General features: G+C 53.9%; 5 protein-coding genes, 1 long non-coding RNA gene and 3 other non-coding genes across 21 annotated transcripts in view; 3 read left to right on the top strand and 6 right to left on the bottom strand.

Moving 5' to 3' along the window:
- LOC132244138 (uncharacterized) overlaps positions 1–4,431 on the bottom strand; it is a 5,497-nt gene extending 1,066 nt beyond the window's left edge. For 5 of the 10 annotated variants that reach the window (XM_059715165.1, XM_059715168.1, XM_059715167.1 and 2 more), the window contains exons 1-6: positions 4,304–4,431; positions 3,920–3,972; positions 3,485–3,730; positions 1,632–1,877; positions 1,312–1,362; positions 839–1,049 (exon numbers count right to left, since the gene is read on the bottom strand). In XM_059715165.1, coding sequence (XP_059571148.1) covers positions 1,004–1,049; positions 1,312–1,362; positions 1,632–1,877; positions 3,485–3,730; positions 3,920–3,972; positions 4,304–4,309 — 648 coding nt within the window. In that variant the 5' untranslated portion in view covers positions 4,310–4,431 and the 3' untranslated portion in view covers positions 839–1,003. The remainder of the gene's footprint in view (positions 1–838; positions 1,050–1,311; positions 1,363–1,631; positions 1,878–3,484; positions 3,731–3,919; positions 3,973–4,303) is intronic. The other 5 variants (XR_009455743.1, XR_009455742.1, XR_009455744.1 and 2 more) reach the window with 5 other exon arrangements.
- A 14,271-nt stretch (positions 4,432–18,702) lies between these two features.
- Positions 18,703–27,798, bottom strand: LOC102574310 (zinc finger protein 345). Its single transcript, XM_059714326.1, is given in 5 exon segments — positions 18,703–20,609; positions 20,611–22,213; positions 24,703–24,819; positions 26,444–26,570; positions 27,399–27,798. Coding segments are annotated over 5 exon segments (2,172 nt in total). The 5' UTR covers positions 27,561–27,798; the 3' UTR covers positions 18,703–20,446.
- Positions 27,799–28,156: 358 nt separating this feature from the next.
- LOC109282265 (uncharacterized) lies at positions 28,157–34,979 on the top strand. Of its 2 annotated transcripts, none has more exons than XR_009455426.1 (3): positions 28,157–28,273; positions 28,790–31,697; positions 31,799–34,979. It is a non-coding gene; the product is annotated as an uncharacterized LOC109282265 (long non-coding RNA). The 2 variants fall into 2 exon arrangements; XR_009455427.1 differs by having other exon boundaries at positions 28,790–30,271; positions 31,799–34,975.
- A 13,616-nt stretch (positions 34,980–48,595) lies between these two features.
- On the bottom strand, positions 48,596–48,668 carry TRNAR-UCU (transfer RNA arginine (anticodon UCU)). The gene has a single exon. It is a non-coding gene; the product is annotated as a tRNA-Arg (tRNA).
- Positions 48,669–59,003: 10,335 nt separating this feature from the next.
- Positions 59,004–67,442, top strand: LOC102568810 (zinc finger protein ZFP2-like). Its single transcript, XM_059714327.1, has 4 exons — positions 59,004–59,385; positions 59,811–59,937; positions 61,597–61,713; positions 65,195–67,442. Exons 1-4 carry the CDS (start codon positions 59,164–59,166, stop codon positions 66,724–66,726), a joined length of 1,998 nt encoding a protein of 665 aa, XP_059570310.1. The 5' UTR covers positions 59,004–59,163; the 3' UTR covers positions 66,727–67,442.
- A 19,247-nt stretch (positions 67,443–86,689) lies between these two features.
- LOC109285481 (histidine-rich glycoprotein-like) lies at positions 86,690–112,529 on the top strand. Of its 2 annotated transcripts, XM_059714351.1 has the most exons (8): positions 86,690–90,925; positions 91,245–93,647; positions 94,158–94,470; positions 95,005–95,055; positions 95,509–95,669; positions 96,641–97,664; positions 98,729–103,170; positions 111,711–112,529. In XM_059714351.1, the coding sequence occupies exon 1, from the start codon at positions 86,933–86,935 to the stop codon at positions 87,941–87,943; it is 1,011 nt and encodes a 336-aa protein (XP_059570334.1). In that variant the 5' UTR covers positions 86,690–86,932; the 3' UTR covers positions 87,944–90,925; positions 91,245–93,647; positions 94,158–94,470; positions 95,005–95,055; positions 95,509–95,669; positions 96,641–97,664; positions 98,729–103,170; positions 111,711–112,529. The 2 variants fall into 2 exon arrangements, with proteins under 2 accessions (XP_059570334.1, XP_059570335.1); XM_059714352.1 differs by lacking the exon at positions 111,711–112,529 and having other exon boundaries at positions 93,402–93,647; positions 98,729–108,589.
- Positions 110,549–110,630, bottom strand: TRNAS-GCU (transfer RNA serine (anticodon GCU)). Its single transcript has one exon. It is a non-coding gene; the product is annotated as a tRNA-Ser (tRNA).
- Positions 112,530–120,881: 8,352 nt separating the features above from the next.
- LOC132243840 (uncharacterized) lies at positions 120,882–126,842 on the bottom strand. 2 transcript variants are annotated; one of them, XM_059714348.1, is made up of 8 exons: positions 124,825–126,842; positions 124,290–124,408; positions 123,369–123,448; positions 123,113–123,215; positions 122,918–123,004; positions 122,458–122,714; positions 122,254–122,348; positions 120,882–122,036 (listed from the first exon to the last, which is right to left on the bottom strand). In XM_059714348.1, the coding sequence occupies exons 1-6, from the start codon at positions 125,348–125,350 to the stop codon at positions 122,583–122,585; spliced, it is 1,047 nt and encodes a 348-aa protein (XP_059570331.1). In that variant the 5' UTR covers positions 125,351–126,842; the 3' UTR covers positions 120,882–122,036; positions 122,254–122,348; positions 122,458–122,582. The 2 variants fall into 2 exon arrangements, with proteins under 2 accessions (XP_059570331.1, XP_059570330.1); XM_059714347.1 differs by lacking the exons at positions 120,882–122,036; positions 122,254–122,348; positions 122,458–122,714 and having other exon boundaries at positions 122,730–123,004.
- Positions 126,843–135,625: 8,783 nt separating this feature from the next.
- TRNAT-CGU (transfer RNA threonine (anticodon CGU)) lies at positions 135,626–135,699 on the bottom strand. The gene has a single exon. It is a non-coding gene; the product is annotated as a tRNA-Thr (tRNA).
- Positions 135,700–139,671: the final 3,972 nt, after the last annotated feature.

The following is a 139,671-nucleotide window of genomic DNA, read 5'->3' as shown; positions in this document are numbered from 1 at the left end:
AGTGGTAAGGAAGGGATCAGCTGGCATGTAGCATAATTATATCTTGCCCAGGGCTGTCTCACTGATGACCTGTGAATACAAGCATTCTCCTTCCTCATAAAAGCTGGAGACATCTACAAAAATGCCCAGGCCCCTATTCACATCTGTGCTCTGAGGACAAGGGACGTTTTCCCAGGGAAGGTGTAGTTACCATCTGGACACTTTGGGGGATATATATCACACAGCAATGCCATAGGCAACACGGGTGGACTGTGAATCAATTCAAAAAGTTCCTGCCTTTCCATATGGGTTTAAAGGGACTCCAGAGGAATTTGAAGGGAGCGGGGGGCAGGAAACAAGGTCAAAATAAAAACAAAAATTAAAATTCAAACTCAAAATTCTGAATGAAGAGTCATTCCAGCAAGAGCAGTGAAATGCTCACTCAGAAGGATCCAAGCAAGACATATCAAGCTCATAATTGCTTAAGGCCTTTTAAAAATCATGCCTGCAGTCTAATGGCAGTGGGTTGGACTGTCCAGTCCAGATCAGATGGTCCAGATCTAGGCCAAGACCACTCCATTAAAATCCAGAAAGCTGAACAGGTGTCACACTGGAGCAATGCAGCAGTGTTTCATACCATGCCCCTTGCTTCACTGTTCACACTTGTGCATCCTCCTTGCCTTATAGCTCAGGTGTACTTGCAGTCTGCCTGGCTCATGGCCATGTTCAAAGGACATGGCTCCTAGTAGCCCTAAGAAGTCCTAAGGTCATGATGGCCCCTTGGTCGGAGTGTGCAGCCCAAGATAAAAGGACAAAACAAGAGTCTGTGGAAACCTCGAAGGAGTGGGAAACCACTTACATGCTCAGAGAGGCAAAAGCACCAACACTGGCATCCTGTGGGCCCATCCTGGATCAGGCAGGGGAGGATGGAGGGACACCTGAGTGCCGGTGTCTATCATGTGCTCGCAGATGCATCACGAACAGGGAGGACAGGGGGGCATGGGGACGGGAGGAGTTCAGCCGTTCATCTGGGGGCAAAACAGCACGGGACCATCCAGGCCAGGTGAAACCTGTGGGAGAAGGGGCAGAGTTAGGGCACGCGCAGGGTGGGGTGCGGGCCAGGTGAGAAGAAACTAGTGTGTGTGGGATGGGGTTGGATCTCGGCCCCTCTGCTCACACCCAGGAACAACCACGGGGTAAAGGAGAGTCTCCTCAACCGGGAGCAGTACGTGGTTCTCACACTTGGTTCAGCAGGGATTTCTGTCCCAGCAGGCCTGACCTGGGCCAGAAGCTCTGACCGCCAAACCCTGGGGTGAAGCCCTGGCAACTCACCTGCTCAGTGCTCCCCACCTTCGCCTCCTCCCCTCTGCCGCCGTGTCAGCACTGGGGGTGGGAGGCAGAGACACTGGTCACCTCGCAGACACTCCAAGCCCCCAAGCCCTACCACTTCCACCAGCCCATGCCCCGGCCTCCCCTCTCTTCACCACTGCCTCTGTCCCAGGAACTGGCACAGGGGTCCCAGCCCTCAACCCATCCTGCTCCCAACTTACAAGACCTTCCCAGGACAAGGAACATAGTCCTGGCTCCAGCCCTCCCTCCACTCCTCACACAGATCCCACGCTCTCATGCTAGCACTAGGAAAAGCATCATACCTTTCCCCCTGTCGTGTCCACCTTAGACAATGATGCCCCTTGGTCTGGGTGCTTGCCTCCAACATCATCCCCGGGCCAGCCTGGCATCCCACCTCAGCCAGGCAGAGGGCCCTGGTCTGGGTGCAAGTGTCTGCATGGCGAGGGCCCTCTGCCTGGGTGCTGGCCTCTCTGGTGCAGGGCAGGCTGGCCTGGGTCCCTGCATCCGTCCCCTGGGAGGGGCATCTGCTCCTGTTTGCACAAGGGTAACTGGTTAGAGATGGATGATGGACAGCATAGGATGCAGTTTAATAAAGTCAAGTGCTAAGTGCTGCATCTAGGCAGAAAGAATCACCGTCACACTCACAAACTGGGAAATGACTTTCAAAGGAGCACAGCAGCAGAACTGGATTGTGGCAGGGCACAGTTTGTGCCTCCCACTTTAAGGGCTAGAAGCCAGCAGCAAGCAGGTGCCTAATTACGGCACCCATTTTTTGATTCAGGGTTGCCTATGTAAGCAGCGCATTTTGCTACTGGCAGGCCAGGCAACAGCATCGCCTGGCTGTGAAGCTTCATGGAGCACCCTGCTGCGAGTGGGTGGCCTGGTGGGGCTCCCAGTGGTGTGGGAGCCCCAGGAAATGCCCATTACCACCCAGTGAAAGGCAGGTCGGGGCGCCTTAACACCAGCTCCCACCTTTGGGTGGGTCAGACACCACCGGAGGTAGGGGTCCAGGCATGGCTGCGGCCACCTGAGCCCACCTGGGAGGGAAGCCCTGTGGGCCTGAGGGAAGGGTGTGGAGATGGGGAGCCCGAGTGAAGGGGGAGAAGACCCAAAGGGCTGAGGGCCCAGTACATTTATATACACATTGTGTTGTCCCGGAAGGGGCCAGAGTAAGCTTAGACCCAGTCGAGTACTTGGTTGGCCACTACTCTGGTGAGGGTTGTGGGGGAGGCCCCACAGATGGTACGTCGGCCACCCAAGGAATGGACTAGCTAAGCCTATGGCCGTGCTCCCTCCAAGAGGGAGCAAGGCAGCATAAGCTGGTGATGCATGAAAGAGCCCCTGTGAGAGAGGGTGGAGTGTGCGGGTGACCGAGGCCTGACAGCGCGGCCTAAGCTTGCTCCAGCGCTAGGCCAGGAGCACTATAACACCTGGATGCCATCTGAAAGGCATGGGTTGTGGTGTAGGGGAGTTACAGAGCCAGTTAGTGCCCCCTGGCATTGGGGCAGTAATTGGAAGTCTCCTGCCTAATTAAGATCATTAATTAATTAATAACAAGGCATGGAAGACGACTCAGGTGGGGGAACCCAGCACAGCGGATAGGCGGGGAGCCCCACCTTTCCATGGGGATCTTGGAGTCATAGTCGACTCCAGGATGAACTCGAGTCGTCAGTGCGACCAAGTGAGAAGTAAAGCTCACTGCACTCTGTCATGCATTAGCAGGTGCATCCCAAACGGGTCTAGGGAGCTGATACTTCCCCTCTATGCGGCATTGGTAAGGGCGCAGCTGGACAACTGCATTCAGTTTTGTGCACTGCACTTCAAGAGGGACGTGGATAACCTTGAGAGGGTCCGGAGGAGGGCCGCTCATATGGTTAGAGGCCTGCAGCTAAGGTCCTATGAAGAGAGATTGAGGGACCTGGATGTCTTCAGCCTCCACAAGGGAAGACTGAGAGGTGACAGGATCCGGAGGCCCAGGGATGATGTGGGACTGACACAGGGGACAGCTGCTTGGTTCAGGGCACTGGCACCCTGAGGGATGGGCATCAGGGGTCATCCTGACCTGTCTGGACGCAGAAGGGTCCCTGATCAGCACCCAGGTCCCATCCCGCTCTGATCCCAGGCTCACAAACAAACAGTATGAAAAGCACCATACCGTTCCCCGTGTCCTCGTCGTTTTTGACAGAGCCGAGCCTTTGTTTGAGTGCTCACCTCCATGACGGGCAGGGGTTCTGTCTCGCACCCCACTTCAGCCCGGCAGAGGGGCCCAGTCTGGGTGCTGGCGTGTTCATGCCCAGGGCCCTCTGCCTGGGTGCTGGCTTCTGCAGGGAGGGGCAGGTTGGTCTGGGTCCCCTTGTCCTCGTGGGACCCTGCCTCCTTTTCCTGGCGGGGGCTAATGCTCCTGGTTCCAAAAAAAGGAGCTGCTCAGAAATGGGTCCTGGACTGAATCCATCCCCACCAGCACCGGAGAAGGAAGGACTCCCCTACCTGCAAACAGCACCACTTGCAACATGCCATAGCCTGGCCCAGAGCCCACCAGCTACCCAGGACAGCCCCGCACCTCACCCTGCCCTCCCTGTCCCTCACTTACCTCCTCCAGGGTGGCCAGCACTCCTCCAACATCCCCTCCATATCCATGGGAGTCTGTTGCAAATGAAAAAGTAAAATGTCAGTGAAGAGAAAATCCAGCCTGTGGGCCCAGAGCTGGCACATGGTGGAGTATGTGGGGAGGCTGGGGGACAGCAATCCAGGGAGCAGGGGAGGTCAGTGCAGCACAGACCTGTCACCCCACCGGTCCCACTGTGCCATCCACACAGCTCACATGGTGCCCAGCGCTGCACACACAAGCCCTCCCCCCAGGGCAACCCCACATCCCCTCCACTGTTGGCACAGCAGGGGCCAGCCTTGCCCTGTGCACACACGGGCACACGCACACTCCCCCTCCCCTGCGGCAGGGGCATGCAGAAGGACTCACCTCCATGGGGCTGTCGTCCTGTTCACAGCCCTGCTCCCTCTGCGCCTTGAGGGCCAGCACCAGGAAGAGGTTCTGGCTCCTCAGCGCCTCCACTTGGGCCTGCACGAGAATCGCCCCAGCCCGTCAGAGCCTGCCCATGCCTGCGCCCAGCGTATCGGGCCCCGCACCCACCAGCGTTACCTCCCTGCACACCCATCAGGTCCCTCCTCTCCCCACACACCATGTGTCGGGACTCTGCTCCCAGCTTCAGCAGCCTCTGGGATGTCCCCCAGCCTGGCCAAGCTTGGCCTCAACCTCTTCTCTTCCCTCCCCTGCCCCACAGCCCTGAGAACCCCTGCCCCATGCAAACTAACCTGGAGCCGCTCCTCCCTTTGCCATGCGCTGTGGAGACAAAAAACCATTTCTGGGCTCAGAGAGGTGGATGGCGCCGTCCCAGAAAACACCCCTTCCCCAGGCAGAAACATGCACAGAAGGTGGGATGGGCCCTGGGCTTGTGCCCCGAGCCCTGTGCCGCACAACAGGAACAGCCAGCTCCCTCCCCAGCCCCACACCTACCAGGACAGCACAGTTTCCATGTCCTGCTCCGCCTGTGCCAGCCGGGCCCGAAGCGCCTCCAGCTCCAGCTGCAGCAAACGAGACGGTGAGAGACGTCATGCCACGGCCTGTCTGTCTGCACACGTAGCCACCGATTGACCCCATCTGTCCCTCTGGCCATGCATTTGCCCGCCAACCCCTGTCCTGCCCCAGCCTTGTCCCTCTGGTCCACCCCTCCATGCAGCCATGCCCAGCCCACTCGGTCTCCCTCACAGCCCCCAGCCCGCCTGGGTCCTGCTCACCTGCTGACGGCGCTGCCTGCCACGGGGTTTCTCCGCCTGGGGAAGGAAAGAGCTGCTGGGGCGATGGACTCCCCTGGGCACCAAGTTCCCCATCTCCCCAGGGTGCAGGGATGGCAGCCCCCAGAGCCCTGGGGTTGGGCAGGGCTCCCAGCCCTGGGTCCCGGGGGTGCCAGCGGTTGGCTGTTACCACCCATCTCAGGTGAGCCCCCACCTCCCAATCAGGGTCCCAGGTGCCCTCCGACACTCTGGTTTGGGAAGGACTGTCCTTGTGATTGGGGGATGAGCCCACAACCCCCTCCCTTATTCTTGCAGGGCCCGTGGAGTCGGCAGGGAGTGAGACTATCCCCCGGGATCTCATGCCATGCATGGAGGTGGGAGGGGCACAGGGCACCTGGGGAGAGACCCCTGACCCCCAGATCAGACCCCACACAGCCCTGGTCAGGGTAGAGACTCACGGCAGCGGGAGGGTCCGGCCACATCTCGGCCCTGGCAGAGCTGCCCCGCACAGCTGGGAGGGTCTCCCCCACCCCTCCACTTCCCCCCGGCACTGCTCCTGGTCCTGGGGGGGACAAGGGGCACCGCGTCAGCTGCACCCACTGTGCTGACAGAGTGGGTGGGTGCCAGGGCACGAAGGGATGAGGGGCAGTAAGGCTGGGGAGGGGTCTCCTGGCCCAAACAGGCATCTGGAGGGTGGAAGAAAGTGCCGTGGGGCTGGAGGGGCTGGATCAGCTCGGCCCCTGGGAATGGAGACCGAGGAGGGAGAGGGGGTGCCCCCATGCAGAGACCTTGCCCCCTCCCCACAGAACCGCACAAGCCCCCCAGCTCAGGCAACCCGAACTCACCGGGTGCAGGCTCCCTCCGCTCCTGGCCTGCCCCCAGGGGAGGTAAATCTGCAGCGCCCTTAATGTGGGGGAGGCTGTCTGCTGCCCGCCTGCCTGCGCCCAGGGTGGCATCTGGTGCTGAGGGGAGACGAGGGCTGAGCATGAGTCTGGGGGGACAGCACCGCTGTGAGGACGGGGGTCCCAGAGCCCGTGTGGCCCCCCTGCAAGGGAGCAGAGGGCAGCAGGGCCATTGCGACAGGCAAGACTTGGGCAGGGGCAGAGGCAGGGCCATGCACAGAGTGAGGAGCTCGTGGGGGCCAGTCCTGCTCCCCCTCCCCAGGACCTTGCTGGTGCGGAGCAGGGGGCACAGCTGGGGGCACGGAGCCGGGTCTGTCCAGGTTGGACCTGGCACAGCGGGGCTTGGCCTGCCAGGCAAACCCTGCCGGGCCTGAAGCCTCCCGTGCCGCCCACCCCCATTGGTGCCGTGGGGGCCGTGCCCAGCCCTCACCCGGGGTGCTGGAGCGCAGGCGCAGCGGTGGCAGCTTCTCGTGCTGCAGCATCTGCACCAAACACAGCCCTGAGCTGCAGGAGGGCGAGAGGAGCCGGGCTGGCGAGAGCAGGGACGAGGCCCGGGGCCGCGTCCTGGGCCTGGCACAGCCCGAGCCCCTGCCCCACCACGGCACCGTGAGTCCCGTGAACGGGCACTCACGGCTCCCGCGGGCACGTGCTCCCACTGCTCGGGTGGGGAACGACAGGAAACTAACTACTGACCTAACTAACTAAACTAACTAACTAACTAACAAATACAGTACTGATCTACTGAATTAAGGAACTAATTAACTAACTGTCTAACTAATGAAGGAACTAACGATCTATCTAACCAATGAAGTGACTACCTAATGAACTAACTACTGAACTAATGTACTACTGAACTAGCAAACTATCGAACTAATGAAGTAACAAACTATCTATCGAATTAACGAACTACCTAACGAATGAATGAACTAATGAACTACTGAAATAACAAACTATCGAACTAACGACCTAACAAACATAACAAACCAACTAACAGCGAATCAACTAACTCCGCAAACACTGCCGACCGGGACGTGCGACTGGCTGCGGCGATGTCACGAGCGCGCTGGGCGGAGCCAGGCTGACAGGCTGGGGATTGTGATGTCACACTTTTAAGCAACAGCACCGTTGCCACGGCAACCAGTGTTCATCCCCCCTGGGGCAAGGGCTGTGGGCGCCGGGGGTCTGGCCTGGCCTGCGGGGGTCCCCGGCCCCGGACGACCTTTGACCGTGACTCTTGGGGCCGGCAGCGAAGCACAGGGACAGCCCTGGGGCAGGGTCCTGGGTAACCCCGAGCCCCGGGGCCAGATCCTCAGGCCTCTCTGCTCTCTTCAAATCCTGATGAAACCTTCCCTGGGCTCACATAAGGGCTTCACTGAAGAGAAGGTGCTTGGGTTTGCTTTAGCACGTCATCTTGCTCGTTCCCCTAGTCATTGCTTCCCATCTGCCCTGAGGGTTTTCTCCCCCTCCACTTCCCAGAGGAGTCTGACCCCTTCCTCAGGCCGGGTCAGGCCAGGTTTCAGGTGGCAGATCACATCAGGATTTCTATGCAGGTGCCGTCCAGGTGGGAGCTTTCACCTCTGGGGTCCAGCTCCCTGGCCTGACACATGCAGAGATCCCAGTAAATGCGAGGACATGGGGTCCCTCAGCGCTGTGGCAGCTTGTGGGATCCAAGCCTGCCCTCTTCCCACCTCTTGTCACCATGGGATATAAAGGTGACCTGGGAAATGTCCGGGTCATCCTGCCCTTGCTCTCTGGGTGCTCAGGACCAGTCCTGCCGTGAGCATCTCACCAGAGCACGTCCACATGAGGTGCCACGGCTTGAACTCCCCTGGAGAGGCCAAGGCAGGTCACAGGAAGGGGCTGGGGCTGGATTTGGCATTTGATTTCAAGCTCATGAAACTCTAACTTCAAGCAGTAATTAAAATAAGCACAAATCATGTGGGAAGAAATTTCCATCCATGTTAAATAGGACATCCCTCACTGGGGGACCTGATGGGCTCCATGTGAGCAGATGTGTCTCCAGGGACGTGGGATCATTGAACAGGAGGACTGGAAGGGACCTCACAAGGTCATCTCGTCCAGCCCCCTGATCCAGGCGCTCTCATCCCTGAGTATCCAATCCCAGCCAAGTGTCCGTCCAACCTGCTTCTCTAAGTTTTCCGTCACAGAGATGCCACCACTCCTCTAGGCAGCCTGCTCCAATGTCTGGCCCTTCATGGTCAGAAAGTCCCTGGTGAGGCCTCCCCAGCGCTGAATAGAGGGGAAGAGTCATTTCCCTCAATGGACACATGACACTCCTGTTAATGCAGCCCAGGACACTGTTGTCTTTTTTGCAAGAAGCAGGAGGGAGAAATGGGAGACACGGATTTGTAGCTCAGTCTTGGGCAGGGCCACCTGCCCATGGGGCACGGAGCGGAGACCCATGTCCTCCCTGATGTAAACTCAGAGCTATCCAGGTTGATTGTGGGTCAAGCCGGCCTCCTCCTCCATTAGCAGGGTCAGGGGCCAGCTCTGCTCTCACCCTAGCGTGATTGTCCTTCTCAAACGAGGACCCATGATCCACCTTTTCTGCAAGGAGCATGCGGCAAGCGGGCCTCAGGTTTGCCTCCTGCTGCACAGCCAGCTGTTCAGCCTGGGCATCATGCAGAGCCTGCTGATTTTCCTGGCCCTGGGAGAAGGTCAGATGAAACACTGTGTCTTTGATCCCCGCAGAGCTGCACCAATTCAGTTGCTCTGGCAGCATGCGGGCTCAGCCCAGGCCCAGGTGGCAGTCAGGACCCCTCTGCACACCCCCAGCCAGGCCAAGCAAGCTGGTGTTTGGCTGTGGGCCTGCAGCACTGCTCAGCTGGGCGACGTGAAGGCTCAGCTGGGTGACTAAAGCCCTGGATGTGGATTGGGGAATGCTGTGCACAGCTCCACAATTGTGGCCTCTCTGTGCCTTCCTCTACACGTGGAGTAGGGCGATAGCAGCCCCAGCCTCTGCTGTGACAGCCCTTTGGGATGTGCTGGTGGGAAGTGCCAGGTGAGACCTATGTAACATCATGGCATAAGTCAATGGATCCCGCAGCATCTGAACGGACAACGGAGGCTCCCCGTCTGGTGACCCTGGCGAGTAGAGACACTCAAAAAGGCCAAGGTGGACTTGATTTAAGTTATGCTTTTTTTTCTAAGTGGCATAACTCAGATTGGTAGCAAGAAGTACACCCCTCCACCCTTTACAGGGGATGCAAATCTTAAACCATTTTTCTCCTTTTAAATTAATGTGTGCCAAACTTCTCTTCAGTAGTGGGTATAGCAGTTTCTGATCACTTATTCTGGTTCAAGCGTAATGTCAGCCTGTTGTGTCTTATTGTGTTTTCCGTGCACTGCCCCTTTCAGGCCAAAGCCCTCCTGTCCTCCACTGCAGGGGCCCGTTGCTGGCGGCAGTTTTGCAGCACTGGGGACGCCCTCTTTCTGCCACGAGGAGCCGGAGGCTTTCTTGGTTCCTCTCCCCCCACAGGGCTGAACGTGTCAGGTCAGAGCAGAGCAAGTATAAGCTCTGCACACATGTACCCAGGGCAGTGGTTAAGATCCACATGGATATGATTTCAGAGGGTTATAATAATAAATAAGTGTAGTTCAATGCAGGAGTGTCCAGAGGGTTGTTGCTGAACTCCCAGCATATTACAGTCCCACCAGTCAGAGCTTCTGAGCAGGGCGATTTTACCCGGAGTAGCACACTGTTCAGCTGAGGGACTGGGAAGACTGCGACCGCGGGAGACCCTAGCACAGAACTTGTCCTTCTTCCCTTCAGACACTTTTAACATCCCTATGGCTTGCCCCGGCCTTTGACCCACGTGGTAGAAAAGAGTGGACTCCAAGGAGACCCTGGGAAGGGCCCAGGAGTCACTGAAATAATGGCAACCGCAAGTAGGACAGTGCAGCCCAGTAATGTGTCCTATTGGGTAGCCACGGCCTGACACCTCAGTCGCCCCCAGTGAGACACTATGACTATGCCTTTTCCTGAAGCAAACATTTAAGCTGGGACAAGATCCCACATTTTTAAAGTCATGTTATGTGCTCAGACAGTCCAGGTTGTTCAAGCCAGGAGTGTCTCAGTGAAAGCAGCACACTTAGCTTTAGCCATGATCTCTCCATTCCCGACACAAAAGACCTCTGGGACAGTTCAATACAGAGCCGGATTTTGCTCAGAAATGATGCTTAGGCTCCAGAGACGGCCTATGCTTGTCTCTTCCTCAGGACGTGACTTTAGACGCCTGCAGATCTCTTCTCCCGTTCAGTCGGTCCCAACGCAGGTCCCTGATGAAGCATGACGGATGAACGGGTGGAGGGATGTGACACAAGGCAGCATCTTGCTACAAGAATGACACTTCATGTCAGGGACAGATGGTCACAGAGACGTGGCCCTGGGGATGACCTGGGATGCATGTTGTGAAATACTTCCCCCGAAACTCTAGTTCCTTAATACGTGTTGATCACACACACATGCACTAAACACTATTAGCTGTTATCAGGAACACAACACCCCGCTTTGGTCTCTCCATACTGGTTTTGTGGTGTAAGGAGGAAATAATGTAACATGTAGGTTTTATTTCCCGGTCCCTTCTCCTTCAGGATTTCCAGCCCCTTCCCCACAGCCAGACCAAGCCCCAGCCACTCCCTGAGCATCACGTACCTGCGCAGGCTCCATTGCAACCATTTCCCCCCTGTCTCCTGGTCCGACGGGAGAGTCCGCAGTGAAGTGGGAAGTTATTGTGCAGCTGGCCTGGGACAGAAATGCAAGGATGGGGCACCAGGCAGGGGACGGACTGGCTTTTCCTCTCCGCTTCTCACTGTAGTCACAGGACAGTGCCTCTGCCAGGCCGGCTACAGAGAAGGGGCCTGGGCCAGGCTGGAGCTGGCCACCTCCCTCCCACTGCCTGCTCCTGCTGCCCCGTCCAGCCTGGGGTGAGTGAACTGGGGTGGGTGACCTAGAGCCCCCCACCCTCCAGGGGGGCTGAAAATCCCCAGACTGAACTCCCTCTGCTCCCTTTCCCCCTCCCAGTCTGAAAGCAGCCACAGGCAGGGACCTCCCAGACACAAGTGACAAAAGACGCTTCAGTTTGTGACAGATTTACCTGATACCTCAGGCAAGGAGGAGTCAGATTTTCACTGAGATACTCGAAGCTGCAGGCAGGGGACCCCAACCCAATCCAGCCATGGCCAGAGCACCCCCAAACCCTCCCTCCACCTCCCAGACATCTGGACTCCCAGCCCCCCGCTCTCATCCCACAGCCCCCACTCCCTGCCCAGACAACCCAGGCATCTTGGCCCTTGATCTCCCTGACCTGCCCCCCAGCTCCCAACCCAGCTCCAGATCCTGCCAGCCCCCGAGATCCCCAGCAGCCCCCCAGGGGGCTCTTTGGAGTCACAACTCCCCAATACTGGGGTTGATTGAAGGAGGCAGTCCTGGTAGACTGGCCAGGTACTGCTCATTAGCACCTGGTTAAGCCCCAGTGACTGGTTTAGTCTCAGCCTGAAGATTTGCTGGGAAATACTCACGGCAGTGTCCCACCCCAGAGAGAGCAGATCTGCAAGGGCAGCTGGATTTTCCACCACAGTGCAATGTAAGGTATGTGTCTATACCAGCAAATTACCCGTCAAGAATGACATACTTGGCGGGGCTGGCTAGTAATACGAAGATGTGTTCTTACGCTGAGCTGTTTATACCCATTGCTGGGCTGCGCACAACGGGCTACGTCCTGCCCACCACTTAGACCTGCTTGAATCAGGAGTGATGCAGATGAACTCAGCCGGAGCAGAAGCTGGCCTGCGATGGCTAAGCGCAGCACACACGCACCAAAGGCCTCATATTTCAAGACAAGCTGCAGTGCATTAGAGCAGGCAGACATTTCTGCCTTAGGAAAAACTCTGGCCTTTTGCAGCTGCCTCACCCCAAACATTACAAGACTACAGCCCTGGAGTGTCCTCTAAACACACCGACACAAATTCGCCAGCAACACGAGGGCGGGTTTCTTCCATCCACCAGCAGCACAAGGTTGAACCCAGCCCCCTGCTCCAGGAGGAGCAATGCCAGCATGTCTCTTGTTATACAGACACCCTGCCTGGGAGATCCCACGCAGGGAGATGTGGGCTTCCCCCAGCATTGACCCCAGCCACGCACTGCAGCTCAGGACATGAGCAAGCTCTTACATGAACACGGACCAGAGGGACCCCGAGTGCAGGCTGCTGAAAGTCAGGGAGGGGAAGAGAAAGAAAGGGAAAAAAAATACCCAAACCCAAACTGAACAGCCTCACTGGCGGGAGGGGGGGAGAGAAATCACTTGAGTGTTTTCTAACTTGTCACATTCTCAGCTGCAATTTCTAGGCAGGGAAGAGGATCCCAAAAGTTTCCCCACTCCAACCTTGTATAATTGAGAGCCTCCACCCCCAGCCTGCCCCCAGTAAGAGTGGCAGGGGTGCGGGTAGGAAATCCATAATGGGTAGTCAGCTGGCAAGTAGCAAGAAAACCACCTATGGAGGTTGCTGGGAGTCTCCGCGGTGGGGGTGCCACCTGCAGCCCCAGCCCCGGTGCCAAGAGCCGTGGTGGTGCCACGGGCCACACCGCTGGAGCAGATATGGGGGCAGTGCCCACCCTGCAATCCACATGCTGCCCAGGGTCGGGGGGCTTCTGGGAGTCTCCTGGGGGAATTTCCCCCCCTCGCTCAGTATGAGCTCTGTGTACTGAGTGGGGGGGTTGTTTTACCCACTCCCCACAGTGTGCATGGGACCCTGGGTGGGACTTTTGGGGGTCTCTGGTGTGACCACACCGTCCTGCAGTGCCAGCTCTCCCTGCAGTGCTAGTGGGGTGGGAGGTGGGGCAGGTGAATTCCCACTGCCCTTCAGGTTTTACCCACTCCCCTGAGCCTGCCTGGGACCCTGCCACAGCTAGCTGGGGTCTCGTGGGGCGTTCCATTCCCCCCAGTGCAAGGCTCTGCAGAGCAGAGCTGCCATGGCTGCCTGTAATGCAATCATGGAGTGGGGAGATCGGTTCCCTGGTTCCCGCTTTTGCACCCTCTTTTCCCATCCTGGTGGGATGTTTTGAATACATAAAACAAATAAAACCTATACAGACAAAGATGCTTATTTTTATTTTATTTTCACAGACTCAATATTTCATGGACTCAACGTAGATTTATGACACACTACAATCTGCCTGACATCTGATTCATCACCAGGTACCTGCCTGACCCCACCTCTTACATCCTTCTTTTCCCCCACCTTTCCTCCCCTCCTCCTCTATTGTTCTGCCTTTCGTCCTCCTGATTCCTCCTTTCCCTTTGAGAGCCTTTTTCTCACCTTGTACTATTATCACTGTCCTGTTTCCCTTCAGCCTTTGTCCCCTGTTTTCCTCCCCCTCTCTTCCCTGTTTTACATTTTTTTTTCTAATTGCTACATATTTTCTTTTCCATGACTTCTTGTCACTCTTTCTGCGTCCCTCTTCTGTCTTTTCCTATCTCCTACTTATTCTTTTTTCACTGATGGTTTCTTTCTATCCTTGTAGTCTATCACTTCTCTTTTCCTCTCCTGCCTGCCCCCCTCCCTCACCTCTTCTCCCCTTTTGTCTTCCTAATTTCTGCCTATTTCCATCCTCACTGACATCCTGCACCACTTTCAGCTTCTCTCATCCCTTGGCAGCTCTGACCAGCAGAGACCCCCTCTGCCTGGCCAGGGGCGACTGTGCCTGAAAGCTCGCCAGGAGCTTGTGATATCTTTTATCAGACGAGCTGAGTGGTGGAAACATTTACTCAAAGAACCTGGCCTGCTATTTTTATTTTTGGTTTATATTTTTTCAGTTACACAGAGCAGAGCGATTTGAACTGATACCGAGCTGCTGGCTCTACAGTTAGCTAGCTACACCTGGCGGGAGCAATTAGACATCACCACCTAGAAAGCCCCGGTTTAATACACATGCAATTAAGGTGAAAGGTTTTTTTGGACACATACTACTGCATTTTGCCTCACATTTAAGAGGCATCCAATCAGCTTTAAGGCAATTTCTGCCACTTTAAAAGTGCTCTACACAGTCTGGCATGTGTATTAATTGATGACTTTAAATAGTGAAAATTGTTCTGTGTATAAATGTCTGTCAGGGGCCCTGACCTCCCTACTTGGCAGGGCCGGCTGAGTCTGCACCCCAGCCCCATGGTTCCCTCCATGCCCGGGGCTGGGAGACACGGGCGCGCTGTCGGCTCCTATTCACTTACTCTCCACTGTCCCCCCACGGCCTTTGCTATGGAGCTGCTGCTGAGTCAGTCAGCCCCCAGCCTGACCCAGTGCAGGACAGACTGGGGGCCGATCATCCCCTTCCCCATTCTCAGAAAGAAGACACCATGAAAACCAATAAAGCAACCCAAAACGCCCCCAAACTCTCCTTTTTAATTATTTTAAGCTCTCCATTGCTCTTGGATGGCTTCATGCCCCCAGGGGGTGGGGAAGGGAGGCGTTCCCTGCTCCTCTGCAAATTTCCACCCACCCTCACACACCAGGCTGGTATGTGTCGCTTGTGTCATAACGTATTTTGGGGGAAATCCAGCCAAATACATATATTCAAGGAATTATATAGGCATAAAGTGTGCCCTTGTTGTGAAGAAGGCTAACAGCATCCTGGGCTGCATTAGTAGAAGCGTTGCCATAAGATCAAGGGAAGTGATTCCTCCCTTCTACTCAGCGCTGGTGAGGCCACATCTGGAGTCCTGTGGCCAGTTGTGGGGCCCCCACTACAGAAAGGATGTGGACAAGTTGGAGAGAGTCCAGTCAGGGGCAGCAAGAATGGTTCAGGGGCTGAAGCACATGATACATGAGGAGAAGCTGGGGGAACTGGGCTTATTTAGGCTGGAGAAGAGAAGACTGAGGGAGGATTGGACAGCAGCCTTCAACTCCTGAAGGGTGGTCCCCTCAGTGGTGGCAGATGACAGGACAAGGAGCAATGGGCTCCAGTTGCAGCAAAGGGAGGTGAGGTTTCATATTAGAAAAAATTGTCTCACTACAACAGTGGTGAAGCACTGGAACAGGTTACCCAGGGAGGTGGTGGAGGCTCCATCCTTGGAGGTTTTTAAGACCTGGCTAGACATAGTCTCGTCTGCAATGAAATGGTTGGTGCTGGTCCTGCTTTGAGCAGCGAGTTGAGCTAGATGTGACCTCCTGAGGTCTCTGCCCACACTCATTTTCTATGAATCAATGATAAATGCACTCACATAAGGAGCCATACATGGACATGGCTTTTTGCATGAAGGAAGTGGCAGAGCATTTCAGGCCTGTCCAATGGAACAAGTAGCATTTTGTTACAGACTGGAAGGTGGATACAGCTCATTGCAGTACAGAGGTAGCAGTTCTGCTGCTGCCTGCGCGAGGCGCTTGGGGCTGCCGGCTCCTGTGACCAACTTCAGTGCTGTCAGGATGTAGAGTTGTAGGAGTCTGGCAGGAAGGGACTGTGAAGAGGCTCCCAGTGCCTCTTCAGACAAGAAGAGAGAACCCGGGGAAAACTTACCAGAACAGGCAGAAGTGAGTGTGATGCAAGGAACGCTGTTCAGGCTGGGATTGTCTTTCCTGCTGCAGCGTTATTTGGATTGGTGCCCCGCACCACCACTTCCCTATTTTTGGAGAGTAATCTGCCTCAGCAGGAAGTCTGTCCAAGGAAAGGGAGCAGGAGAGTGCAGAAACTTTTCCCTAAAGCTCCACAGACTCAGTCTGGGAATGGGGCAAAGATTGGATACCAGTCTTCAAGCTTGGAGATGCTCACACACTGCAGAAGGGCTTGGTAGAGCATGGTGCCCTGAGAGCCAGGCACCCAAAAGCAAGGACGAACCACAAAATGTCGCAGGGCGGGAAAGGTCTTTATTCATTTTCTTCCTTTTGGGACTTCAGGTTTATTTAATTTTCAACCCTTCCACCCGCAAAAAAAGAAAATACCACAATTAAGACAGTGGGAAAAAGCTGGTCTTGACACCAGACAGGCAGGGAAGGTCTTTATTTGTTTTCTTCCTTTCAGGACTTCAGGTTAATTTAATTTTCAAAACAAAAACCAAAGAAGAAAAACATGATAAAGAGAGTGGGAAAAGGCTGGTCTTGGCTTCCAGAGGAAGAAGGGAGTCGGACCATCAGTACCTGACAGACTATAAGTAGTGGCACGGACTGTGCTGATTTACTGAGAAGTTAATTTTTTATTAAAATCCTGGGGATTGTGACAGGTAAATCATGAGACCCCAAGCAGGAAGCTGGGGTAAAAAGAAAACATAAAAGGAAAAACTTCTGGGAAGCAAATAAGACTGTTTATTCCCGAAGGATAAACACTTACCTGATGCCAGTCACTCGAGGTGTGGCTCCAACCCATCTCCAGTGAGGCAGACTGCTTTCCTGCAGAAACTGTGACAGGCCTGGTGAGCTGGAGGTAACCTGGAGGAGAACAGGATACAGAGACTATTTTTAGGAGGAGAAATTAATTTGGCATAGACAGGAATACTAGACAACTATCAATTGCGTATTAACAACTAGTTGGTGTTTGGCTGGGGTACAAGGGGATGCTGGAGCCACAGGAGGAGCAAGCCAGATGCCCTAGTTATTAACCTTCAACAGAGCAATACTTTCCAATTTATAAGTTACATCAAGACATGGCAGATGAGAACCAGGCTGTGATCATTGGTTAATTATTCTGGGCAAAGAGGCTCTGGCTCATGACACAGACTCACAAGACACTGGGACATGGTTCGCATATTGTGCCACTATGACAGAGACCCAGAACACACACACAGACCCAACCCAGGTGTTCAGGCCACACACACGCACGTGACAGCTGGGGGCTGAACACTGGTAGGAAGGAAGGCATGGTCCAGCCTTTACCCAGCTTCCAGCCTATGCCCTGTCATCCCTGCTGGGAAAGCCTTGGTGACACTGAATCCACCTGTCTGCAAAAGACCATTGGCAAGTGTGTGTCCATTGGTTGTGACCAGCATGAGGGGCTCCCCAGGGCTGTGTGTCTGTCCATCTGCACTGCTCTGCTCCCCAGAGCTCTGGCAGAGATGCCCACATGTGCATAACAAATATCCAGCCACAGCCACAGTCAGCACGAGAAAAGGGAGATGCAGAGGGAGCAGTGCCTCAGCACATAGGAAACAATACATAATTTTCTCCAGTTAAAGTGAAATTAGATACTCTGGTAATATACCAGGGGCCTGACTCTATGGTATTCACTTGTAGATTGAAGCAGAAACAAATATAATCAGTGGAATACATACTAGATTTTAGCTATATAGTCCTAGCAACAATTTAGTAGAGATATATATAGTTCATAGATTCATAGATGTTAGGGTCGGAAGGGACCTCAATAGATCGAGTCCGACCCCCTGCATAGGCAGGAAAGAGTGCTGGGTTTAGATGACTCCAGCTAGATGCCTATCTAACCTCCTCTTGAAGACCCCCAGGGGAGGGGAGAGCACCACCTCCCTTGGGAGCCCGTTCCAGACTTTGGCCACTCGAACTGTGAAGAAGTTCTTCCTAATGTCTAGTCTAAATCTGCTCTCTGCTAGCTTGTGGCCATTATTTCTTATAACCCCTAGGGGCGCCTTGGTGAGTAATACCTCACCAATTCCCTTCTGTGCCCCCGTGATGAACTTATAGGCAGGGAGCACAGTTGGGTTTTTTTAAAAGAAAAACATAAGAAACAAGGCAAAAAAGAGCCCAAACACCCCAAAGCTATTGTGTTGTTAGTCCCATAGTCATTATAATTAAATAGCAATCTAATTCAGATGAATAAACACAAGATATTGCCTTCCTGAGCATTTTTACAGCACCTCCAGAAATCTTCTTAAGCAGTCAGTCGGGTGCACCCCTGAGTTTGCAAGACTACCTCCGAATGCAGGTTTTTAGCTAGAACCACAGTCTGCAGGGCTGCAAAAGAGGAGATATGTGACCAGGCAGGGCTGACAGCAGCAGAAGAAAGGATGGTTTGACCGATAAAGATCCAGACGGTGAAAAGATTCATTACTAGGAATAGCTGATGGGCAGCAGAACTGTAGAAGAAAGGGTGGGTTAATTAGTGGAAGATCAAAACTACTGGAAAGGAGGGAGCGTCCACCCCTGAGGATGGACAGATTTGCAGGAATCAAAGATGGGCTCCCTTATGGCTGCCTGGATAGAAATGTTCCTTTTTCTTTCCTGCCCTTGGCAGGAGCATGGATAAAAGGAGGTGTGTGTCTACCCCACTGTGCCCTCACCCTGATATCAACCCCTGCTGGAGACTCCTCACCAGGCAGCACCAGAGTAATGTAGGGCAGGAGAGTCCTATTTGGAGAGCAGCTGATCTCGTAGTGCCCATGGAGCTGCTGCACTATGCTCTTCACTATATAGATCCCATGCCTGAGGGTGAGGTTGCCCAAGCTGTGGGCCACACGTCCTCCCATGATGCAGAGCCCAATCTTGTATGCATCCAGCTCCTTTGCGTACCACACATCAGCAATCACTGTGCAGTGCTGGTGGTCCAGGGGCACACAGGTGGCTGCCCCCTGGCACAACACAGTGCCAGATAGGGACCCCTACACGGAGGCAGTGCTGTGGTCAGACCCTCACTTGGGAGCAGAATAAGAGAGGAGCAGAGGTGTCCCACACTCCAGAAGCTTGGGGGGGGGGGGGGGGACAGGAAGATTCACCCGCCACTGGGGGAAACCCTATAGGACATCGGGGTTCCCCCAGTGTTTGGGGAGGGGAAGGCAGCGACCCTGGACACCCAGATTCTGGTCACACCTGGCAGCTGGTCCTGGCACTGGCAGTGGATAGGGGCAGGTGTGGTTGAGGCAAGGGTCACCACACCCAGCACCAGAGAGCAGGGATCACGGTGGCCCTGCTGTCCCTTGGACCGGGGGAGAGAGAAAAGTGTAAGTCAAACACCCCTCACTCCCACCAAGGGAAACCCCCTACCCTCCTCTAACTGCAGGGGGACAGGGCCAAAGCTCCGGCGCCTGTTTCCCTCACAGGGATGAGGCCCTCCATGCACACAGACACATGCTCATAGCTCCGGTCCCAGCAAGCAGGGACACACACACATACATGCATAGAAATTCTGGTCATGCTAGGCAGCAGCTATGCCTGCTAAACCATAGTTAAGCTAAGGCGCCACAAGGGACCTTGGAAGCAGGAGGCTCCACAGACCACTGCATGCCCTGATGACCGAGTGAGCTAAAACATTGAAATCAGCAGAGTGCAAGTTCCAGGCACCTGCTACCTGTTAGGTCGATTACACACAACTCACTGGTGAATTTCCAGTGAATGTAGCCTGGACACATGTACAAAGCAATCATCACACAAGGAATGGGTGAATCGTGCAATTAATGAAGACTGGACACATGTGCAAAGTAATTGTCATGCAAGGAACAGGTGACTCATGTAGCATGGCTACACATACAAAGGAATTGCCATGCAATGAACAGACGAATTGTGCAATAACTAGCTTGGCCACATGTGCCAAACAGTGATCACACAATGAACTTATTAATCACATAATAAATGTAGCCTCACCATACGTGCAAAATAATTTACACAAAATGAACAGGTGCATCACACAATAATTGCGGCCCAGTCACACTTTCAAACTAACTGTCAAGCAACGACCAAGTGAATCGTGAAAATTACACTGGCCACATGAACAAAACAAGCAGAATTAGGATTTTTTTTTTTAGTTGCTTTTATTTTTTGAGAGTCGCAGATGGATAAACACCCCCACTCTCTTATCTTTAAAATGGATAGGTAGGCATCCGTGAGCCTTCCCTGGGGAGTTGTAGAAGCTATCCTCACACACGGAGGACTCATGTCGTCTCTCCCCTGCGTGGACACGGGTGCCTGGCCAGGCTGGAGGATTGGCTGAATCTCTTTCCCACACTCTGAGTGCTGTTGTGCCTTCTCCTCTGCGTGTATGTGCTGGGGAGCGGCCAGGCTGGAGGATTGGGTGAAGCTCTTCCCACATTCAGGGAAATCATGTGGCTTCTGTGCTGTATGGGTCTACTGGTGTGCGGCCAGGTGGGAGGACTGGGTGAAGCACGGATGTAGCTTCTCATCTGTGTGCATATGCTTGTGCCCAGCCAGGTTGAAGGAACGGGTGAGCCTCGTCCCACAGTCAGAGCACTAATAGATCTTCTCCTCTGTCTGCATCTGCTGGTATCGAACCAGACTGCGGAAATGGGTGAAGCTCTTCCATCACACAGAGCACTGATGTGGCTTTCCTCTGTGTGGATACTCTTGGAGATGGCCAGGTCAGAGGAACTGGTGAAGCTCTTCCCACACAGAGGACAAATGTGGCTTCTCCCCCCTGTGGATGCATTTGTGCTGGGCCAGGTGGGATGAAATAGCGAAGATCTTTCTACACTCAGGCACTGATGTGGTCACTCCCTTGTGTGCACATGCTGGTGTGTGGCTAGGCTGAAGGACTGAGAAAAGTCCTTACATGCACAGCAATACTTCTTCCGTGTGTGGATACGCTGGTACTGGGCCAGAGAGGATGATCTGGTGAAGTTCTTTCTGCACACACAGCACTGATGTGGCTTGTCCCATGTGGATACACTGGTGTTGGACCAAATGGGAGGCCTGGGTGAAGCTCTTCCCACACTCAGAGCACCGATATGGCTCCTCCCCTGTGTGGATGCGCTGGTGGATGGCCAGATTGGAGGAACGGCTGAAGCTCTTCCCACACACCGAGCAGTGATGTGGTTTCTCCCCTGTGTGGATACCTTGGTGACGGGCCAAATGGGATGAATAAGTGAAGCTCCTCCCACACACAGAGCACTGATGCGGTTTCTCCCCTGTATGGATACGCTGGTGTTGTGCCATAGTGGAGGACTGTGTGAACCTCTTCCCACACACAGAGCACTGATGTGGCTTATCGCCTGTGTGGATACGCTGGTGCCGTGCCAGAGTGGAGGACTGGGTGAAGCTCTTTGCACACACAGAGCACTGATGTGGCTTATAGCCTGTGTGGATACGCTGGTGCCGTGCCAGATTGGAGGAACGGCTGAAGCTCTTCCCACACACAGAGCACTGATATGGCTTCTCCCCCGTGTGGATGTGTTGGTGATGAATCAGGTGGGATGAACTAGTGAAGCTCTTTGCACACACAGAGCACTGATGTGGTTTCTCCCCTGTGTGGATACGCTGGTGTTGCGCCAGAGTGGAGGACTGTGTGAACCTCTTTCCACACATGGAGCACTGATGCGGCTTATCGCCTGTGTGGATACGTTGGTGTTGTGCCAGAGCGGAGGACTGGGCGAAGCTCTTTCCACACACAGAGCACTGATGTGGTTTCTCCCCGGTGTGGATACGCTGATGCTGGGCCAGGTAGGATGAACTGGTGAAGCTCTTCCCACATACAGGGCACTGATACGGCTTCTCCCCAGTGTGGATGTGTTGGTGCTGGGCCAGGTAGGAGGACTGGGCGAAGCTTTTCCCACATGCAGAGCACTGATGTGGTTTCTCCCCGGTGTGGATACGTTGGTGCTGGGCCAGGTAGGATGAACTCTTGAATCTCTTCCCACATTCAGGGCACTGATATGGCTTCTCCTCAGTATGAATGCGTTGGTGTCGCATCAAATGGGAGGGATGGTAGAATCTCTTCCCACATTCAGAGCACTGGTATGGCTTCTCCCCGGTATGGATGTGCTGGTGCTCAGCCAGGTTGGAGGAGCAGGCAAAGCTCTTCCCACACTCGGGGCACCCAGGTGGCAGAGCCCAGCGTGAGGGGCAGTGAAAGATTTTCTGGCACTCAGGGCAGGGGTGGGCTTTGCCCCTGGCCTTGGCGGGCACATCCTGCTTTCCTCTCAGTCCCTCCCCACTGGCTTGGTTCGGACGCAGGGTTTCTTTCTGGTGGAACTTTGCCTTGTGGGTCTTCAGCTCCACAAATCCTTCCCCGTGCCCAGGACTCTCTCTGGACTCTCTCCTTTCTCCACTCTCATGCCCAAGGGAAGATGGCACCTGCTTCAGTACTATGTTTTCCCTCAGCTTTTGGGGCATCCCCTGGATCTGGAGCCATTGGTCTTCCTCAGGTCTCAGGGACTCCACCTCGACCAAACCCCGAGGGGAAGTCCAGGGTAGCTCCAGGATTGCAGGCCCTTCTTCCAGACTCGGCTTCTCACCTCTGCACAGCAGCCAGGTGCCTCCTGCACGGGGAAGAGAAACTCCAGCTTATTCCCTGCCCTGCTGCCACAGGCCAAATACTGCTGTGATGGGCCTGCAGGCATGACTGCACCTTGGTACTTAAGTTTTCTGAAGAGAACAAGGTCTTCCTGCCAAACCACAAGTGCTGGGGGTGAGGGAGGGGCATGTCCATGTACCCAGCTAACGTTCCCTGCTTAGTGGAGGTCAGAGCCAGACGCTTAGGGCTTCTGGCCCAGCTGTCAACCCCATCCTCTCAGGCCCTGCTGGGAGAAAATCCACGTGGGACATGTGTTGGGACAGGACCTGAATGGCTCTCTGCTCTAAGGGGCCCAAGAGACTAGAGGCAGAACCAGCAGAAAGGATGAAGGAGTCTCTCTAAGGCCTGCTCTGTCCCACAGCACTAGCGGGTCCAGGGGGAGATGATGCCGAGCCCTCCACCTGGCTAGGTCGACACGCTTCAGAAGTCAAAGTACATTGGTGGGACTGCTCTCTAGTGCTTGCCCGTGATCTCAGACAGTCCTGAGAGCAGCATCTGGTACTAGGATGGACAGCCTCACAGTCAATTTCTGGGGCTCCCCAGAAGTCAGGGGGGTATGGGGAGAATGGCTTTACACTGCACCAGATGCTTCTCTAAGGTACAAAAAGCCCATGTGGTTTCTCCCTCCTGCCTCCAAAACCTGCTCTGGGACAGGAGGTGTTAAAAGCTGGGGGTCACTTTCCTGGAAGAAACAGGGCTGTGCGCCTCCTTCCTGCTTCTAGGGGAAGCTCTGGAGACTGGAACGGGTCCATGTGACTTTCTGCTGCTGATGGGGCCCAGATGGCCTGCACGTCACCAGAATCTGCACCGGGACAACAAAGGCCTGAGCATGAACCTGCACGTGCACTCCCCGCTGAGTCCTGAGCTCGGTGACGTTCATGGCCGAGACAAAACACAAAAGCACGAACTGTGGAGGATCCACTTCCCTCTGCACCACAAAAGCTTGTGACTCCCACCACCCCGTGCAGCTGTGCAATGCAGCCCGAGACTGGGATTCAAGACTTCCTTGGTTCCAGGTCAACCTGATCAGGAGACATCAGGCAGAGCCCCAGGCCTCTCGTTTGTGTTACAATAATGGCTATACAGAGCTTTGCCCCATCATGGGGATTTCCATGGGGAACTACAAATCCCATCATGCTTTGGGAGAGGGAGCTATAGCGCTATGGCTACCTTGGGCTGAAGAATCAACTCTTGCACCGCTAAATATAGATGGAAATTTAAGACCATGGTATCCCAGGGAAACCAGGCCTGTGCCTCTACATCAAAACAGTATACTTGGTTGTCCCTTAGCAGTTGTAGTAAGGGGGAGATGAAAGTAGGGGTGCACCAATAGAGATTTTTATGGCTGACACCAATAGCCAGTATTTAAGGAGGCATATTGGCTGATACAGATCAGATAGCCGATTCAGCTGCCTCCAGCTCATCAGTCCATTTTGGGGAAGGGGAGAGGGGAGGGAAGGGGCATGTGGGGGCTGGGGGGTGGTGCAGATCAATGCACCCTGCAGTGAGGGAGAAGGCAGGGGCAGGCACTGCCAGCTGGGCTATGGCGGGGGGAAGGGGTGGGGCACGGAGGACAGTTACAGCTCCCGCAGCTGCTTGCACCCCAGGAGCGTGGGGGGTGGGGGCGTGTCGGGATCTGCACGAGGCAGGGGGGCTGCACCTGTGGCTCAAGCTGCAGCTGAGGCTGTGTTGGGCTCTTCTCAGTGGGGGCGCAGTTTGGAGCGGGTGCTGGTGGCACTGGGAGGATGCTGTATCCACCCCAGATTTCAAAGCAGCTCCGTTCCCAGCTGCGCTGGGCGGCTGCGACTGCAGCACTGGCAACGGAGCTGTGCTGAAATCTAGGGTGGCTGCAGCATCTTCCCAGCACCGCTGGTGCCCGCTCCAAGTCCCACCCCTGCCGGAAGAAGTCCAACTCAGTGCTGGCTCCAGCCGCAGCTGCAGCTCCACACAGATCCCGGGGCATACAACCACCCTGTGCTATCCCGGGGTGCAAACAACGGCTGGAGCTGCCTCCTCCCCGCAATGACCCGTGCCTCCATCCAGCCCCCACCCTGCCCTGGTTTGGCAGCAACTGCCCCTGTCCCCTCCATCACCACAGGGGGCATTGAACTGCTCCCCCCACCCATTCCACTACAGTGGGTTAGGGTATGTATCAGCCACATTATCAGCCCAATCGGGCTGATATACGATACTGCACATTTTCTTTATATTGGTATCAATTCGATATTGGACTGATGTGTCAGTGCACGTCTAGAAGGAAAGGCTGCTAGTCTCTAACACTTGGAATTTCAGTGCGTGGGAACAACACCTCCCAGGACACAAGACAACATAAATTATTGGAGGTCAGAAACTTGGAAGGGCAGCGCCGGGCAGGTCTGCAGGTCCAAGGGCCCTTGTCCCTGTGGTCATGGAGCATTTCTAAGAGGAGAGTTGGAGCAGGCAGACATAACTTACCTGGCAGCAGGTCCTCTGACTTTGAGATGTCCCCACGGTCCTCAACATCACTGACCCAGAGCTCCTCCTGTCCTCGCGCAATGCGGCAGACTAAGTCAGGTGTAGGACCACAATATCCTGTTCGGGGCAGTGGTAAAAAAGCATTCATGACTGGGTAATGAAGGCCAAATAACCAACTGGGATTTGGGGAATGGATCCAATGAACTCAAGGAGTCTACTGGGGCCTTGAAGGACAAGGGAGGGTGGACATTTAGGATGCAAGAGATGATGGCCCTTGTCACTCGGGTGCTGGGGGGATGGTCATAGGAAACATAGTACTGTACCCACCACTTGGAGATATAAACTGGGTGTGAGACAACAGGGACAGGGGTGGAAATGCAGTGATGTGTCATGTGCTCAAGAGCATAAAGATGAAGCTTTCACTACTGAAACGGCACCAAAATGAAGAGATGCTGGGCACACTGGTGGCTGGATAACATCCGTCTTATCAGCATCATTCCAGGCCAAGGAATAGAAGTTTCTTGTCTGCAAAGGTTTAAAGCAAGGCCTGGCAGCAGTGAACAAAATCCAGGACAGACGGCTGATCCTGACACTGTTTTCTGGGAAACAGGGTTTTTCCTCAGTAGGGCAGGGGAAGAGAGGATTTTATAAGAACTGCAGTGGGAACTAAAGCAATAATCCCATCCAGTGGGAGGATCATCCTAGAGGGGGAGATGAGCACACAAGCCAGGAAATCTTGTAGGGTTTGAAACAAAGGTCCTGGGAGTCCGTGGTAAAGACAAGAGAAGGCAGAAAGAAACACCTTCTGCAGCATGTGAAAGCCCATAACGCAGGAATGGCTGACATGCTCTTTGCTGAACAACTAAGCAAAAGCCTTGGAGCCCTTCCCAAAGAAAGACCTTCAGGGGAACTGGAGGGAAAACAAAGCAATAGAAAAGCAAATTGACCTGGTAGAAGGTAAGTCCCTCAGCCCTGCCCACAAGCCAGAAAACCTCTGTATCAGAGACCCTCTGGAAATAACAACCCATTTTCACCATGGGTGACACACTATGATGGGTGTCTGACCTGCAGAGGGATGTCAGGAAGAGGAAATGACAACTTCTGTGAATGGCAGAGAGAATTGGGAGCGGGTCTCCAAGTAAACACAACCAAGCCAGAGCCTGTGGAGATGAAGACCATAGGAAGAAACTTGGGCAGAAGTTTCCAGGGATCCAGAAATAGAAGTTCCCGGATTTCATTGCGTGTGCACGGGTCGCTAGAGATGGAGTAATGTAAATGCTAATCCTGTGGGTGGTAGCACCACAGGCTGATAGGACTTCCGTTACCTTATGCTAGGTGATAACCAAAGGAGGAGAAAGCACTAACTGACCACACTCAGAGCATTACATGTGTGGGACAGGACACAAGAAATCAGAGCCATTCCGAGGAACAGCTGGCAGTGAATTTTTCTGCCCAACATGTTGGAGATGACACAACCTCGCTGAGAAGGGAAAGGGAGATACATCTGTCAACACATGGCTGGATATGGAAGCACCAGGAGTTATAAGAACGGGGAAGGCTCAGGTGAAGGAGGCCAGATCAAATGAAGCCAGAGATGTCAGTGATCACGCAAGGAGCTGTGGGGAAGCCACGGATTTCAACCCCAGGGAAAAGTTAACGAGGATGAGTGCTGAGAAGCAGGGAGAAGACAGTAAGGGTCAGCGCTGACATGGCTGGAGGGAGAAGCAGGAAACAGCGTTACCCAGGGAAACGAGGGCTCGCCAGTTCCTCAGCATCTGGTCCCGGTAAAGCCCCTTCTGTGCGTCTTCCAGCAGCTCCCACTCCTCCCGTGTGAAATACACAGCCACGTCCTCAAAGGCCTCCCGAAGCTGCAGACACAAGCATTACCCCATCAGTGTCTCTTGGTCCAGCTGCCTCCAGCCCCCGCCACCCTCTCCACAATCCCTCTGCGCAACACCTCTCTGCAGGCTGGGCCATGACACCCAGGGGTACAAAATACCCCCTCCTGCACTGACAGGGGATCTGGGTGCAGCCATGGACAGAGGAGTAAACACGCATGCCCTGACCCAGTCCTTTTTTTTTTTTTGAAAGACATTTTTCATGTTCTAAGCCAAATCAGCCAAATCAAGTCAAAATCCTTGAGTCAGAGGCCCTGGGCTGTCCCGCTGTGCTGCCTCCTCCAGAGGCACATCCGCAGCTTGGGCCCGCGCCTGCTCCGGACAGGGATCGCCGGCTGCTGCAGCGCCCCAGAGGGCTGCAACCGGTCTGAGGCCACCTCCTCGCCCTGCACGCTCACCGTGACCTGGGGACAAGAGGAGCGTGTCACTGGGGAGCGGGGACCGGGAGACATCCCCCAGGCACATGGACAAGGGGTTGGCAGCACCCACGATGAGGGTGAAACGCTCGCACATGGAGTTCCTCCTCCTTCACCTGCCCCAGCCAAACCCCTCCGCCAGGGTCTCTGCCGCGTCCCACATTTCCACCCTGCTCCCCATGCCCAGCCCCGCGTCTCCTGGGGCAGGACGGCCGCGGCAGCTCCAGCACCGCCAGCTCCGCCGCCTGCTCCTGGCCACAGCCCTCCCCAGGCCCTCGGCCCCGTAGCGCAGCCCTGGCCATGCGGCTCCAGCCGCCGGCGTGGGGAGCTGGTGCGGGTGGCAGCGCTGGGTGTGCGGGGGGGGGGGCACGGGCTGCCTCACCTCCTGCCCCCGCCTCTCCCGGCGCGGCACCGGCTCCTCCTCGCGCCCCCGCGCCGCTTCCCGCAGGGCTGCCGCGCCCCCGACCCCGGCCTGGGCCGCGCCAGACACTCGCCCTGCCCCGGGCGCTCCTGCCAGCACACAGCCCGGCCCCTGCTCTGCCATCGCCCCCGGGGCTGCTCCCGGCCGTTAGGGAAGGCCCACGGGTGCCAGAGGCTCCGGCGCCGCCGCGTGTCCTCCGCCGGGAGAGTCTCAGCCCCGTCGGGCCCCGCTCTGCTCTGCTCCCTGTGCACGGCGCCGCCGGGGTCTGCAGGGAAGGAGGCGGCGCGGCTCAGAGACCCAGGACCGACCCTGCCCCTGCCCCGGGCTCTGCCCAGCCCGACACCCCCGGGTGCCCCTGCTCCCTGCAGTCCCCACAGCTCCTACCCCCGGTGCCCGCGCTCCTGCGCCTTGCCCCCTCCTCACCCCAGTCCCACCTGAGGAATCCCGCGGCGCCTGCGCACTGACGGCTCCGCCCCCCCAATCAGGTTTGACCACCTGCCCCCTCCCCCGTCCCGGGCTGGAGTCATTTGCATGATGACGTCACTCGGAGAGATGCCCCTGGACAGCACGAGCGGCGCGGCGCGGACACAGTCGCGCGGGGGCTGCCGGGTTCCCCCCCCCCCGCCGTGTCCCGGCCGGGCCGTGGGGGTCGGAGCCGCCCCCCGCAGCGACGAGGCGAAGCCCCCGGGCCGGGGCGGCCGGCGCCGCCGAGTCAGCGCGGGGACGAGGAGCTGCGGGGGGCGGGGGCGCGGAGCCGCCGGGACCCGGGGGGAAGGGGGTGCCCACACGCCCGGCCCCTCTGCAGCTTCCATCGCGTCACATCGCGTCGCCCTCGGGTGAGCGCGTGCACACATCCACACACGCGCCGTCTGCTCTCAATGGAGGAGCCGGGCGGGCGGGAGCGCGGAGGCGGACGCGGACGCGGGGGACGGAAAGCAGCGGGGCCCGGGCCGCGGTAGCCGGGGAAGCGCAGCGCGGAGCCGTCACTGCGCAGGCGCCGCCGGGGGGGGGCGGGGCGGGGCACAGGACACCTGGGCCCTGGGCGGAGATGGCAACACCGGGGGGAGGGGCATTGGGCCGCCCCGGGCGGGGGCGCAGGGGGGACCTGGGCCCCGGGAGCACATGGGGGCCGGGGCTGCGGGCAGGGACGGGGGCTGTGGGGTGTGCAGAGAGTGGGGCAGGGGCAGGGGCAGGGTCGGTCCCAGGTCTCCGTCGCCTGGTCCGAGCCGCGCTGCCTCCTTTCCCGCAGACCCTGGGGACCGGGCGCTGCCGAGACGCGTGTCCTGTCCCACACGTGTAACACGCAGTGTGTTCAGTCAGCGCTGTCTGAAACCCCTTTCTCCTTCCGTTAGGACCCAGCATAATGGACGTCTTCTCAGCCTGTGGTGCGACCACCCACAGGGTTGGCGTACGTTACTCCATCTCTACCGACCCGTGCACGCGCCGTGGAATCCGGGACCTTCTGTTTCCGGATCCCTGGAAACTTCTGCCCACGTTCCTCCCTATGGTCTTCATCCCCGCAGGCCATGGCTTGGTTGTGTTTGCTTGGAGACTGGCTCCTGTGCTCGCTCTGGCTTCGTGGAAGTTGTCGTTTCCTCCTCCCGACATCCCTCTGCGTGTCAGACACCTGTCACCGTGATAAAAGTCGGTGGGCTCAGTTCACGACTGCTGAAATTGGGGTGCCGTTTCCAGAGGGTCTCTGATACAGGGGTTTTCTGGCTTGTGGGCAGACTGAGGGACTTACCTTGTACCAGGCCATTTTGATTTTCTAGTGTTTTCTTTTCCCTCCAGTTCCCCTGAAGGGCTTCCTTAGGGAAGGGCTCCAAGCCTTTTCGTTGCTCAGCAAGGAGCATGTCGACCATCCCAACTGTGCAGGCCGGGCCCCGCTCCCGCCGCCGCGCGCAGGTCAGGAGGGGCGATCCGCGGCCCGTCTTTCGCGCACGCGGGCTGTGGCCAGCAGCCCGGGCACGCGGGGTTGGAGAGAGCCGGCGACGAGCTAGAGTTAGTCACAAACGCGTAGTGGTTGGTTGAAAAGATTGTTTACTTACACCCAAAGATGGTAGTGGTGTAGGCTGGACAGGTTTCCAGGCACAGCTCCCACTTAGATCCTCGCTAGAGGACCATGACAAATTCAGTTGCTCCCATGGAGTTGTTCAGGCTCCGTGGGTCCGGTTCGGTTGGGTTCGAAGGGTTCCCCGGAGTTGAGGCTCCATGGGTTCGAAGTTTACAGGAAAGGGATATGTCTGGGATTGCGATCAGCGACAGGGAGAGGCTAGAAGCGAAAGCTCCATAGGTTTGGTTCTGTTGCCTGCTTAGGGAAGGCGCGTTGGGTCCGCAGCGCTTGGAGATCTTCACACAGAGTTCTCTCTCTCCCTCCTCCTTTTTCGCCCTCTCCAACTTGGGCGGAAACTACCCAAGCCTTTTATACAGCTAGCAAGCCAATAGCTAGCCGTCACGTGTGCCTACATTTGGAACTGGCCAATAATGTGGCGCGAATCCAAATACAAATGGCGGGAACTCCTTTGCAACGTGCATCACTAGTGTGCAAAAGAAATGCACCCTGCAAAGAAGCTGTAATTTGGCAGGAAATCCCTGTTGCACCATTGTTCTCTCTCGCAGCAGAGAACTCTACCGTGCAAAGAAAGCTACAAACGGCGGGAAAATAATTTAGCGGTGCTGAAGCACACACACAAACAAAAACCACAACTTTGAGTTGTGACACCAACATCATGGGCATGACTTAATATGCCGCGTTGCATGAGGCCAGAAAGAGCTCTGGGTCTGTGATGATGAGGACCATGGGGACATCTCGAATTTGGAGGACCTGCTGCCAGGTGAGTTGTGTCTGCCCCCTGCCCGGACTCCCCTCTCAGACATGCTCCATGCCCACAGTGACGGGGCCTGGAACCCACAGACCTGCCCGGCGCTGCCCTTCCAGGTTTCTGACCTTGAATAGTTTATGTAGTCATGTGTCCAGGGAGGTGTTCCCATGCACTGAAACTCCAAGGTGTGGAGATGAGCAGCCTTTCCCTTTTCCTCCCCCTAACTACAACTGCTAGGGGACATCCACATATATTGTTTTGATGTTCAGGCACAGGCCTGGTTTCCCTGGGATATCATGGTCCTAATTTTCCATCTTCATTTAGATGAAAGAATTAGCAAAAGTTGATTCCTCCGCCCAATTTAGCCATGCCTCTATTTCACCATCTCCCGAGGCATGATGGGATTTGTAGTCCCCCATGGAAATTGCATGGTGGGACAAAGCTCTGTGTAGCTATTATTGTAGCACAAACGAGAGGCCTGGGGCTCTGCCTGGTGTCTCCTGGACAGGTTGAGCAGAACCAAGGAAGGGTTGAATCCTGGTCTCGGGCTGCATTGAAAGGCTTCATGAAGTGGGTGGGATTCACAAGCTTTCATGTTGCAGGGGAAAGTGGATCCCCCGCGGCTCATGCCTTTGTCTTACGTCTCTGGGATGTGAATGTAACAGAGCTCGGGACTCAGCAGGGAGTGCACATGCAGGTTCATGCCCAGGCCTTTGTCCCAGGGCAGATTCTGGTGACATGCAGGCCACCTGGGCTTCATCAGCAGAGGAAAGCCACATAGGCCTGCTCCAATCTCCAGACCTTTCCCTGGATGTAGGAAGGAAGAACAGCCCTGTTCCTTCCAAGAAATAGACCCACAGCAATGAGTCTTCCCCTCTCAGAGCAGGTTATGGAGTCAGGAGGGATGAACCATATGGGCTTTTTGTACCAAGGAGAAGCAGCTGGTCCAGTGTAAGGCCATTTTCCCCACACACCTCTGGCTTCTGGTGCATCCCAAAAATCTGCCATGACACTGTCCTCCCTGGTACATGATGCTGCTCTCAGGACTGCCAGTGATCACAGGTGAGTGCTGGAGAGCAGTGCCACCAATGCACTTTGGCTTTCAGAGCATGTCAACCCAGCCAGGTGGAGGCCTTAGCATCATCTCCCCCTGGACCCACTGGTGCTGTGGTTTCTGCTGATTCTGCTTCTAGTCTCTTGGGCCCCTTAGAGCAGGAAGCCATTTAGGTCCTGTCCCAGCACATGTCCCATGTGGGTTTCTCCCTCCAGGGTCTGAGAAGATGGGGCTGACAGCTGCGCCCTAAATCCTGAGCATCTGGTTCTGACCTTCACCGAGCAGGGAACATTAGCTCAGCACAGGGTCATGCCCCTCCCTCACCCCCAGCACTTGTGGTTTGGCAGGAAGACCTTGTTCTCTTCAGAAGACTTACGTGCCAAGGTGCAGTCATGCTAGCAGGCTTATCACAGCAGAGGGAATAGCCGTATTTGGCCTGTGCCAGCAGGACAGGGATTAAGCTGGAGTTTCTCTTCCCCATGTAGGAGGCACCTGGCTCCTGAGAAGTGATGAGAAACTTGAGTCTGGAAGAAGGGTCTGCAAGCCTGGAGCCACCCTGGACTTCCTCTGGGGGTTTGGTCAAGGGGGAGTCCCTGAGACCTGAGGAAGACCAATGGCTCCAGAGCCAGGGGAGACCCCAAAAACAGAGGAAGAGCGTAGCAAGGAAGCAGATGCCATCTTCCCTTGGGTGTGAGAGTGGAGAAAGGACAGAGTCCAGAGAGAGCCCTGGGCACAGGAAAGGATTTGTGGAGATGAAGCACCATAAGACAAAGTTCCACCGGAAAGAGACCCTGCGGCTGAACAAAGCCAGTGGGAAGGGCCTGAAAGAAAAGCAGGAGGTCCCCACCAAGCCCAGGGGCAAAGCCCACCCCTGCCCTGAGTGCTGGAACACCTTTTGCTGCCCCTCACACCAGGCTCTGCCATGGTGGTGTGCTGAATGTGGGAAGAGCTTCACCCGTTCCTCCCACCTGGCTGTGCACTAGTGCATCCATACCAGGGAGAAACCACATCAGTGCTCTGAGTGTGGGAAGAGCTTCAACACAGCCACACAGGGAAGTATTACCAGATTTGCCCATTACTTTGGGGTGTGCTCATTTCCGGGATACGTTTCTAGGGTCTTGGTAATTCTGTCAATGTGTTGCTTTGCGTTACTTGTGTTTCTATACGGAGCTGTATATCTCCCTTCTGCAAGTCCTCACCCTACTGGAGCTATCTTGCAGGACTCAGTCTCAGTGGGGCTGGGTTCCTCCAGTCACCAAATCAGTCATACACACAAACACACACAAATTAATGTGACACGCCTGACCCAGCCGGGTTGATCAGCATGGACAGGCTGACACCCTCATATGCCAAGAATCAGTTCATCAGAGCAACACTAAACCGCAGTCAGACACAAGCGCATGGGTAAACAGAATCCCTCTGAATCCGGCTGGGTGTCCAGCTGACACCCTCACAGGCCAGCATTCAGTTCATTAGGGCACGTCTGAGTCAAACTGGGTCAATCAGCCTGTACAAGCTGATCCCCTTATGTGTTTCAAACTCAGCACATCCCAATCTTTGGCCTCTTGATGAGCAGACCCCACAGTATTTTTGGGCTTCACAGGGATCTTTAGCTTAAGTAAAAGCAGCGTTGCTGCAGAGCATGTAAGGAGGAGAAGTAGAGAAGGAAAAATGTACCCAGTTACTACCAGTTTGACTATAAAAGTTATTTATTGCTAAGTATATGAAATATATAATGGTACTAGTAATAATAGACATGCAAAGGAAAAACAAATACAAACAATTACAATACTACCCTGGTTTCACTAAGCATTTGGGGAAACTTAGCTCAAGCTTAACCAATACAGTTCAGGTTCAGCAATGTATGCCTAGAGAGAAAAGAGAGAGAGAGAGAGTGCTGAGATCTCACCAGTCCAAGGTACTCGAGTCTCAAAGCTGACAGGTAAAGTTCCTAGCACAGTCCTTGTAGGGAGACGATATGTTCTTCCAGCATCCCAAGAACAATGGGATGGTGTCAGCACAGGAGTTTTCTTGAAGCACACACACTGCTGCTTTTTACATATCTTTATACCCTCAGTTCAGCTGCTTTGAAGCACTCTCAATAGTGTAAATCATTGTCTTTTCTCTTGACAAGGGGTTATCTGGTTTGGAACATCTCAAGAAACTAATTGATAATCAGGAAACACATAATGTTAGGGAGTACCCAGACACTTGGGAGCCAGCTTGAAATTCCTATGGATAGCAGATATACTGACGGGATATCTCATGGTTTTTTCAGAAACAATAGATAGCTTGCAGCATCAGGATTTTGGATTTTACTTGTTGTGAACAAGCCTCAGCTTAGCATGACTTTTCCAGATCTTACTATAGTCTTTTAACAGACTTAAGACAATTATTGGAGTGTTTATAACCTTTTGTGGAGAGGACTTCCATCAGTTGTCCTGGGAAAAGCATGACAACACCTGTGGTCAGGGCTCCAACGGGCTGGACACTGCAATGAACCATTGTTCAGATGTTGCCCATACCCCCTCGGACTCAGTCTCTTGCCTCAGCATTCCCTAACCTGGCAACCGGGTTTTATAAAATCAAGTTTAAATAGGCCTCCCACAGTGGGACCGGGGAATGTATGGCCTGAGATGCCTAGTAAACTGGGGGTGGGGAGAGTCCTTTGTAAATCCAGATTAGAACTGGTCTGATAAATGCTGAGCTGGGTGTGTGTGAACATGGGTTGATTAGCATTTGGAGCACAGATGCCCCATCATGCAGTGCTCCCCTGCTTCTCTGATCCCAGAATTCATTGCAGTCTCTGCTTCAGGCTTTCTGTTCTCCATCTCCCATGTAAATGAATGGTCATCTGGTTCCATCTTGGCAGCAAATGAGACCTAGGGTAGTTGTTTCACTCTTGTCACCCTGATCTGGAGGGTCTTAGGTGTGTCTCCCACTGCATCTTAATCAGTTTAATTTATGGAGGTGGGGGAGGGAGGGAGGGGGGTGAGTCCTTTGTGAGTCAGACAGACTGTGTCCTGTGCCAGGGTTGCCCAAGAACACAGCTGAGACGTAACAGGAGAAGCCATATCAGTGCTCTGTCTGTGGGAAGAGCTTCACCAGTTCATCCTACCTGGTCCGGCGCCAACATATCCACACTGGGCAGAAGCCATATTAGTGCTCTGAGTGTGGGAAGAACTTCACTAGTTCATCCCCCCTGGCCTGTCACCAACGTATCCTCACACGGGAGAAGTGCTGAGTGTGAAAAGAGCTCCTCCCAGTCCTTCAGTCTGGTCACAAAACAGTGTATGCACACAGGGGAGTGACTACATCATTGCCCTGAGTGTGGGAAGACCTTCACTATTTCGTCCCACTTGGCCCGGCACCAACACATCCACAGAGGGGAGAAGCCATATCAGTGCCCTGTGTGTGGGAAGAGCTTCACCCAGTCCTCCAATCTGGTTCGATACCAGCACATCCACATGGGGGAGAAGCCATATCAGTGCTCTGACTGTGGGACTTGGCTCACCCGCTCCTTCAATCTGGCTGGACACAAGTGGATTGCCTTTAAAAGCAATCCTAACCCATTTCAAAGATAAGGGAGTGGGGGTGTGTATTCACCTGTGACTCAAAAAATAAAAGCAACTTCAAAAAAAACCATGCCCAATTCCACTTATTTTGTTTCCATGGCCAGTGTACATTTACTGCATGATTCACTTGTTCATTGCCTGACAATTACTTTGCATGTTTGACTGGGTTAAATTTATTGCACGATTCACTTGCTCATTGTGTGCAGATTATTTTGCATGTGTGGTGGGGCTACATTTATTGTGTGATTGCGTAGTTCATTGTGTGATCACTATTTGGCACACGTGACCAAGTTTCATTTATTGCCCAGTTCATCAGCTCATTGCATGATGATTTCTTTGTACATGTGGCCAGTCTACATTTATTGTGCGATTCACTTGTTCATTGCATGACTATTACTTTGCATGTGTGACTGGGCCACGTATATTGCACGATTCACCAGTGGCTCATGTAATATATGTAATGGGTAGCAGGTGCCTGGTACTCACGCTCCACTGATCTCAGCATTTTAGCTCACTCGGTCATCAAGTTGTCCAGTGGTCTGTGGAACCTGCTGCTTGTAAGGCGCCACAAAAGACCTTAACTTAACTACAGTTTAACCATGCATAACTGCAGCCTAGCATGACCAAAGCCTCTATTCATGTGTCTCTGTGTGCATGCACGTGTGTGTGATTGCTGATGTGTGGAATGCAAAGGAGCTGCATCCATACAAGATTGGGCTGTGCATCATGGGAGGACGTGTGGCCCACAGCTTGGGCAACCTCACCCTCAGGCATGGGATCTTTATAGTGAAGGTGCGGTCAAGATGCTTAGGAAGGCAATATCTTGTGTTTATTCATCTGAATTAGATTGCTATTTATTTTAAATGACTATGGGACTAACAAAACAATACCTTTGGGGTGTTTTGGCTCTTTTTTGCCTAGTTTCTTATGTTTTTCTTTAAAAAAAAAAACCCCACTAATATATATATCTAGCAGATGTTGCTAGGATTATATATATATATAAAATCTAGTACATATTCCACTGGTTATATTTATTTTCTGCTTCAATCCAGAAGTGAATACCATAGTGCCAGGCGCCTGGTATATTACCAGAGTGTCTACTGTCCCTTTAACTAGAGAAAATTGTGTGTTGTTTCCTATGTGTTGAGGCACCACTCCCAGTGTGGGGTCCCTCTGCTCCTCCCTTAGCCTGCTCCCCCATGAGGGTCTGACCACTTCACTGTCTCCTTGCAGGGGTCCCCATCTGGCACTGTGTTGTGCCTGAGGGGGCAGCCACTTGTGTGCCCCTGGACTCCTAGGACTGCACAGTGACTGCTGCTGTGTGGTAGGCAAGGGAGCTACATCTATACAAGACAGGCCTGTGCATCTTGTAGGGACGTGTGGCCCACAGCTTGGGCAACCTAACCAAAAGGCATGGGAATTTTATAGTGAAGAGCATGGTGCAGCAGCTCCATGGGCACTACGAGATCAGGTGCTCTCCAAATGGCACTCTCCTACCTTACATTATTTTGGTGCTGCCTGGTAAGGAGTCTCCAGCAGCAGTTGATATGGAGGGAAGGGGGCAGCGGGGCAGACACACACCTCGTTTTATCCCTGCTCCCACCAAGGGCAGGGGAGAAACAGGAACATTTCTATCCAGGCAGCCATGAGGGAGCCCATCTTTGATTCTTACTAATCTCTCCATCCTCACGTGTGGATGCCTTTCCCTCCTTTCCAGTGGTCTTGATCTTCCACAAATTAACCCGAACTTCCTTCTACAGTTGCTGATGTGTGGTACGCAAAGGAGCTGCATCCATACAAGATAGTGCTGTGCATCTTGTATCTTGTTAGCCTTGTGCATCAAGGCTAACCTATTTAACGATTTCTTTGCCTCTGTTTTCCTGAGCAGGGACCAGATCAGCCTGTCTGCCAGGACCCCCTCAGGCCCCGGGGGAGGCACACCCAGGCCTAGGGTCAGTGAGGATCTAGCCAGGGAACTTCTGGAGGGACTGAATTTAATTTACGTATTTAAATCAGCTGGTCCTGACAACCTCCAGCCCAGAGCGCTGAGGGAATTAGCAAAAGTCATTGCGGGACCCCTGGCACAGCTTTACGAGCACTCGTGGTGCTCTGGTGTGGTGCCAGAGGACTGGAAAAGGGTCAATGTGGTTCCCATTTTCAAAAAAGGGAGGAAGGAGGACCCAGGGAACTATAGGCCAGTTAGTCTTACCTCGATCCTGGGTAAGCTTTTTGAGAGAATTATCCTAGCACATGTCCATGAGGGGCCAGCAGGGGAGGTTATGCTTAGGGGTAAGGGCGCCGACTTCATTGCTATTTGGTTGTAGAATTGTAGGAGTCTGTCAGGAAGGGACATGGGACATGGAGGGCCTTGTTCACATATTGTGCCACTCTGACAGAGACCCAGAATACACGCACAGACACAACCCTGGTGTTTGGGCCACACACACACAGAGACACACGCGCATGACAGCTGGGGGCTGAGCATTGCTAGGAGGGAAGGCATGGTCCAGCCTTTACCCAGCTTCCAGCCTATGCCCTGTCATCCCTGCTGGGAAAACCTTGGTGACGCTGAATCCACCTGTCTGCAAAAGTTGGCAAGTGTGTGTCCATTGGTTGTGCCCAGCACAAGGGGCTCCCCAGGGCTGTGCGTCTGTCCATCTGCACTGCTCTACTTCCCATAGCTCTGGCAGAGATGCCCACATCTGTACAGCAAATATCCAGCCACAGCCAGCATGGATCACTAAAGGAAACTCCATGGACCTGCAAACCAATGACCCCAGTCAAAAGTGGAAGCCAAGGGGTTACTCTGAAGACTCAGCTTCTGTCCCAAAGTAGCCCTCAAGTGCACAGTTCGTGGGAGTGAGGTGGGCTGTGGAAGGAGACACAAGGAAACAGGGTGATGGGGAGGTCTGGGTGGATGGAGGCTGTAGAATAACATCATAGAATCAGAGACGTGAGGCTGGAAGGGACCTCCAGAGCTTAAAGTCACAGCATCATAGACAAGTCAGGCTGAAGTGGATCACTAGAGGTCATAGCATCATAGTTACAGAATCCAAGAAAAGGGGCTGGAGGGAAGTGCAGATATCATAGGGTCACAGGCAGAGACTCACAGAGAAGTGGGGCTGGACCAGACCTCTAGAGCTCACATATAGTCCAACCCCATACCTGATATTATATAGCAAATTTCAAAAGCACAGCAAACTAGGGTACTCAAGGAGCTGGTGAGCATCATAGCCCAGCCTCTAACGCGGATCTTTGAAAACTCTTGGCGCTCTGGTGTAGTGCCCGAAGACTGGAAGAAGGCCAACGTGGTGCCTATCTTCAAGAAAGGGAGGAAAGTTGATCCGGCTAACTATAGGCCCATCAGCCTGACTTCTATCCCGGGGAAGATCTTAAAAAAGTTTATTAAGGAGGCCATCCTTAATGGACTGGCCGACGCCAACATCTTAAGGGATAGCCAGCACGGGTTTGTTGCGGGTAGGTCTTGCTTGACCAATCTCATTTCCTTCTACGACCAGGTGACCTATCACATGGACAAGGGAGAAGGGATTGATGTCATATATCTTGACTTCAAAAAAGCCTTCGATCTGGTGTTCCATGATCGTCTCTTGGAGAAACTGGCCAATTGTCGCCTTGGGTCCCCCACGATCCACTGGCTGGAAAATTGGCTCCGGGGTCGGACCCAGAGGGTAGTAATTGATGGAAGTCACTCATCGTGGTGTCCTGTGACCAGTGGGGTCCCCCAAGGCTCTGTCCTTGGACCCATACTGTTCAACATCTTCATTAATGATGTGGACACTGGAGTCAGAAGCGGACTGGCCAAGTTTGCTGATGACACCAAACTTTGGGGCAAAGCAGACAGGCGGATGATCCAGGCTGACCTGGACAGGCTCAGCAAGTGGGCGGATGAGAATCTGATGGTGTTCAACGCCGATAAATGCAAGGTTCTCCACCTTGGGAAAAAAAACCCGCAGCATCCTTATAGGCTCGGCAGTGCTATGTTGGTTAGCACTATGGAAGAAAGAGACTTGGGGGTCATCATTGACCGCAAGATGAACATGAGCCTGCAATGCGATGCTGCGGCTAGTAAAGCGACCAAAACGCTGGCTTGCATCCATAGATGCTTCTCAAGCAAATCCCGGGACGTCATTCTCCCCCTGTACTCGGCCTTAGTGAGGCTGCAGCTGGAGTACTGCGTCCAGTTTTGGGCTCCACAATTCAAAAAGGATGTGGAGAAGCTTGAGAGAGTCCAGAGAAGAGCCACGCGCATGATCAGAGGTCAGGGAAGCAGACCCTACGATGACAGGCTGAGAGCCCTGGGGCTCTTTAGCCTGGAAAAGCGCAGGCTCAGGGGTGATCTGATGGCCACCTACAAGTTTATCAGGGGTGACCACCAGTATCTAGGGGAATGTTTGTTCACCAGAGCGCCCCAAGGGATGACGAGGACGAATGGTCACAAACTACTACAAGATCATTTCAGGCTGGACATAAGGAAGAATTTCTTTACTGTCCGAGCCCCCAAGGTCTGGAACAGCCTGCCACCGGAGGTTGTTCAAGCACCTTCATTGAACACCTTCAAGATGAAACTGGATGCTTATCTTGCTGGGATCCTATGACCCCAGCTGACGTCCTGCCCTTTGGGCAGGGGGCTGGACTCGATGATCTTCCGAGGTCCCTTCCAGCCCTAATGTCTATGAAATCTATGAAACTAGATGAAACATAGTTGAAACTGGACAAAACACAGTCCCATCATCATTCTTATTAAATGTACATCTCTTATTGAGATTCATAAAACAAGGTCTAGCCTTCTTGAGCATCTAGATGGCACCTCTGATACTTCACATTCAGTCATGTCTACATCTGAGTGAACATGACCACATGTCGGTGAAGGTCTTTATAGCTAGAGAAAAAAAGCATCGGCAGGGCTTCAAAATAGAGAAATTAAGAGCGCAGGCAGATGTAGGATATAGAAAAGGGAAGTGCTGAGGGGGTGGTGCCTCATCACATAGAAAACAATACATAATTTTCTCCAGTTAAAGGGAAAGTAGACACTCTGGTAATATACCTGAGGCCTGGTGCTATGGTATTCACTTGTAGATTGAAGCAGAAACAAAAATAACCTGCATGTGCTAGATTTTATTTATATATATATATATATATATATATATATATATATATAAAGCCTAGCAAGAATTTACTAGATGATACATATAGGATTAAAAAACCAAAAACATAAGAAACAAAGCAAAAAAGAGTCATAGTAGTCCGAAGTCATTATTCGTTATTAGTTCCATAGTCATTGTGGTGGGCCAGTAGGGGGAGCTCCTGCATTGAGCCTCCCACCTCACTACACCTGCCCACCTTCCAGACTCCACGTGTCTCTCCAGGGGCGCCTAAGCCCTGGCAGACCCCCTGTCGAGCCCCACTGCAGAGTCCGGGGGTAACGTGTGCTGCCACCACCCTGAGAGGGGACTGTCTGGAGCCTGTGTCCTCGGGGAAACACAGGCCTAATAGTCCTAAGAGTACTCGACCCAACACCAGCACTTGGGGCACTTCCCCAAGTCAGGGGCCAAAAAGGATAGTCTCCCTTAGTCAGCAGACCCAAGGGGCCTCCTGGGCATAATTAAACCCACCCCTCAATAAGTCTCCTACGCCAGTCACGAAGGAGAACTTTATTGGTTACAGAGGGTAGGGGTAGAATAGGGCACAGGGTAGAGCAATATCAGAGAAATCCCATAGAGCAAACTCCTGTGGCTGGGGTAGCCTTTGATCTCGCATCTGAGTTACTGCAAGCTGTATATCTAGGTGGATCTCAGGTAGCTTCCTCACAAGTATCATCCAGAGGCTGTTGGAGATTCCCTCTGGAGGCAGGTGGTTCCTTGATCAAGAGTTTTGAGACAGAGAGCAAGTTTCAAATGGTCCAGCTCTTCTTTGTTCCTGAGTCTCCCTCATGGCTGCTGCCCCCCCCCCCCCCCCTTCCTCCTGGGCCATCCTTAACTTATATAGCCCTTGTGACCTCATTTACCTGGTCCAATGGAGGCCAGCACCTGTTGGCTGTGAGCCAACCAATTTGAAATACATCACTAGTTGCCAGGCAGACTCTAGCCCACCAGGAAGGAAGCCCCTCACCCAGGTGTGTGATGCTAGTCACTGTCGTGGAAAAAACACGCTGTAGAATTTGGGATCAGGTCAGGTAGAAACTTTATTTCGATAGCTATCGGAGAGAGACCATCACAGAAAGATTCCTGCTGTGGCCTCTCTGCCTTACAACCAGGGCAATTAACCTTTTTATAGATTCAAGACAAAGGGTTGCCTAAACTAGCTTTTCCCACCTTGGGACTATCTGTCTTGTGTCCTTCAAGACAGCTTTAATGGTCATCTTCCTCTTATCTAAGGAATTTCTCTCTCCCCCCCTGAGGCCTCAGCCATTCTTTGCTTCCACATCATGTAGGCAGAGGGAGCAGGTTTCCCCCTCCCTCAGGAATGTATCCAGCTCAGGTTACCTAAAGAAATAAAGGTGTGTCTCCTCTGCTAGGCCCATCCTACTCAAAACTGTCACAGAACAGAGTTACTGAGGAGAAACAAAGGTGGCTTTCTGCCACACATGTACTGAGCCGCAGCGCGAGGCTGGGGCCAATGCTAGGGGAAGCCCACGTCTCCCCACGTGGGATCTCCCAGGCAGGGTGTCTGTATAACAAGAGACATGCCAGCATCGCTCCTCCTGGAGCAGGGGGCTGGTTTGGTTGGTGGATGAAAGCCAACCCGCCCTCTCGTGTTGCTGGTGAATGTGTGTTGGTGTTTTAGGGCAGGGGTCAGCAACCCCCAGCACGCATGCCGAGCATGGCACGCAAGGCCATTTTGCTCAGCACACCAGCCCCCTGGAGGGCGGGGGGCTCCAGGTCACCCACCCCACCCTCCAGCACCAGCCGGGAGTACCCACCAAGGAGCTTCCTCTGCTGCGTTTCCCTGCTCTGGGGCTGGATACAGCAGCACTGGGCGGTAGCCTGGCTGGTGTGTGCAGTGCTGCCAAGTCTTGGGAGAATAAAAAGCAGCGTTGCCTTTAAAATCAAGCCTAAAACAAGTTCAACCACCTGCAAGGAGCGGGGAGTGGGGGTGCTTATCAACCCGCCTCTCTCAACAAAGTAAAGTGACTTAAAAAAACCACAAGCCCAGTTGTGCTTATTATAAGTGGACTTGGCAGCCCTGGTCACTCTGGGACTGACTATGGGAGCCTAACCCTAACCCCACCGGGGAGCGGGGTTTGGAGGTCAGGCAATGGGACAGCCACATGCCTGCCTGCCCGAGCTGTCATGGGAGAGGGGCATGGATATCCTGGCACCGCTCCGCAATGCCAGAGAGGCAGTTAGTCCTGGTCAGTAATTTCTATCCTGGCAGCTCTGTAGTGCAAGAGAGGCATGCTGCATGGCAATGCGGGGGGACCACGTGTTTGTTATTTCCCTGCGGAGATCTGGGCTGTGAGCGGGGACACCCCCACCCCCACTAGCAACTTCCCATCACAAGAAAGCCATTTGATACAGAAAGGGACCCCAGAGCCTCACAGGGCTGGTCAGCACTGCAGCAGGACCAGGTCCTGGCATTAGCTAGCCCATGTGTGCCCTTCCCTTTGAGACACCAGACCCACTGCAGACACAGAAGTGCAACTCTGAGGCTTTCCTGGTCGGGTCTCCCAGTCTCCTGCAGTGATGTGGACCAGGCAGGGTGAGGGCTGTTCAGGGCTATGGGCTCAGGGAGCCCTTCTGTAACAGCCACAGTGCTGATGAAGACACTGGCCCTTCCCCATTAGAGCTGGCCTGTGTCAGCAGAAGCAGCCCTTCTGCACACTGCTGGGGTCTGCAATGGGAATGGAGACACCCCTATATTGATGGCTACGATAAAGCAAACACTTTTGGCTCTCTCTCCTGCATGGCCAAGCATACATAGAGCAGAGCTGGCCTGACTGAGTGAATGGGACTGAGGAAAGCACCTTTCTTCTGCGTCTGGACAAGGGTTCAGCAGAACTTCCCCTAGGACTGGCAGGTGAAGCCATGTCCCTGGGGCGAGTGAGGGGGTCCCTGTCCTGTGAGGGGTGTGACATGGAGTCAGGGCCTCCCTTCAGCTCAGGTCCGAGCTCTTGTCTCCTTCAGCTGCAACCTGTTTCCAATCACCCTTTTTTTTTGCTGGAAACTGGCACAGAAATGGTTTGACACATCCCATGTGTCCAGCACTCACCTTGCTCAGACTCCAGTTGAGACTGCAAGGCCGCTGGGGAGAGAAGGGCAAGAGAGGCGAGATGTCACCCTGTCGTGTCCCTGGGAATCGTCCTCATGGTAACACACAAAACTGGCCTCAGACACTCACCTTTCTTATTTTCCAGCTTTGATTGCAGAGTCCCTGGGGGAGAGAAGGGGGAGAGGTGAGGTTTCTTCCTGTCCAGTTTGTAGTGAGGTTCCTGCCGTGAGTAGGGTTGGGCTGTAGTGATGCATGTAAGGAGATGGGCTGACACAGGCAGGTCTGTATTAGCTTCCCTGCACACCATCCCTTTTGCCTGGGACTGACCTACTCCAGTGCATGGTTCAAATTACCCCACTCTTTCCTATCCTTTCTAAAGACCCCTTCCAAAGATCCCACTGCCCATTCCCCTTTAACTCCTGCCAGTGTGGCAAGGGGAACTGAAGCTCATGATGTAACAGCGGGAGATTGGTCCAGGTGGGCTGATGCCCCTACTGGTACTGAAGGACCTCCCAAGTCAGGTTGGCCAGGACCGTGGGGTGGTTGGTTCCACTTACTGGGATCATTAGGAAGCTTTTACCCAACAAATCCTAGCCCCTGCAGGTGTCCAAGGCATTGGTGGAGCCCTCGTCTCTCCTGCTTTGGGGCAGAATACAGGTTTTACAGCTTGGTGAATTTTTCTTCTCAAGGGAAACTGTCCCCAGGGTCACAGGTCTTTGTGGCAGTGCAGGGGAGGAGGGGGCAGGGGTGGATGTTATTGTGGCTGTTTGCCTAAATGTCCATTCTGTGGCTGCCTGTGCTCACCAGGACTGGAGTCAGGGGCCTTCCACTTCTGTGTCGCTGTGTCTCGCTGTGGCAACACCCTTTAAACAGGATTATATATGGGATTATTGCACGTGTGGCCATAATGTTAATGCACAACCCGGGAACTGCAGCCCCGATCTCCTTGTGCACCAACCCCGTGTACTCACTGCGCAACTCTAGAAGGAAAAGCCAGAGCACACACGTGCAGCTGGGGCTGGTTGAGGTGGCTGTGGACAGTCCAGTCTGTGTGCAGTCCCATACTGTGTGCAGTCCCATACCGCACTTGCACTGGACACAGCCTGAGAGGGTGTGAGAGTGGTGACGTGCTGAGCGCCAGCCTTTGAATAACAGCCTCCATCAGGTGTCTCAGGTGGGCACCCAAAGCTGAGACACCCCCAGGCCTCAGTGGTTTCTACAAACCTTGGGCAGCAGTTAATGCTTGACCCCAGCCTGTGCTCACCCAGGCCCAGCTCTTGACTCAGCCACAAGGAGCTTGGCCTGAGTCCTGATGTCGGTGACACTGCAAACTCCTATGTTATCATAAGCCCGGCTGAGAGCAGACCAGACGGGCGCTTGTGCTGCCTGAGGAAAGGGCTCAGTCAGTGTCAGACACATGAGCCCAGCAGTGACAACCCCTCCCCACTCTGACGGGGTGGTCACAGTGTGGAAGGCACTGACCTGCGATATCGGATATTGCTGTTTTCTCCTGGTTAAGGACCAGGTTTCTGACAGACCAGTTCGCGTTCCAGTTAGACTCTTCCATGATAACAATAAAAATCTCTGTGTGAAACAGCCCATCAGCATCCCTGGAGATTTTCTTAGAGGTTGGTGGTAGCAGCTGCCCATGGTGATCTCTCCACTGAGCCTTGGGATCTGGGTACCATCCATCCGATCGACACCCAGCTCATATCCCTCCATCCTGGTAACCATCAGCAGAGATGCTGGGGGCAGAGCCCATAGCTGGAGCAGAGCAGCAAGAGCCAGCATTAGCTCTAGTTGGGTTGGATGACTTGTTCAGAACCACCTCTGGGATCTGGACTTTCAATTCCTGTGAATTTCTAAAGGGAATTTGCCTTCCAGGTCCTTGGAGGTCTTGAAAAACCCCTTTCCCATGATATATAACAAGAGCGCAGACCTTCAGGAAAGGCAATGAGGTAACAGCCTCTTGGTGAGTTTTCCCAGATGTAGAAAGCTACTGGCTGGCTGGGACATCTCTTCCCTTCATGATACACAGTCTGTGACACCAGTGACCATCTGAGCAACACTGCACCATGACACATGCTGTAAGGCAAAGGTCTCCTGGGTAGGAGCACTGGGGATGTACACCCAGCTTGTAGCACCATGACTCCTGCACCTGCCTTCTCAGTCCCAGCAGGGTCCTGTCAGCATTTCACCTCTTCCCAAAGTAGAGAAACCAGATCTATGCTCAGCCTGGCACTCCAGACCCTCCTGTAGCTGCTCCGGTGAGACTCTGCCCTTCTGGACACGGATCCATACAAGCATACCTCAGCGCCCTGGGTGGCAGCAGTGTATGGGGCAAAGTCATTTGGGGTGCTGCATGGCAGTGTGGTTGTAGCCAGTCCAATACCACAGTTGCTACAATCCTTGCTTTGCCCCCACCACGGTCAGCAGTCAGGGCTGGTGCCCCCATCACACCTCCTTGTGGCAGGGCAGGTTTAAGCAGTGCAATAGCACCCTCTGGCTACCACCAGTCTTGTTTTCTCTGGTTTCAAAGAAATCTCATGAGGTTCAACAAGGACAAGTGCAAAGTCCTGCACTTAGGATGGGACAATCTCATGCACCCATTGGCGACGTGTAGGGGGTGCACGCAGGTGCACGTGCAACCCCTGAGATTGGCAGCGCACCACTGAGAGAAGCCTGCAGGCAGTCACCACTTGCCACACCCACACCGCCAACACCATCAGGAGCTTCTGCAGGCGGTCACCAATCACCACTGCTCGGCACTCTGCCTCCCCCTCCACCCTGCACCGCTGCCACTGCCACGGCTACCTGCAGGAGCTCCCCACTTGCCACCGCCACACCGCTGCCACCGCCGCCTACAGGTAGTCGCCGTGCCCCCCCAGCCTCCTTCTGTTCATCCCACTCCTGATTGTCCTGGGCTTTTTCTGGGAACAGTTGTTTAGGCACACAGCTTGAATGGCAATTAACTCTACTGTAAATTAGTTGCTATTGTCCCAGGAAGAAGTATTTACTCTTAGGTCCTCTGCAGTATGGCAGCCCAGCCAGTCACTCCCCAGTCTGTATTTGTGCATGTGGTTACTCCATCCCAAGCGCAGGGCTTGCACTTGAGTTGCTGAATGTCACTGCAGAAGAGGTTCTGTCTCTGGGGGCATGTGGTGGGGTCTACTGCTCTCATGCCCAGGCCCATATTCCCTCCCTTAAAGGATAATCATTTCTTTGCTAATACTTGGGATTTCTTGGTTTCCCTTCCTGGAGCAGGGCTCTGGGGGCCACACTAGTGGGGGAATGGCAGGATCAAAAGCCCACATGTGACAGGACCAGAACACACTGTCATGCTTGGCCCTGTTGTGCCCCCCGTCCTACACCAGGCAAGAACAGCCCCTCACCCAGCTCTCATCCAGCCCTGAGAAGCAGCAGTTCTTGTGTTCTTGTGGAGGAGACGTCCGAGGAGGAGCAGACATTAGGTTTGGATCTTGGAAGCTCTTTAATTAGGAAAACTGCAATCAAGCCTGCACATCTGCGTCCACACAAGAACTGATGAAGGTGCCAGGCCAGAACAGTGCATGGGACAAGGGGGCGCTTGAGGCGGCAGCCTGTACCCACCACAGAGCAGGCGCAGGCAGGCTCCTGGGGGCCAGGACTGGAGCACAGACCTGCAAGCAATGAGGGCCCATTCCAGGGGCATCGGGAACAGCTGCTGCTCCCTCTGCACCTGAAGGCTGCAGGCAAAGCTGTGGGGCAGACCAGCTCCTCGGTCTGTGGGCTGAGTGTGCGAGTCTATCAGTCCAGTGGTGTGACCAGTGGGAGGCAAGTGCGAGCGAGCTCCAGGTGCAGGTTTAGAGGAGACACCACAGTGGCAGCTCCTGGGGAGCCCACACTGCCACAGCAGCAGCCACGGCAAAAGGACACCGAGTGGTGGTGGCAGCAGGAGCAAGGGCCTTTGAATCTCTAGAGAAGGCAAGAAATGCACACACGTGCATGCATGCATGTGCTCTCTCACACACACACGCACACACACACACATGCAGACTCTCTCTGGCATCTCTGCCCAGGGTAGAAAAGTTTTCAGTTTTGCCTCAGTGACACTCCAACGCCGTGAGGGGTTTGGGGAAAGGTCAGGATGGGATGGCAGTCCCTCTACCCATCCCCTCTCCATCACTCACATTGATGCTTCCTCCTGGTGACTACATGCAGAATGATGATCCCAGGGACCAGGACTGCCAGCACCCGCAGCAGGACAAGCCAATTGGTGCGGCAGTAGGACAGCGATGGGGCACCTGGATAGCTCAATACACGTGTAGGAGTTAGGTCAGCTTGGAAACAAAAACCATGGAGGCAGCTGGAGCTCAGGCTCCAAAGCACTTGGCTCAGGCCGGGCCAGGGGCAGCATGGGGACTCCCAGTTGCTCAGTCACCAAATCCCTGCCTACACTGCTGCTGTGTTCGGGGTCTGTAGGGCACACCCAGTGCGCGTGCGGCTGACACGAGTAGCACTGAGGTCAGGACGGAGCACAGCACCCAGCACCCGCTAGGCAGCCGCAAGTGCAGGACGCGTGGGAACAGCAGGCTGGAAAGCAAAGAGTGTCCTTCTGCAGCCCAGCGATGTGGGCGCTCTGGGGGCTCCCTGCTAAGAGCAGCATTTCCACACTGTGTAATGGAAACAGTCCTGGCCTGACAGCCCGCGTCAGCCAGAAAGAGGCCCTGGCAGGCCCTCAGCATGATGACACTGGGCTGAAATCCCTACAGGTGCAGAGGGATGCCCACAGAGGTGGTGGAGGCGGTCAATGCTGGTCTTGAGGAGGATGGAGAGAGAACTGGAGGGCAGCAAGCAGCAAGGGGGAGATTAAGATTATTTTGAAAAATAAATTATTAATTTTGTCACAGTTTTTTCGTGATTCATTTTTGCTTGCTTGCTTGAACCCTGGCTGCCTGGCACCTTGAATGGTGCATATCCTGGTGCAGGGCAGGGCCACTCAGCTCGGCTGTGTCTGATGCAGCTCCCAAACAGACGCTCCAAACAAGCTAAGGGTGCAGCAGAGGATTGTAGCTAGGACAAGCAGGGTCTGTAATGCCTCCTGACAAGTGCCCTGCCAAAAGCACCCACCTGAGGCTTGTATAAAAAGGATGTGGAAAAGTTGGAAAGAGTAAATGGTTGTACGATAGGGGACAGGATTTGTGAGGAGAGGCTGAGGGAACTGGATTTACTGACTTTGGAAAGAGAAGATTGAGAAGAGATTTCTCACCCCTGCAGGGTGGTTTCAAGGAGCACAAAGCTAGACTGCTCTCAGTGGCCACAGATGACAGAACAAGGCACAACAGGCTCAAGGTCCAGCAAGGGAGGGTTAAGTTGGATGTTAGGAAAACCTCCTTCCTTATGAGGGTGGTGAAGCACTGGAACAGGTTGTTTAGAGGAAGCCTGTCAGCATGTTTTTAATGCTTTCTCATCTGCACCTTGGTTAAAAATTAACAAGATCACCCCAGGAGGGATTTGAACCCACAATCCCTGGCTTAGAAGGCCAGTGCCTTATCCATTGGGCCACTGGGGTTTTTTGGTGCAGTTTGTCCCCAAAGGATGGGGTTCCCTGCCTGTGCCCATGTGTTCTCAAAACAACGGTGGGCAATGAATGCTTTTCTTCTGGCACTGCATAAGGACTGCCATTTACTGGGTGAGACCACAGATCCCGCAAGCCCAGCCTCCCATGTCACATGGTGCTAGACGGTGGATGCTGAAAGGGAGAGCAAACCTTGTCAGACCAAGGTATTTTGCACGGTTCCTCTTCCACTTGCAGCCTCCAGTGTTTAGGGTCTAGGACGCTGCGATTCAGAGGCCGTCTGCTCTAGAAGCAGCTCCTGGGTGGCACCATGCTGTGCTGGATGGCAACGCGCTTCTCTTCAACCCCAGAAGGCAGGTTCCTCTCCTGCTTGCTGGCCACCTGCTCCTGCTCGCCCACCTCTGCTGCTCACATGCCTCCCTCTCCTGCTCTCCTGCTCCTGCCGCCGGGTGCCAAGCCAGCAGGTTGGCCAGCCACTCCTCCATGACGGTGCCCAGCTGCCCAGCAGGAGGGTGCTGTCCTACGCCTGGTGCTGGTGGAGACGGTGCATTCAGAGGGTCTGGTCAGCTGTTTGAGCGTGCCGAGGGGTGCCCAACCCACCATGCCCTGCTGCTGCTGACTGCAATGGTGCCCCGGGCGCACATGAGAACCTGTTGCAGGGCTCTGCACTTCAGTGGTGCCCCGGGCAATCCCACACTTCCCCGCCGTGTGCATCGCTGCCTGGAGGGCTACTTCTGCCTGTGATACAAGGCCCTGACCCCTGGAGCTGAGGTGGAGATCACCGGTGCCATCAGTGAGTTTCTCTGCACGTGACAGCAGGGGACAGCGAGGCCAGGCAGGGAAAGAAGAAGAGGGGAAGATGAGGAGAGGATGGGAAGGGGGCCTGTGTGGGGCCCCTAGAGCCAGGCCTGCAGCCAGGTGTGGGCCTGTGAGGTGGCATGGGCACTGGTGGCCACAGTGCCCCCCACCCCTCGCAGCCATCCTCCACGCGATGGGCTTACCAGCTGGGCATGGCAGGTGGTCCTGGCAGGTGGCCTTGGCGCTTGGTGGCGGGGAGGCGGTCTGGCTGCTTGCAGGGTGCTGGGTGGCAGAGGCCCACTGCCTGCCACACGGCCACTGACCCCCTCCAGGAAGGAGCTGGAGCTAGAGCTGGAGCTGGCCATGCGTGGTGTCCTCCCTGTCCTGTCCTCTGCCCTCTGGCTGTGGGGAAGATGTCTGTGGAGGGCCAGTAGGGGGAGCTCCTGCGTTGAGCCTCCCACCTCACCAGCCCGTCCACCTGCTGGACTCCACGTGTCCCCCAGGGGCGCCTAAGCCCTGGCAGACCCCCTTTCGAGCCGCACCGCAGAGTCCGGGGGTAACGTGCCGCCACCACCCCAAGAGGGGACCTTCTAGGTCCTGTGTCCTCGGAGAAACAGAGGCCTAATAGTCCTACGGGTACTCGACCCAATACAAGAACTTGGGGCGCTCCCCCAAGTCGGGGCCAAAAAGGATAGTCTCCCTTAGTCGGCAGACCCAAGGGCCTCCTAGGCATAATTAAACCCACCCCTCAATCAGTCTCCTACACCAGTCACAAAGGAGAACTTTATTGATTACAGAGGGCAGGGTTAGAATAGGATGCAGGGTAGAGCAATATCAGAGAAATCCCATAGAGTAAACTCCCATGGCTGGGGTAGCCTTTGATCTCGCATCTGCATTACTGCACGCTATGTATCTAGGTGGATCTTAGTTAGCTTCCTCACAAGTATCATCCAGAGGCTGTTGGAGATTCCCTCTGGAGGCAGGCAGTTCCTTGATCATGAGTTTTGAGACACAGAGCCAGTTTCAGATGGTCCAGCTCTTCTTTGTTCCTCAGTATCCCTCATGGCTGCTGCCCCCCCCGTCCTCCTGGGCCATCCTTAACTTATATAGCCCTTGTGACCTCATTTACCTGGTCCAATGGAGGCCAGCACCTGTTGGCTGTGAGCCAACCAATTTGAAATACATCACTAGTTGCCAGGCAGACTCTAGCCCACCAGGGAGGAAGCCCCTCACCCAGGGATGTGATGCCAGTCACATAGGCAGAGGGAGCAGGTTTCCCCCCTCCCTCAGGAATGCATCCAGCTTAGCTTACCTACGAGATAGGGTAAGGATGTGTCTCTTTGCTGGGCCCATCCTTATCAAATGGTCACAGAGCAGAGATTTTGTGGAGATACAAAGGTGGCTTTCTACCACAAGTCCAACCTGGCAGCTGCACACCCCTCTCAGCAGGTCCCAGCCGTCTCCTTTGTATCAGTGGCTCCCTCCGCACAGACCGCTGCCCGAGATGCACGTTCCTGAATCCAATCTCCAAGGCCCGGGCAGAGTCCGCAGGAGTCCACGCGTGCTCCTGGTGTCATCCTCACGTCTGGCACAAATGCCAGGGCAGCACATCCCTGTGACTTGATGAGAGACCAAGCGCTGGCTCCAACTTCACAGTAGCTCCAACTTCACAGGAGTGTGTCATCATCACAAAAGGCACTGGGAGCGTCCACGCATGATTTGATAAAATGATATGCCTGGTTCGGCAACAAAGGTTGCTGTCCAGTCATTGAGGCAGCTACGTGGATTAATCCTCACTCAAACAAGCCACTGCAGGCAGTGCCAAAGCACTGAAGTTTGGCACCCGGGGCAAAGCCTGCAGCGGCAGCCCACCTGTGCCCTGTGCACAGATACAGGGCGGGGGGAGCACCCCCCACCCCATGCTTGCCGGGTGTGCACGCAGCAATGGGAGTGGCCCTTCCTCCGTCCCCATGCCCCCCCAAATGAGCCACTCACAGCTCCATCCCATGTCCCATCCCAGCTGAGCAGTGCTTGTTGGCACCCCCTTTACTACGGCACCCCGGGAGGTCACCCCACTCACCCCCACCCTTGCTACAGCACTGACTGCAGGCTACTTTTTCCAGTCAACACCTTGCAGGGACCATGAGATACTTCATAGCTCTTCTTCACCAGACTTTCTTCAGAAGGTGGTTTCCATGATCAGTGCGCTCAGAGCTTCTGATGAAGTTGCTGCTGCCTAGGAAAGCGTGTGCCTCCCTGCATGAGTTACTTTCCAAAGTATTATCCTGCCCTGCCTTCTGCCGGTCTAGCACCATTCTTCCATCGTCACAGGGGGTGTCCTGAGTGTGAAACCTGAGTCAGAGGTAAGTGTGGAGCCAAAAGCAGGTGGAAAGCAGCAACATGAGGAAAGGCTGGGAGAACCAGGCAAAGTCGTCTTGGAGCAAGGAGGTTCTGGGGGGCACATGATACAAACCACTGGGTTTTGAACACTTGCCATAGAGGGGAGGGAGGAGACGTGCTCTCCCTCACTACAGAGGCTGCCCCAGCAGATTTAGACTGTAGCTCAGAAAGGCTCCCCCACACCCCCGTCATAACACCAAAGCAGAGATCAAGCTGCCCAGGGATCTTGTGGGATCCCTTGCACTGGGGGTGTCTCAAGAGGCAAGGTGGTGCCTGGGGAAGGGCGGATTCCTCCCAGCATGCCCAGCATTTGTGCAGGATGTAGAAGAAGGTGATGGTCCTTTCCAGCCCCTTGAGTCAGAGGAGGTGCTGACTCCATCGGGCTGATTCATTACTGGCCGTTGCCTGGCCCCAGCACGTGCAGGGAGAAGCTCCTTGCCACTGATATGCTGCTGCAGCCACATGGTCCACATTAGATGAGAGCCAAGTTGTTCTGGCTCACAGCTTGTAAAATGTTGCCAGTCCTGCTCTAAGGTGTGTAGAGGAATGGGTCCCAGGCCTTTTCAGAAATAGTTGAATGTGGAAGGAAAAAAGTCCATTTCCTCCACAGCTGAGTCTTTCCAACTCCAGTGGCCTAATGGCGACAGCAATAGAGTTGTCAGCGAGGGAGCATGGGTTCAAGTCCCGCCTGAAGGTCTGCATTTAGCTGGCTGTCATCAAATGCGTGTCTCACAAAGACTCTGTGTAGGTATTTTTTGGCTCCGAGTCTACGCTCAGATTTTAATCAACAAAGTGTGGCTATTGTTTTCCTTTTTACACTCTTGAATAAATTTTATCCCAGATAGGACTCAAACACAGGATGCAGTGTTTGTCTCCTGCCTGCAGGACCTGAGCAAACTGTCCCCAAACACACAGGGAGCAAGTGCCATTGGCCTCATGCTAAACACAGAAGCATCTCAGCACCTCAAAGTGCCTGAAGCTGAATGGGGGAGGCTTCTTCCTGGTGCTGCACTAGATGTTGCAGAGTGAGGGAGGGCTGAGCAGGCTTTTTTTCCCGCTCTTCCAGGGTGTGGATCAAGGGGAAGGGTTGGTCAGAGGTGGGTAGCGATGTTTCCCTGTGCTGAACTGCACAGGAAATGCCTAAGAATACATCACACTTCTTCAGCAAGGGGACGTGTCCTGGGTGGGAAATATCCTAAGTGCAATAACCCTTAGAAAGAGTTAAAGGGCTTAGCTAGGTCTGGACAAGGTGGCTGAGTGGTGAAGCGATGGGCTGCTAATCCGTTGTACTGTACATGCTGTTGTGGAAACACATGCAGCATACTTTTGGGTCAGGTCAGCAGAAGCTTTTATTTAAATGAAACTACAGCTGTAGGGGGGACCCCAAAGTGACATGGATTTCCCAAGCACTTGGAAGGGGTTCCCCCCCAAGAGCAAAATCAGGAGGCTTATATACTTTTTAACAGTCGCTACAACTCACATGGTCATATAGTGGAGTTTGCTAGAAAAAGCAGCTACAAACACTAGCTTATTACTGCTTTGCTCTTATCAGGATGGGAATTATGGGGGAGACAAGGTTAGTTCACAAAGCAAGAACTAACACCCCCTTCTTGCTTCTGGAAATCAGAGTTTGTACATACTCTTTTTTTCCTGCTATCTTCAAGGCCACGGTGAGCGAAGCAGTTGCAGAGGAGCTACAAAGAACAAACACTTTCCCTTATCTGCTCTACTATGCAGAGCCGGCAATTCCCCACAAAGCGGTTATGTCATCTTATAACTCGTATGATCAAAGTTTAAGGCATTTATTTTTTTCTGATTCCACAACCCAGTTTGGGAATTGTAGCCTATGGAAAGTTATTGTTCTGCATGCCACGAGCTCCCCCTAGCTCAGCCAGAAATAGTGCAGGGATACAGGAAGAGGGACTCAGCGTGATGAAAGGGAAGTAGTGACACTCAGCATGTCGTCCAAACAGAAAGTAACAGCTTTAGAGATGGCAAAATTAAGACCTGTGGAAGGAAACCCCAATGGATTTCTCATCCATCCCACTAACCACAACTACCAGAACAAATGCACAGGGCAAGGTTATTTCATGCTGTACATAAAAGGATCACATTCAGTGTCACTCTTTAGTTCTTGTTCAAGGTGTGAATGGTTTGCACAGGCTTCACAGAAAAGAAATAAAGCATCTTCCTTAGCATGAGATCTAGAGCAGGGGTGGGCAAAATACAGCCAACGGGCTGGATCTGGCCCACAGCATGATCCTTTCTACCCCATGATGAGTTGCCTGGCCCCTCATGGCCCACAGACTGGGGGCAGTCCAAGCTGTGGCACACGCAACCAGTTCCACCACCTCTGGGCATACAATGGGGCTGGGGCAGCCACAGACCTGCCTCTCCTCTGCTCCAGTGGCAGCAACACTGCAGCTGCCACAAGTCACCACTGCCACTGGAAAAGGCCCCTCTCCTTGGGCACCCCAGCCCAACCACCCCTCAGCCACTGCCGGGGGCTCCGGATGGAGTGGACAGACAGGCAGATGGGCAAGATCTCCACGGACCTGGCCTGGGTCCCCACAGGCAGGGCATGTGGTGGGCCAGTAGGGGGTGCTCCTGTGCTGAGCCACCCACCTTGCTGTGCCCAACCACCTTCCAGGCTCCGGGTGCCTCCCTGGGGGCGCCTCATGTCTGGCCGCCCCGTTTCTGGAGCATACCCTCAAGCCTGGGGGTAACACTGCCACCACGCAGGGTCTGGGCTGTTTCTAGGCCTGTGCCCCCTGGGGTACACAGACCTTGTACCTTTGGGGGTACTCGACCCACTGTAAGAACCTGGGGTGCGTCCCTTAGTCTGAAGCACAGATCATAGTCGCCCTTAGTCAACTGAACCAAGGGGACTCCAAGGCATAATCTAAACCCTCTCCCAATAAGTCTCCCACGCTAGGTACCTAGGATAACTTTATTGATTACAAGCAGTAGGTTTGGAGTAGGGTACAGGATAGAGCACTATCAGAGAAATACCTTAGAGCAAACATGGTGGGCTGGGTAGCCTTTTATCACACATCTGTGATAAAAGGCCACACGGTGCGCTCAGCCCAGCAGAAGGGATGAAGCCATGGGTGAGCAGAGACTGGTGTCCAGGAGCGGGATGGGTGGCTGGAGATGGGGCAAGGCAGGGGCCAGGGCCAGTATGACAGGGCAATGAGAATAGGGGCCCTGGGCCCAGGGCAGAACTGCAAACAACTCTTTTCGTGTCCCTGCCAGCAGAACCAGTGCCCATGGCAGGGTCCAAGGCTGGGAACCAAGGGCAGGTTCTAGCCCACAGGGAACGGCTCCCGCTCAGGAGCAGGTGAGCGAGCAGCCTGGACACTTTCCTAGAGGGCTGGTTGGGATTGTGGCTAAGAGAAAACACAGGGCTCATGAGCACAAGGGGCTGGATGTGCTGGCCCAGGAGGGCCCTTCTGTTCCCATGCTCTTTGAAGCAGCATCACACAACCCCATTTTCTGTCACCCTGGAGATCACATCCCCACACTCGGTACTCAAAGACCACCCAGGACGCAGGTACCTATGTCAGTGCAGGAAGCTTTATTGCGGGACATCGGCAGTGGCTGAAGAGGCACAGACCCTCTGCTTCGTGCAACCATACTGGTGGTGGATTCAGCCTGCTCCACCAAGGCCCTGGCACAATTTCTTCCACCCTCAGTGCGAGGAGTCCTGGAAACACAGAATTGGGGAACTGGCTGGCAGAGAAGACTGGCGTGTTCTCCCTCTTACACCAGACGATCCCGAGCTGCAGAGCACTCAGCCGGCCAGGAGTTGCCATCACCAGTTAAACCTCCAGAAACCATTCACAGAGCCCCGTTCCTCCCACCACAGCCAAGAACAGGCTGGAAGCAACCACTGACACAACAGGGCTGCACCCGGGAGAAGCACAGACCTGCTCCTCCCTCCGCCCCCCCAATGCCCCCTTTGTGGGGGACAGAAAGAGCCAGGCCAGTGTCGTGGAAAACACATGCAGCAAACTTTTGGGTCAGGTCAGCAGAAGCTTTATTTGGCTAGAGCTACAGCTGTAGGAGGGGCCTAAAGTGACATGGATTCACCATGCACTTGGAGGGGGCTCCCTTCCTGTTAAAGCAAAAGGCTTATATACCTTTTAACAGCCACCTACAATTCATGTGAACGTATAGTGAATTTTTTTAGAAACCTAGCTGCGATAACAGTTACAAAAACATTATTTTCATTTCTTTATTACGAAACACTCCTTTCTTGCTGTCTCAGTAACCGCTGATTACCACAAAGCCAGATATTCTTCCTCTTTTCCTAGCCCACACTTTTACACGCCTTTTGTTTTATCTTTACAACCTTTTTTTGATCAAAGTTTAAGGCCTTTGCTTTTTTTTATATCACACCAGGAAAGCGCAGGGGCACAGAAGCTGGGGCTGTTTGGAGACCCCAGAGGGCCATAGCTGGGATGGGCCCCCATCCACCTTGTGCGCAGCACCCCTGTTTTCCCCGTCTCAGCTGGGAGTGCATGCATGCAATCCCACTGGGAGAGGGATTTAGAGGAGGCCAAGCCAGGGGGGTTGGCACTGGGGTCTTTGGGTGAAGCTGGAGCCAGGGCTTGCCCAGGTGCTTACCTCAGGCTTGGAGAGGGGCCTTGTCCAGGGCTCCCACTGGTGTCTCTCAGGGGACGGGATCCACAGACTGGTGAGAATGGTCCCTCTGGAGCAGGAACCAAGTAGATGTTGCACTGGAGCAGCCCAAAACCATGGCCTCTCCCACACCCAGAAGTGACCAGCGGCCCTTCCCAGCACCCTTGGGGCTGCAGCCCTGTGTCACACAGAGCATCCCTGCTCCCCAGGGGAGGCACCAGCTCCATGTCACCCCAGTCCTGTTGGGATCACTGCACAGACTGCTTGCTGCTTGCTTGTCCGTGCTGCTCAGCCTTGTTTGAGGTGTCCTTGCCACCAGAGATGCTTGAGCCTTGTGCAGAGAAGAGTCAATGATTTCCTGAGGCTTTGGGCAGGGGCTGAACCCCACAGCTGAGCCCTGCAGGGGTCTCAGGGACCCCAGAGAGATCCCCAGACCCTGTCACTGGGGAGAGGTCAGCTGGGATCCTGGCCCATGTCCCTGCTAAGCCAGGCTAGGCCTGGACAGGAGCCCTCAACTGAGCTGGAATGGGGGCCGGGGGGCAGGAGACAGAGTGTGTGCTGCGGGAGAAGCAGGACCTTGGAGGCTGAGCAGGAGGGGCAGGAAAGGGCCAGGGAGGGGACAGGCTTGCCTTTTACAAAGTGAGGCATCTACCTGTACAGGAGGGAGGGGGAGAAAGGGGTTTCTGGCAATGCCAGAGTGCCCAGAGCACATCCAGTTGCTGCTTCTCATGCCAGATGGGGCAGAGCTCCCGTGGGATCCCCTGATGTTGGGGTACCACCTGTAGGGAGAGGTCCATGTGGGCTGGGAGCAAGTCCTGCCCCGCCAGCTACACTCACCCAGCCTTTGTTCACAAGGAGGGGATGCTCCTCCCAGCCAGGGCCCCGCTTTGCCCCTGGGAGGGCCACAGACCATGAGCACTTCCCCCATTGCAGCCCGTTGATGCAGGGAGAGGCAACGCAATAGAAAGCCTCACAAGGAGGAGCAAGGAGACTTCCCAGCACAGCTCCACGGGCCCTAGAGGGGCTCCTCATCCTCGTGCTCACCCCCAAAACAGCAGCTGCGAGCGCTCCCCCCAGGCAGCATCCACCACCACAAGCGCTGCCAGGGCTGGGGCCACCCGGGGCGATGCAGGTGAGACAGCAGCCCCCAGCTGGAAGTCCTGGGGCTGCTGAAGTGCTGTGTGACCTAGCCCAAAGGAGGAAGAGACAGCTTGTAAGGGCAGCAGGGCTGGGGCAAGGGCGGGAAGGAAACCCCCTGCTTGATGGGCCCTTCCCTGACCAGAGCCCTGTGATCAAGCCCCGGATGGCCAGTTCTGCAGCCTGGATCAGGAGGGGAAGCCCTGCAGCAGGTGGGGCTGTGCCAGGCTACAGGGCGCTCTGGGGAGGCTGCTGGCACATGCAAACTCCCACCCCACCCCACACCACATCGGTCCCACTCGTGTCCCCCAGCCCTTCCCCTTGGCCCTGGCAGCCTGGGCAGGCGGTGCCGCCGCCGCTCACCAAGAAGCCAGGCAGCCCTGGGGCCTCCTTGACCAGTTGGGCTCCGGTCCCTGCGGCCCAGGCCTCTCCTCCTGCTCCCGGGCATTAGGCAGACAGGTATGCTGCGGGGCTGGGTGGGGGGCCGCGGTGGGACAGGCACCGCCCCGCCCCGCGCCGCCCACCCAGCGCCCGCACACGGGTCTGCTCTGGGGCTGCCCCTGCGACCCCGGCTCCGCGCCGCGCCGGCGGGCAGGGACTGGGGTCCTGCAGCGGGCGGGGGGGGGGGCCTGTCAGGGGGCACGTGCCCCTCCCCCCGTGTGTCCCGGCCGGCGGGTCCGTGCTCCGGGGCCTCTCTCCGAGTGACGTCATCATGCAAATTACTCCGACGGGGGGAGGGGGCGGGTGCTTCAACCTCCGGGCGGGGCGGGGCGGGGCGGGGCAGTCAGTGCGCAGGCGCCGCGGGCGGGGGGGATTCCTCACGTGGCAGCGGAGTGAGAAGGGGGCGGGGCAATGGGTCCGGCGGGTCTGTGACGTGAGCGCTGCCGCGGCGCGGGGCGGGGCTGTGGGTCCGGAGTGAGGAGCCCGGGAGGGCTGGGGGAGGGGCATTGGGCTCCTCCGGGCGGGGGCGGGGCGCGGGAGCACATGGGGCCGGCGCGGCGCTGCGCTGTGCCGGGGCCGGGGCCGGGGTTGGGGGGGCGGGGCTAGGCAGAGCGTGGGGCGGGGTCGGTGTCCGTGCCGCGGTCGGAGCTGCGCCGCCTCCTCCCCTGCACCCTGAGAGGCGCCCGCGGGCTTCCCTGCGGCCGCGAGCAGCCCCGGGGGCGATGGCGGAGCAGGGCCCGGGCCGTGTGCCGGCAGGGCGAGTGTCTGGCGCGGCGCAGGCCGGGGTCGGGGGAGCCTCAGCCCTGCGGGAAGTGGCGCGGGGGCGCAAGGAGGAGCCGGTGCCGCGCCGGGAGAGGCGGGGGCAGGAGGTGAGGCAGCCCGTGCCCCCCCTCCCCCCCCCCGCCCCGCACACCCAGCGCTGCCACCCGCACCAGCTCCCCGCACCGGCGCCTGGAGCCGCACGGCCAGGGCTGCGCTGCGGGGGCCGAGGGCCTGGGGAGGGCTGTGGCCAGGAGCAGGCGGCGGAGCTGGCGGTGCTGGAGCTGCCGCGGCCGTCCTGCCCCAGGAGATGCAGGGCTGGGCGTGGGGAGCAGGGTGGAAACGTGGGCCGAGGCAGAGACCCTGGCGGAGGGGTTTGGCTGGGGCAGGTGGAGGACGAGGAGCTCCATGTGCGAGCGTTTCACCCTGGTCGTGGGTGCTGCCAACCCCGTGTCCGTGTGCCTGGGGGATGTCTCCTGCCCCCCTGTCTCTCCCCGTCCCGGTGACACGCTCCTCTTGTCCCCAGGTCACGGTGAGCGTGCAGGGCGAGGAGGTGGCCTCAGACCGGTTGCAGCCCTCTGGGGCGCTGCAGCAGCCGGCGATCCCTGTCCGGAGCAGGCGCGGGCCCAAGCTGCAGATGTGCCTCTGGAGGAGGCAGCACAGCGGGACAGCCCAGGGCCTCTGACTCAAGGATTTTGACTAGATTTGGCTGATTTGGCTTAGAACATGAAAAATGTCTTTCAAAAAAAAAAAGGACTGGGTCAGGGCATGCGTGTTTACCCGTCTGCCCACGGCTGCACCCATGTCCCCTGCCAATGCAGAAGAGGACATTCTGCACCCCTGGGTGTCATGGCCCAGCCTGCAGAGAGGTGTTGCGCAGAGGGATTGTGGAGAGGGCGGCGGGGGCTGGAGCAGCTGGACCAGGAGACACTGATGGGGTAACGCTTGTGCCTGCAGCTCCCGGAGGCCTTTGAGGACGTGGCTGTGTATTTCACACGGGAGGAGTGGAAGCTGCTGGAAGACGCACAGAAGGGGCTGTACCGGGACCAGATGCTGAGGAACTGGCGAGCCCTCGTTTCCCTGGGTAACGCTGTTTCCTGCTTCTCCCTCCAGCCACGTCAGCGCTGGTCCTTACTGTCTTCTCCCGGCTTCTCAGCGCTCTCCTCCTTGCGGACTTTCCCCTGGGGGTTTAAATCCATGGCTTCCCCACAGCTCCTTGTGTGATCACTGACATCTCTGGCTTCATTTGATCTGGCCTCCTTCACCTGAGCCTTCCCCGTTCTTATAACTCCTGGTGCTTCCGTATCCAGCCATGTCTTGGCGGATGTATCTCCCTTTCCCTTCTCAGCGAGGTTGTGTCATCTCCAATACGTTGGGCAGAAAAATTCACTGCCAACTGTTCCTCAGGGAATGGCTCTGATTTCTTGTGTCATGTCCCACCTGGTGTGTCCTGTCCCACATGTGTAACACACTGTGTGTGTTCAGTTAGTGCTTTCTCCTCCTTTGGTTATGATCCAGCATAAGGTAACGGAAGTCCTATCAGCCTGTGGTGCTACCACCCATAGGATTAGCATTTACATTACTCCATCTCTAGCGACCAGTGCACACGCAATGGAATCCGGGATCTTCTGTTTCTGGATCCCTGGAAACTTCCGCCCAAGTTTCTTCCTATGGTCTTCATCTCCACAGGCTCTGGCTTGGTTATGTTTACTTGGAGACCTGCTCCCAGTTCTCTCTGCCATTCACAGAAGTTGTCGTTTCCTCCTCCCGACATCCCTCTGCATGTCAGACACCCGTCATAGTGATAAAAAGAGGTGGGCTCAGTGCAGGAGTGGTGTAAATGGGTTGTTATTTCCAGAGGGTCTCTGATACGGGGGTTTTCTGGCTTGTGGGCAGGGCTGAGGGACTTGTACCAGGTCAGTTTGCTTTTCTAGTGCTTTGTTTTCCCTCCAGTTCCCCTGAAGGTCTTTCTTTGGGAAGGGCTCCAAGGCTTTTGCTTAGTTGTTCAGCAAAGAGCATGTCAGCCATTCCTGCACTATGGGCTTTCACATGCTGCAAAAGGTGTTTCTTTCTGCCTTCTCTTGTCTTTACCACGTACTCCCAGGACCTTTGTTTCCAATCCTACAAGATTTCCCGGCTTTTGTGCTCTTATCCCCTCTACGATCATCCTCCCACTGGATGGGATGATTGCTTTCATTGCCACTGCAGTTCTTATAAAATCCTCTCTTCCCCTGCCCTATTGAGGAAGGACCCTGTCTCCCAGAAAAGTGTCAGGATCAGCCATGTGTCCTGGACTCTGTTCACTGCTGCCAGGCCTCGCTTTAAACCTTTGCAGACAAGAAACTTCCCTTCCTTGGCCTGGAATGACACTGATAAGACAGATGTTATCCAGCCACCAGTGTGTCCAGTGTCTCTTCTTTTTGGTGCCGTTTCAATAGTGAAAGCTTCATCTTTATGCTCTTAAGAACATCACACATCACTGCCTTCTCCCGCCCAATCCCTGTTGTCTCGCACCCATTTTATATCTCCAAGTGGTGGGTACAGTACTTTGTTTCCTGTGACCACCCCCCAGCACCTGAGTGACAAGGGCCATCATCTCTTGCATCCTAAACGTCCACCCTCCCTTGTCCTTCAAGGCCCCAGTAGACTCCTTGAGTTTGTTGGATCCATTCCCCAAAACCCAGTTGGTTATTTGGCATCCAGTACCCAGTCATGAATGCTTTTTAACCACTGCCCTGAACAGGATATCGTGGTCCAACCCCTGACTTAGTCTGCCGCATTGCGCAAGGACAGGAGGAGCTCTGGGTCTGTGATGATGAGGACCATGGGGACATTTCAAAATCAGAGGACCTGCTGCCAGGTGAGTTGTGGTTGCCCCCTGCCCCAACTCCCCTCTTAGAAATGCTCTATGCCCACAATGACAAGGGCCCTAGGACCTGCAGACTTCCAACACGCTGCCCTTCCAGGTTTCTGACCTCGAGTAAGTTATGCAGTCGTGTCCAGGGAGGTGTTGTTCCCATGCACTGAAACTCCAAATTGTGGAGACGAACAGCCTTTCCTTTCTTCTAGAGGTGCACTGCCACATCAGTCCAGTATCAGATTAATATCGATATAACAAAAATGTGCTGTATCATATATCAGCCCAATTGGGCTGGTAATTTGGCTGATAAATACCATAACCCATTGTAATGGAATGGGTGAGGGGGGCAGATCAATGCCCCCCCCAGTGATGAGGGGGCAGGGGCAGATGCTGCCAAACTGGGGCAGGGTGGGCACCGGATGGCAGCTTGGTTCATCAGGGGAGGAGCCGGCTCCCACCATTGCTTGCACCCCGGGATAGCACAGGGCAGTTGTATGCCCCAGGATCTGTGTGGAGCTGCAGCTACGGCTGGAGCTGGCACTGAGTTGGGCTCCTTCCGGCAGGGGTGGGACTTGGACCAGGCACCAGCGGTGCTGGGAGGATGCTGCAGCCACCCCAGATTTCAACACCGCTCCATAACCAGTGCTGCAGCCACAGCTGCCCGGCACAGCTGGGAACAGATCTGTGCTGAAATCTGGGGTGGCTGCAGCATCCTCCCAGTGCCACCAGCACCCGCTCCAAACTGCGCCCGCACTGAGAAGAGCCCAACGCAGCCTAGGCCACCGCTTGAGCCGCAGCTGCAGGCCCCTGCCTCAAGTGTTGGCTACAAATGTCCAACTCGGGATCCTTAAAATTCTGGTTTATTAGGCAGATTGAAACACTGTAATGAAGTTAAATCATAAACCTTGGGGCTGGTCCCCGCACACACACACACACACACACATGCACACACACAGTAGCGAGCTACAGGAGTCAGGTATACCTATCCCACAGGCGCTGGAGTCTGCCATTGATGGCCAGTTGAGGCTTCTTTCAGCATGGTGTTATCCTCCAGAAAGGGGTCACCAGCTGGTCCTTCTGGCTGGACAGGTCGGGTGCTGGTCAAGTTGGAGATCAAGAGGGTGCAGCTGAGGGTCACTTTTCACTGCTTTTTATCTGTCCTTGGCAGACTTTGGTGACTCCCCAGTTTTCAGGTTTGCCCAATCCAGGGGTTGTGGACCCTCGTGGGACTTCCCCCTCGGTGGCTACTGGATGGCATCTGTCAGCCCCAGGGGTCGTCCACATGTACGTGCATTTTTGGGAGTCCGTTGATGAATTTTTAATAGATCTCTGGGAGTGGTCAATCTGGAGATACTCAGCCCAAACGTTGGTCCCTGGCGTTGATTAACTCAGACCAGGGCTTCTAGCCCTTGATCAGTGAAGTTGAGAGAATTCCCGATTGCTACGTTGTTTCCTATTGATTTTTTCTGTTGGTTGATCTGTGGTTTCCCTAGGTGTTAAATGCCGCCTGTTAGGCATTCAATCAGCTCTTTCAGGGGTCCGCCTGATACAGGGAAGCGGCAGTTGAATTCCTGCCCTTGTTAACATTGTTACAGTGTATAACTTACACGTGAAACTAAACACATTTAGTTAAAAGGTGAGGAGCATAAAATATAAGCTACAAGAGTAATGCCAAATAGATAAAAATATCAAAATACAAGGGGAGATACAAAATACACACATACAAACTTTAAAATACAATTCCTTATCGTATACTGAAAGAAAAGGAAGAAGAGAAAGATATCCAAAGAGGGGGGAACAAATGCAGGCAAGAGGAAAAGGGGGCTTTCTGCTACACAAGCAGATCCTGGGACACATGTCCCCACCCCCCACACTCCTGGGGTGCAAGCAGCTGCAGGAGCCGTAACTCCATCCTGTGCGCCCCCCCAGTTGGGCAGTGCCTGCCACTGCCCTCCCCCTCACTGCGGGGTGCATTGATCTGTGCTCCCACCCCCGCGTGCCCCTTCCTTCCCCTCTCCCACCAAAATGGACTGACCAGCTGGAGGCATCTGAATCGGCTATTGGATCTGTATCAGCCAATATGCCTCCTTAAATACCAGGTATCGGTGTCAGCCATAAAAATCTCTATTGGTGCACCCCTACTTTCTTCTCCCCCTTACTACAACTGCTAAGGGACAACCAAGTATACTGTTTTGATATATAGGCACAGGCCTGGTTTCCCTGGGATACCATGGTCTTAAATTTCCATCTATATTTAGCGGTGCAAGAGTTGATTCTTCAGCCCAAGGTATATATAGCTCCCTCTCCCAAGGCATGATGGGATTTGTAGTTCCCCATGAAAATCCACATGGTGGGGCAAAGCTCTGTGTAGGCATTTTTGTAACACAAGCGAGAGGCCTGGGGCTCTGCCTGATGTCTCCTGATGAGGTGGACCTGGGACCGAGGAAGTGTTGAATCCTGGTTTGGGCTGCATTGCACAGCTGCACGGGGTGGTGTGGTTCGCAAACTTTCATGTTGCAGGGGGAAGCGGATCCTCCACAGCTCATGCCTTTTGTGTTTTGTCTCTGGGCTATGAATGTCACCGAGCTCAGGACTTAGCAGGAAGTGCACGTGCAGGTTCATGCCCAGGCCTTTGTCCCAGGGCAGATTCTGATGACATGCAGGCCACCTGGTCCTCAGCAGTGGAAAGCCAAACAGACACGTTCCAATCCCCAGACCTTTCCCCAGGAGCTGGAAGGAGGCACAGCCCTGTTTCTTCCAAGAAAGAGACCCCCCCCAGCTTTTAACACCACCCATCCCAGAGCAGGTTTTGGAGGCAGGAGGGAGAAACCACATGGGCTTTTTGTACCTTAGAGAAGAATCTCATGAAGTTTAAAGCCATTCTCCCCATACCCCCCTAAATTCTGGGGAGTCCCAGGAATTGACTGTGAGGCTGTTCTTCCTGGTACCAGATGCTGCTCTCAGGACTGCCAGAGATCACGGGCAAGCACTGGAGAGCAGTCCCACCAATGCACTTTGACTTTCAGAGCATGTTGTCCCGTCCAGGTGGAGGGCTCGGCATCATCTCCCCCTGGACCCGCTAGTGCTGTGGGACAGAGCAGCCCCTAGAGAGACTCCTTCATCCTTTCTGCTGGTTCTGCCTCTAGTCTCTTGGGTCCCTTACAGGAGGAGGCCATTCAGGTCCTGTCCCAAGACATGTCCCATGTGGGTTTTCTCCCAGCAGGGCTTGAGAGGATGGGGCTGACAGCCGGGCCAGAAACCCTAAGCGTCTGGCTCTGACCTCCACTGACCAGGGAGCGTTAGCCGGGTACATGGACATGCCCCTCCCTCACCCCCAGCACTTGTGGTTTGGCAGGAAGACCTTGTTCTCTTCCGAAATCTTAAGTGCCAAGATGCAGTCATGCTCACAGGCCCGTTGCAGCAGTATTTGGCCTGTGCCAGCCATGCAGGGAATAAGCTGGAGTTTCTCTTCCCCATGCAGGAAGCACCTGGCTGCTGAGTAGAGTTGAGAAGCAAAGTCTAGAAGATGGGTCTGCAAACTTGGAGCCACCCTGGGCTTCCCCCGGAGGTTTGGTCGAGGTGGAGTCCTTGAGACCTGAGGAAAACCAATGGCTCCAGAGCCAGGGGAGGTATCAAAAGCTGAGGGAGAATGTAGCAATGAAGCAGGTGCCATCTTCCCTTGCACGTGAGAGTGGAGAAAGGACAGAGTCCAGAGAGAGCCCTGGGCACAGGGAAGGATTTGTGGAGCTGAAGAGCCATGAGGCCAAGTTCCACCAGAAAGAAACCCTGCCTCCGAACCAAGCCAGTGGGGAGGGCCTGAGAGGGGAACAGGATGTGCCCGCCAGGACCAGGGGCAAAGCCCACCCCTGCCCTGAGTGCCAGAAAATCTTTCACTGCCCCTCACACCGGGCTCTGCCACCTGAGTGCCCCAAGTGTGGGAAGAGCTTCACCCACTCCTCCAACCTGGCTGAGCACCAGCACACCTATACTGGGGACAAGCCATATCTATGCTCAGTGTGTGGGAAGAGCTTCAAAAGTTCTTCCCGTCTGACGCAACACCAGCACATCCATATCAGGGAGAAGCCATACCCGTGCTCTGAATGTGGGAAGTGCTTCAACTGTCCCTCCCATTTGATGCGACACCAGCGCATCCATACTAAGGAGAAGCCATATCAGTGCCTTGAATGTGGGAAGAGATTCAAGAGTTCATCCTACCTGGCCCAGCACCTACGTATCCACTCAGGGGAGAAGCCACATTGGTGCTCTGTGTGTGAGAAGAGTTTCAGCTGTTCCTCTCACCTGGCCATCCATGAGCATATCCACAGAGGTGATAAGTCACATCACTGCTCTGTGTGTGGGAAGAGCTTCACTAGCTCATCCCAACTGGCCCGTCACCAACGTGTTCACACTGGGGAGAAACCACATCAGTGCTCTGTGTGTGGGAAGAGTTTCAGCTATTCCTCCAACCTGGCCATCCACCAGCGTATCCACACAGGCGATAAGCCGCATCAGTGCTCTGTGTGTGGAAAGAGGTTCACCCAGTCCTCCACTCTGGCCCATCACCAGCATATCCACACAGGAGAGAAACCACATCAGTGCTCTGTGTGTGGGAAGAGCTTCAGCCGTTCCTCCTATCTGGCCATCCACCAGCGCATCCATACAGGGGAGGAACCATATCGGTGCTCTGAGTGTGGGAGGAGCTTCACCCAGGCCTCCCATTTGGTCCAACACCAGCGTATCCACACAGGCGATAAGCCGCATCAGTGCTCTGTGTGTGGGAAGAGCTTCACTAATTCATCCCAACTGACCCGTCACCATCGTATTCACACTGGGGAGAAACCAGATCAGTGCCCTATGTGTGGGAAGAGCTTCACTAGTTCATCCCATTTGGCTCGTCACCAACGTATCCATACAGGGGAGAAACCACATCACTGCTCTGTGTGTGGGAAGAGCTTCACCCGTTCCTCCTATTTGGCCATCCACCAGCGCATCCATACAGGGGAGGAGCCATAATGGTGCTCAGAGTGTGGAAAGAACTTCACCAAGGCGTCCCATTTGGTCCAACATAAGGATATCCACATGGGAGAAGCCACATCAGTGCTGTGCATGTAAGGACTTCTCTCAGTCCTTCAGCCTTCCTGCATACCCTCATGTGTACGCAAGGGAGTGACCACATCAGTGCCCTGAGTGTAGAAAGACCTTCGCTATTTCATCCCACCTGGCCCAGCACAAATGCATCCACAGAGGGGAGAAGCCACATCTGTCCTCTGTGTGGGAAGAGCTTCACCAGTTCCTCTGACCTGGCCATCCCCCAGAGTATCCGCACAAAGGAAAGCCACATCAGTGCCCTGAGTGTGGGAAGAGCTTCACCCATTCCTCCAGTCTGGTTTAATACCAGCAGATCCATACAGAGGATGAGTCATGTTAGTGCTCTGCCTGTGGGATGAGGCTCACCCACCTCTTCAACCTGGCTGGACAAGCATATGCACACAGATGAGAAGCCACATCAGTGCTTCCCCAGTCCTCCCACCTGGTCGCACACCAGTAGACCCATACAGCAAAGAAGCCACAAGATTTTCCTGAATGTGGGAAGAGCTTCACCCAATCCTCCAGCCTGGTCACTCCCCAGCACAACCTCACGTGGGAGAAGGCACATCAGTGCTCAGAGTGTGGGAAAGAGTTTATCAATCTGCGACTCTCAAAAAATAAAAGCAGCTTAAAAAAAATAATCCCAATTCTGCTTGTTTTGTACGTGTGGCCAGTGTACAGTTTTTGCATGATTCACTTGGTCATTGCCTGACAACTTGTTTGCAAGTGTAATTGGGCCGCAATTTTTGTATGATTTACCTGTTCATTTCCTGGAAATTATTTTGCACGTGTGGTGAGGCAACATTTATTATGCGATTGACACATTGTGTGATCACTGGCACATGTGCCCAAGATACAGTTATTGAATGATTCATCTGTTCATTGCATGGCAATTCCTTTTTATGTAGCCATGCTACATGATTCACCTGTTCATTACATGACAGTTACTTTGCACATGTGGCCAGTCTACATTAATTGCACAATTTACCCATTCTTTGTGTGATGATTGCTTTGAACATGTTGTGGCAGAAAGCCACCTTTGTTTCTCGCCAAAAAACTCTGTGACAATCTTGATTAGGATGGGCCCAGCAGAGGATACATACCTTTACCCTATCTCTTTAGGTAACCTGAGCTGGATACATTCCTGAGGGAGGGGGGAAACCTGCTCCCTCTGCCTATGTGACTGGTATCACATACTTGGGTGAGGGGCTTCCTCCCTGGTGGGCTAGAGTCTGCCCGGCAACTAGTGATGTATTTCAGATTGGTTGGCTTACAGCCAACAGGTGCAGGCCTCCATTGGAGGAGGTAAATGAAGTCACAAGAGCTATATAAGTTAAGGACTGCCCAGGAGGAGGGGAACAGCAGCCATGAGGGTTACTCAGGAACAAAGAAGAGCTGAACCAGCTGAAACTTGCCCTCTCTCTCAAAACTCATGATCAAGGACCTGCCTGCCTCCAGAGGGAATCTGCAGCAGCCTCTGGATGATACTTGTGAGTAAGCTACCTGAGATCCAACTAGCTATATAGCTTGCAGTAATGCAGATACGAGATCAAATGCTACCCCAGCCACAGGAGTTTCCTCTGGGATTTCTCTGATATTGCTCTACCCTGCATCCTATTCTACCCCTACCCTCTGTAACCAATTAAGTTCTCCTTTGTGACTGGCATAGGAGACTTATTGAGGGGTGGGTTTAATTATGCCCAGGCGGCCACTTGGGTCTGCGGACTAAGGGAGACTATCCTTTTTGGCCCCGACTTGGGGAAGTGCCCTAAGTTCTTGTATTGGGTCAAGTACCTGTAGGACTATTAGGCCTGTGTTTCTCTGAGGACACAGGCCCCTAACAGTCACTTCTCAGGGTGGTGGTGGCAGCACACGTTACCCCCTGGACTCTGCGGTGGGGCTCGAAAGGGAGTGTGCCAGGACTTAGGTGCCCCTGGAGAGACGTGGAGTCCAGCAGGTGGACAGGCATAGTGAGGTGGGAGGCTCAACGCAGGAGCTCTCCTTACTGGCCAACCACACGTAGTGGTGGGATCTGAAAACCCTGTTGTATTAGAGGCATAATTTGGGAAAAGGAATAGAGTCACTGAAAACCCTTGAGCTGTCAAATTTCTAATTTGGCATCGGGTCAACTGGACAGTGTAGATAGCTAGGATGGCTGACAAGTATGACCACATGACAGTGGCCGACTTGAAAGAGCTGGCGAAAGAGAGAGGCCTTCATGTGAAGAAAGGGCTAAAGAAGGAAGAGCTGATTAAAGTCCTGTGCGACAATGACTCAGCCACAGAGCCACCTTCACGCATGCCAACTCCTGGGTCTTCCCCAGAATCACATCCCCACACACCAAGTCCGGAGCCCTCTGAGGGATCACCCCCTGCGGAGGAGCGCTGGAGGTACTAGATGCGGCCAGAAGCTGAGGAGCGAGAGAGCAAGCACAAGTATGAGCTAGAATTGAAAAGGAAGGAGCACGGGAAGGAACAGCGTCAGCACAAGAAGGAACAGCATGAGCATGAGCTTGCAGTAATCCAAATGCAGGGAAATGCTAACACCGCAGGTGCCCAGCCTGTACAAGATGCATTCCCCAGGCTGAACACCCCGATCTTCTCTTGCTACAAAGACGGGGATGATCCAGAAGTGTTCCTTAGCATCTTCAAAAACCAAGCATGCCGATGGAAGTTGCCAAAGGAAGAGTTCATGAAACATATGGCTGCTCTGGTCGAGGGCAGCATGTCTGTGGTCCTGGACAGCCTGCCCTTGGAATCAGCAGATAACTATGATGCTTTTAAAAATGCCGTGTCTTCAAGGTTCAAGTTAGGACCGTATTATTTCTGGAAGAAATTCCGGAATATCTGCCCACAACCCGAGAAGACAATGGCCGATTTTGCGGCCCTGGTGTGGGACGCACTCCTTAAATGGGCAGAAGGAGCCAAGGCTGACAATTTAGAGAAGGCACTACACCTCATGGTGCTGGACCAGTTTTATTACTGCTGCCCGAGGGAGATTAAAACCCTAGTCAAAGCAGGGCCCCCAAAACTGTCCAAGAGGCCGCTGAAATTGCGGATCAGCTGTTGCTAAATCGTGAGGGGCCAGACAAGAAGCCTCCCGACTTCGGGAAGGAACAGAAAGGGTTCCAAAGATGGGGGAAGGGAGGTCCAGGTGCAAAAGGGGAAAGAGGGCCACCTCCTGTTGAGCGCAAGGTGGCCCCAGATTCAGGCAAACCTCCCAATTCAGAAAAGAGGGGGTGCTATAACTGTGGGGAACCAGGCCACATCAGGCCCAATTGCTCAAAGCTAAGCAATAAACCCAAGCCTGTCAGACATGCAACAGCTGTAAGCAGTGAGGAGAGAGACCCGAGCCACTCGGGTGTGCCTGTTGCTACAGGATTACAAACCCAGAGGAGGTGACGGTCTTTCACTGGACTAATATAATGGTACATGGGAGAACCCTTGTTGGAAAACTGGACGCAGGGTCCAGTGTGTCATTAATTAATGCTAACCTTGTTTCCCCTGCAGATATAGCCCTGGGGAGGACACTTACCATTCAAGGGGTGGGCTACCTGCCATTTGAGGTACCTGTAACACGTCACCCCGTTGAGTGGAGAGGCTGCGGGATGTGCATAGAACTGGGGATGCTGGAAGGGGCTCCTGTCCCCATCCTGGTGGGATGTGATATTATGGAGCTAGACTACCTGCACAGGGAGGAGGGCTGTGGCAGAAATGTCACCATCTGTGTCTCTCTCCAGAAATCTGTCCCGGTCAGCTTGGGACACTGGGGTCGAATTCCTAAGGGAGGGGGGATTTTCCTCCCTGCCTACATGACAAAAGCCTGGTACCGAGGGTGCGGTCCTTCTGGTCACCTGGGTGGGGGGAGGGAAAAGCCCCTGCTCATCTGCCCAGATACCCAGTGATGCTTTTTAAATTGGTTGGCTAGTTGCCAACACTCCTGGTGTCTATTGGACTGAGCTGCTGAGGTCAGAAAGGCTATATAAGAGCCTGGTCCAAGGAGAAGGGGGAGAAGCCATTTTTCCAGCGTGACACAAGCATCAGGACACAGGGAGAGACTCTGATCCATCTGAAATGCTCTCTCTCTGGAAATCTCCGAGCCAGATCTCTACCATCTTCTGGATGATACTTGTAAGTGTTTCTAGAGCTAGTCAGCTCCCAGTGATGCATTTGCGTATCAAATGGCGACCTCAGCCAGACTGTTTTGCTCAATGGTAATCCCTTGATAGTGCTCTACCTCTTACCCTATTCTAACCCTACCCTCTGTAACCAATAAAGTTCTCCTTTGTGACTGGTGTAGGAGACTTATTGAGGGGTGGGTTTAATTATGCCCAGGAGGCCTCTTGGGTCTGCCGACTAAGGGAGACTATCCTTTTTGGCCCCCAACTTGGGGAAGTGCCCCAAGTTCTTGTATTGGGTCGAGTACCCATAGGACTATTAGGCCTGTGTTTCCCCGAGGACGCAGGACCAAAGACAGTCCCTTCTCGGGATGGTGGCAGCACACGTTACCCCCGGACTCTGCAGTGGGGCTCGAAACGGGGTCTGCCAGGGCTTAGGCACCGTTGGAGAGACACGTGGAGTCCGGCAGGTGGATGGCATAGTGAGGTGGGAGGCTCAACACAGCAGCTCCCCTTACTGGCCCACCACAAGTGTCTGGGCTACATTTATTGGCAATTCACCAGTGAGTTGTGTAATCGACCTAACGAGTAGCAGGTGCCTGGAACTCGTGCTCCACTGATCTCAGTGCTTTAGCTCACGCAATCATCAAGGCATCATGCGGTCTGTGGAGCCTGCTGCTTTGAGCAGGGGATTGGACTAGATTCTAGAGCTGTGAGCATGTGTCCGTGTGCATGGAGTGCCTTACATCCCTGAGTTGTGGTGGGGAAACAGGTGCTGGAGCTTTGGCCCTGTCCCCCTGCAGGAGGGTAGGGGGCCTCCCTTGGTAGGGGTGAGGAGCGTTTGACTCACACTTTCCTCTCTCCACTAGGCCAGGGGGCAGCAGGGGCACCATGATCCCTGCTGTCTCGTGCTGGGTGTGGTGACCCTTGCCTCAACCACACCTGCCCCCATCCAGTGCCAGGACCAGCTGCCAGGTGAGAGCAGAACCCGGGTGTCCATGGTAGCTGCCTTCCCCTCTCCAAACACTAGGGGAACCCCTATGCCCTAGAGGGGTTCCCCCAGTGGGTGGGTGAGGAGTCTATCTTCCACCCCTACCAAGCTTCTGGGGTGTGGGACCCCTCTGCTCCTCCCTTAGCCTGCTCCCCCCAAGGGGGTCGGACCACACCGCACTGTCTTTGTGTAGGGGTCCCCATGCAGCACTGTGTTGTGCCAGAGGGGGCAGCCACCTGTGTGCCCCTGGGCCACCAGCACTGCACAGTGATTGCTGATGTGTGGTACACAAAGGAGATACATCCATACAAGATAGGGCTGTGCATCTTGGGAGGACGTGTGGCCCACAGCTTGGGCGACCTCATCCATAGGCATGGGATCTTCATAGTAAAGAGCATGGTACAACAGCTCCATGGGCGCTACGAGATCAGCTGGTCTCCAAATAGGACTCTCCTGCCTTACATTACTCTGGTGCTGCCTGGTAAGGAGTCTCCAGCAGGGGTTGATATTGGGGTGAGGGCACAGTGGGGCAGACACACACCTCCTTTTATCCCTGCTCCCACAAGGGCATGGGAGAAACAGGAACATTTCTATCCAGGCAGCCAGGAGGCAGCCCATCTTTGATTCCTACTAATCCGTCCATCCTCAGGGGTGCACGCTCCCTCCTTTTCAGTAGTCTTGATCTTCCACTAATTAACCTACCCTTTCTTCTACAGTTCTGTTGCCTGTCAGCCATTCCTAGTAATGAATTTCTTCACCAGTCTTGATGTCCCGCCAGTCAAACCATCCTTTCTTCTGCTGCTGTCAGCCCTGCCTGGTCACATATCTCCTCTTTTGCAGCCCTGCAGACTGTGGCTCTAGCTAGAAACCTGCACTCGGGGGTAGTCCTGCAAATTCAAGGGTGCACCCAACTGACTGCTCAGGAAGGTTCCTGGAGGTGCTGTCAAGATGCTCAAGAAGGCAATATCTTGTGTTTATTCATCTGAATTAGATTGCTATTTAATTGTAATGACTATGGGACTAACAACACAATAGCTTTGGGTGTTTGGGCTCCTTTTTGCCTTGTTTCTTATGTTTTTCTTTTTTTTTTTTAAATATATATATATATATATATATATATATATATATATAAAATCTAGTAAATTGTTGATTTATATATTTGATATATAATTATGCATGATAATGATATTTACAATTGTTGATTATATATCTAAAATCTAGTACATATTCCATTGGTTATATTTGTTTTGCTTCAATCTACAAGTGAATACCATAGCGCCAGGCGCTTGGTATATTACCAGAGTGTCTAGTTTCCCTTTAGCTGGAGAATATTATCTATTGTTTCCTATATGCTGAGGCACCGCTTCTTCTTCAGTCCCATTTTCTATATCCTACGTCTGCCCATGCTCTTAGTTTCTCTCCTCTATTTTGGAGCACTGAAGACACTTTTTAGCTCTAGCTATTGAAGACCTTCACTGAGGTGTGGCCATGTTCACTCAGGTGTACACATGACTGACCATGAAGTATTGGAGGTACCATCTAGATGCTCAAGAAAGGTAGACCTTGTTTTATGAATCTCAATAAGAGATGTACATGTAATGAGAATTACAAAGGGGTAGTCTAGTCCCACCAGGGGTAGTGCCTTGCTAGACCTGGTCTTAGCAACAGGGGATGATCTCGTGGGGAACCTGCAAATTCATGGTAGCCTGGGAGATAGTGACCATCACTTGGTCGAATTCACTATCCAGCGAAGGGTGGTTAAAGTAACTAGTGGGGCTAAGGTGTTGGACTTCAGAAGGGCCAACTTTAGCAAGCTTAGAAGGCTAGTTAGTGAGGGGATGCAACTCAAGAACATAGAGCATATGGGGGTCCAGGAGGGTTGGAGGTATCTCAAGGGAGTGATCCTTGGGGCTCAAAAGTAGTCTACCCCATTACATAGGAAGGGAGGTAAGGCAGTAAAAAAGCCCCCTTGGCTGAACAGAGAACTCCAGGAGAGTCTGGGGGCAAAGAAAGAGCTGTATAGGCAATGGAAGCAGGGAACAGCCACCAAGTAGGAATATATCTCCCTGGTGAGCTATTGCAGGGAATCAGTTAGGCAGGCCAAGGCGGGGCTTGAGCTCAGGCTGTCTTCAACAATCAAGGACAATAAAAAGTCCTTCTTCAGGTATATAGTGGGCAAAAGGAAAGCTCAGAGCAACATAGGGCCCCTGCAGGACACATCAAGACAGTTGGTGGTTGACACGGGGCAAAAAGCAGAGCTCTTCAATGAGTTCTTCGCTTCAGTATTTCTATGTACCGACCAAGCCAATTCCCCCACCTCGATCACTGATGGATATCCACAGGGCACTAGTCCGCCTAGGGTTAGTTCTGAAATAGTTAAGGAGCTCCTGGAGGAGCTGGATGGGTACAAGGCAGCAGGCCCGGATGACTTCCATCCACGGCTGCTGAAAGAATTGGCCAGCGTCATAGCTGAGCCACTGGCACAGCTGTTCGAGCACTCGTGGTGCTCCGGCCAGGTCCCTGAGGACTGGCGAAGGGCCAATGTGGTGCCCATTTTCAAGAAAGGGAGAAGGGATGAGCCGGGTAACTTTAGGCCAGTCAGTCTGACCTCTATTCCTGGGAAAATGCTAGAGAAAATAATCAAAGAGCACATTTGTGCAGGCCCAGCAGGGGAAACGATGCTGAGGGGAAACCAGCACGGGTTTGTCACAGGTAGATCCTGCCTGACAAACCTTGTAGCCTTCTATGACCAGGTCACACACTGCCTGGACGCGGGAGGCGAGGCTGATGTCATCTTCCTGGACTTCAGGAAGGCCTTCGACACAGTCTCGCACCCTATCCTCATTGGGAAGGTAGCAGACTGTGGAGTGGACGCCTACACAGTCAGGTGGGTGGCCAACTGGCTTAGGGACCGCACCCAGAGTGGTGGTGGATGGGTCCTTCTCGGCCTGGAGGGAGGTGGGCAGTGGGGTCCTGCAGGGTTCAGCCCTCGGACCGATATTATTTAATATCTTCATCAGCGATTTGGACGAGGGTGTGGAGAGCACCCTCTCCATGTTGGCTGATGACACCAAGTTATGGAGCAAAGTTAGTACACCGGAGGGCAGGGAGCAGATTCAGGCCGACCTGGACAGGTTGGATCAATGGGCAAAGAGAAATAGGATGCAACTTAATAAAGATGAATGTAAGGTACTCCACCTGGGAAGGAGGAACCCCAGCACACCTATAGGTTGGGAAGTGTCCTTCTCAGCAGCTCGGAGGCAGAGAGGGATCTTAGAGTCATAATTGACTCCAAGATGAACATGAGCCAGCAATGTAACGAGGCCATCGACAAAGCCAATCGCACCTTGCCATGCATTAGCAGGTGCATGACTAATAGCTCAAGGGAGGTGATGCTCCCCCTCTATGCGGCACTGGTCAGGCCGCAGTTGGAGTACTGTGTCCAGGTTTGGGCACCGCACTTCAAGAGGGACGCGGGGAATCTGGAGCGGTCCAGAGGAGGGCCACTCGCATGATTAGTGGCCATCGTGATAGACCCTACAGGGGGAGGTTGAGAGAGCTGAATCTCTTCAGCCTTCACAAGAGACGGCTGAGGGGAGATCTTGTGGCCCCCTATACACTTATTAGGGAGGTCAATGGGGAATAGGGGAAGCGCTGTTTACTAGGGCGCCCCAGGGAATGACTAGGAATAACAGGTGTAAACTAGTTGAGAGTGGATTTAGGTTAGATATTAGGGAGAAGTTTTTCGCAGTAAGGGTGGCCAAGATCTGGAATGGGCTCCCAAGAGAGGTGGTGCTATCACCTAGCTTGGAGGTCTTCAAGAGGAGGCTAGATAGTCACCTGGCTGGGGTCATCTGACCTCGGTCCTCTTTCCTGGGCAGGGGGTCGGACACGATGATCCACTGTGGTCCCTTCCGACTCTACAATCTATGAATCTATGACAATGGGACTGATTAAACATGGTCTTTCAACTGTGTTTCGTCTTGTTGCTGTGCTTTTGAAACTTGCTGTGTATCAGGTATGGGGTTGGATTAGATGTGAGCTCTAGAGGTCCCTTCCAGCCCCACTTCTCTATGACTCTCTGCCTGTGACCCTATAGCATCTGCACTTCCTGTCCAGCCTGACTTGTCTACGATGCTGTGACTCTGTGAGCTCTGGAGGTCCCTTGCAGCCTCACATCTCTGATTCTGTGACATTATTCTACAACCTCTATGCACCCAAACCTCCCCATCACCTCCTCTCCTTCTGTTTCCTCCCAGAACCAACCTTGCTCCCACCAACCATTTCATTGCAGACCAGGCTTTGTCTAGCCAGGTCTTAAAAACCTCCAAGGATGGAGCCTCCACCACCTCCCTGGGTAATCTGTTCCAGTGCTTCACCACCATTGTAGTGAGACAGTTTTTCCTAATATCCAACCTCAACTCCCCTTGCTGCAACGTGAGCCCATTGCTCCTTGTCCTGTCATCTGCCACCACTGAGACCAGCCCAGCTTCACCCTCTCTGGGACCACCCTGCAGGGAGCTGAAGGCTGCTGTTCAACCCTGTCAGTCTTCCCTTCTCCAAGCTAAATAACCCCAGTGCCGCCAACCTCTCCTCACATATCATGTGCTCCTGCCCCTGAACCATATTTGCTGCCCCACACTGGACTCTCTCCAACATTTTCACATCCTTTCTGTAGTGGGGGGCCCACAACTGGCCACAGGACTCCAGATGTGGCCTCAGCAGTGCTGAGTAGAGGGGAGGAATCACTTCCCTCGATCTTCTGGCAACGCTCCTACCAATGCAGCCCAGGATGTTGTTAGCCTTCTTCACAACAAAAGCACACTTTATGCCTATATCATTCCATGAATTTATGTATTTGTCTGGATTTCCCTCAAAATACATTATGACACAAGAGACACATACCTGCCTGGTGTGTGAGGGTGGGTGGAAATTTGCAGAGAAGTGAGGCCCCCTGAAGTGGCATGAAGCCAGGCAAGAGCAATGGAGAGCTTAAAATAATTAAAAAAGAGAACTCTGGGGCATTTTTGGGTTGTTTTACTGGTTTTCATGGTGGCTTTGTTCTGAGAAGGGGGAAGGGGATGATCGGCCCCCAGTCTGTCCTGCACTGGGTCAGACTGGGGGCTGACTGACTCAGCAGCAGCTCCATAGCAAAGGCCGTGGGGGAACAGTGGAGAGTAAGTGAATAGGAGCTGACAGCGCGCCCGTGTCTCCCAGCCCCGGGCATGGAGGGTACCATGGGGCTGGGGTGCAGACCCTCCCCCCCCCACCACCACTTAGCAGGGAGGTCAGGGCCCCTGACAGACATTTATACACAGGACAATTTTCACTATTTAAAGTCATCAATTAATACGCATGCCAGACTGTGTAGAGCACTTTTAATGTGGCAGAAATTGCCTTAAAGCTGATTGGATGTGTTTTAAATGTAAGGCGAAATGTGGTAGTATGTGTCAAAAAACCCTCTTTCACCTTAATTGCATGTGTATTAAACCAGGGCTTTCTAGGTGGTGATGTCTAATTGCTCCCGCCAGGTGTACCTAGGTAGCTGTACAAGGAGCTGCCTGGAATCAGTTCACATCAGTTCTGCTCTGGGTAACTGGGGAAAAAAAAATAAAGATAGCAGGCCAGGCTCTTTGAGCAGATGTGATATCTTTTATCAGACAAGCTGAGTGGTTGGAAACAAGCTCCTGGCGAGCTCTGGGCGCAGTCGCCCCTGGCAGGGCAGAGGGGGTCTCTGCTGGTCAGAGCCGCCAAGGGATGAGAGAAGCTAAAAGTGGGGCAGGATGTCGTGGGGATGGAAATAGGCAGAAATTAGGAAGACAAAAGGGGAGAAGAGGTGAGGGAGGGGGAGGCAGGCAGGGGAGGAAAAGAAAAGTGATAGACTGCAAGGATAGAAAGAAGCCTTCAGTGAAAAAAGAATAATTAGGAGACAGGAAAGGAGCAAAGAGGGGTGCACAAAGAGTGACAGGAAGCCATGGAAAAGAAAATAAATTGAAATTAGAAAAAAAACAAAAGTAAAACAGGAAAAAGAGGGGGAAGAAAGCAGGGGGGAAAAGGCCTAAGGAAAACAGGACTGTGTTAATAGTATAAGGTGAGAAAGAGGCTCTCAAACAAAAAGGAAAAGGTGAAATCAGGAAGACAAAAGGCAGAACAATAGAGGAGGAGGGGAGGAAAGGTCCCGGGAAAAGAAGGATGTAAGAGGTGGGATCAGGGGTGTAGGTTGTAGCCCTGTTGGTCTAAGGACACAGGCAGACAAGGTTCTTTGGGTGAATCTGATCTCTTTTATTAGACCAACTTATATAGTTGGAAAACAATTATTAAGCAAGCTTTCGGGTTCAAAAACCCTTCGTCAGGCTGAGGAAGTGTCAGCAGGCGGTGTGTGCTCTTCTTGGATGGAATGAGAAGTAAAGCAGCCAGAGTCTGGGCCGGTCTGCACACAAGACAGGCGGTCAGGGAACATGTAGATTGAGGAGTCAATGGGTGAGAGACAGGCGGGGGGGGGGGGGGGGGGGGGGGGGCGGGGAGGAAGAGAGAAGGGGGATGAAAGCCGAGAGATACCTGGGGAGTCAGATGTCAGGCAGGTTATGATGTGTCATCAATCCAATGTCTATATTTAGTCCATAATTTTTAGTATCCAGGAGGCTGATGAAGTGGAGTTCATAGGCTCGTCTCTGGGAAGTGTTGTGTACGTTTCCTTTGAGGATCAGGACTGCAAGATTGGAGAGAGAGTGGTTTTCTTGTGAGAAATGTGCCCCCACTGGTAATTGGGTATTCCTGTCTTTGATAGATGTCCGGTGTGCGTTTGTTCTGGTGCGCAGTTGTTGTCTGGACTCCCCATGTATTTTCCATCAGGGCATTTGGTGCATTGGATGAGATATATCACATTTCTGGAGGTGCAGCTGTGAGATCCTGGGATGCTGATGGCTCTGTTGTGGGGTGTAGTAATAGTGGGGGTGGTGGAGATGTGGGGGCAGGTTTTGCATTTCTTGTCCTGGCACGGTCTGGATCCTTTTGGTGTGGTCTGGGCTTGAGGAAGTCATAGATTCATAGATTCATAGATGTTAGGGTTGGAAGGGACCTCAATAGATCATCAAGTCCGACCCCCTGCATAAGCAGGAAAGAGTGCTGGGTCTAAATGACCCCAGCTAGATACTCGTCTAACCTCCTCTTGAAGACCCCCAGGGTAGGGGAGAGCACCACCTCCCTTGGGAGCCCGTTCCAGACCTTGGCCACTCGAACTGTGAAGAAGTTCTTCCTAATGTCCAGTCTAAATCTGCTCTCTGCTAGCTTGTGGCCATTGTTTCTTGTAACCCCCGGGGGCGCCTCGGTGAATAAATCCTCACCAATTCCCTTCTGTGCCCCCGTGATGAACTTATAGGCAGCCACAAGGTCGCCTCTCAACCTTCTCTTGCGGAGGCTGAAAAGGTCCAGTTTCTCTAGTCTCTCCTCGTAGGGCTTGGTCTGCAGGCCCTTGACCATACGAGTTGCCCTTCGCTGTACCCTCTCCAGGTTATCCGCATCCTTCTTGAAGTGTGGCGCCCAGAATTGCACGCAGTACTCCAACTGCGGTCTGACCAACGCCCTATAGAGGGGAAGTATCACCTCCCTGGACCTATTTGTCATGCATCTGCTGATGCACGATAAAGTGCCATTGACTTTTCTGATGGCTTCGTCACACTGCCGGCTCATGTTCAACTTGGAGTCCACTAGGACTCCAAGATCCCTTTCCACCTCCGTGCCACCCAGCAGGTCATTCCCTAGGCTGTAGGTGTGCTGGACATTTTTCCTCCCTAGGTGCAGCACTTTGCATTTCTCCTTGTTGAACTGCATCCTGTTGTTTTCTGCCCACTTGTCCAGCCTATCCAGGTCTGCCTGCAGCTGTTCCCTGCCCTCCGGCATGTCCACTTCTCCCCATAGCTTTGTGTCATCTGCAAACTTGGACAGAGTACATTTCACTCCCACATCCAAGTCGCTGATGAAGACATTAAAGAGTATCGGTCCAAGGACCGAGCCCTGCGGGACCCCACTGCCCACACCCTTCCAGGTCGAGACCAACCCATCCACCACGACTCTTTGGGTGCGACCCTCCAGCCAATTCGCCACCCACCGGACTGTGCAGTCATCCACATCACAGCCTCTTAGCTTGTTCACCAGTATGGGGTGGGATACCGTATCGAAGGCCTTCCTGAACTCCAGGTATATGACATCCACCCCTCCTCCTGTGTCCAGGCGTTTCGTAACCTGGTCATAGAAAGAGACTAGGTTGGTCAGGCACGATCTGCCCGCCACAAACCCATGCTGGTTTCCCCTCAGCATAATTTGTCCTGCCGGGCTCTCACAAATGTGAGCCTTGATAATTTTTTCAAATACTTTACCAAGAATGGAGGTGAGACTGACTGGCCTATAGTTGCCCGGGTCCTCCTTCCTCCCCTTTTTGAAAATGGGGACCACGTTAGCCCTTTTCCAGTCCTCCGGGACTTGGCCTGTGCGCCACGAGCATTCGAATATTCCCGCCAGTGGCTCTGCAATGACGTCGGCCAGTGCCTTCAGCACCCTCGGATGGAGCTCATCCGGGCCTGCCGACTTAAAGGCATCCAGTTCTTCCAAATGACTCTGCACCACCTCAGGATCTACGCATGGAAGTCTGGCGCCTTGCTGCTGCCTCTCTACAACCCCAGTGAGAGACTTGTCGTGCCCCTCGCTTAGGAACACTGAGGCAAAGAACTCGTTGAGGAGTTCAGCCTTGTCCCCTCTATCTGTCACCAATTGCTTCTGCCCATTTAGCAGGGGTCCTATTCCTCCCTGGGCCTTCCTTTTACTCCCTATGTATCTAAAAAACAATTTCTTGTTGTCCTTTACTTGGGTTGCCATCCTCAGCTCCATGGTAGCTTTGGCCCGCCTAACTGCCTCCCTACAAGCACGAGCAGAGGAGGTATATTCATCTTTAGTGATCTCACCCTGTTTCCACTTTTTATGTGCTCCCCTTTTGGCCCTTAGGCTGCCCTGGATTTCTCTGGTCAGCCATGGAAGCCTCCTGGCCCCTTTCCCTCTTTTGCCTCGCTCGGGGATCGTCTTGCTTTGTGCCCAAAGGATCGTTTCCTTTAGGCACAGCCACCCTTCCTGGGCTCCCATCCCTTCAAAACTCCTACTCTGCAGTGCGTCCTTGACTAATCGCCTGAGTGCATTGAGATCAGCTTTCCTAAAGTCTAGCACTTTCACCCTACTAGTTACCTTACCCACTTGCCGTCTTATGTTGAATTCTATCATAAGGTGATCACTGTCTCCCAGATAGCTACCAATTTGGAGGTCCCCTATCATGTCATCTCCCGTTGCCAATACCAGATCCAGTATGGCATTCCCCCTAGTGGGACCATGCACCTCCTGTGTCAGGTGGAGGTCCTGTACACAAGTTAGAAACCTGCGTGAGCGATGGGACCTTGCTGTCTGCGTCTCCCAGCAGATGTCCGGGTAGTTTAGGTCCCCCATGACTACCGCCTCTTTAGCTTTTATGGTCTCCGAGAGTTGCCTCAGGAGCCCCGCATCTATTTCTTCCCCTTGGTGTGGGGGTCTGTAACAGACCCCTACCACCAAATCCCTTTCTCCTTGCCCCCCATGTAGCCTAACCCACAATCCTTCTACTTCCTCAGCCTCGGATTCTGTCTTGATGAGGGTTGATGTATATCGCTCACTGACATAAAGTGCAACCCCCAGAAGTCTGCTTCTGGTGATGAGGTTGGCGAGGTTCAGTGCTTGTTTGAAGGCTAAGATGGGTGGCTCTGGGAAGATCTCTTTAAGAACAGGGTCTCTTTCTAGTATGGGTTGCAGTTGTTTGAGGATTTTCTGTACGGGTTCGAGGGAGGGGTGATATGTCATAACCAGCGGTGTGCGATTTGTGGGGGGTTTTCTTCTCTACTGCAGCAGTTCTTCACGTGGTATCCGGGTGGCTCTTTCACACGTGCGATCTCTCTCTCTGGAGGAGTGTCCTTGCTGGGTGAAAGCCTTTTTAAGATTGGTGAGGTGGCAATCCCAGGTGCTCTCTTCAGTGCAAATGCAGTGGGATCTGAGGGCTTGGCTGTATATCACAGCTTTTTTGGTGTGTTTCGGGTGATTGCTGGTTCTGTGCAGATATGTATGTTGGTCTGTGGGTTTCTTGTATAACGTGGTCTGTATTTTACCCTTCTGAATACTGATCATCGTGTCTAAAAAGGAGATGCTGGTACTGGAGTATTCTAGAGAAAGTCGGATGGGGGGATGGGGATTGCTGAATTTCTGGTGGAACTCAATCAGAGATTGCAGGTTTTCAGTCCAAATGATGAAGATGTCATTGATGTATCTTAAGTATAGCAAGGGTTTGATGGTACAGTTCTTGAGGAAGTCTTCTTCCAGGTGGCTCATAAAAAGGTTGGCATACTGTGGGGCATTTTGGTGCCCATAGCTGTTCCCATCGTCTGGAGGAAGTGTTGGTTATTAAAAGTGAAATTGTTGTGTGTGAGGATGAAGTGTATAAGGACAGTAATATCTTTGGGTCTGTATTCTGAGTTGTAGTTCCTGTAGATATGTAAGGCAGGCTTGGATGCCATCCTGGTGTGGGATGTTGGTATATAGGCTGGTAACGTCCATGGTGGCTAGGAGGGTGTTGCTGGGAAGGTGGTCTATGTTTTTAAGTTTCTGTAGAAAGTCTGTAGTGTCTTGGACAAAACTTGCTCTGTGGGTGACAAGCGGTTTTAGGATTGATTCAATGAAACCTGATATTTCCTCAGTTGGGGTCCCATGGTTGGATATGATAGGTCTGCCAGGGGTCCCTTGTTTGTGGATTTTAGGGAGCATGTAAAAAGTCCCCGGGTTAGGTAGCGGGGGGATCAAGGTCTGTAGTTTTTCTTGTAGTCTTGATGGAAATTATTTGTTGGTATTGTTGTTTCTTGGTGAAAAGGGGAGTAGGAACTTCTTGTAGTTCTTTGTAGTAGGTGGTGTCAGAGAGCTGTCCGTTGTGGTCTTCACGGTTTAGGATGACTATGGCTCCTCCTTTATCTGCTGGTTTTATTACTATTTGGTGGTCGGATCTTAGAGATTCTGTGGCCTTTTTCTCTGGTGGAAAGAGGCTGTTGTGGTGGCGCGTGTTGCTGATTATTTCATTCTTCATTCTTTCCCTGAAGCAGTCAATGTTGCAGTCAAGTTTAGGGTTTTGTCCACTGTGAGGTGTCCAATCTGATGGTTTTTTGTTTTTTGGGATTGATTTCAAGCTCGTGCTGTTAGTAGATGGAAGAAACCTGCCGTCGTGTTGCTGGTGAATGTGTGTCGGTGTGTTTAGAGGACACTCCACTCTTGTAATGATTGGGGTGAGGCAGCTGCAAAAGGCCTGAGTTTTTCCTAAGCCAGAAATGTCTGCCTGCTCTAATGCACTGCAGCTTGTCTTGAAGTATGAGGCCTTTGGTGCGTGTGTGCTGCCCTTAGCCATCGCAGGCCAGCTTCTGCTCGGGGCTGACTTCATCTGCATCGCTCCTGATTCAAGCTGGTCTAATTGGTGGGCAGGACATAGCCCGTTGTGCGCAGCCCAGCAATGGGTATAAACAGCTCCGTGTAAGAACCCATCCTCTATTACTAGCCATCCCCCGCCACACCCGCTGTCATTCTTGACGAGTAATTTGCTGGTATAGACACATACCTTACATTGCACCGTGGTGGAAAATCCAGCTGTCCTTGCAGATCTGCTGTCTCTGGGGTGGGACACTGCAGTGAGTATTTCCCAGCAAATCTTCAGGCGGAGCCTGTGAACCATTCACTTAAGCTTAACCAGGTGCTAATGAGCAGTACCTGGCCAGTCTACCAGGGCTGCCTCCTTCAATCAACCCCAATATTGGGGAGTTGTGACTCCAAAGAGCCCCCTGGGGGGCTGCTGGGGATCTCGGGGGCTGGCCGGGTCGGGAGCTGGGTTGGGAGCTGGGGAGCAGGTCAGGGAGATCAAGGGCCAAGATGCCTGGGTTGTCTGGGCGGGGAGTGGGGGCTGTGGGATGTGAGCGGGGGGCTGGGAGCCCAGATGTCTGGGAGGTGGAGAGAGGGTTTGGGGGTGCTCTGGTCATGGCTGGATTGGGTCGGGGTCCCCTGCCTGCAGCTTTGAGTATCTCAGTGAAAATCTGACCCCTCCTTGCCTGAGGTATCGGGTAAAGCTGTCACAAACTGAAGCGTCTTTTGTCACTTGTGTCTGGGAGGTCCCTGCCTGTGGCTGCTTTCAGACTGGGAAGGGGAAAGGGAGCAGAGGGAGTTCAGAGCCCCTGGAGGGAGGGGGGCTCCAGGTCACCCACCCCACCCTCCAGCACCGCCAGGAGCCCACGGACGAGCTTCCTCTGCTGCGTTTCCCTGCTCTGGGGCTGCAAACAGCAGCACTGGGCGGTAGCCTGGCTGGTGTGTGTGGTGCTGCCAAGCCTTGGGAGAAGAAAAAGCAGCGCTGCCTTTAAAATCAAGCCCAAAACAAGCCCAACCACCTGCAAGGAGCAGGGAGTGGGGGTGCTTATCAACCCGCCACTCTCAACAAAGTAAAGTGACTTTAAAAAAAGCACAAGCCCAATTGCTTATTATAAGTGGACTTGGCAGCCCTGGCAGAGCCGGTCACTGCTGTGGGAGCCTAACCCTAACCCTATCCCCACCGGGGAGCGGGGTTTGGAGGTCAGGCGATGGGACAGCCACATGCCTGCCTGCCCGAGCTGTCATGGGAGAGGGGCATGGATATCCTGGCACCACTCCGCAATGCCAGAGAGGCAGTTAGTCCTGGTCAGTAATTTCTATCCTGGCAGCTCTGTAGTGCCAGAGAGGCATGCTGCATGGCAATGCAGGGGGACCACGTGTTTGTTATTTCCCTGCGGAGATCTGGGCTGTGAGCGGGGACACCCCTACCCCCACTAGCAACTTCCCATCTGCTCCCCTGAGCTGTGATGTGGGGGGCACCAGGAGCCTCTGGATGCCTCTGGGTAAGTGCATCCATCACCCCCTCCCCTAGGGGGGCTGCTGGACCCCATTCGGACTAGAGTCACGGATCCCGTGTCACCCCACGGGGCCCTGAGCACTGGTGCCCCCCACTCCCGACCTGCAGCCCCCTGCCCCCAGCCCTGCCAGTGCCCCTCACCCCTAACCTGCAGCCCACAGACCTTCACTACCGCCAGTGCCCCTCTTGACACATGGCTCCCTGCCTGCCTCCTCCCCCCATGCCCCTCACTCCTGACCTCCCCCCCACCCCAGCTCTGCTGGTGCCCCTCATTCCCCACTGCCAGCACCCTGGCCTCCCCCCCACCATCCGGACCGTGCTGCCCCTCCTCCCCCCACACCCATCCAGCAGCGTTCCCCTGTTCCCTCGTCTCCCTTGTGACCTCAGCCCGCACTGATCTAGGACGTGCACCTGCTGGGATGAAAGAAGGTGTGCGACTGCACTGAGCTGGGCCCGCACGATGGGGTTGGCGGGGAGGTGTTTGCTTTTGACACACCTGCACATGTACAGAGCCCAGGTATCCTGAACGCACAGCACACGCACACAACCCAGGTATCTTCACAGGGAGCCTATGGGTGGGGCATGTATTCATCTTTTCACACACACACACACACACACACACACCTCCCCCCTCAGGTCTCCTAGACGTGCAACACATGCACACAAAGATGCACACAACCCAGATATCCGAGGCATGCAACAGACACCCATGCACAGAACCCAGGCGTCCTAGACATGCAACACACGCACACGTGCACACACAGACACAAAACCCTAGTCTCCTAGATGCACAACACACACACAAACCAGGCATGGGTGGGGAGGCATATTCCATTTTACACACACACACACACACACACACACACACACACCCCCAACCCAGGTATTCAAATATGCAACACATACACATACACACACAACCCAGGTGTCCTACATGCACTGCACATACAACCCAGGACCTCTGAACACGAAACGGACATGCATCCATGCACACACACACACACACACACACTCAACCCAGGTGTTCTGGATGCATAGCATATACTCACACACAGAGAAAAACACACTATCCAGGTTTCCTAGATGCACAACATGCACCCCCTCCCCCCACCCCAGTCCAGGTTTCTGGTACACACAGCACACACAAACTCTCAGACATGCACACAAACACAACCCAGGTGTCCTGGATGCACAACACAAGCAGACACACACACACACACACACACACAAATGCCCAGCCCCTGGATGCACAGGACACGCTGGAAGTGAGAAGGAGCAGCAGGGCAAAGAGCCCAGGCACGTGAAGCTCTTGTACAGAAGTTGAGACGTGCTGCGGACACAAGGCTGGAGAGGCAGGACTGAGCGGAGAAGAGATCAGTCCCCAGCAGCGAGTTCCCTGGGGCTGAGCTAGTGAGCGGACTGAGGTGTTTAGGGGTGTCAGGTTGTAGCCATGTTGGTCTAAGGACACGGGCACACAAGGTTCTTCAGGTAAATCTGATATTTTCTGTTAAACCAGCTCAACTAGTTGGAAAAGTTCTTCTTGGCTAGCTTTATATAAACACCCTTCGTCAAACTGAGGAGGCATCTGCAGCTGGTGTGCGCTCTTCCTGGCTGGCGTGAATAGCGAAGCAGCCGGAGGCTGGGCAGCAGCAAGACAGGGCCCCGTGGGGCAGCCTGGCCCTGGAGGCTGCAGAGGCAGGAGCTCCGGAGCAGGGGGATGCAGGAGAGCTCCTCGCTGGCAGGGGGCTGTCTGGGGAAGGCGAATAGGGCAGCTGCCCGGCAGAGGACTGGCACCGGGGTAAGGGGGAGCCTGGTTGTGCAGGCAGGGAACGGTGGTTCATGTGTGGACGCAGAGGGGTTCAGTTGTGTTACAGCCAGAAGGCTTGCGCCGGGGTTACAGCCCCGCGGTGCTGTGGCCGGGGCTGGAAGGGGAGCGTGTGAGACCAGCGGGGACGCGGGACTGGTGCCTGGCAGAGGCGGATGAAGGTGCGCTGGGGCCCTGGGCAAACACAGCATTGGAGCGTCCTCACCCCCCAGGGGAACTGGGATGCAGAGGGGAGGGGCCCCGTCCCCTCCTGGTGCTGGCGGGCTGGGCTGGGGGTGGGGGGCACATGCCCGCCTCGTCTCCCTGCTCCCCAGCCCCCCTCCTCCGCTGTGGCCAAACATACACACACACAGGCAGACACGCACAGACGGGCGCACACTCTACTCTCACTCACTCTGCACATGGACACACAGGCACAAACACTCTCCCTGCCATGAACACAGACACATGCACACACACATGCACACGCACACATGCACATACACAGATGTGCACACACACGGACAGATGCATGCAGACACACGCACACATAGACAGACCTGTGCACATACATACAGATGCACACACACACAGAAGGGTACAAATGCATGGACACACACACACACAGAAACTGACACATACAGATGCACAGATGTGCACACACAGACACACACAGAATCAAATGCACATGCACAAACACAGACAAATGCATACATACACAGATGTATACACAGATGCACACACAGGCACGCACACAGATTCACGCAGACGCATGTACACACGGAGATGCACATGCACAGAGGCACACACACATGGACAAAGATGCATGCATACACACAGATATGCACACAGAGATGCGTGCGTGTGTGCGCACGCACACACACACACACACACACACACACACACACACATACAGACCTGCACACACAGAGACAGAGAGACAGACACATGCACACCCAACCACACGCTCTCCCCTCACAGGACCTCCCCCTCCCCACTCTGGATCACTTTGAGGCAGCCCCTTCCCCTTCCCCAACCACATCTCACTCCCGCCTCGCCCCTGTTGCACTGACAGGTGGGCTTCTGCACCTGTGTGTGAACGTGCATACACATGAATGGGTGTGTGTGTGTGAGTGCATGTGTGTGAGGGCACACATGTGCATTTATCAGTGTGAAAGAGTGTGTGTGTGTGTGTGTGTGTGTGTGTGTGTGTGTGTGTGTGTGTGTGCCTTTAGAGCCCTAGCAGGGCTCTAAACACTGGCGCCCACTGTGGGTTAAACTCCCAGGCACCATTGGTGGATTAATGGGCAGCCCAGGGGCCACTACATCATATGGGAAGCAAAAGCGCGTGCACACACACGCACGCACACACACACTTTTGCACTGATAAATGCACATGCATGCATGCTCACATGTGCACAAAGGTGCAGTTGTACAGATATGCACATGCACACACATACATGCGGAGACATGTATACACTTAAACGTGTGTGCACAGGCATGCATGCACAAACACATGTGCATGTGCACTCACTGACACACATACATGCATGCACATGCACAGACACAAACACACACACACACATGCACAAATACTGTCACACACACCTGCTGGAGGGAACTGCTCTCTTTCCCTGTCTCAGACACCGGAAGTGAGAAAAGGCAGCGTTCAGGTCACAAGGATGCGGCAGAGCAGACTCCCCGGACGAACCTCGTTGTTGAGGAGCCATGGACACAGGCGGTGAGTCCCTGTGAGGCCTGGCACTCAGCTGGGCCTGGCAAGGGGGCACGTACACTGGACGGGAAGGGGGCACAGGTATTTGATTTTTGAGACACACACACACATAAGCGCATAACCCAAGTATCCTGGATGCACAACACACACACACAACCCAGGCATCTGCACTTGGAGAGTGTATGTGGGGCCTGGGGAGTATTTCATTTTTCTCTGTCCTGGGGGAGGGGTGGGCATATTCAATTTTTCACACACACACACACACACACACACACACACACACCCCCAGGTGTCCTGGACACAGAATGCACTCACACACATACGCGTGCACAAAATCTAGTTGTTCTGGATGCACAACATGCACGCGCAAACACACAAACACATAACCCAGGTTTCTGGTACGCACAGCACACACATAATCTCACATACACACACAAACAACCCAGGTGTCCTGGAAGCATAACATAGACACAGAAACTAGGTGTCCTGGAAACACGGCACATACACACAAAACCTAGGTGTCCTGGATGCACAACAGACACAGACACACACCATCTGCACTCGGAGGGTGTGCAGGTCAGGGTATATTTCATTTTCCTCTGACGGGGGGCAGGGGGGAGAGTGTATCTGATTTTTCCTACACACACACACACACACACACACACGCTGCCCAGGCTTCTGATGCCCTCACACACACACACACACACACACACACACAAAATTTGCTGTGGGATATAGCATTGTTTTGTTGAAACAAGCATAAAGAAAGCTCTTTTCCCTTTGCCTGTGATCTAACAGTCCCCAGAAATCATTCTTTCCTTCTCCGTGCGGCCCCGCTCCCGGACGAGTTTCCTGGCTGGGCTCACTTGATTGCTCACACCCTGGTTTCCACCGGCAATGCCAGTGCTGGTGCCCTCCAGGGCACTGCGTGTCCGGCTGTTGGGTGATGGACACGGCCGTCGGAGGAAACCTCTGGGAGGGATGGGAGCGTGAGGTGCAGGGCAGAGGCTGGCGGACGGTGCCAGGCCCTGGCGTGCACGTCTCCCGTGCAGGGGGCGAGCGCCTGCGCGGGGCTTGCAGGAGCCGAGGGGCTGCTGAAGGTCTGCGCTGGCGGGAAGGCGCTGGGCTTGATCCGCAGCAGCCCAGCGCCTGGGGAGCTCTTGGCAGCAGAGCCGCAGGGCTCCTGCTCAGGGAGTGAGGCTGGGTCAGAAATGCTGCTGCCCTGGGAACAGAGGAAGTTTCCTGGGCCAGGGAGAGGCTTTTGATGCAGGCAAGTGGCCTTATTTTGGGGGTGACTGTGGGACAGTTTAGGGGGTTTGCCAGAGGGCTGCGATTCTTTTTGTTTCAATTGCGCCAGGGGCTTAGCCTTGAGCTGTACTGAGGGGCACTCACAGCACACCCCAAGGGTCCGGGGTCAGGGAGGAGCTGCGTGGAGACCCTGGGGATGTCCTGAAGCCCAGGAGAGGCTCAAGCTGCAGGACAGACCATAGCTGGGGGTTGCCAGAGCCAGGCACTGCCAGGGACTGCCAGAGCCAGCGCGTCGGGTGATCTTCCCTGGCCCAGGAGTGGGGCCAGGGCCCAGGAGCGGGCACCGGTGCAGGGGTCCACTGCTGGGACCCGCAGCCAAGGAGGCTGAGCCTACAAGTCGGGTGCTGCAGCAAAGCCCAGGCCCGCACCGTGTCCTGCACACCGGTGACGGCAGGGGGGTCCAGCGGGGGTCCAGCTGCTCACAGCTGTCACGGGGGGCGCTGGCATGTCACTCGATGCCACCAGTACTAACGGGGGTTATAGTTTCCTCTGCAGTCGTGGGCCTGTGAGATCCCCTGGTGTTCACAGTCCAGGGCTGTGCTCTGGCACCTGCTCTGGGGGCTGTGCTGGGAGAGGCCTGCGCTGCAGCACCCAGTACCCAGCCCAGGGCATCTGGGCCTTTCTGCAGTGCTGGATCCTGACCCCCGGGCAGCCCGGCACCAGCTCCTGAGCCGGAGAATCCTAAATAGGGGAACCTCTGCCCTAACGTATTGGTACAGCCTCTTGCTTTGCTTCACCTGGAGGAAAAGGCATGTTGTGGACTGTGTGATGATGTGCCACAGTATCTGCATCTCTCTCTGCAAAACCCTGGATCCACCCGTGCACTCGGGATCCTGCTCCCAGCAGCACTGGCAGGAGCTGCCCCAGCTCCTAGGAAGTGAACGTCCCTGGGAAGGGGGGTGAATGAGATGGGAAGGGAGACCCAGGCTGGACGGGGCAGCAGGAGCAGGCAGTGGGAGGGAGGTGGCCAGCTCCAGCCTGGCCCAGGCCCCTTCTCTGTAGCCGGCCTGGCAGAGGCGCTGTCCTGTGACTACGGTGAGAAGCGGAGAGGAAAAGCCAGTCCATCCCCTGCCTGGTGCCCCATCCTTGCATTTCTGTCCCAGGCCAGCTGCACAATAACTTCCCACTTCACTGCGGACTCTCCCGTCGGACCAGGAGACAGGGGGGAAATGGTTGCAGTGGAGCCTGAGCAGGTACGTGATGCTCAGGGAGTGGCTGGGGCTTGGTCTGGCTGTGGGGAAGGGGCTGGAAATCCTGAAGGAGAAGGGAACAGGAAATAAAACCTACACGTTGCATTATTTCCTCCTTACACCACAAAACCAGTATGGAGAGACCAAAGCGGGGTGTTGTGTTCCTGATAACAGCTAATAGTGTTTAGTGCACGTGTGTGTGATCAACACGTAATAAGGAACCAGAGTTTCAGGGGATGTATTTCACAACATGCGTCCCAGGTCATCCCAGGGCCACGTCTCTGTGACCATCCGTCCCTGACATGAAGTGTCATTCTTGTAGCAAGATGCTGCCTTGTGTCACATCCCTCCACCCGTTCATGCGTCATGCTTCATCAGGGACCTGCGTTGGGACCGACTGAACGGGAGAAGAGATCTGCAGGCGTCTAAAGTCACGTCCTGAGGAAGACACAAGCATAGGCCGTCTCTGGAGCCTAAGCATCATTTCTGAGCAAAATCCGGCTCCTTATTGCACTGTCCCAGAGATCTTTTGTGTCGGGAATGGAGAGATCTTGGCTAAAGCAAATGTGCTGCTTTCACTGAGACACTCCTGGCTTGAAAAACCTGGACTGTCTCAGCACATAACATGACTTAGAAATTGGGATCTTGTCCCAGCTTCAAGGTTTGTCTCAGGAAAAGACATACAGTCATACTGTGGCTGCCCCATAGGACATGTCACTGGGGCTGCACTGTCCTACTTGAGGTTGCCATTATTTCAGTGACTCCTGGGCCCTTCCCAGGGTCTCCTTGGAGTCCACTCTTTTCTACCACGTGGGTGAAAGGAAGGGCCAAGCCATAGGGATGTTACAAGTGTCTGAAGGGAAGAAGGACAAGTTCTGCGCTAGGGACTGCGACCGCGTGAGACGTCCCAGTCCCTCAGCTGAACAGTGTGCTACTCCGGGTAAAATCGCCCTGCTCAGAAGCTCTGACTGGTGGGACTGTAATATGCTGGGAGTTCAGCATCAACCCTCTGGACACTCCTGCATTGAACTACACTTATTTATTATTATAACCCTCTGAAATCACATCCATGTGGATCTTAACCACTGCCCTCGGTACATGTGTGCAGAGTTTATACTTGCTTTGCTCTCACTTGACCCGTCCAGCCCTGCGGGGGAGAGGAACCAAGAAAGCCTCCGGCTCCTCGTGGCAGAAAGAGGGCGTCCCCAGTGCTGCAAAACTGCCACCAGCAAGGGGCCCCTGCAGTGGAGGACAGGAGGGCTTTGGCCTGAAAGGGGCAGTGCACGGAAAACAATAAGACACAACAGGCAGACATTACGCTTGAACCAGAATAAGTGATCAGAAACTGGTCTGTACGAATTACAGAAGAAAAGTTTGGCATCGTTGTTTAAAACGGAGGAAACTGGTCTAAGATTTGCACCCACTGGCAAGGGCGGAGGTGTGCTCTTCTTGCTACCAATCTAAGTTACACCGCGTAGAGAAAATAGGATAACTTAGATCAAATTCACCTCGGCCTTTTTGAGTGTCTCTACTCACCAGGGTCACCAGACCGGGAGCCTCCGTTGTCCGTTCAGATGCTGCGGGATCCATTGATTTATGCCAGGATGTTACATACGTCTCACCTGGCGCTTCCCACCAGCACATCCCAAAGGGCTGTCACAGCAGAGGCTGGGGCTGCTATCGCCCTACTCCACATGTAGAGGAAGGCACAGCGAGGTCACAACTGTTGAGCTGAGCACAGCTCTCCCCAATCCACATCCAGGGCTTTAGTCCCGGGCCCATGCTGCGAACTGTTGAGCAAGCCGGCTCTGTCTGAGGTTCAGGACCCCACTGGGGCTTCACATCGCCCAGCTGAGCAGTGCTGCAGGCCCACAGCCAAACATCAGCTTGCTTGGCCTGGCTGGGGGTGTGCAGAGGGGTCCTGACTGCCACCTGGGCCTGGGCTAAGCCCGCACGCTGCCACAGCAACTGACTTGGTGCAGCTCTGCGGGGGTCAAAGAGCTGGTGTTTCATCTGACCTTCTCCCCCTCCCCAGGGCCAGGAAAATCAGCAGGCTCTGCATGATGCCCAGGCTGAACAGCCGGCTGTGCAGCAGGAGGCAAACCTGAGGCCCGCTTGCCGCATGCTCCTTGCAGAACAGGTGGTCAGAGATGGGTGGGTCATGGGTCCTCCTTTGAGAGAGACAATCATGCTAGGGTGAGAGCAGAGCTGGCCCTGACCCTGCTAATAGAGGAGGAGGCCGGCTTGAACTAGAATCAACCTGGACAGCCCCAAGTTTACATCAGGGAGGGTAAGTGGGGGATAGAGAGGGCAGGGTGAAGTGCGGGGCTGTCCTGGGTAGCTGGTGGGCTCTGGGCCAGGCTATGGCATGTTGCAAGTGATGCTGTTTGCAGGTAGGGGAGTCCTTCCTTCTCCGGTGCTGGTGGGGATGGATTCAGTCCAGGACCCATTTCTGACCAGCTCATTTTTGTGTAACCAGGAGCATTAGCCCCAGCTAGGAAAAGGAGGCAGGGTCCCATGAGGTCAAGGAGAACCAGAATAACCTGCCCCTGTGTGTAGAGGCCAGCACCCAGGCAGATGGCCCTGGGCATGAACACGCCAGCAGCCAGACCCAGGCCCTCTGCCAGGCGGAGATGAGGTGCCAGACTGAACCCCTGCCTGTGACAGATGCGAGCACCCAAACTAAGTCTCGCCGACATCAAAAACGACTAGGACAGGGAGAGAGGTATGGTGCTTTTTTACTGTTTGTTTGTGAGCCTGGGATCAGAGCGGGATGGGACCTGGGTGCTGATCAGGGCCCCTTCTGCCTCCAGGCAGGTCAGGATGACCCCTGATGCCCATCCCTCAGGGTGCCAGTGCCCTGAACCAAGCAGCTGTCCCCTGTGTCAGTCCCACATCATCCCTGGGCCTCCGGATCCTGTGCTCAGGTAGTGTGGGGGCCACGTCTTGGGAGGGGATTGCCCCCGGGCTGTATGAAGCCAAAACTGGACGCAGTTCTCCAGCTGCACCCTAACCAGGGCCACATAGAGGGGAAGTATCACCTCCCTAGACCTGTTTGTGATTCACCTGCTAATGCATGACAGAGGGTTGTTAGGTTTACTCTTCTCACTTTGTCGCACTGACGACTCAAGTTCATCTTGAAGTCGACTATGACTCCAAGATCCCGTTCTGCTGCTGTGCTGCTTAGAAAGTGTTTTCCCAGTTTGTAAGTGTGACAATGACTCTTTCTCCCTAGGTGCAGCACTTAGCACTTGACTTCATTAAAGTGCATCCTCTTCTGTCCATCATCCATCTCTAACGAGTTACCCTTGTGCAATCAGGAGCAGATGCCCCTCCCAGGGGATGGACACAGGGACTCAGGCCAGCCTGCCCCGCACCACTGAGGCCAGCACCCAGGCAGAGGGCCCCCACCATGCAGACACCTGCACCCAGACTGTGGCCCTCTGCCTGGCTGAGGTGGGGAGCCAGGCTGGCCCGGGGCCAACACTGGAGGCGAGCACCCAGACCAAGTGGCATCATGGTCTGCAATGGCAACAACAGGGGGAAAGGTATGATGCTTGTCCTAGTGCTAGCTTGTGAGCGTGGGCTCTATGTGAGGAGTGGAGGGAAGGCTGGAGCCAAGACTCTGTCCCTGGTCCTGGGAAGGGTCTCGCAGGTTGGGAGAAGGACGGGTCGAGGGCCAGGACCCCTGGTTCCTTCCCAGCTCTGGAGGCCTCGGGAGGGAATAGGTTAGTAAAGGGGACATGACTTGTGTGTCTTCAGTAAGTCCCTTGACCACAACCCCCTCCAGCACCCTGTGTGTCTAGGTGGGGCAGGGCTGGGGCAGGGGGTCCACAGACCTGGGCTCCCTGTGCTGGGCCCTCCCCATTGTGTATATCCAGACCGCACCCAGGAACCAGCCCTAGGCCCAGCAGCACAGGGGGAGGAAGGGAGATGGGTCCGGCAAGGCTCCCAGGGCTGGTTGCTGGGACAGAGGCAGTGGTGGAGAGAGGGGAGGCTGGGGCATGGACTGGTGGAAGTGGCAGGGCCTGGGGGCATGGGGTGTCTGAGAGGTGACCATCGTCTCTGCCTCCCACCCCCAGTGCTGACACGGCGGCAGAGGGGAGGAGGCGAAGATGGGGAGCAGTAAGAAGGTGAGTGTCCCCCCTGCACCCCAGCAGCCCCAGGCGTAAGGGGTGCCCTCCCCCAGCCCACATGATGATCGGGTGCTGCCTGCCTCCAGGCTGCTCAGGATGACCTGTCCTGCCTCTCTTTCAGGGCCCTAGTGCCCCATATGGACTGGCTATCTCCTGTGTGTGCCTCTCATTGCCCACCTCTGGGCCCAAGGACCCTGCTGCCAGGGCGGCACCTCGGGGTTTGGAGGTCAGAGCTTCTGGCCACAGTCAGGCCTGCTGGGACAGACAGCCCCACTGAGCCATGTGTGAGAACCACGTACTGCTTCCTGCTGGGGAGACTCCTTTACCCCGTGGTTGTTCCTGGGTGTCAGCAGAGGGGCCGAGATCCACCCCGTCTCCCTCTCACTGGTTTCTTCTCACCTGGACTGCACCCCACCCTGAGCGTGCCCTGACTCTGCCCTTCTCCCACAGACTCGCCTGGACCATCCCATGCTGTATTGCCCCCAGGAGATGAACACCTGAACTCCTCCCCTCCCCACGCACCCCTGTCATCCCCTCCCTATATCCTCCCCTGCCTGATCCGGGATGGGCCCACAGGATGCCAGTGTTAGTGATTCTGCCTCTCTGAGCATGTAAGTGGTTTCCCATTCCTTTGAGGTTTCCAAAGACCCTTCTTTTGTCTCCTTCACTTGGGTCTGTGTACTCTAACGATAGGGCATCTTGACCTTAGGGCTTCTTAGGGCTGCAAGGAGCCCTGTCCCATGCATACACCCATAGGCCAGGCAGGCTGCAAGTACACCTGAGCCATAAGGCAAGGAGGATGCACAAGTGTGAACAGCAAAGCAAGGGGCATGTAATGAGCCACTGCTGCACTGTTCCAGTTTTACACCTTTTCAGCTTTCTGGATTTTAATGGAATGGCCTTGGCCTAGATCTGGACCGTCAGGTCTGGACTGGACAATCCAGCCCACTGCCATCAGATTGATGGCACAATTTTCAAAAGGGCTTAGGTGGTTATGAGCTTGGTATGTCCTGCTTTGATCCTTCTGAGGGAAGCATTTCAATGCTCTTGTTGGAATGACTACATTCAGGATTTGTAGTGTGAATTTTAATTTTTGTCTTCATTTTAACCTTGTTTCCTTTCCCCCGCTCCCTTCAAATTCCTCTGGAGGCTGCTTAAAGCCATTTGGAAAGGGTCACACGTGTTTCTGGAAAAGCAGAAACTGTTTTCAATGGATTCACAGTGCACCCGTGTTACCTATGGCATTGCTGTGTGATGTATATCTCCCAAAGTGTCCAGCTGGTAATTACATATTCCCTGGGAAAATGGCCCTTGTCCTCAGAGCACAGATGTGAATAGAGGCCTGGGCATTTTTGTAGATGTCTGCAGCTTTTATGAGAAAGGAAAATGCTCGTGTCCACAGGTCATCAGTGCGAAAGCCCTGGGCAAGAAGATTTAACGAGTTTATATGCAAGCTGATCCCATGCCTTACCACTCCTCCGACCCCCAGCCCATCGCATCCCCATTTGCTTGTAGCATTGAAAGTCCTAAGAAATCTTAATGTTGAGATTGCCCCCCTCACTCTCATGTAACCTTGTAACAGGCCCCTGCCCGCTGCACCTCGGCACTGCAGCTCCGGTGACCCAGTTGCAATCAAGGCAGGCAGTGCCACGCTGAACAGAGGAGCCCCACTGATTGCCCCAAGGACCAGGTGCAAGAGCTTAAGGGTGGGCCCAGAGACAGAGGCACACGGGGCTTTCACCAGGACACTTTAAACAGGCTTGGATGCTCTCCCAGCTTTCAGAAGATCATGCTTTCTGCAAGGTCAGCGTGGCTGGGGAAGCATTGGACACTCATATTTTTCTGTAGCATCTGGGAAAAACCTGGAAGTTCAACTTGCCACATGAAGGAATCCAGCAGGTTCCCCTGTAGCACAAGACAGGTGGGAAAGCATCGCACGCTCTCCTGACTGCTGCAGCACCGGGGACCCGGGCAGAGAAGAAAAGACAACGTCATCACACCAAGATGTCACCAGGGCTAATGCCAAGACCCGAGGAGAAAGGGGTGAGCTGCAGAGAAGGAGGAGCCCCAGACAAGTCATGAATATGCTGTCATAGCTAGACCCTCAGGGAACCACTGACCACCACCTCCAGGCAAGTGAAGTTTCACCCACTGGAAACAACAAAGGCGTGGCGTGGCGTGGCGTGGCATGGCGTTGCATGGCGTGACCCAGAGGGGTGGGACTTGTCTGTGGCCCATCGGCCACTGCGTCTGGCATGAGCCTGTCACAAAACCCTTCTCCCACTGCAATAAAAGTCTCTTTGATCAGTTTGTCCTGTCTCCTTTCTGACACTAGGTCAAGCCCAGGACGATTGCAGTCAGGCCTGGTGTTGGCAGTGGGATCGTAGCCGAGAACCACAGAGGGGTGAGGACGCTGCTGCACTGCAGACTCCCCGTGCAGTTGGCCCAGGCACAGCAGGATGCCTGATCCAGCCCATCGCCCGACTTCCCACTGCATCCAGAGCTGCCCTGTGTCCCAGCACCAGCAATCAAGCTGTCACGGCACGTCTTCCCTTAAACCTTTCCATAGGCCAGGGCTGCCTTTCTCTGTTGTCCCAGGGAGCCAGGTACAGCTTCTAAAAATACCCTTCATTTGTGCTTTTGCTGGTCTTTTCATTTTGAAAGGCTCACATACAGAACGGGTGACATTCAAGTAGGGCCGTGATGTGCATGTAAAAGGTGCATGTTATAGTTCCCCGCATACAGCATGGCCCACAATGTAATACACACCTTGTTCTTGAAAGTGAGAATGGAGAAAAAGGTGTTGACTTGTAGTACCTAACTGAGGAGCAGCAGCAAGGAGCCGGAGCCTGCTTGGTGCTCTGCTCCCCGGAGATCACGTGAAAGTTTGGCTTTTGCTTTGGCCCAGTAACTGGCACAAACTGCTCTTGCCCTGTGTCTTGCATGTAATGAACCGTGGGATTTCCAGCTGCTCATTTTATTTGCAAAGAAGTGCGCATGTTTTGTATTTTGAAAAAGACAGTACTTCCTAGGCTGACATACCAACAAGGCCGTGATCCCAGAGGAGAGGATCTGCTGGGAGAGGGACTGTTGCCCAGTAGTATCATGGAGATCCTGAATGAGCACAGCGGGGCTTAGCTGATCCTCTCTCAGTTTTGCTCTCTCCTAATTTGCGCTTTGCTGCATCAGTCGTTTGAGGAAGCCCCAATCTTAGTGGGGCGCTGCAACACAAGGCCCAAAGCTTTGGCCCTGGCAGTTAGCCTTGCAGCTGCCATTCCCTCTCTGAAAACACGCGGGCATTGATCCCTGGCCTGGGCTGGGGAGGGACACTGGCACACCATGGGAACTGTGTTCAAAGCTTACGTTTGAAAGGCTCTGGCTAGAGTGGGAGAGGAGCTTGTGTTATCTCTTCTGCTGAGTATCCTGCTCCACTTCTGGCCTGTCCAAACACCAGTCCCACAAGATCCTTTCCCAAAGCTTTGTGTGACGGGAAAAGTGTCTGTGTGCATGTCTGCTATACGCTGGCTACTAACAGTGACTACTGGAAAGCAGCTGCACAGAACTAGCCCGTCCAAGTGCCCTGTAGAGGCTCTCCATTGTCCTGATGTGGAAATTACAGGCGATTTCACTCATACAGGCTTTTTGTTTGCTTTCTTATTCTCTCTTGTAGACAGTCTTCTCAAGGCATCCTCACAAGGATCACAACTGTGACATGATGGTGAGAGGCTTGTCTGCTATCCTTGACATCAAGAGTGATGCCGTCTGTGGCCGTGGACTTCTGCTAGGGTTACACACATTGGCAAAGTTGCGAGGAGGCTTGGCAGGCTAATAGTGCTCCAAAAATACAGAGAAAAGTTCTTGATGGAGGAACAAGCAATTGAAGCAGAATATTTCACGATGGTGGCAGAGCCAGAAGTAGGTTGCAGCACAACAGAAATCTTTAGTCCTTTTGGTCTTTCTGGCCATGGGATTCAGGTTTCCTTCCTGTGAAGTACTGTGTGGTTGCTGAAGCTCAGTGTCATCCCCATGTTATGAGAAGACATGCAGAGGCCTCTTGCTTCAATACAACTCCCACGTTGATAATGGATGGTGATGGGGCAGACATGCGTGATTACCAGAAGCCCCTGGTCACGGACCTTCCCCAGTCACAGACCTGCACGTACGGAGCCAAGGACTGGATGATGATGATTTGTACTTTGAACTGAGACTGGTGTGCGATGAGACAGCTGCAATTATGACTGAGCAGGCCTATTTCGATCAGCTCTGCTCATCTGTGTGCAGGGGACACTAGAAAAGGCACCTTGAACAGCCTGTGTCATGTCACCTGCCTGAATCTGCCCAGGTCAAGTACTGAGGTCTGCAACATGGACTATCCGCACCCTGGTGCACGGCACTAACAGCGACCGACTGGCCTGAAGGACAGCACTTGTGTCCAGAGCTGTGTGGATTTCTTTTCCTGAACAAGCGTGCAGAAAATGATCTACTCATCCCAAAGCAACTGAATGACACCGTGAAACGTATGACAGGTACTTGCAGATACACTCATGTTCCTTGGCTGTCTCTTCTATCTCATACCCCTTCTCAAGTTCGAGAGAAAGAGGCTACAGTATCATGGACCCCACATCTAAACTTCCTGGTTTTCTTTTACTAAGGCAGAGTTTGACTATGTTGAACAAGGTTCAGAGTGGACAACTACCTACTTCGCTACTGGAATTGTATTAAAGCGCCCAAGTGTGAGTGTGGCAAAATCCAGACTGTTGCACATATCACCGAGGACTGTCCTGTTTATCTTTGAAATGATTGCACTGAAGACCTGCACTAGGCTGCTGACGATGCCTCGCCATAGGTATCATACCTGATACGGTCACTCTCGCCTTATCCCTCAGTGCTGTTGCTGATAGGATGCTTAGAGCTTGTTCTGTTATTCGGATGCTGTATTCCATAGGAATAAATCACTAAGCAATAAGTGGAAGCCATTGTGCAAGACCCCTGCTCAAAACCCTGGCTCCTAACTGACTGTATCCTAGTGCATTGCAAAGTCCCCCTCGGCACAGCTACAACCAGCGCAGTGCAGGACACCAACAGCTACAACGGCCGTAGCAGAAGCACTCACGTCGCGGCCCGGGCAGATCCTGACAATCTGCAGTGCTGCTGAATCCCTGTCCTCGACCGTCTCAGGCAGGACACGAGAAGAGGAGGAGAGGACGAGCAGTACAAAAGGCTGCTGGATGGATCCGCATTTGATATGCTCCACCATGCCTGTCCGCACGGCCACAAACTGCTGTCAGCAAAAGAAGCAACCAAAGAAGGGGTTCAATGTCAAGTGCTTGAGAAACCCTGCTAAAAGACATCATCTCCACCAGTTCTTCACGGACAAACACGCCAACTGCCCTGATGCTCCTGACACCACTGATCACTCAACAAAGAGCGAGAGCTTCAAGAAAGGCGTCCATGAGACGTGCTAAAAATCTCAAGGCTTCTCCAAAAAGAAACATCATGCTGGCTGCACCCGTCTGAAGTTGCCTCCGCTCTAATAAAGCAGTTGAGCGCGGCGTGTGCTTGGGTTTTCCCCTGCTCTGCTCTGGCTAACGGGTATCAGGATCCCACGGGCAATTGCTTCGTCAGATTCCCTAGTCGTTGCGCCTCACGTGGGGTTGAGGTTTAACACTTCTGTCTGCTGGTGTCACAGCATGGAGATCTGGTCTGTCCACACTGTCTATTGGGAGTCTGAAAATGACACTGGCTTTCCAAAAATATTGGATTATGGGGTTGTTTCTTTGGGGTTTTTCGAGTTTAACCTGAGCTGGGGCTCTTGTTACGTCTCCCACCATGTACTGCAGGAACGATCCTACAGAGCACAGTGCCTGGCAGCGGTGGAGAATGAGCATGGGAAGCCTTTGCATAATATCGAGTGTATGCTTCAGAGGAAATTACTCTCCATGTGGAAACCAAAACTCATAATAAAATACAAGCCAGATGTTTGGCTACTATATGGGTGATCTTACTTAGAGGGACAAAGCTGTAGGAGACAGTCCAGCTTGGAGCAGCATCTTGCTTAGCCCTGTTGTTAACAGGACAGGAGCATGTGTTCACAAGAACTGTTCATAACCACATCGCTATCCAAGGGACCGGGATGGTGGACTGCTGGAGCCCCATTTCTGGGTACTAAACTGAAGGCTGCATTAGAGCTGCCATAACCTTGAGCCCTGCCAGAAGAGAAGGGCAGTGCCTGGAGTGTTGTTCATCTTGTAAAAACATGGCAGGGACAGCTCCCGCCCCTGAGTCTTGCTGTGCCATGAGTGCACAGGCCCACAGTGGGGAAAGCTGGAGTCTTGCTGCATCCAGGGATCTCTGGAAAACTGTGCCTTAGACACAGAGCTGCTCCCTAGTGCACCACATTGCACGTGGCGTATCCCTCCAGGGTCCGGCCTGTGCTCCATCTGGGGCAGACGCCCAGTGAGCAGTCCCTTGCCTCCTTCAGGAACTTGCAGACTGTCACTGTGCTTGGTCCTGGCTGTGCAGGGCGGAGGAACGATGACTGCACGACCCTTCTCGCCTCGCCCAAGCTGGGAACAGCCGGGGTCTGGCACTACATTGGCAGCAGCCTCCGAGATGCTGCTTTGGCTCTATGCTGCTGGGTTTTGTGAAACCAGGTCCTTGCACTGCAAGCTCCTGTAGGGTAGGAACTATCTCTGCTCTGCATTTGTATATCTAGGGCAATAGTGTCCTGGTCGGTGACTGCAGCTTTCAAGTAATTCCCGGTGCAGATGAAGGAGGATGCTAGTGGTGTGAGACTTGCATATCACCCCCAGTGAACTCCTTGAGGGGAGTCTCTATATTTAGCAACTCCAACTTGGTCATCAAAGTTGTGAAGTGTAGCAGCAGGGAAGTCTGCATCTCAAAGGTGGCCTCAAGTGTTTCGCAGCACAGTCAATGTCAGTGCAAGGGAAACATCTAGCTGTTCCTTTGCATCAGCCAGGGAGTTGTCTACAGGCTAACACTGAACTGCAGTTAGTTATAAGCACACAAAACAGAAAGCTGGCTGAGGTTTCTTTGAACTGTGTCCCTAAATGCATCCTTGGGCAATACAGTGCATCTCTGTGAGCTTTGCTGTTCTTAAAAAGGCTTGGACCGTAACTTCCAAATGGCCACCGATAACACACACATGCGGAGCACCCTCCATCTTGTGCTAAATGAGGGCTGCTAGAGGAAGGCATCAGATCCTCTCAGCCTTTCTCTGCCTCAGCAATCGAGCTCAGCCGGCTGGTGGGCTGGAGCAGCAGCAGGGCACCAGGCTGCAATGTGCCTGGGAATGGGAAATACCGCCATTCACTTGATGAGATTTGCGGTAGATCTTTACCGAAGGGGAAAGGGACCCCTCAAAACTAAACGCTCTCTAGAAAGATTTAACTATGCTGTTCAATGAGTTTTTCAAAGACACAAGGAAGCTTTGTCCACCTCTGAGCATCTTGGAGGCCGGTAGTCTGGCTGCAGGACTTCCTGCCATGGAGTCTGTGGAGTTCTGGTCTTGGCTCGAATACTGGCAACCGGCACGCCACTTGTCTTCCCGCACCGCAGGGCCTGGGCTTTGCCCTTCTCTGGACCAGGGATAGTGGTGCACACCTACCACTGGGTCTGCATTAACCAGCTGCTGTCTGTGGTGCACTCTGAAGAGGAGGTGCGGGTGCTGTTTTCTGGGGGTGTCTGGCATCGTTCCTGCGGGCACTGGACCTCTCCAAGGGAACTGCGGACATCCCAGAGAGGTTTAAAGGTAGTCAGCTGAACGATGCGGAAAACCTCCTGAAGCACAAGGAAAATGACAGTATTGCTCTCTATGCAGCAAGGAAGGATGAGCTGTGGCTCTCTGTAGTGGATCCCTGGTTTTCACTTACAATTGATGCAAGCTGTACCAGCAGCACAACACAGCCCTGTGGGTCAGAGGCACTGGCACACATCACACGTGATTCGCCACACATACTTTTCCACACAGAAAGGATGAGGACGGCAGGCTGCTTTGGAAAGTTTGACTCATGCCCTCTGCTTCGGAGGATGGGGACAATGTGGCCTGTGGCAGCAGGCTGTTGGCTGCAGCAAGCCCTGTGGGGCCTTAAGGTTTGCTGTGCTGAGAATCTAGTACTGCTTTTTTTTTGTAATTTTAATTATTTTAATATCGCTCAGATTTCTTTAACATAAGGCCACTTGATAGAGTTTGCCTCTTGGTGGCTTTGGTACGTACTCTTGGACTGAGGATCTCCATGTAAGAGAGTGGATGTAGTGTAGTTTTATTTGAGCTTGAAACTGAAACTAAGCGAAGTAGCTTGGGGCTCAAGGAGAGGCACGCGGTACAAATGGCCAGCGTAGCTGCTACTCACGGGATCCCTCGGTGGAGGAAGGTCAGAAGCAGGCCAGGTAGACGGGCGGTCACCTTTCCACCGTCCTCTTCTTTCCCAAAGGCATCTTCTTGGGAGCCTCTTTCCAAGGCTGTTATTCGAATGCTTGCTTGATTGTCCATGTCTCGAGAGCATCCCTGCTTTGTTTAACTTGCTATCCCCCATTCATTTTGACACTGCCGTTTATCACGGGTTCAAATTCAACTTCCAGTGTAAGCTCATTAACACATTCAATACTTCTGTTGTATAACGATACTTGTGGCTTACACCCGTGACTGGTGGTAATGCATACTTCCTAAAAAAACCCACGCGCTCTGTCTGCAGTTTCTGCTTTAGCATCTTCAGTCTTTATCAACAACTGTGGTGGAAGTTCACAAGCTGGCCCTTTATTAGGCTTGGAGCCTACTCCCAGTGGGGCTGGGCTGTAGTTAGCTGACATACAATTAAGTAGTAACTTAGATCCTAGCCTCCTTGGTTATTGCACTATTAAATGTAGGATTACCTCATGGAGCCAAAGAAAGGAAATATTCCTTTATCAGCCAGGAAACTAATTGTAATGCCTAGTTATACATCTGGGACAATTGTTACTGGTATTTTCACCTTGGCAGGTGCACGAGTACATTGTGCCCCAGTACTTCTGCCTTCAGTGTAGAGCTGCAGCAGCATCTTTTTATCCCAGCCCTTTTCTGCAGCCCTCTCTGCTAGGTCACAGCGGAGCTCGGGGAGGCTGTGCAGGGCTGCAGGACGGGGGAGAGTTGTGGGTGTCTGAGAGCGGTGGCAGGGAACGTAGTAATCTTTCTTAGCCCTTTCACTTGCCACACATTGCACCTCTTCCCACAGATTCAAATGTGTATTGCTGCAATGCTAGAGCAGGGCTCTCCAACTTCCGTACGGCATGGTAACAGCATTAATGGGGACCACGGGCCCCCCAGATTGCATGCCCCACATGCGTCAGGTGGGTGCTCTCTCCTGATGCATTACATGGGTGCATGGGTGGGTGGTCCACTGCATACCACCCTGCCTCACCTGCATCTCCTGGTAGGCTTCTCTGCTGCACCGTACCACATGGATGCTCCGGGCTGCCAGCTCTCCTGACTGCAAGCTGTGCTGTGCAGTTCCTTGCTGCCCCATGCTGTGGGCAGGGGCATGCAGCAGGAGCCCAGGGAGGAAAGGGTAGCCCCAAGACCTGGGCTGCTGCTGCAGTAGGGGCAGTGGGAGCCTGGGGCCACATGCAGCCCATGGGCCACCAGTTGGATGGTCCTATGCTAGAGCATGCTCTAAAAACAGAGCGATAAGGACTGTCCCTACCCTGGAGAGTTTGTGAACTTAAAATGGAGTTTTGGCTTTTGTTTAATTTCACACTATTGACTCTCAGTGTTTGAGTCTGCCTTCTCCCTTGGCCCAAACTTGCATGAGAGCAAGGCTACTGAAGATGAAGAACAAACCTTGTCCTGGCCCTAACCTGGCAAGGTACAACGGCCTTTCTCTGCTGGGACCGTTGTGCTGAATCCATGGCAAGCTTTGCATATTAGCTGCTGCCTCCGTTGGGTACGTATAGTGGTGTCAGAGATCCTTATCCTTGGAGATGGAGCAGGTGCATCTGTTCCTGGGACACCAACTGGGGATGGTGGGGGAGAAGGAGCTCAGACAATACAGTGTTTGCATCTACATTTCTTACATGTTTGCTTCTATTTTATTTAGCCAATGATTTATAAAAGGCTTATGTAATTTGTGGCACCGTATACAAAACTCAAATCGCCCTGCAGTTCTCCTCCAGGATGAGGCTGACCTAGCTTAGTATATTTGTTTTGAGACAGGCTAAGAGGAAATTTCTGTGCTCTCCTGCAGCCCTAGACTACCACAGATCAGAGCATTTTAAGTCTTCACTGAGACTTCATTAACAGGCTTACAAGTGTCTCCAGTCACCAGTGATCTGCCCTAAATAATGACCTGCCTTAAACGCTTGACTTCCCCCATAGATCTAATTAGAAGTTGTTTCCTAGAATAATAAAAGGATATATCAGCAATATAGTCCACCACCTAGCAGTTACAAGTGATTTTTTTTGGTTCTATCTTGTCTCCTTACAGATGCACATACATCTAGGACATTTTTACATGTGCTCTGTATGGGGGGGAAGGAGTGCTTTAATGAATGTGGCTCCAAGAGCCGCTCTAATTCAAGCGCCCGGAGCCTCTCATGTATTAGCATCCCTGTGCCACTTTGAAGGGTGGCTCCACATGCTTGTTGAGCGATTTTTAATTAAAGTTCCCCCACCACCACTTTGAAGCGTGGGGATGCTGATACATGAGAGGTGGAGGCTGCCTGGAGATCGGTAATTACCACACTCCCGCAGACTCAATGAATCGAGTCTGCTCCAACACACTGTAATTACAGTGGAGCAGCGTCCTGGCTCATGTACAGTCACCCTTAATGACTTAAGTCCTCCCATTTAAAACTCCTCCTCATGGCCAGCTGAGGGAATCCCCATGATGTAATACTGATTTTTGGGGGTTTTTTAATTTAAAAAGATGAGCTTTTGCACAGGGTAGAGGGTGGTTTTTGGTTGTGTTTGTGCAACCTATAGACACATGTCATGAAAGTTCCTCCCAATTAGCTCTGTCAGTGCATCTGTTGCTAATTGGCAATACCTCTGACATTTCAGTTGACTGAAGGTCATTGAGTGGCCTGTAGTTACCCGGGTCCTCCCTTCTGCCCTTCATGTGGATGGGCGCAACACTGGCCCTCTTCCAGTCCTCAGGGACTTCTCCAGAGCGTCACGAGTTGTGGAAGAGTTTCACCAAGGGTTCCTCAATGACTTCGGCCAGCTCCTTCAGCACTCTTGGATGAAGATCACCTGGTCCCACTGACCTGTCCATGTCTAATATTTTTAATTGATCACACGCCAATTCTACGGCAATAGTAGGAAGGCAGTTATTCCTGCCGTGCTCATCCTGTACTCCACCTGGCGCTGTTTTCCCCTTGGTCCAGTGAAAGACCGAGGCAAAGTAGTCATTCAGGAGTTCAGCTTGCTCCTGGGTGCTGGTAGCCAGCTCTCCTGCGTTGTTGAGCAATGGCCCCACACTCCCATTTATTTTTGTCCTGTAACCCATGTACCTAAAGAAGGACTTCTGGTTGTCCGTGATTTCTGTTGCTAATCTAAGTTTGGTCGCCACTTTTGCCTTTCTTGTCTGTTCCCTGCAAATGCGGCCATCCTTGTATAGTCCTCCTTGGGGCCTGCCCGAGCTTCCCTTGTTTGTACGCCTCTTCCTTCTTTCTTAAGAGGACCGGGATTTCCCTGTTTAGCCAAGAGGGCTTCCCAACTCTTCTGTTACCTTTTTCTCTGCATGGGAATGGACTTCCTCTGTGCTTCCCTACTTGTTGATTGAAAAATGTATGCCCCAAAGAACTTATGCTCTCAATCGTACATATAGGCTGTTCGCACGTGTGCGGGAAGCAGGGCGGAACAGCACTTTACTTTAAACACCACGTGCTCCTGTGCTAAGCCCAGCACAGGCCTAGAAGAAGCATCGCATTAATTGCAGTTGGCTTTCCCAATGTCTGTATAGGTCAGAGGTTTAGGTTGTAGCCGTGTTGGTCTAAGGACATAGGCAGACAAGGTTCCTTGGGTGAATTTGATATCTTTTATTAGACCAACCCAAATGGTTGGAGAATAGTTATTAAGCAAGCTTTCGGGTTCAAAAACCCTTCATCAGGCTAAGGAAGTGTCAGCAGTCGGTGTGTGCTCTTCCTGGATGGAATGACAAGTAAAGGAGCCAGGGGCTGGGCTGGGCTGGGCGGGGGAGTCAGTTGCCAGGCAGATTGTAATGTATCAAAAATCCAATGTCTATGTTTAGTCCCTGATCTCTAGTATCCAGGAGGTTCATGAAATGGAGCTCATAGGCTCATCTCTGGGAAGTGTTGTGTAAGTTTCCCTTGAGGATCAGGACTGTGAGATTGGGGAGAGAGTGGTTTTCTTGTGAGAAATGTGCCCCCACTGGTAATTGGGTATTTCTGTCTTTGATGGATTTCCGGTGTGCGTTCGTTCTGGTGCGCAGTTGTTGTCTGGTCTCTCCTACATATCTTCCATCAGGGCATTTGGTGCATTGGATGAGGTATATTACATTTCTGGAGGTGCAGCTGTAAGATCCTGGGATGCTGCTGGCTCTGTTGTGGGGTGTAGTAATAGTGGAGGCGGTGGAGATGTGGGGGCAGGTTTTGCATTTCTTGTCCTGGCACGGTCTGGATCCTTTTGGTGTGTTCTGGGGTTGAAGAAGTTTGCTTCTGGTGAGGAGGTTGGCGAGGTTCGGTGCTTGTCTGAAGGCTAGGATGGGTGGCTCTGGGAAGATCTTTTTAAGAATAGGGTCTCTGCCTAGTATGGGTTGCAATTTTTTGAGGATTTTCTGTACGGGTTCAAGGGAGGGGTGATATGTCATAACCAGCGGTGTGCGATTTGTGGGGGGGTTTCTTCTGTACTGCAGCAGTTCTTCACATGGTATCCTGGTGGCTCTTTCACACGTGCGATCTCTCTCTCTGGAGGAGTGTCCTTGCTGGGTGAAAGCCTTTTTAAGATTGGTGAGGTGGCAATCTCGGGTGTGCTCTTCAGTGCAAATGCGGTGGGATCTGAGGGCTTGGCTGTATATCACAGCTTTTTTGGTGTGTTTCAGGTGATTGCTGGTTCTGTGCAGATATGTATGTTGGTCTGTGGGTTTCTTGTACAACGTGGTCTGTTATCATTCTGGATACTGATCATTGTGTCTAAAAAGGAGATGCTGGTGCTGGAGTATTCTAGAGAAAGTTGGATGGAGGGATGGGGATTGCTGAATTTCTGGTGGAACTCAATCAGAGATTGCAGATTTTCAGTCATTCTTGACGGGTAATTTGCTGGTATATACACATACCTTACATTGCACCGTGGTGGAAAATCCAGCTGTCCTTGCAAATCTGCTCTCTCTGGGGTGGGACGCTGCCGTGAGTATTTCCCAGCAAATCTTCAGGCGGAGCCTGTGAACCATTCACTTAAGCTTAACCAGGTGCTAATGAGCAGTACCTGGCCAGTCTACCAGGGCTGCCTCCTTCAATCAACCCTAGAAATGGGGAGTTGTGACTCCAAAGAGCCCCCTGGGGGGCTGCTGGGGATCTCGGGGGCTGGCAGGGTGTGGAGCCGGGTCAGGAGCTGGGTTGGGAGCTGGGGGGCAGGTCAGGGAGATCAAGGGCCAAGATGCCTGGGTTGTCTGGGCGGGGAGTGGGGCCTGTGGGATGAGACTGGGGGGCTGGGAGCCCAGATGTCTGGGAGGTGGAGGGAGGGTTTGGGGGTGCTCTGGCCATGGCTGGATTGGGTCGGGGTCCCCTGCCTGCAGCTTTGAGTATCTCAGTGAAAATCTGACCCCTCCTTGCCTGAGGTATTGGGTAAAGCTGTCACAAACTGAAGCGTCTTTTGTCACTTGTGTCTGGGAGGTCCCTGCCTGTGGCTGCTTTCAGACTGGGAGGGGGAAAGGGAGCAGAGGGAGTTCAGCCCCCCTGGAGGGAGGGGGGCTCCAGGTCACCCACCCCACCCTCCAGCACTGCCAGGAGCCCACGGACGAGCTTCCTCTGCTGCGTTTCCCTGCTCTGGGGCTGCAAACAGCAGCACTGGGCGGTAGCCTGGCGGGTGTGTGTGGTGCTGCCAAGCCTTGGGAAAAGAAAAAGCAGCGCTGCCTTTAAAATCAAGCCCAAAACAAGCCCAACCACCTGCAAGGAGCAGGGAGTGGGGGTGCTTATCAACCAGCCACTCTCAACAAAGTGACTTTAAAAAAAGCACAAGCCCAGTTGTGCTTATTATAAGTGGACTTGGCAGCCCTGGCAGAGCCGGTCACTGCTGTGGGAGCCTAACCCTAACCCTAACCCCACCGGGGAGCGGGGTTTGGAGGTCAGGCGATGGGACAGCCACATGCCCGCCTGCCCGAGCTGTCATGGGAGAGGGGCATGGATATCCTGGCACCGCTCTGCAATGCCAGAGAGGCAGTTAGTCCTGGTCAGTAATTTCTATCCTGGCAGCTCTGTAGTGCCAGAGAGGCATGCTGCATGGCAATGCAGGGGGACCACGTGTTTGTTATTTCCCTGTGGAGATCTGGGCTGTGAGCGGGGATGCCCCCACCCCCACTAGCAACTTCCCATCTGCTCCCCTGAGCTGTGATGTGGGGGGCACCAGGAGCCTCTGGATGCCTCTGGGTAAGTGCATCCATCACCCCCTCCCCCAGGGGGCTGCTGGACCCCATTCGGACTAGAGTCATGGATCCTGTGTCACCCCACGGGGCCCTGAGCACTGGTGCCCCCCACTCCCGACCTGCAGCCCCCTGCCCCCAGCCCTGCCAGTGCCCCTCACCTCTAACCTGCAGCCCATGGACCTTCACTACCGCCAGTGCCCCTCTTGACACATGGCTCCCTGCCCGCCTCCTCCCCCCATGCCCCTCACTCCTGACCTCCCCCCCACCCCAGCTCTGCTGGTGCCCCTCATTCCCCACCACCAGCACCCTGGCCTTCCCCCCACCAACCTACTTTCTGCTGGTTCCCCCGGTGAGTTTAGAGATGGCCACCAGATCCCCTCTCAGTCTTCTCTTGTGGAGGCTGAATAGGTTCAGGCCCTTTTGCTTCTCTTCACAGGGCCTGTCCTGCTGCCCCCTGACCATGCGAGTTGTCCTTCTCTGGACCCTCTCAGTACTGGCCACATCCTTCTTGAAGTGCAGCACCCAGAACTGGACACAGTTCTCCAACTGCGGCCTGAACAGAGCCGCATAGAGGGGAAGGATCACCTTCATGGACCTGCTTGTGATGCATCTGTAGATGCACAACAAGGTGTGGTTACCCTTACTGGCCACTTCCTCACATTGGCGGCCCATGTCCATCCTGGAGTCAATGACAACTCCAAGATCCCTTTCTGCAACCGTGTTGACAAGACGGGTGTTCCCCAGCCTATAGGTGTGTTGCTGGTTCCTTCTCCCTGCACTTGTCTGCATTGAATCTCATCCTGTTCTCATCCCCCCACCTCTGCAACCTGTCCAGATCTAGCTGGATCCTGTCCCTCCCCTCCAGCGTGCCCACCTCGCCCCACAAAAGTAAATCACGACAAGGATGGGATTCGAACCCATGCATGCAGAGCACAATGGATTAGCAGTCCATCGCCTTAACCACTCGGCCACCTTGTCATGGCTTCTGCAGGTCCTACCACAAAAGGAAAAACCTTTTCTGTTACAAAAAACTGCACCCATGCACCCATACAAAGGCCTGCTGGCCACCCGAACCCGCTGTAATATCCGCATCGCGCGCAACACACACAAAACAACTAAGTCCATCCTGGTCCCTCAGACCAGGCCGCACTTCCTTTTCACCCCTGCCCTGCTTGCGGGGTCACATACCCAGTTCAAGCGCTCTCTCTGTCGTTGGCGCTCCAGCTCCCGCTGGAGGACATGCTGCTGCCGTCTTGTGCCAGGAGGCTTTTATTGCTCAGCTGTGATAAAAGTTGCAATTCATTCCTGAATAGTCTCCAGTTAACTGGACGATAATATCTGAGTGTTTATTTTTTGCACGTGACCTGGTAAGATGCCCATAGGACTGTTTTAACTTTATTCTCTTGCAAACCTGAATCATGCCAATAAAGCTGGTGAAATGATGCCCTTGACTTAGCAGAATGAATCTCTCTGAATCCCTGGGAAGTTTCTGCCTTTGTAAATGGCATGTCTTTTAATGATTTCCAAAATGTCTTTCAGTTTTACTAGACAAGCAAATGCAGTATTCTGCTGAAAGGGGCTGAGGCTCTCGGGCTGCATTTACAGAGATATCTAGGTACAGACTAGCACCTACTAAGTTTTGCAACAGTGCCTGAATAGGTTAAGTGCATCATTCTGCTTGGCATCAAGGCAGTTAGGTGCCTCACCTGTACAGATGCACTCGCATGTGGTCCATGCTTGTTGGACCTTTTGCAAATCTCACCCTGCAGGTAGCAGTGCTGCTGGAAGGTCTTGGGCCATTCCTGCAGTATTGAAGTGGCTGAGTCAGATGCTGGATCACGAGAAGGGTTGGCCCTCACCAAACCACTGGTCATCAAAATCATGGGGGGCGGGGGGTGGAAAGAACAGGTGCAGCCAGTGCTTTAATGTTATTCATGTGTGTGGCCCCTCTTATTCCCTTATTGCTCCTTTGAGACTAGGCTTTGGATTTAGCACCAATGGATCCCCCTGCAGCGATTCATGGTGCAATTGTTTGTCTCTTTTCTCTTTCTTCCTCAGGGCGCGCTGGACAGGTGCTCTCAAATTCAGCCCAAGCTGATCTTCTCGGGTGAAGCTGTCGTTTACAACAGCAAAGCCCATAACCACATGGGGAAACTACCGAGCGCGGGCAAAGGTATTTCACTACGTTGCATGTGAACTCTCACGGAGTTTGTTAGAAACCTCAAGGGTAAAACATGAGGAAATAGAGTCCAGATTCAGCAACATTACTTAACCCTGAAGGTCACAGTCCACTTGAGACCTAAGTACCCACGTAGAGGGATCCCGCAGGGTTTGGGGGCGCAGGCTTGGAGCCCAGTGTAGAGCTGGCCTCTGGGTCCCTCCGCATCTTCCTGGACTCATGTTGAAGGGGAATAAATGGAGTTGAATTGCCATTATGTGTAAGCAAGCGAATCACGTACCCTGCTTAGGCTATGGGGAAGTCAAGAAGACAGGACCCAAAACCGCCAGACTAACGCAGACTGGAACAATCCTGTCCTAGTCCAGTGAAAGTAGACACTTAGTGTAAAAATAATTCTGGCTACAGGTTACGTACTGGCCTGCTGAGTCAGCCCAGAATGGGAAGTAACCCTGTGGTTACAAGTCAGAAGAAACCCCCCCTAAACTAACACTGCTATACTAAAAATAAGTAGAAACATGCGCATTACTAACAAAGTCATGGCAAATGCTGATTGGTATATGCTGTTGCTATGCTTATGATGTCATATTTTCTATATACACTCACCTCACCTATTGTACGGGGTCAGACCTCTTCACAATTCTCCAGTTGTGTATGAGTCTGTCTAGAATGCATTCTCTAATAAACCAAGTTCTTTTTAACTTTGAGTAGTCTGTTTGTCTGAGCCTCTGCCCAACGAACCGGGGACAAGTTTTCCCCTACAATGTACTCTCCATGCGAAGAAGGAGAAGGGAACTTGCTGTGGGAGGAACATGTTATGTGTGTTTCTACTGGCCAAGCAGGTGAATAGAGAAGTTCATTTGGCCCAAATCCACTCTTGTTTATACCCAGGAAGCCTGAGGCTGTCTGGGGTTGTGTGGGCTCACCAGACAGCAAACCATGGCCCGTTGGAGAGATGATGATCAAGCACATGGTTATATTAAGCTGGCACAGTTTGGCACTGGTCCATGGACAAGCAGATAGGTGGGAGAAGAGAAAAGACTAAGCTATTTCCAGGGGGAACCAGCAGCAGGAAGGAGAGGAGTCAAGCACACGTGTGTCCCGCACGCACATGTGCCCCCTTAACCAACTGACTGACCGGAGGCGGCAGCAGCAGCAGCAGCAGAGGAATCGGCAGCGGGGGCAGCAGCAGCTGATCCCCGAAGGTAAGTGGGGCGGAGGGACCCAGCGCAGCTGAGCCGGATCCGGAGGGGAAGCCCCCCAGGTCTCATATAGCTGAGCCGGTAGGGAGCCGTGCTCCCGAGCTGTGCAGCGCGAACAGAGCGCGCAAACAGGCACGCTCTGTGAGAGCACGCCGACGTTTGTGCAGGCGTTCACGCTGGCGGGCGGGCAGGAAGGGCCCAGAGAGAGACTCCTGTAGGGGTAGGGCGTAGACACCGCACAGATCTACAAACAGCAGCTCAGAATGGTGTCTACGAGGAGTGCTGCTAGGGCCTCTGCCCAGGGGGACAAGGCTACCCGGGGCAGGTCTGAGGCCTCCACCCAGACCGAGCCCATGGGGGAGCTGATGTCCCCCTGCCTCCTGGCCTGCGGGGGATCCCCAGCAGGGCCGGGGGGGGGCAGAGATTGGGGGCCCCCACACCTGTCTGGCAGGAGACCGTCTTAGGGCTCTGGAGGTGCAGGTGAGGGAGCTCCGGGAGGAGGTTAGCAGGCTGAGGGGGATCAGGGAGGCAGAGGATGAAATTGATGGTTATTTCCTTTCCCTGCAGGCCCAGGCACCCAAGGAAGAAGCACCCCGGGGACTGCCCTCCTCAGCAGAGTGGCAGACGGTCACAGCCAGGACCAGAGCAGCTCGCAGCAAACCGGTACCAGCTTCTCCAGTCCGACTGGAGAACAGGTACGAGGCCCTGGCGACCCTGCAGGAGGTGGAAGAGGAGGAGGAAACCCTTGAGCAAGAAGAAACACCATATTCTTCACACTCCGAACAGGTCAAGAAATCCAAGCGGACCCAGAGGAGGAGGCGACGAGTGCTCGTCATAGGCGACTCCATCGTGAGAGGTAAGGAAGGGCCCATCTGCCTCCAGGACCCCTCAGCACGAGAGGTATACTGCCTCCCTGGAGCAAAGATTCGGGATGTGACGGAGGTAATCCAGGCCAGGATCAAGCCCACCGATTATTACCCCATGGTCCTAGTCCATGTGGGTACTAACGATGCGGCCAGGAGAAGCCCCGATCACCTGATGGCGGACTACAGTGCTCTGGGCGGCGTGCTGAAGGAGTTCAGTGCACAGGTGGTTTTCTCTTCCATCCTACCAGTGACCGGACGAGGAAGACGGCAGGAGAACTGCATCAGAGAGACCAACTGGCGGCTTCGGCAGTGGTGTCTCGAGGCAGGCTTCGGCTTCCTGGACAATGACCCGCACATCACGACGAGGGACATGCTCAGCTGGGATGGGCTTCACCTGTCCCCCAAAGGCAAGCGTGTGTTTTCTTCTAGGTTGGCAGATCTCCTCCGACGGGCTTTAAACTAGGCTCGTCGGTGGGAGGGGAAGATGAGAACAGGGGAAGCTGTGGACCACCAAACCATGTGGCACCCACAAGGACAGCCCAGCCTGAAGAAAGAGAGCATTGGGAACCTGAAAGCCATGGGGAGACCAGCACTACAGAACAGGTAAGAAACAAGAAGGTAAGAAACAATGGGCCCCTTGGGACTCGGAGCGGGGGGGCAGCAAAGGCACCAGTCGCAGGGCTCAAGTGCCTATATACTAATGCTAGGAGCATGGGGAACAAGCAGGATGAATTAGCGCTCCTGCTTGCACTAAACACCTATGACTTAGTGGGGCTAACAGAGACCTGGTGGGATTCATCCCACGACTGGGCGGTACATATTGAGGGTTATAGATTGTATAGAAAGGACAGGTCGGGGAAGAAAGGGGGGGGGGTTGCACTTTATGTCAATGAGCAATATACATCGACCCTCATCAAGACAGAATCCAAGGATGAGGAAGTAGAAGGATTGTGGGTTAGGCTACATGGGGGGCAAGGAGAAAGGGATTTGGTGGTAGGGGTCTGCTACAGACCCCCACATCAAGGGGAAGAAAGAGATTCGGGACTCCTGAGGCAACTCTCAGAGACCATAAAAGCTAAAGAGGCGGTGGTCATGGGGGACCTAAACTACCCAGACATCTGCTGGGAGACGCAGACAGCAAGGTCCCATCGCTCACGCAGGTTTCTAACCTGTGTACAGGACCTCCACCTGACACAGGAGGTGCATGGTCCCACTAGGGGAATGCCATACTGGATCTGGTATTGGCGACGGGGGATGACATGGTAGGGGACCTACAGATCGGTGGCCATCTGGGGGACAGTGATCACCTAATAATAGAATTCACCATAAGACATCGAGTGGGTAAGGTAACTAGTAGGGTGAAAGTGCTAGACTTTAGGAAAGCTGATCTCAATGCACTCAGGCGATTAGTCAAGGACGCACTGCAGAGTAGGAGTTTTGAAGGGATGGGAGCCCAGGAAGGGTGGCTGTGCCTAAAGGAAACGATCCTTCGGGCACAAAGCAAGACAATCCCCGAGCGAGGCAAAAAAGGGAAAGGGGCCAGGAGGCTTCCATGGCTGACCAGAGAAATCCAGGGCAGCCTAAGGGCCAAAAGGGGAGCACATAAAAAGTGGAAACAGGGTGAGATCACTAAAGATGAATATACCTCCTCTGCTCGTGCTTGTAGGGAGGCAGTTAGGTGGGCCAAAGCTACCATGGAGCTGAGTATGGCAACCCAAGTAAAAGACAACAAGAAATTGTTTTTTAGATATATTGGGAGTAAAAGGAAGGCCCAGGGAGGAATAGGACCCCTACTAAATGGGCAGAAGCAAGTGGTGACAGACAGGGGGGACAAGGCTGAACTCCTCAACGAGTTCTTTGCCTCAGTGTTCCTAAGCGAGGGGCACGACAAGTCTCTCACTGGGGTTGTAGAGAGGCAGCAGCAAGGCGCCAGACTACCATGCATAGATCCTGAGGTGGTGCAGAGTCATTTGGAAGAACTGGATGCCTTTAAGTCGGCAGGCCCGGATGAGCTCCATCCGAGGGTGCTGAAGGCACTGGCCGACATCATTGCAGAGCCACTGGCAGGAATATTCGAACGCTCGTGGCGCACAGGCCAAGTCCTGGAGGACTGGAAAAGGGCTAATGTGGTCCCCATTTTCAAAAAGGGGAGGAAGGAGGACCCGGGCAACTATAGGCCAGTCAGTCTCACCTCCATCCTTGGTAAAGTCTTTGAAAAAATTATCAAGGCTCACATTTGTGAGAGCCCGGCAGGACAAATTATGCTGAGGGGAAACCAGCACGGGTTCGTGGCAGGCAGATCGTGCCTGACCAATCTAGTCTCTTTTTATGACCAGGTTACGAAACGCCTGGACACAGGAGGAGGGGTGGATGTCGTATACTTAGACTTCAGGAAGGCCTTCAATACGGTATCCCACCCCATACTGGTGAACAAGTTAAGAGGCTGTGACTTGGATGACTACACAGTCCGGTGGGTGGTGAATTGGCTAGAGGGTCGCACCCAGAGAGTCGTGGTGGATGGGTCGGTATTGACCTGGAAGGGTGTGGGCAGTGGAGTCCCGCAGGGCTCGGTCCTTGGACCGATACTCTTTAATGTCTTCATCAGTGACTTGGACGTGGGAGTGAAATGTACTCTGTCCAAGTTTGCAGATGACACAAAGCTATGAGGAGATGTGGACATGCCAGAGGGCAGGGAACAGCTGCAGGCAGACCTGGACAGGTTGGACAAGTGGGCAGAAAACAACAGGATGCAGTTCAACAAGGAGAAATGCAAAGTGCTGCACCTAGGGAGGAAAAATGTCCAGCACACCTACAGCCTAGGGAATGACCTGCTGGGTAGCACAGAGGTGGAAAGGGATCTTGGAGTCCTAGTGGACTCCAAGATGAACATGAGTCGGCAGTGTGACGAAGCCATCAGAAAAACCAATGGCACTTTATCGTGCATCAGCAGATGCATGGTGAATAGGTCCAAGGAGGTGATACTTCCCCTCTATCCGGCGCTGGTCAGACCGCAGTTGGAGTACTGCGTGCAGTTCTGGGCGCCACACTTCAAGAAGGATATGGATAACCTGCAGAGGGTCCAGAGAAGTGCCACTCGTATGGTTAAGGGCCTGCAGACCAAGCCCTACGAGGAGAGACTAGAGAAACTGGACCTCTTCAGCCTCCGCAAGAGAAGGTTGAGAGGCGACCTTGTGGCTGCCTATAAGTTCATCACGGGGGCACATAAGGGAATTGGTGAGGTTTTATTCACCAAGGCGCCCCCAGGGGTTACAAGAAACAATGGCCACAAGCTAGCAGAGAGCAGATTTAGACTGGACATTAGGAAGAACTTCTTCACAGTTCGAGTGGCCAAGGTCTGGAACGGGCACCCAAGGGAGGTGGTGCTCTCCCCTACCCTGGGGGTCTTCAAGAGGAGGTTAGATGAGTATCTAGCTGGGGTCATCTAGACCCAGCACTCTTTCCTGCCTATGCAGGGGGTCGGACTTGATGATCTATTGAGGTCCCTTCCGACCCTAACATCTATGAATCTGTGAATCTATGAATTACCCGGGGCATGTCATGACATGACACAGGTCCACCAAGCAGAAAAGGGCATTTGCTTATAAAACTTAAATGAAATGAATAGCAATTTTCATACTTTTTCAATGGGGCTGGGTTCCTCCAGTCCCCAAATCAGTCATACACACAAACACACACAAATTAACGTGACACGCCTGACCTGCCGGGTTGATCAGCATGGTCAGGCTCACACCTTCATATGCCAGGAATCAGTTCATCAGAGCAAATAAACCACAGTCGGGCACAAGCACACGGGTAAACAGAATCCCTCTGAATCCGGCTGGGTTTCCAGCTGACACCCTCACGGGCCAGCATTCAGTTCATTAGGGCACGTCTGACTCAAACTGGGTCAATCAGCCTGTATAAGCCGATCCCCTTATGAGTTTCAAACTCAGCACATCCCATTCTTTAGCCTCTTGATGAGCAGACCCCACAGTATTTCTGGACTTCACAGGGATCTTTAGCTTAGGTAAGAGAAGTGTTGCTGCAGAGCAAGTGGGGAAGGAAAGTAGAGAAGGAAAAATACACCCAGTTACTACCAGTTTGACTATAAAAGTTATTTATTGGTAAGTATATGACATATATAATGGTACTAGTAATAATAGACATGCAAAGGAAAACAGACACAAGCAATTACAACACTACCCTGGGTTCACTAAGTATTTGGGGAAACTTAGCTCAAGCTTAACTAATACAGTTCAGGTTCAAAAATCTATGCCTAGAGAGAAAAGAGAGAAAGCAAGAGCTGGGGTCTCGCCAGCCCAAGGCACTCGGGTTGTTTGCTGACAGGTAAAGTTCTCAGCACGATCCTTGAAGGGAGACGATCTGTTTCTTCCAGCTTCTTGGGAATAGCAGCAGATGGTGTCAGAGAGATTTCTCCTCTTGAAGCACACACACACATTGCTGCTTTTTTTACAGGTTTTTATACCCTCAATTCAGCTTCTTCAAAGCATTCTCAGTTGTGTAAATCATTGTCCTTTCTACTGACAAGGGGTTACCTGGTTTGGAACATCTCAAGAAACTGATTGATAACCAGGAAAAACATAAGGTTAAGGAGTAACCAGACACTTAGGAGCCAGCTTGAAATTCCTATGGATAGCAGATATACTAGATGGGATATCTCATGGTTTCTTCAGAAACAATAGATAACTTGCAGCATCAGGGTTTGGGATTTTTACTTGTTGTGAACAAGCCTCAGCTTAGCATGACTTTTCCAGACATTACTATAGTCTTTTAACAGACTTAAGGCAACTACTGGAGCGTTCATAGTCTTTGAAGGGAGAGGGAAAAGTATGACAATACTTGTGGTCAGGCCTTCAGCGGGCTGGACGCTGTGATGAACCCTTTACCATTGTTCAAATGTTGCCCATACCCCCTCGGGATGTTTTGTATATACTGTGTAGAAATGAGATGACGGACAATATGATATCAATTCCGATGTGTTTATTATGTTAATTTTGAAGTCTTATGTTGTACTACCTTTTGTGAGGTCTCTGTTGGGGGTCGTTTTGAGCTTGTTTACTATGGTCTGTTTTCTAATAAAATGTTTTATAAAAAAAGAAACAAACGTTTGCTGACAGGTAAAGTTCTCAGCACGATCCTTGAAGGGAGACGATCTGTTTCTTCTAGCTTCTCGAGAACAACAGCAGATGGTGTCCGAGAGATTTCTTCTCTTGAAGCACACTTGCTTGCTGATTTTACAGATTGTTATACCCTCGGGTCACCTTCTTCAAAGTATTCTTTTAATAGTGAAAATAATTGTCTTTTCTCTTGACAAGGGGTTACCTGGTTTGGAACATCTCAAGAAACTGATTAACAACCAGGAAAAACATAAGGTTTTTAAGGAGTAACCAGACACTTAGGAGCCAGCTTGAAATTCCTATGAATAGCAGATATACTGGATGGGATACCTCATTGTTTCTTCAGAAACAATAGATAGCTTGCAGCGTCAGGGCTTTATATTTTTACCTGTTGTGAACAAGCCTCAGCTTAGCATAACTTCCAAATCTTACTGTAGTCTTTTAACAGACTTAAGGGGTTTACTGAAGTGTTCGTAAACTTGGTGGGGAGGACTTCCACCAGTTATTTTAGGAAAAGTATGACAGCATTTGTGGTCAGGGCTCCAATGGGCTGGATGTTGCGATGAACCCTTTACCATTGTTCAGATGTTGCCCATACCCCCTCGGACTCAGTCTCTTGCTTCAGCATTCCCTAACCAGCAACCGAGTTTTAGTCAATCAAGTTTAAATAGGCCTCCCGTAGTGGGACCTGGAAATGTAGGGCCCGAGATGCCTAGTAAACTTTACTTCTGCTTACAGGTGTGTGTGTGTGTGTGGGGGGGGGGGGGGGGAGAAGTCTTTTGTAAGTCCAGATTAGAACTGGTCTGATAAATGCTGAGCTGGATGTGTGTAAATGCGGGTTGATTAACATTTGGAGCACAGATTCCCCATCATGCCGCACTCCCCTGCTTCTCTGATCCCAGAATTCAATGCAGTCTTTGCTTTGGGCTTTCTGTTCTCCATCTCCCATGTAAATGAACGGTCATCTGGTTCCATCTCGGATGCAAATGAGACCTAGGGCAGTTGCTCTCTTATCTGGAGGGCTTTAGGTATGTCTCCCACTGCATCTTAATCAGTTCTTGGTCAGGGAGAGGGGGGAGGGAATTCTTTGGGAGTCAGACAGGCTGCGTCCTGTGCCAGGGTTCTCCAACAGCATGGAGCTGAGAGGTAACAGGCTGGGTCCAGGGTTTTGGCTTAGCCCCATGTCATGAAGTGTCTTGGACGCCCCAAAACAACATCATTGACCCCAACAGGGGGATTTCTAGCTGCCAAAATATCCCAGCACCAAGAAAAACCTTTCTGCACTGCCAATGACAAGGAGAAAGGCGCCTCCAACCCTTTCCCTTTCCCTTTCTCTGTCCCTCACACCCACTCACACCTGGACCCCAGGTTGGAGACCTCGCCCCGATGAAGAGACCTCGAGCAGCACCATGATAGGAACTGGCTTGGACAACTGCCAAACCCCAATGTCAAAGCCAGCCAGGAGATCCCAGGAGACCCCAACAGCCCTGGAGCAAAAGGAGCCCTCCACCATGACATCCTGACCCCACACGTGGTGACCCCTCCCAGCCCAGCCCTGTGTCCTACATCCACCTCCACTGGTTGTGCCGAAGCATGAGCCACAAACCTACTCTGGAAAGCCCCAGCCCCATCATTCAGCCCTGCTGCTGCAGCCCTCCCCACCAAAGCAGCCCTGCAGGGGACCAAGGCCCCACCCGCAAGCATTGCTCCACCGCGAGGCCAATCCCAGGCATGTGCGGGCTCTTTGATTTGGATTAGGAGTTCAGGAGAGTCCCAGCCTGAACAACCAACACTGTTCGGGATTACTATGGCTTTCCACATGAAGAGAAGACCAACATCAATGCTAATTAGAAAAAGAAACTTAATCTTACTTTATTATTATTCTAAACTTAGCGTTACTCTTATTGTAAAGCTACTCTTAACTTCTATAGCCTCTCTCTGCCTCAGCGGAGGGGCAGGCCCATGGGCACGTCTGGGCCGAGGAGGAAAGCTTCCCCCTGCTCAGCTGCGCACGGTGCACGGGAGGTCCTGTTCACCCTCCAGTGGGGCCTGGCCCTCTTCCTTGGCTCTCCTGAGGGCTGTTTGGCACCTGCGTCCTGCCCTGGCAGTGGTGGGACAGCGCCAGTGCCCCCTCTGCCTGCACTGCCTGTGGCAACTGATAGAGGGTCCGAGGTCTCAGGCGTGAGACGCCTGGTCCTTGTGCCTGAGCGCTGTTCTCGAGGCGAGGGGGATGAGCTGGGACAAACACGTCGGCTTTCTTGAGATGGGCATGATCCTGCCCTGAGCAGGAGGCTGGGTGAGATGACCTCCTGGGGTCCCCCTTAGCCCAGCTCTTCTAGGAGTCTCTGGCGCTGGTGCCCATGTAGTGACCTGGGCCCTGTGCAGCCCCTGAGCAATCCTGACCTGAGCCTGGGAAGGGGAAGCTTGTGCTGATGGGGACGGGCTCTTTATCTATGGGCTTGGCCGGAGACCCTCACCCTGTGGGACAGGGAGGTGCCATCATGCTCAGGCAGATGAATTTATTGTTTTCTCCAAAGCACTTGGCAGGCTTCCCGTTAGCCTGGAGGCCAGTGTCCTCACAAGTCAGGGGAGATCTGCAACTTATAGACAGGTGCAGGCTTCAGCCTCTGCTGACGTGACCTGCGGGTCACTGTTTTCTTGGGCTTTATAAACATATCTCATGGATTCAGTTCGTCTATATGGTGCAAATCAACCTTGCCTTGTGCTAAAGCTCACACTGCCATGGCTAATGACCTCTCTCTGCTCCTTGCAATGCGGGAGAGAGACAAGCCGTGGCACAGAGGCGAGGGGCCCTTTCTCAGTTCCCTGCACCCAAGGTGCCTGCCGACCTTGTCCCCGATCAGGAGGCTGGTTTCCCCCAGGATGGCATAGAGGAAAACCAGCACAGCTCTCTTGATGTGCATCCGCCCATGATGAATTGCCAGAATGGTCCGCTGCAGGAACGATCTCTTTTATTCCTCGGACAAGATCTTTCCCAGCACCTGAAAGCAAGAGGACGCAAATCTTGGTGCATCTCAGAGCCAGGCTCCATCTCTGGGGCCTGGGACCATGTCACTCTGCACACTTGCAAGGCTCTAACCCGCCGCAGGAAGATCCCTGTGAGCTGGAGAGAAGCAGCAGGCATTTCTCCAGAGCCTAGCACACAGCCAGCCCAAGGAGACACAGCCCCAGCCCTGCAGCTCGGCGCAGCATCCTCACCTCCCCAACTCTCGCCAGGTCCCTGTAGCACTGGACCAGGCTCGGCTCCAGTTGGCACTCGCCAAACATCTCGTCTGCCCCTTGCATGTCTCGGCCTGCAAGGAGTGGAGACATGAGGCTCTGAGCTGCCATCCTAGCTTTGGATCAGGGTTTTGGGGGGCACCGTTTGCACCGTGGTCCTCTAATTGGGATGGGTCTCCTTACCCCTCTGGTGCAGGAGGATTCGAGTGAGCCAATACAAGCTCTCCATGGCGTCGCAGCCAATGGTCTCCACTGGGTCACCGATGGACAGCTCCAGGCGCACTGCCATGTCCCCCACCTCAGGCACATCAGTGGGGTCGGGGCTCACTGACCTCAAATTGTGGGAGCAGGAGGGCAGCAAAGGACATGAGGGTGGGGCTTGCCCTCATGCCCAGGGCTCGGTGCTGGGCAGCTACCGCCTCCATCCAGAAGGTGAATTGCTGTGGGAGGAAGGCATCAAGATCAGCGGTCACATGCCCCTGCTGTACAGACCAGCCCTGTCTGCCGCCTCCTCACGGCCGAGGCTTTGAGCTGGGGCTTCAGCCTCTGCCTTAGGTCTCCAAAGGTGTTGAGAGAGGCTCGTGCAGGTCACGGGGATGGAGGCTGCCCATCCCTGAGCCCAGCCCCTCTGCATCCTGCTCACCTCCCACAAGAAATTCAGCCTGTCCAGACTGGGGACGCTGGACAGCAGGCACCACAGCAGGCCCTCCAGGTTGCCCATGTGCATCCTCTGCATGGCCAGGAAGGGGAGGGAGAGCCCAGGGTCAGCGCCAGGCAGCTTGTGCCCGCACCTGCCAGGGGCTGGCATGTGGCACAGGGCAGTGCCAGGAGGACCTACCAGGTTGCTGATGTTGTCGTGCTCTACGGCCCCGAAAGTTTTGCAAGCTGCAGCTCGGAGGAGGCACGACTGCAGGAAGGGGTCCAGGCACATCTCCAGGGCACTGTCAGGAGAGAGGAGCCTGTGTGACACTGAGCTGTGCGGGGCAGGGGTGGCACTGGGCTTGGCAGGAAAGAGCCAGGAAACCTGGGCCTGAGCAGCGGGGATCCCCCTGGCCCATGGCAGAGATAGGCCAGTCGGGCAGAGGTCCTGGTACCTGAGGCACCAGAAGGCAGCTATGATGTCTGGGGTGGCATTTGCTAGATCTTCCTCCCTGGAGACATCCTCCATCAGCTCCTGTGAGACACAAAGAGAAGGGCGAGGTTAGGGCAGCACAGGCCACGATTCCCCCCAGCCTCTACCAGGATTTCCCGTCTCTGCTGCCCAAGCTCAATGCCCAGGCCCTGGTGCGCCTGCCCTTCTCTCCCCAGTCCAGCTCCATCTCTCCCCTCCACCCTGGATGCAAAAAAACCATTTCCCCTCTCTTCTCCTCTCCAGTGGCAGCCCTTGAACACACCGATGCCAAAACACCGAAGACACCAAGCATCAAATTATCAAATTGTTCCTGTCCGGACCCTCAATCCAGTTGATGTTTCGAGATGCTGGCCACCAACACTGGAAGCAGCCCTCAAAGACTGTGGTTTTGCACCACGAGGACTTCAAGCATCAAGTAGCCTCTTCTCCTCTCCCATCCCGTGCTACCTCCTACTCACCACGATCTTCTCTGGCACGGACGCTTTCCATCCCTGCAGCTCCACAGCCTCGTGTCCCCTCTGCTGCACGGCTGCCTGCAGGGTGAGGAGCTCCCGCAGCAGGCGCTGCCCGTCCCTCCTGCGCTGCATCTACCAGGAGCGGGACCGGGGTAAAGGGAGGCTCTGAGCCAGGGACCTCCCTGTCCCCCACAAACCCGCTGTGGGACTCAGGCCTCTTGGGACCCCAGGGTGCTGCCATGAGTCTCCTCCTGGGCAGGCGCAGGGAGAAGCAGGGCAGTGTCTGTGGCGGGAGGGGACCCAGGTGGGGCTTCACAAACACACCCACCCCTAGCATTGCCCGCGGGCGAGCGTCTCCCCTTGGCAGCTCCGGGTCAGCGGGATGGGCTCCCCCAGGGAGGGAACAGAGGACTGAACGGGTTTCCTACCTTCCCGCGGTCCTGGAGGCGCTGGGTGACACTGAGCGCAGCTTCCTCCGGGGTCCCCTCATCTTCCCTCTCCTGGTTTTCCTCGTCCTGCATCTTCTCTGTGGCCGGACTGGGACTCGCTGCAGCAGGAAGGAAAGTGGGGGGTGAGTCCTTTGCCCCTGAGGGGAAGACATGTGCAGTGTGGGGGGCAGAGATGGGGCCGTGCTCCCCTCGCCAGCCAAGGGCCCCCTGTCTGCAGAAATCTCCCAGGGCCCTCTCCATCCCGCTCCTCCGCCCCCGCAACCTCACGGCCCCCATGGCTGAGAGCACACTGGACTGCCCCGCTGCCCTGGGAGGTCCCTGTGCCCCCACAAGTGATCCTGCCTCCCCCTTCACCCACCCCCACCAAGGCCACCCCACGCACGGAGACCTGCAGGTCGTGCAGCTCAGCCCCCTCGCCTTGGCCAGGATGCCCCTGCCCAGCCCTGCGCAGGGTCTGCCTTGCCCCCCGGAGCGAATGGCCCTGAGACTGGGTGGCCCCAGCGCGGCTCCTCACCGGTGCGGCTGGCGCCAGGGGCTGGGGGGCTCGCGGACCCCAGAGAGCCGTGCAAGTCCGCGAAGGAGGAGCTGCAGCTCAGGCTAGGGTTGGGGCTGGTGCAGGACGGGCTTCGCTCCTGCCCCAGGGAGGCTGGGCCCTCCTCCACGTCTCTGCAGGGGGCTGCCTCCTGCCGGGGGACTGCAGGGCCGGGCTCCAGGCTGCTCCATGCCCCAGGCAGGAGGCTGCACGGCTCTTGTGCCCGGCGCTCCTCTCCTCCGGGCTCCCGCCTGCCCAGGTGCACCCAGGGCCACCTCCACTTGCACCTGGAGGTGGTGGGCTGCTGCAAATGCTCTTCTTTGGTGCTGGCACATGCTGCTTTCTTACACCAGCACACGGGGCACAGCCACGTCCTCGCCTTGATGGGCCCCTCCTCTTCATGGCTGGGGGGGCCCAGATTTTCCTGCCCAGGCCCCCTGCTGTGATCTGCTGGCACGAAGCCCACCTTGGCGGTCCTCCTGCTCAGCACCCGCCTCAGCCTGTCCATCCTGGCACTGAGCAGGAGCAGTCATCAGCTGGGCTTCAAGGCATCCCTGTGCACCCGTCTGCCCCCGAACCTCCTGCTCTTCAGGAGACAGGCCGGTGTCCCCGGGGATGCCCCCATGCCGCCAGCCTCCTGATGACTTGGGATCATGGGCAGGGAAGCCCTGGGCTCAGGGGCAATCACCGGCAGGAAGCTGGTTTGGACACAGCTCCCTGCTCCGGACCCTGACCTCTGGCTCCATGTGCCTGGCTTGGGGCTGAAGCACCAACAAAAACCGTGCCGCTAGATCTAATGTAAGAGGAACCCGTGTTTTAATCCACACTGGCTGTGCACCGCACTCCAGCCATCCTGGCAGGGACAGCAACCCGGGCCCGGGCCCGGTTTTGAAGCCCTGCAACACCCGTGCAGGAAAAGCTGGCCTGAAGAGGCGATAAAAGACACACAAGGTTAGAGCGCAAACATTTCTTACCACGGCCTGGGCAGGAGATGGCCCCAGAGCCCGCCCGGCTCCTGCCTCCTACACACAGCGCTGGCAGGGAGCATTACGCAGCCCCTCGCTCCCAAGGCAGGTCTTGTCGGCTCCGTCTCCGTTCTGCACTTCTCTCCGAACGCAGCCACAAGCCTGGAGGCAGAAGAGCCCCTCGCTCCCCTCCCAGATCTCCCGCTGCCGCAGCCTCCGGCGGCACTGCCGAAGGACCTCATCCTTACCTGCTCCCTGCTGGGTGAGAGAGCAAAGGGTGAAGTCCTCCCCGACCCCGGGTCTCCCCTCGCTCTCCACACAGTGTGTGTCGATCACTAAAAGAAAGAAGATGGCAATTTGAAATTGCCCAAAATACTTGTGCCCCTGGACTGTGATTTCAACAACAGAACGAATCCTCAGGCATTGGGAGCGATCCGGGTTTGTGCTTCAATCCTGTGCTGGTTGAAAAGAGGTGAAACCCCACGTCCAGGTGCCTTCGGTGAGGCCGCTCAGCCAGGCACGGCTCCGTTTCCTCGCTCCGGGCTTTACACAGGAACAAACCACCCCCGAGAGAAAGGCACTGGCCAGGTGCCCACTCCTGGCTCGTCACGACCTGGAGAATCGGGCACCACTGCCCTTCCTCGTCCCATTGCTGGGGGGGCTGGGGCAAATCCCACCCCCTTGGGCTGCATCCCCCGAGGACACCTCGTCCTGGGGCAGGAGGGCGCCGGCCCCGTGGCTCTTTCACGTCTGGCTCTGACAGTTCCTGGGGCAAGGGGCCTCATCTCGACACCTGCGTTGCCCTCGGGCAGGGGCACCCGGTGGGGCAGCGCTCTCCTCAGTTGACTCACCCATGTCTGCAGCCCCCAGGCACCCGGCAGCACTGCTCCAGCCTCTGCTGAGACTGCCTGGATCCCGCAGAGCCGCAATGATATGAACGCTGCCGCGGCAATGCCCGGGGACCAGCTCCATCGCCCCCACACCCAGCGCTGCAGCCCCGCAAACGTCACCCCAAGTCCTTCCACCCCGCAGCGTCCAACCCCATGGCCAAGAGCCCTCCCGCCCCAGCCCCCACGTGGGCTGCCCCGAGGGCCACCCCATTTACTATGATCACCGACTGCTCTGCTAGCCTGTGCCCTTGACACAGTGCCGAGAGTCCTACCACACAAACCAGAAAGCAGCTCCATCCATGTCTCTTCCTCAACCCTCATCCTAACCCGAAACGGAGCTGGAACAGCCCAAAGCCAGACCGCAGGAAGGGACCACAAGCAGCCTGACCACAGGCGCTACATTGAAGTGCCTAAAAACACACAATCCTAAATTGAATTAGGAGATTCATAGTGACCTCAATTCACGCTGGAGGAAGAGGAACCAACAAACCCTCACACCTGCCCCACCTCTGGGAGACCTCCCACCCACAGCCCTGGATGGGTGGTCCCAGCATCCATCCCCCTTACTACGAACATGGACTGCCCAAAACATGGCCCTGAGAGCCCTGCCACCCCAGCTGGACAGACGGCTCTAGTCCTGGCCTGTGCTCTCATGCTACCCGTAGCCCTAGCTCAGGCGGCTCAAGTCCTAAGTGTTACCACTGTGTAGACATGAAAACTGTTGGAGAAGCAGGGCCTGTCAGCTACCCACTAAGTGACACACTGGGGTCACAGAGAAAGACTAAGAAGCAAGTCTCTTGGTATCTGAGAGCCTGATCTCTTGCTTTGGGGAGTCTTCTGCCAGACCCTCAAGTGCTCACCTTGCACCCTCAGACCCGTCCCAGCCCCTGTGTCCGCAGAGAAGCCAAGGCATGAGCGAGCCACACAGGCTGTAGCACAAGGCACCTGCCACGAAATGCCAACCCTACTGCCGGCAGCTCTCCTAGCTCAAGGGCAGCTGGGGCCTGGGGTCCAGGTTGCTTCCTGTGCGCGTGGACTGCCCTCCCACGCCAGACCCGAAATCCATCTCTGAGAGTCCAACCAACTCGACCCAGGAAGACACCTCCAGCCCTGTCCTGTGCCCTAACGCTGACCCTGACCCTGACCCTAAGCACAGCTCAGCCTGCTCCAGCACGAGACCCCGCGCAGCCTGGCTACTGGCTTGGAGGGCCCCAAACCCCATGGCCAGGCCCAGCTCCAAGTTCCCTTGCTGGCAAAACACCTCCTGGATCCAGCTCTCAATGGGGTCCCCAGGGTCCCTCCAGCTTCGTAGTAGCATGGAGAAGGTGACCCATTTCTCTCTGACGTACAACACTAATGGGGCGTGCTACTCCTCCCAAGCACACATACAGCTCCACACTTGCCTGCTCTCAGTTACTAACCAAAAGCCCAGCCCCAGCCCCCGGTCAGGCGGCTGCAGCAGCTTCTGACACGATCCCCCGAGCGAGCTGATCTCCACCGTGCTTGCAGGAGTGCCCGCGCATCAGGGTGGTTCCTTCCCGCCCCCTCAGTCAGGTATCTTTAAGATACAGCCATCTCTCCTGGACTCCTCTGCCCCTGCACGCAATCCCAGGGGATCCTGCCCATCGGTTCCCTTGGCCAGTTCAAGTCCACTTGTCTCAAGTCCAGGTCCATGCTCTGCTGCTCTCCTCCCTTCCTGTCCTCAGGATCAGCTGTATTGCCCTCTCAGTACATCAGGCTGACTGAAGTCCCCTGTGAGAGTCAGGGCCTGTGATGGAGAATGGAGCAATCATCTCTCTGTTTTACATGAACAGCAGCTCCTCCTCCTCTTCTCCCCTGCCTGTCCTTCCTCACCACTTTATACCCATCCGGGACAGTGCTTCAGCCATGCGAACTTTCCCACCAAATCTCTCTTATTCCAGTCACATCATCGATCCAGGACTGTGCAAGGACTCCCAATCCTTCCTGCTCATTTCCCAGGCTGAGGGTGTTGCTGTGCAGACAGCTGGGGTAACTCCCCCATTGCCCTACTTCCCCAGGAAGAACGAGAAGGCTCTCCTACTGCTCCGTCCTGCTTGTGCTTCCTCCAGGTCACCCACTTCCCCACATACCTCCAGGCTTTGGTCTCCATCTCCTGGCAAACCTGGTTTAAAGCCCTCCTCACTATGTTAGCCAGCTTGTCTGCCAGCACACTCTTCCCTTTATGCGTCAGGTGGATCCCATCTCTTCCTACCAATCCTTCTTCTTTCAACAACATCCCATGGTTGAAGAAGCCAAAGCATCTGTGCATCCATGCAGTGATCTGCAGCATGCATCCGCTCCTGCCCAGGCCCTTCACCTTGAGCACAAGGACTGAAGACGAGAGCACCGAGGCCCTGTCCACTTCAGCCTTGCACCCAGGCATGGGGTAGAAGGAGCAGTTCTGCACAGGAGGTGGTAGGGATCATTTGGGGTCCTGCCCCACCCCCACCTCAGTGGAGCGGGCAATGCCACCAGTTGCAATGCAAGGAGGCCAATATTTCCCAACTACCTACACTGCATCCTGCAGTTTGCCCCTCCAAGGCATGGTGAATGCCCCACGCCTCTCTTTGCCTCCCCCCAGTGCCCCACCTAAGCCCAAAGATGTTGGCCATGTGGATCTGTCTCCCTGTAGGTACTGGCACACAGGAGCTCAGGCTAGGCAAGCTGGGAAATAAAACACTTCTACCTACCAGCATCCATGTTGAAAAAGGACTAGTGGAGGAAATTCTGGACATTTGTTGGTATTTTAGAAAACTGCCCCAATGGAGATCAGAGGACTCAAAAAGAGGACAAAACCCTGAAGTATGGTAACCCCAATGAATCGCAGACTCCCACCAAAAACTCACCTGAACCCCAGCACAGGCATAGCAAGAACTCACCAAAAAACTGGATGCCAGTCATCAAGGGAAACACTCCCGCCATGGGGTTACAGCTGCACCAGAGGCCTCCTGTTGTACTCAGCGGAGAAATAGTCCTGGGTTTGCAAATCCAAGTCAGTCCTTCCACAACACATAGATTGGAGAACCTGATCTGGGGGGGACAGCCTCCTACCCTGGGCCTGTAACTCAAGAAGTCCCCTGGCCATTGGTGATGCGTAAGGGGTGCACACAGGTGCACATGCACCCTCTGAGCATGGTGGTGCACCCCCTATGAAAAGCGTGGCGGTGCATCCCCTGCTTGCCACCGCCTCCTCGCCCCCCACCACTGGCACTGCTGGCAGCGTCTGCGGGCAGTCCGCAATTGCCGCTAGCCAACGACACTGCCAGTAATGCCTGCGGGTGGTCGATGACTTTCAGTCTGACTGCAGCACCGCTGCCGCCTGCAGGAGCTCGCTGTGCCCCCCTAGCCTTCAGAGGCATGTGGCGTTCATGCCCCTGGCTGTACTTAAGCTGTTGTACTTGGTTTGATCCATGGGCTTGTAGCAATGCTGGACCTCAGCCAGCGTACTCTGCCACAGCTGGCAGGATTCATTTGCTGTCATGGGTTATCTGTAGCAAGAGAAAAGGCAGCGAAAGCATGTTTTGTGAATACATCGTACTGCTGACCCAAGGTGCATCAAGGATACTGGACCTCAGCCGTGCAATTGATACAGATAACCTTCCTTTTATCCAGAGAACCGTCTGCAAGTGTCTTAAAAGGAAACTTGCCGTTCAATACACCTGAACTTTTGCTGCTTTGCTCCATTACAGGGGTCAGCAACCCTTGGAATGGGTGCCCAGGCCACTGCCAGCTCCCTGCCACCTGCTGCTATTGCCCACCAGCCCTCAAAGAGCCCCCTGCTCCTGCCCCCACGTCTGCACTGCTGCACTGTCACCCCATGGAAACATGTGCCTGTGCATGCCTCTGTGCCTGTGCTCGCATACACCATGTGTGCGGGGGGAAAGTGGAAGGCAGGTTATCTGGGGGCAAGGAGAGGGGTGTGCGTCCCACTCCCAGTTGCCTGCAGGCACATGCACACACATGCCACACACACAGGCATACGCATACAGAGAGAGCCTGATCTCACTCGCTGATCCCGGAACATGCATCTCAAGCCAGTCCAGAGAGGTGATCCTCCCCCTCTATGCGACTTTGGTCAGGCCGCAGTTGGAGTACTGTGTCCATTACTGGGCGCCGCACTTCAAAAGGGATGTGGCCAGCCTGGAGAGGGTTCAGAGGAGCGCCACCCGCTTGGTGAGAGGGCAGCAGGACAGGCCCTACGATGAGAGACTGAGGGACCTGAACCTGTTCAGCCTCAGCAAGAGGAGGCTGAGGGGGGACCTGGTGGCTGCCTACAAGCTCTTCAGGGGGGATCAACATCAAAGAGGCAGAGCCCTTTTCTCCCCAGCACCGCCTGGGTGACAGGGAACAATGGTAATAAGCTGATGGAGAATAGGTTTAGGTTGGAGATCAGAAGGCAATATTTTACAGTTAGAGTGGCCAAAATCTGAAACCAACTTCCCAGGGAAGTAGTCCTTGCCCCTACCTTGGGCAAATTCAAGAGGAGGTTGGACGATCACCTGTCTGGGGTCTTGTGAACCCAGCATTCATTCCTGCCTATGGCAGGGGGTCAGGCCAGATGATCTGTTCAGGTCACTCCTGACCCTAGCTACTATGAAACTATGAAACATGGAAGATACCGTATTTTGCTGTTTGCAATGCAAACTTCACAATGTGAAGAAGCCAAACTCAACAGCAACATATATTTTGCAAGCCTGGACTTAATATTAACATCAGGTTCATGGCACTCTACACCCTGTCTGCCATCTGATAACCCCAGGAACCAGCCTGTCATCAGCTTTTGTCTCCCAAGCTAGGCTGCATTTGCATTTTCACAGAGCAGTTTTGTTGTTTTTGGGGTTTTTTTTACACACTGGCTTCTTTTCCACCTTGGCAAAGCATAACAGCTTCATTTTCTCCTTTGTCTGATGAAAGGCGTGCGGGCCTGAAAGCTTGCAAAGAACAATTTCTTTTGCAACTATTTAACTGGTGTAATGAAAGACGTCTACCTGATCTCACTCTCTCACACACATGCAGAGCCTCTGCACCCAAGGGCGAGGGGCAGCAGGAGCCTTCCCCTGTCTCGCTTGGTGCCCCTGCCTTCCCCTCCCCAGCCCCGAGTGGAGGGGCAGCTGCTTCCCCCAGGTGTCCCGCTCCAGGTCTTGGTGCCACTCCTTCTTCCCTTCCTGGCTCCTCTGCAATCACCTGCTCACTGCCCAAGCTCCACTACGAAGGAATGGGAGAAGCCTGGAGCTTTTTTTGGCAACACAGACCCGGGAACAACATCATCATCAGGGAGGAAAGGAATGGAAAAAATGGCTTGTATTGCTCCCAAACAGCAGTCTTCCCTCTGCATGCAGGCCTCCATGCAGACAGTGGGAAAAGGACTGGGGCTGCACTGCCACGAGGATCGGGCCCTTTGCAGCTTCCCTCGCATGCATCCCTGGCATGCCAACGTCTTCCAAGTTAAGGTTGCACGGTTTTTGGCACTCAGCCCAAAAACTTTGCCAACCCCTGCTCCATTGCATCTTTCTTAGTTGCGATTCCCTCCTCACCCCCATCCCTCTTATGTTAGTCCCTTGCTCGGGCGCTCTGTATTCCCCTTCTGGCTTTGTCATCTTGTTGGTTCATGATTCTAAACACCTACTAATAAAATTCAATCTGTTCTTAGCTGGCAGGGGAAACACCACGTATCTGGGGCCATGAAGGCAGTTTTCCTTAAGTGTTCCCAGGGATAACTGTTCTTCTGGCATGGTTTAGTACCCGCTGAGGTGTTGGGGCCTAAAGCCCACTTTATGGAAATGGGAGGCTCCTCCCTAGCTTGCTTCTGCAGCCATACAGCTGAGGGCAAATGAAACTTGAGGTCAATCCAAACCCCAAGGCTTGGGCCTGCACGTAGGTTGCCTGCCAAAAGACTTTGGAAATTTCTGAAACCCCTGGTGGGGGTGGAGGATGTTTGTTGGTTGTAGGGCCACGTACGGCTCTGGACTGGCTCACGGATTTGGACTTGATTTGCCTGATTTGACTTGGCACACAAAAAATTCACTGGAACCCAGTGAAGAGCTGGGGTCTAGGGCACTTCCAGGAAAGGAGTTCAAATGCTGAGCTGAGCAAAATCCAAGTTATTTGCTGATATTTTAAAAAACTGCCTGGGCGGAAACGGGAGGACCCAAAAAGAGGACATCTGGGAAAACTCAGGTATATGGTAACCTTAATACACACACACACACACACACACACACACACACACACACACACACACACACAAAAGTCTACCTAATTTTTTATATACATACATACATATATACATTCCTCCCCCCCGCCCCCCTTACGCATTCTGAATTATACAGACACACATCAGCTGAGGGCTGGACGTCGCTGGTGGGAAAGGCATGGTCCAGCCTAGACCCAGATTCCAGCTTAGGCCCTGTTGCCCCCACCAGGAAAAAACCACACTGGTGATGCTCTGTCTGTCTGTCTGCACGTGACCATTGGCGAGCGTGTCCATTGCTTCTGTCCAGCATCCAGAGCACCCTGGGGCTGTGCCTGTCCACCTGCACTGCCCTGCTTCCCAAGCCCCAGCAGACATCCATGTCTGTACAGCAGATATCTAGCCACAGCCAGCGGGAGATTCGCAAGCACTAGGAGGACTATGCCCCAGCTGGAGAAACGCCCTGAACCTGCAAGCCAATGACCCCAGTGAGAAGTGGGACCCCAGGGGTTACTCTGGAGCCTCAGATTCTGCCCCAGAGGAGCCCTCAAGTGCCCCAGGGAGAGGTAAACCCCACCACGCTACTTACCCTGGTCTCTGGTGTGATGCTGAGGGTAGATCCATGTCCACACACGGTCGGTGGGAGCGAGGTGGGTTCTGGAAGGAGACACAAGGAAAGGGCGTGATGGGGAGGTTTGGGCGGACAGATGCTGTAGAACAACATCATAGCATCGAGACATGAGGCTGGAAGGGATCGCCAGAGCTCAGAGCCACAGCATCAGTCTTGTCATCGTTCTCACTAAAAGTACATTTCTTACTGAGATTCATAAGAAAAAGTCTAGCCTTCCCGAGTTTCTGGACGGCATCTCTAATCCTTCACAGTCAGTCACATCCACCCCAGAGTGAACATGACCACACCTCAGTGAAGGTCTTTAGCTAGAGCTACCAGGAGTCTGTGGGGCTCCAAAATAGAGAGAGATTAAGAGCATGGATGGATTTAAGATATAGAAAAGTGGGGTTGCAGATGGGGTGGCGCCTCATCACATATGAAGAAATACATATTTTTCTTCAGTTAAAGGGAAACTAGATGCTTTAGTCATATGCCACAGGCCTGGCACTATATAGTATTCTGTTGTAGATCAAAGCAGAAAAAAATATGACCACTAGACTGTGCATTAGACTATATATAATCCCAACAATATAGTCTGGGAGTTTTTATATAAAGTTTTTTTTTTTTTAAAGAAAAAACCCAGGATACTAAGCAAAAATGAGAGACAAAACACTCCAGAGCTATTGTGTTGTTAGTCCTGTTGTCATTATAATTAAACATCAATCTCCAATTTAGATTTATAAAAAGAAATCTTGCCTTCTTGAGCAGCTTGACAGTACTTCAGTCTTGACAGTACTTTACCTCCAGGACTTCATGATCTGTAGTGCCTACCCCCGAGTTCATGAAACCACCCCCAAGTGCAGGGTTTTAGCAAGAGCAACAAGCAGTCTGCTGGGCTGTGGAAGAGGAGAGATGTGATCAGGCAGGGTTGACAGGCACCAGAACTGCAGAAGAAAGGTGGCTTGCTTAGTGGAAGATCAAGGAACTGGAAAGGGGGGGGGGGTGGTCCCCCCTGGAGCTACAGCCAGGCAGGAGTGGCAGAGAAGCCGTGCTTGCCCCCCGTTTGGAGGGAGTCTCAGCCAGGGTGCTCTAGCGAGCATTAAATCTAGTACCTGCTGGTGACTGTACATGAGCCAGGAGGCTGCTCACATGCGCTGTGATTACAGCCAGCCGCCGCGTCTCATGTAGCAGTGTCCTCGTGCTTCAAAATGGTGGCAGGGGCACTTTAACTAAAGCTACGTATTGAAGTGTGGGGATGCTGATATATGAGACACTCCGGGTGCTTTAATTTCGTGGCTTTTGGATCCACTTTAATTAAAGCACCTTCCCCCACACCCTAGAGCATGTGTAAAAACTCTCTGTATCTTCAGGTATTAGAAAAATGCACATTACACTAATTGAATGTGCATTAGCCTAGTGCATGGTTTTACAGCCGTGCTTTAATGCACATCTGATGAATCTAATGCTCATTAAAGCATCTCATGTAGAAGTACCCAGAGGGTCCAAAGGAGTTGCCCAGGCACCCGCAAGATTCAGCCTCTCGTTCAGTTTCTCTCTCTCTCTTGGCACATTTCTAGATGACTTTTCTCCTCGGTGGTTTCCTACCCATCCTTGATCTGTGACCCATTAAATGCATTTGGAAAGTCCAAATCAAAAACCCTATTTCAGAAAGGATGCCCCTGGAATCTGGACTGCGGCGCTCGGCACGGCTCCTGGGATCTAGTTTCCTTTCACTTGGGCCTGGCCCAGACAACCGAAGAGGACCTTTAAAACACGAGACAGTCTCTTGACAAGAAGAACAGCATTCAGAAACATGCATTTCCTATGACAAATAGGGGTTTACATTGCACAGGCCTGCAGCTGCACATAGAAACAGGGAAGAGATCCCCTTGTTTCTGATCTTGCCCCATTGTAAACACTGCACGTATCCCGCAGGAGAACCCATTTCTTGTTCATTAGAGACAGGTTTAGATGCTGTAGCAAGAAGAGGGGTCTACCAAAGTCCCAGGAAGTGGGAAGGAGGAGCCAGGAAGCTACATATTGACACCAGGACCAATCCTGCTCCAAAGGTAAGAAACTGGGGCTTTGCAGTGAGCTATGAAGAGGCAGGCACTGCTGGGATTTGAACCCAGGATCTCCTATTTACGAGACAGGCGCTTTAACCAACTAAGCCACAGTGCCCGAGAGGGTGAGGGGTGCCCCCCCCTTCTTACTCCTGTGAAGAGCACTTGTTTCCTTTGGGAATTAAGGCAGAAGTGTTTTGCGTGGGCTAAAGAAGTTGGTGGTGAGGGCAGGCTGGCAGGGGAGGAGGCAAATGCTTCACAAAAATGACCAGAACCCGGGGCCTGGGCTTCACGTTTCTGTCTCCCAGCCCCAGGGAGCCAACACGACTTCATGAGCCCAACCTGGCAGCTGCACACCCGCTCCCAGCAGGTCCCAGCCGTCTCCTTTGTATCAGTGGCTTCCTCCGCACAGACTGCTGCCCAAGATGCATGTTCCTAAATCCAATCTCCAAGGCCCGGGCAGAGTCCACAGGAGTCCACGCATGCTTCTGGTGTCATCCTCACATCTGGCACAAATGCCAGAGCAGCATATCCCTGTGACTTGATGAGAGACCAAGCGCTGGCTCCAACTTCACAGTAGCTCCAACTTCACAGGAGTGTGTCATCATCACAAAAGGCACCGGGAGCGTCCACGCCTGATTTGATAGTTTGATAAAATGATATGCCTGGTTCAGCAGCAAAGGTTCAATCTGGTCACTGAGGCAGCTGCGTGGGTTAATCCTCACTCAAGTAAGCCACTGCAGGCAGTGCTGATGCACAGAAGTTTGGCGCCCACGGCAAAGCCCACAGCAGCAGCCCACCTGTGCCCTGTGCACAGATCGGGGTGGGGTACCATGCTTGCACTACAGCCCCCCCATGCTTGCCGGGAGCGCACACAGCAGCAGGAGCAGCCCCGTCCCCACACCTCCAAATGAGCCATTCACAGCTCCATCCTGCGTCCTAACCCGGCTGGGCAGTGCCTGGTGATGCCTGCTTCACTTTGGCACCCCAGGGTGGTTGCCCCGCTCGCCCCCACCCTTGATACAGCATTGCTACAGCACTGACTGCAGGCTGCCATTTCCAGGCAACACCTTGCAGGGACCATGAGATACTTCATAGCTCTTCTTCACCAGACTTTCTTCAGAAGGTGGTTTCCATGATCAGTGTGCTCAGAGCTTCTGATGAAGTTGCTGCTGCCTAGGAAAGCGTGTGCCTCCCTGCATGAGTTACTTTCCAAAGTATCATCCTGCCCTGCCTTCTGCCGGTCTAGCACCATTCTTCCATCGTCACAGAGGGGTGTCCTGAGTGTGAAACCTGAGTCAGAGGTAAGTGTGGAGCAAAAAGCTGGTGGAAAGCAGCCACATGAGGAAAGGCTGGGAGAACCAGGCAAAGTTGTCTTGGAGCAAGGAGGTTCTGGGGGCACATGATAGAAACCACTGCGTTTTGAACACTTGCCATAGAGGGGAGGGAGGAGGCGCATTCTCCCTTACTACAGAGGCTGCCCCAGCAGATTTAGACTGTAGCTCAGAAAGGCTCCCCCAGACCTGTCATAACAGCAGGGCCAGGGATCAAGCCGCCCAGGGAACCTGCGGGATCTCTTGCGCTGGGGTGTCTCAAGAGGTGAAGTGGTGCCTGGAGAAGGGCGGGTTCCTCCCAGCGTGCCCAGCATTTGTGCAGGACGTAGTAGACGGTGATGACCCTTTCCAGCCCCTTGAGTCAGAGGAGATGCTAACTCCATGGAGCTGATTCATTACTGGCCGTTGCCTGGCCCCAGCATGGGCAGGGAGAAGCTCCCTGCCACTGATATGCTGCTGCAGCCACACGGTCCACATTAGATGAGAGCCAAGTTGTTCTGGCTCACAGCTTGTAAAATGTTGCCAGTCCTGCTGTAAGGTGTGTAGAGGAACAGGTCCCAGGCCTTTTCAGAAACAGTTGCATGTAGAAGGAAAAAAGTCCATTCCCTACAGAGCTGAGTCTTTCCAGCTCTGGTGGCCCAATGGACATGGCATTAGAGTCTCAAGCCAGAGAGCATGGGTTCAACTCCCACCTGGAGTGCTGTATTTAGCTAGCTATCATCTAATGCATCTGTCTGTCAAAGGCTCAGTTCATCAGGCCTTTGAAGCTATTTTAAACAGAGAGCCCTTCACCCCCAGACACCTGCACGTGGAGAACAGCTTTCAGTATCACAAGTTTTCTCCCAAACATTCTGTGCTAAGAAAGAGCATAAGCATCTATGGGAATACACTGGGGAATGATAGATAGATAAATAGAAATGTCTTGAAATTATCGCCAAGTAATTTAGATTGGATATATAGAAAAATATTGTCATTGTTAGAGCAGCGAGCCAGTGGAATAGATGCCTAGGAAAGGAGCAAGATCTCCATCTTTGTGGAGGTTTTCAGAAGACTTTGAGCAGGCATTGCTCAGGGAGGATCCGAGTCCCTGTGACTGGAGTGCACTGTAAAGTGCCTGCCAGGAGCCCCCCTCACTTACACCAATGCCCTTGTAGGCAATAAAATCTGTGGGTTCATGTTTTGGGGGGTTTGCCAGATTGGTAGGAAGCATTGGCAGTTGCCTTTCTCTGTAGTGGGAGGCATGGCTGACAGTCTTCCTTTGATCTCTCGAGTGTCTTTTAACAACCCTTGCAGCCCTCTTTCCCCTGCTTTACAGGTGCCAGGGTAGGGTACTGTTGGTGTCTGTGGGTAATGTGCCTGGTAGCTGTACTCCAGGGTGGATTGTGTAGTTTTAGGAACAGGTGAGACAGGAACATGCACAGGAGGAACAGGTCCTGCCTCGAGTAGGGGGTTTGGACTAGGTGTGACATCCAGAGATCACTTCAAGTCTATTGTCTCTCATTCTAGGACATGGCCCCCAGCAGTTTCATGACTGGATCCTCTTCTCTTTCCCCACAACCAGCTCCTGCAAGTGTTTGGATTCCAGGGAAACAAACCCACTTTCAAAATGTCCCTCCCCTCCCCTCCCCTCCCCTCCTTGATTCCTGGTCATTTGTGAGCAAACTCTCTTCTCCCCTCTTGGGAAAGGAAATCCTTGCACTCAGAGGCTTACAATTACCTCCTTCCTTGCCAGGACCTTGGATGCAGTTAGAGGTGTCGGTTCTTTTTTGCTCCAAGTCTATGCTCAGATTTTAATCAACAAAGGGTGGCTATTTTTTTTTTCCTTTTTATGCTCTTAAACAAATTATACCCTAGCTAGGACTCAAACCCAAAAACCCCTAGCACAAAAATGAGCGTCTTGTCCATTGGAACTATTCAAACCAATTCAGAACACAGAGAAATTTATTGCCATATAAGCCAGTGTCTAAACCCTTCCATCTCCCCAAAATCCCTGTCAAAGGACGTGAGTGACTGGGGGAGGCAAAGCAAGTTTGATGGTTACTTGCAAGGGTCGTGCTGGGAGCTGTGGAAGAATATGATGCCGCCTCTCCTCACAAGAGAGAGGCCAATGTCCTCTTCAGGGGTGCAATAGGTCAATATGTGGTACAGACAGATAGTGCACCTGCGGCCCAGGTGTCTTTGGAAAGGCTGGAGGGGGTAAACACATACTGTGGGTTAGATGTTTGCAGCTGCATTTGGTTTACGCATTGCTCTGTCAAAGGAGCCCTTTGGCCCTGGCTTACTGCTCTGGCCTAAGCTGCGCTGCAACAAAAGCAAGCAGCATTTGTCTCCTGCCTGCAGGACCTGAACAAACTGTCCCCAAACACACAGGGAGCAAGTGCCATTGGCCTCATGCTAAACACAGAAGCATCTCAGCACCTCAAAGTGCCTGAAGCTGAATGGAGGAGGCTTCCCCCTGGTGCTGCACTAGATGTTACAGAGTGAGGGAGGGCTGAGCAGGCTTTTTTCCCCCCTCTTCCAGGGTGTGGATCAAGGGGAAGGTCTGGTCAGAGTGGGGTACCAATGTTCCCCTAGTAGGTAGCTGCACTGAACTGCACAGGAAATGCCTAAGAATGCATCACACTTCTTCAGCAAGGGGAGGTGTCCTGGGTGGGAAATATCCTAAGTGCAATAACCCTTAGAAAGAGTTAAAGGGCTTAGCTAGGTCTGGACAAGGTGGCTGAGTGGTGAAGCGATGGGCTGCTAATCAGTTGTAC

Source organism: Alligator mississippiensis, chromosome 11, assembly GCF_030867095.1.
Source record: "Alligator mississippiensis isolate rAllMis1 chromosome 11, rAllMis1, whole genome shotgun sequence".
Classification (NCBI taxonomy): Eukaryota; Metazoa; Chordata; order Crocodylia; family Alligatoridae; genus Alligator; species Alligator mississippiensis.
This window is presented reverse-complemented; position numbering and strand designations above follow the sequence as displayed.

Coding starts and splice junctions, on each gene's coding strand:
- LOC132243840 (XM_059714347.1), bottom strand. CDS start 125,350: ATGGACAGGCTGAGGCGGGTGCTGAGCAGGAGGACCGCCAAGGTGGGC. Junction 124,409..124,824: donor CCCTGGCGCCAGCCGCACCG/GTGAGGAGCCGC, acceptor TTCCTGCTGCAG/CGAGTCCCAGTCCGGCCACA. Junction 123,005..123,112: donor ACGACAACATCAGCAACCTG/GTAGGTCCTCCT, acceptor CTGGCCATGCAG/AGGATGCACATGGGCAACCT.
- LOC102568810 (XM_059714327.1), top strand. CDS start 59,164: ATGCAGGGCTGGGCGTGGGGAGCAGGGTGGAAACGTGGGCCGAGGCAG. Junction 59,386..59,810: donor CCTCTTGTCCCCAGGTCACG/GTGAGCGTGCAG, acceptor TTGTGCCTGCAG/CTCCCGGAGGCCTTTGAGGA. Junction 61,714..65,194: donor ATCAGAGGACCTGCTGCCAG/GTGAGTTGTGGT, acceptor TTCCCCATGCAG/GAAGCACCTGGCTGCTGAGT.
- LOC109285481 (XM_059714351.1), top strand. CDS start 86,933: ATGCAGAGGGGAGGGGCCCCGTCCCCTCCTGGTGCTGGCGGGCTGGGC.